The sequence below is a fragment of the Plectropomus leopardus genome, chromosome 14 (genome assembly GCF_008729295.1).
Source record: "Plectropomus leopardus isolate mb chromosome 14, YSFRI_Pleo_2.0, whole genome shotgun sequence".
NCBI classification, from domain to species: Eukaryota; Metazoa; Chordata; class Actinopteri; order Perciformes; family Serranidae; genus Plectropomus; species Plectropomus leopardus.
In genome coordinates this window covers 1-102,500 of record NC_056476.1, presented here as the reverse complement: position 1 = coordinate 102,500, position 102,500 = coordinate 1, and the positions used below count along the sequence as shown (strand labels likewise).

The following is a 102,500-nucleotide window of genomic DNA, read 5'->3' as shown; positions in this document are numbered from 1 at the left end:
ACACATGCGCACATGCACACACAAACACACACACACACACGCATGCTTACACACACACACACACACACACACACACACAAACACACAAACACACACAGTCTAGACATCACTTCCTGTCAGAGTTGTGATGATTTTTGTTTTTTTCGGTCTTCAGGTCCTCAGCTGGCGGCCGTCATGTTCCCGCTCCTCGTCTCCTTCCTCCTGGATGAAAACGCTCTGGGTTCGGCCCCCGCCGCGTCCCGCTCTCTGCACGAGGCGGCGCTCAAAGACCTGATGCGTCTCGGCCCGCAGCACTCGGACGTCTTCAGGTAAAAGTTCAGACCGCAGATCTACAGAGCGATGATGTCACGAGTCCGAAAACACACAAGTCCTTCAGCGGGTTTGCTCTTCTGGTTCCCTCGTCTCTGAGTCTCAGTGTCTCTGAGTGTCTGAGTCTCAGTGTCTCTGAGTCTCTGAGTCTCTGAGTCTCAGTGTCTCTGAGTCTCTGAGTCTCTGAGTCTCTGAGTCTCTGAGTCTCAGTGTCTCAGTGTCTCTGAGTCTCAGTGTCTCTGAGTCTCTGAGTGTCTGAGTCTCAGTGTCTCAGTGTCTCTGAGTCTCTGAGTCTCAGTGTCTCAGTGTCTCTGAGTCTCTGAGTCTCAGTGTCTCAGTGTCTCTGAGTCTCAGTGTCTCTGAGTCTGTGTCTCAGTGTCTCTGAGTCTCTGAGTCTCAGTGTCTCAGTGTCTCTGAGTCTCAGTGTCTCAGTGTCTCTGAGTCTCAGTGTCTCTGAGTCTCAGTGTCTCAGTGTCTCTGAGTCTCAGTGTCCCTGAGACTCAGGGAGATTCACGTCACGGAGATTATCTTTGGAGAAAATCCAAAATCCCAGAAAGTTTTTGACGAGGGAACCAATGAGACGCTAACTTCCTGTTTGGCCTACGAAAACATGTCATCGCTTCACCGCTCTGTTGACCCTTTTAAGGCCAGCGCCACGATGACATCACAGTGTGACGTCACACTGTGACGTCTCTGAGCGCCACAGCACTGAGTGATGTGATGTCTGCGTCTGTCCTCAGGTCTCTCCTCGCGGCGTCTCCTCACCTCAAGTCTCGTCTGGAAGCCGCCGTCAAAGGAAACCAGGAGAGCCTGAATGCTAAAGCCGGCGGCGCTAACCCGGCGGCCCGCAGCACCGCCAAGTCCTCCCCGAGCATCACCCTCAAAACCAACTTCCTGTGAGACGACTCGCCGCCGCCTCAGGACGGAGGTTTGATCCCCGTCAGCACCGTGCTGCGTTCACTGTCCCCCGGGACAAACTGACACTGACCGGTGACATGAAGGACGAAAGCCAACGCGCCACCATGTCGGGAGACGGACGATATGATGACATCACAGTGTTTTAACCCTTTGAACTCTCAGCACGATTTCTTTCAAAAATGGGGGAAAAAAGTCGATGAGCAACTCGACGAAAAACGATCCACAAATGACACGAAGTTAATAGATTTAGAAAATAATTTTTTTTTTCAAATGTCCAAGAAAAAAACTCTGTTTCTAATGATCATTATTACATTTTTCAGATAATTTCCTGCATTATTACGAGGCGAGGCGGCTTTACGTATACAGCACATTTCACACGACACGGCCGAGCTCTACAGAGCAAAAAACACGAAATCATCAAAACACAAAACACAGCTGCAGACTTACCATCAAAGAGTGAAGAGAGACGATAGAAAAGTCCATTTAAAATGATTTTAAAACATTTAATTGAAAAAAATCACCGTTAAAAACATTAGGAGTGCAGAGATAACGGAAAATGATTTCGAATCGAGTTTAAATAAGTGTGCCGAGTAAAAAACGCCTTAAGCTTTGAACTGAAACTGGTTTAAAGTCGACGTTTGTTTCAGATTTTTCGTGCTCTCCCAGGTCATTTACCGTTTTTACTCTCTTTTCGTGTGATTTTTTGCTCATTCTGTTTTTCTCCGTGTTTCTGAAACAAATCGCTGCAGTTTGATCAGAGTTCAAAGGGTTAAAATACTCGTGAAAGTCGACTGAAAGAAGCTCAAGAAAAGTGATGCGGCTCCTTCTTTTAAAGGGTTAATATCCCACAGCGACTCCTCCCGCACGGCGGCGTGTTCCTCTGACAGGAAACGTCTCTGTTCACGCTGCACAGCACCCAATCACACTTATTATCACGCGTATTGATCGCTCCGATCACTGATCGCTGTGATCGCTCTGATCGCTCTGATCGCTGTGATTGCTCTGATCGCTGTGATCGCTCTGATCGCTGTGATCGCTCTGATCGCTGTGATTGCTCTGATCGCTGTGATCGCTGTGATCGCTCTGATCGCTGTGATTGCTCTGATCGCTCTGATCGCTCTGATCGCTCTGATCGCTGTGATCGCTCTGATCGCTCTGATCGCTGTGATCGCTCTGATCGCTGTGATTGCTCTGATCGCTGTGATCGCTGTGATCGCTCTGATCGCTGTGATTGCTCTGATCGCTCTGATCGCTCTGATCGCTCTGATCGCTGTGATCGCTCTGATCGGTCGTCATTTTAAAGGCTTGAAGGTCTGTGCGTCAGTCGCTCGCCGCGTGACGCTGAATTCATGGAGAAAACGTTTTCTTTCACGTTGAACGCAGAATCCGAAAACAGAGAAAGTTCTGGATGAACAGAAGTCGAGGAGTCCGGGCGATGTGTTATTTCAAATAAATATAAAAAACGAGTTTTTCGCTGAGCCAAAATCAAAAACTCAAGTCCAAACTCAGACTTTTAACCTCCTCCTCATAAATAACTAACAGTCCCTAACTCTAACACCGAGGGAGGCGGGCGCAGCGACGAGGAGCCAATCAGAACGTCGAGTCCAGTTACAGTGCGACTGACGGAGGAAATCCACTTCCTGTCACGTGATCTGAGATCCAGTTTCAGTCCGACCAAAACACATTTTCTTTTAAAGTTTTTGGAAATTTCTTTTTTTTTTTTTTTTTTAAACTTTTGGGCAATATTTCTTTTTTAACAAAACTTTGGCCATTTTTATTTTCTGAAAAATGTTGGTGATTTTTAAATTATTGCGTTTTTTTTCTTCTCTAAAACGTTTTGGTCACGTTTTTCCCTTTAAAACTTTTGTTGATTTTTTTTTTCTTCAAAAATTTTTTGGCAATTTGGGCACCCTGACCAGGAGCACGCTCAGAACGCCGAGTCCGGCTGAAGTCCGCCTGAGGTGTTTACGTGACGGAGGAAATCCACTTCCTGTCACGTGATCTGGGCGTCAATCCAACTCCAAAAAACTGAAGTTTTTAAGACGTTTACAGGATTTTAAAAGTCCAGTTTTAGCCGCACTGACACAATAATTCACCTTTTTCTGACATCGTGAAAACAGACGAGTGAAACTTCAAAAAAACATCCGTTTACAAACTTTCCCAGCTCGTTGGCCTCAAATCATCACGAAGTTTCTTTGTTTTTGGATTCTTCTTTTGGAGACGAAAATCAAGTTTATCTTCGTGGATTCAGCGAGACGCGCTCAGTAACTCCTGACTTTGATGTAGAGTTAAACTTCACGTCGTAACTGATGAATATGGAAGATGTCGGAAATAACGCAGAACATTTCTGTCCTCCTCGGTCGCGTCTGAAGCTTCTCATCCCAAAATCTCCTCTGAGACCGACGTCCGCGGGAAACTCGGATTGTTTCCGAAGCTTCTGATTCTGATTCACAGAAAAAAAGCAAACGTGAGCGAATCTGCTGAAACGTTTCCTGTTTGTGGCGTTTTGGGATGAAAAGCTTCGTTTCCAGAGACAGACTTCAGATCGGTGAGCAGACGTGAGGCTCATCAAAGGTTCAACATTAGAAACATTCATGTTTTTAAAGAAACAGAAGCTCTGAGGGTTTTAACCCTTTGAAACCTGAGCGACTTGGCTTGATTTATGTCGAAAACATGAGAGGAAGGCAACGAGCAACAAGAGAAGAAATGACCCCAAAATGAGCAAGAAATTAGTAAAAGAAAAACGAGAAAATGACCTAAAAATTAGTAAAAATGAAACAAATAGAAAAATAAGCAAAAGAGAAGGTTAATGAAAGAAAATAAAAATATAATAATTTTGTAAGATCATTTTAAATATGTAATGATGGCAGTTTGTGTAACATCTCATTGCCTTTTTTTTAAGGAAAATGCAGCAGTTTTCTCAGAGTTGAAAGGTTTAACCCTTTGAAACCAGGAACAGCACACAAGTATTTAACCCTTTGAACCCTTTTAAAAACATGGGGAAAAAAGGCAATGAGCAACTTGGTAAGACTTTTTAAAAATTTACAAGAAATTAGTAGAAAATTATTTTTTTAAGTTAGAGGAAAATGTTGAGGGGAAAATATGGAAATCTATCGTTATACTTATAACATTTAAAAATTATTTTACTAAGAATATAATATTTTAAGCACTTTTCCTAGGTCATTTACTTGTTTTTAACTGTCTTTTTGTGTGTATGGGTTTGTAAGTAATTTTCTTGTACTTGTTTTACTCATTTCTTTTGGGCTCATTTTTTTCTTTGTTTCTCATTTCACATGTTTTTCAAACTAATCGCATCAGTTTGCTCAGAGTTCAAAGGGTTAAATGATTGTAAAGGCGTCTAAGTGCAACACAAAAAAATGATGTGGCTGCAGGTTTTAAAGGGTTAATCGGAGCAAACATTTGGAGTGACTTAAGGAGGAGCAGAAGCACGCCGTAACTTTTCACTGTTTGATCTCCAGTGGCTTTTATTTTGAAATAAGTGTCCATAAGCCTGCAGCAGAAAAAAATTCTGTTTCACGAACCATAAATGGAGGTCAGGGGTCAAAGGTCACGTCAATGCGTTGGCCTTTGACCCCACACGAATGATTAAATGAGTGAATGTGAGTAACAGAAGAGCTCAGAGAGATTAATTATTTTTTTAGTCAAATGTTGAGTTTAATGTTGTCTGACAAATCACACAAAAACAAGCTTAGAGATTGTTCTGGATCATACGGTTGCCTGTGAGGGACAATTTAATCATCAGCACTTTAGTCTAACAACACTACGTGGAGTTTAATGAGTCTGAAGGACATTCGTCTGTTTGGTGTCAAAAGACATTTATGAGAAACACTTCTAACACGACTTCCTCTAAAGTCTCTGTCACAATAAAACACGAAAGATTTACCTGCAATTAGGTTATTAACCAAGTCAGCTTCAGTCTTCCTCTCAGCTTCTCACACACACACACACACACACACACACACACACACACACTCACACTCACAGGTGTGAAAACTGACTGTACAGGTGTGAATGTTGTTTTTCTAACAGCAGCGAGTGAATAAAATCTGTTTTTCTTCTGATTCAGTTCACAGTTTTTCTTTTTTTATCTTCTGAAGAAACAAGTGATGATGATGAAGATGAAGGTAATGATGATGATGATGATGATGATGATGATGATGATGATGATGATGAAGTTTTTGTTCATGTAACCTTCAGATGCAGTCGGTGGATAAAGAAACAAAATAATTCAGAGGTTTTTTTTTTCCCTCAGCGCTTCCGATTGCTGAGACCGGAGAAATATGTTTGCATGTTTTTCGTCTGTATGTCTCGTTCTTGTGAACATGATATCTCAAAAACTCGTTGAAGGAATCTCTTCAAATTTGGCATTTTTTTAAAAAATTAGTTGTTTTTTAATACCTTAAGTACTCTTTCCTGAATACACATATGTACTTTCACTTAGGGCTGGGTGATAAAACGATAACGATATCAATCGCGATATAACTTCTCCTTGATTGAGATATGAGACGTAGTCGACAGAATGTCAATAGATCTCATTCCAGCCGTGTTTTGACAGACAACACGAACAGCCAATGATAATAAGAATAGAGCCGCAAAGAACCAAACGCAGTGAAGGACTTTGACTGTAGAACAGCTGAGTGTTTGACAGCCACAGCATTTCATTACGGCGGATCAAACAGCCGATGGTCCGACAGCAGCGCAGTGAGACAGACAAACAGAGCGCAGCTTCTCCTCTGAAACAGACACATCTGCAGAGGTGAAAGTGACTTCTTTAGACTCTACAGACGACTTTGTGTTAGTTTCAGCTTTAATCAGACTTTGGATGAATTATTTAGAAACAGCAGGACGCATTGCAGAAGTCAGAGTCCTGCAGTCAGGAGAGGTTGGCCTATTATCAGCACAGTAAATTTACCTGAAGTTTGTTTCAGATGGAGCTTTTCATTTTTATATAATGCTGGAAAGTTTGATAAATAATAATAAATCATATGTTTATTACACTCCAACACACCATGGTCACATGACACTGAGTCAGTGAACTATGAGGACAAAAAACAAACCACAAAAAAGAGCAAAATAATCGTTCTTTAATCGTAATCAACATTAACTGATTCAGTTAATGTTGATATTGATTTTAGGTATGAGGCTCGGACCTTTGCTGGGAGGACATTTTAGTACCTGGACCTCTGTGAGTTTTAGTAGAATAGGTCCTCCAGCTGGTGATGCTGTTCTACAGTATATTTGTCATGTTCAATGTCTGACAGAAAAAAAAAATATTTAAACCAAAATGAACCTGATGATATCTCCATATCTCTCACTGAGGAGTCAAAGGAACCTTTAAGCTCGACAGAAATATTGATTTGATGTATATCATGATATGTATCAATATCGACTGATATGAAAAAAATATCGTAATAAGACTTTTTTCCATGTCGCCCAGTCCTACTTTCACTTCAGTAAAATTCTCAATGCAGGACTTTTACTTGTAACTGAGTATTTTTACAGGTTGGTATTAGCACTTTTACTTCAGTAAATGGTCTGAACTCTTCCTCCACCAGCGGCAGCATCGTTAATAACAGTGAAGAGCAAAATTTAAAAAAAGAAAAGTAAAAAAAACAAAAACAAAAAACAAAAATACAATAATGAAAATATACTTGCATCGTCTGTAATATCTGACATAAGAAAACAGCTGTTGTTGTTGTTGTTGTTTGTTGTTGTTGTTGTTGTTGTCAGCTGTGTAACATTTTGGAAACTTTAATCTTTGAACGGAGCGAACACGTCACAGCGCCCCCTGACGTCAGCTGCGTCACCCTCCAGCTGCTGCCTTCAGGTGCCGTCGTAAACCTCGCAGCCATCACGATGAAGCGTGATTAAGTTGTTTAAATAAATAAATAAATAAATAAATAAATAAATAGATAAAGCTGTTTCTGAGGCTCTTTTATCAGAGCAAATCAAAAATGAACGATCATCAGAAAATGTGTTGAGACTCTGGACCATTCACTGAAAATCAAAACACTTTATGAAGGTGAAACATTAAATTCATTGTTTAATTCATCATACATGTTTTTATTGCTTTAATTGTAGGAATAATTTCACTGAAATAATAATTTATTTTTGTTTTTCTTCATTTTTGTTTACAACATAAAATAAAAATATATAATGCATATTAACTTCAGCTATGGTTTCAGTGATATCCTGGTTATCATATTTTCTCTAATTCTGATTAACTACAGCATTGAAACAACGCAGCTGGACGGAGAATCTCTCTTTATTTTCATTATTTTCTAAAGCGAGACTTTACACACACTTCCATAAGAAATGGTTTCAAGTTTTACATCGGGTAATAAAATTTTTGATTATATATATATATTATATATATATGGAGGGGGAAAGGTCATAAAAATAATTATGTATTATGTATTTAAGGAGGTTTTGGGTAAGTCTGTGAAAACAATGACCGCTGTGGTTTTGGGGGGAGTGTATGTTATTTCCGAGCCGCGGCTGGGTCCCTGAAGGCGGCAGCAGCGCTCGGCTCGGCTCTCCATTTCAGTCCGCTCTGAGAGTCCCTGCGCCCCGCTGCCGCTCTCACCTTTCACCCCCGACGCGGAGAAATGGGAACGTCTTAACTAAACCCCCGGCATCGGCGACACACACGACTCTTCAACCGTCAGCTGGACGTACCAGACCCGGAGTCCCCCCGCTGCCGAACGTCTCCGAGCCGAACAGAAAGACACGGTGAGTGGCTCCTCGTCCCGCGGGCTCAGCCTGTACGGGCCGGGCTCGTTCATGACCGCTGTCCGCTGATGCGCCGCGGCCTGTCGGCTCTCCCGGAACTCGAGCACCGCGGCTCGGGATGGGAGTCCGAGGCCGCGGGTACAGTTAGCCGGTTAAAGTGGACATTAGCGCCTCGTTTTGAGAACACACGCCGTGTCCGTGTTTCTCGGTGATACGGTTCAGCCGCGGAGGTTTCATGTCGGTGATAAATACGGTTTATTTTACAAAAATAACTGAAACGCTGCCGTTACTTTAGCCAACGTTAGATTAGCTAGCGTGGTGGTAGCTGGCTAATATTAGCCGGGTTTCGTTGGTCGTAATTTTTTTGTGTTTGATAATAAATAATAACGTGATTTTAACCCTGTGGGGATCACGTCTGCGTGTTTGGGCTGATTTCTGCGACTTTCAGAGTGTTTTTACCGCCTGACAACAGCGCAGTTGTTAATCAGCGTTAGCACGGTGAGCTAACAGCTAGCTTCTAAACTGGCAGTATCTGAGTTAGTTAACCCGAGTCTACCCGAGTCTACCCGGGTACACTCGGGTCTACCCGGCCGGACAGCTCGCCGGGAGGCTCAGTGCCGTGTCCCTGCCGGGTCCTGTCACGGTGGTCAGTGTCTGATGAAATAACGGGGCTCTGTGAGACACGGACAGATGACGAAACCCGGGTCAGGCGGTCTGAACCCGGCCGGGTTCCTGTTTACAGTCCCTGGTCCGGATCCGTCTGACATTGAGCGAGTTAAACCAACAAAAGGAGGTTTGTTCAGGAGGGCCGGGGGAGTCCTGGACCTCAGTCACGACCTCCTCAAGATCGCTTTAATATTTATTCACCGACCGCTGATCGGTTTACTCAGCTGCTGTCGACCAACTTTATCCGAGTCACCGAACTGTCTGACGTCAGCTGCGTCATCTTCTCGATTAATCGACTGTCTACAAAACAGTAAACTGCGAGAAAAGTCTGATGAAATATCAACATCTCCACCTGCTTTTCCTGAGGGCCACTTTGATAAAACGGCAGCAGGCCAGGGGCCAGTCGCAGGAGCCCCAGACACGTTTTTAGGATTTTAGGACGTTTCCAGAACTTTTCTAGAATTTCCGGGCATTTCGGAGATTTCAAGAAGTTTCTAGGATTTTAGGATGTTTTAAAGATTTTAGGACTGTAGGAGATTTCTCTGATTTTTGCAATTTTCAGAATTGGAGGACATTCTTGGGATTTTGGGACATATTTAGGACTTTAGGGCGTTCTCAAATTTAAGGATGTTTCTCAGATTTAAGGAGATTTCTCAGATTTTTGCACGTTTTTGGGATTTTAGGGCAATTGTTAATTTTTGGGACATTGTCAGGGTTTTAGGATATTTCTCGGATTTCTGGGCATTTCGAAGATTTCAAGAAGTTTATAGGATTTTAGGAGATTTCTCTGATTTTTGCAAGTTTCTAGGAATTTCGGGATTTTTTTGGACATTTTCAGGATTGTAGGACGTTTTTAGGATTTTAGGATGTTTTTGTGACTTGAGGACATTTCTAAGATTTAGGACATTTTCAGTGCAGGTACTGATTTTTAGCAGTTTATGAGACTGATAATCAGTATTTGGAACTGATATGCATTTACGATAAAAATGTAAATCTCTGTCTATATTTAGAATGTGCAAACTTTCAACTTCATATTTAGCAAGTTCCCTGCAACTTTTTAAAAAAAAAACTTTAAAAAAATCCCTGTTCTTAAAACTTGCCAAAATGCCAAATATAATGAGAAACCGGAAGCTTCAGAAAAGTTGCAGGTTATTTTCTTTTTAAATGAATGCAGCGCTGTCCTCTGTGAGGACCAGAGACATGTGTTTTCAGTCAGCCTGGACACAGGACACCCCGAAGGGTTAAAGGGGTGAGGCCGGTCACTGGCGGAGTCCGTTAGGCCGGATACGCTCGGCCCCGCCGTGGTCGGCCCCGGGGCCCGAGGGGAGGAGGTCAGGACGCTCTCTGGCAAGTTGTGATGATTAATCTGTTGATAAGAGGATCTGCTCTGCAGCCTGCTTCCATCCAGACAGACCGACAGGCCGGTTGGCTTCAAATTAGACCCTAATCAACTTAGCCTGGACCCATCAGACTCCCAGCATGCCGTGCTGCAGCGCGATGCCACCGAGCAGAGCGGCTGGGCTGCGGCTGTGCTCCAGATATCTTGCAGACGCCTCCGAGCTCAACCCAGAATCAGAGAAAGAGTTTGCTTTGTTTTTTGGTGCACACATTAACACTTTGAAACCTGAGCTTATTGGCTTGATTTCTCTGAAAAACATCGAAAGGCGGCGACAAACAGCTTGACAAGAGATGGGCCCAAAAATATGCCTCATTTAAATTATCTAAAAAAAGGACTGAAGAGTGACAGAAGCAAACAGAAAACAACGTGAAAAAGTGCTAAAGTAAAATGAAAATAACAAATATAACAGTCATATTTTTTCTGTAATCTAATTTTGAAAATATAATCATAATAAGTATAAATACATTTTCTTTAATTTTCCAGAGTCATTTGATCATTTTAGCAACGTGCTGAGGAAATCCAATTTTAAAGTTTCAAATACTCGCAAAATGCGTCTGAACGCTGTACAAGAAAACTGCTGTCCATCCAGGTGTGAAAGGGTTAATGTGATGTCACTGTTTCTGCTGTTTTGATGTTTCAGAGCAAATGATCAATCAGCTAATCAAGAAAATAGTCAGTAATGTTTGATAATGAAGCTAGTGAGTCGTGGCCCTCAGCAGGTGATTTTTATTTGGATTATATGATCAGATTACAGCCACCTGTGAGAGGATTTAACCCCTTAGCGCCCGCTTTAATATCGCACATATGTATCGCTCTCTGCACAAAATGCACTTTTCAAAATCAAGCTTTAAATATATTTTATGTTAATATGATTTTTTACTTTCATTAAGTTTATTTTTTTTATTAACATCAGTCCTAATCATAAATATCAAATCATCATTTGTTGTTTTTAACTTTTAAACTAAACTTTTAGATAACTTTTTTTAAAATAAAAAATAAATAAATAAAAATGGAGTTGTCCAATTTTAAATAAAATTAAAACCTGTATACCATAATCATGAAAGACTAATGGTTGGCCTATTTATATGCCATAACTATAAAACAAACTGCAGCGTGTTTTTCTTCAGTCGTGTGTTGATGGCTGTGGGATCAAAAATGTCACTTTGAATGGGTTTCAATGGAGCATTTTTGGACCTGAACAGTCTGAATGTAACTATTTAGTTTCCACAGTGTATTTTAGACTTATTGTAGGAGCTGAGCTGCAAATTCACTGATTACACTCAAATACACAATCTGGACTACATTTAGGACACATGCATCAACACACACACAGTTATCACAACAGGAAGAAGAAAAGAGACTAAAATGAGACAAACGGTCCCTAAAGGGTTAAATCTGTAGGGTGTGCAGAGGGAGCCGGTTGGGTTGCTTCAGGTCAAAAGAGACTGCGGATGCGTCGCTGTGACGCTGTGGGAGAGGGTCATGTGACGGATTCAGACAGCTGGAGGCGACTTTCAGGAGCGCTGCTCGACCGGTTTCAGATATTGAGTCGGATGTTTGACAGATGTGGAGTTTCTGTGACCTGCAGGTCTGATGTTACCTTCAGTAAAAGCTCTTTATACTTAAACCCTGAGCGGATTATTGCTGTTTAAAAGGACAAAAAAACCTTTGGAGTGGGCAATGAATAAATAAATTAATTCACAAATAAAAGACCTGAAAATTAGCACAGAAAAGTTAAGAAAAACAAGATTAAATTAAAAGGAATGACTTGAAAAAAAGTGCTCATATACAAACAGGTGTACATATTTCCATGCCGTGATTTTAAACGTAAATATTATTGTGTTTTCTGAAAATTTTCCCCTTTTCATCATTTTTTCTCTCCTTTTAAAAAACGAACAACAGACTTTCAGTCTGAAGGCAGCACAGGAAAACTGATGGTCCAGGTGTGAAAGGGTTAAGGTTTCCTCTGACGGTAGCCTTAGTCAACCTGTGACTGTCGGCCGAGCTTTTCACGTCAAACTGTTCACGTTTGCATGTTTGAGGCGGATGTCCTCTGAACGCTCCCCGCCTGTCAGGCTAAACACAGGGTTTAAAGCTGTGAGGAAACCACATCAGAGGTTGTCATGACAACATGGAGTTAAACTAACCCCACAGATCGCTCACGCGCTGCAGGTCAGGTTTTATTTACAGTCTGACTGTTGTTGTTTTATTTTGGGGGCGTGTTCATTGAGGACCGTTCGAACCGTCCGCTGCAGGTTCAGACTGTTGAATTACCCTGATCCGGTCTGATCAGGCGCACGCTTCAACACGTGTGCAACATAAATCCTGCCTGCCGCTCTGTGCTCCAGGAATTATCCACGTCCTTTCACAATGACAGCAGGTTCTTCTCAGGGAGTTTGTGTGGTGAGGAAATGAAGACGTCTTGTTTTGATGAGACTCTTCTTGAGATCACACCGCGCTGAAACTGCAGATTCACGTTCACCCGCTCCTCCAGTGCTCCCGTGTCCTCTCACTTCAGGGTGCTGATGAGCTTTTAAGATGTAATGTGGAAACAACACGGATGCTGCAGAGCGGATCAGTGGTATTTTATTGCCCAGGTGTTTAACCCGGCTTGATTTCTTTCAGAAACATGTAAAGAAGGTCACGAGCAAAAAAATGCCTCCAAAATAAGTGAGAGTTAGTAAAAAGTTACATAAAAATGACCTGAATAATATGTTAAAGAACAACAACAAAAAAGAAAAACAGAAGTAGTAACAACAAAAACGTTACGTGTGGAAAGAAGTACAGAAAAATATTAACTAATATAATATGTAATATAATTTTATATATGTAATTATTTTTGTTTCTTGACTTTTTTTGCAGCTTAAAAAAAAATCTAAATCTTGTAAGTTGTGGGACTTTTCTTGCCAGGTAACTAAAAACCTTTTTTCCAATGTTTTCAAAAGAAATTAAATTACATTTTCTTTGGGTGCAGAGTTTAAAATACTTGTGAAAGGTAAAGAAAAAAAAGAAAGCTGGGGAAAAAACAGCATTCTGTATTTAAAATGATGTCAGAATTATAATTCTTTTAAGTACTTTTTTTGGGTCATTTTCTTGACTGTTTTTGGCTTTCCTTTTTTTGTTCATTTTCAGACAATTTTAATGTATTTTTTTCTAATTGCTCATTTTTGTGTCATTTCTTTTCTTTGTGTCATTCTTATGTTGCTCATGGCTTTTTCCCGCGGTTTTGACAGAAATCAGGCCAATTTGCTGAAGTTTCAAAGGACTAACGAGTTACCTCCTGATCAGAATGAACCTGGAATTATCTTCCTGAAGAAACGATGATTAACCGATAATTTCATTTCAGTTTCTCTGTTGTGTGACGATGACGTGCTCTTCCTCTGGTGTCGGTTACTTCAACGTCTCCATTGTTTTATTTGCAGGTGAAGAGACTACATGTCCCAGAATCCCCTGTGAGAGCGAGCGAGCGTCTTCTTCTTCTTCTCTTGTCCGTGCTTCCTCTCTCCCTCCGTCCAGTTGGTTGGATGAGTCCCAAACAGCGACAGAACTGTGAGCAGTGATTGGGCGCTGAGCCAGACCGGGCAGCCAACGGGGAGCCAGGTGAGAGGTCATGTGATGACGATGGAGGAGCTCTGGTCCCAGTTCAGAGGAGCTCTGGTCCCAGTTCAGAGGAGCTCTGGTCCCAGTTCAGGGGAGCTCTGGTCCCAGTTTAGAGGAGCTCTGGTTTGTTTTAAAAATAAGCGAAACCATTTTTTTACGTTTGTCAGAGAAAACGGATGACGAGGTGTTAAAGGGTTAAAAAAAAGACAGTAACTCTCTGTAAACAGATGAATGTTGGTCCAGTCTGAACGCTGCATGTATTGATGTTTATTATTGTTTATTGTTGATTGGTAAAATAACGTGTGTTTTGCGTGGCGTTGCGGCTGCAGGCTCGCCATCATGGCGGACGTGGACCCAGACACCCTGCTGGAGTGGCTGCAGATGGGGCAGGGCGACGAGCGCGACATGCAGCTCATCGCCCTGGAGCAGCTCTGCATGCTGCTGCTCATGTCGGACAACGTGGACCGCTGCTTCGAGACGTGAGTGTGCCCCCCCCACAGCGATGGCGCTGTGCTGAGGTCAGAGGTCAGCTCACTGACCGTCTGTCCTCCTCCTGTCCTCTCGTTGCAGCTGTCCTCCTCGGACGTTCCTCCCGGCCCTCTGTAAGATCTTCCTGGACGAGAGCGCCCCGGATAACGTGCTGGAGGTCACGGCCAGAGCCATCACCTACTACCTGGACGTGTCTGCGGAGTGCACCCGGAGGATCGTGGGCGTGGACGGCGCCATCAAGGCGCTGTGCAACCGGCTGGTGGTGGTGGAGCTCAACAACAGGACCAGCAGAGACCTGGCCGAGCAGTGTGTGAAGGTGAGAGGATGACGGAGCGTTTACAGGCCGCTATATCAGCCGAGGTGTGACATCACGACGTGACATCACGATGTGACATCACGACGTGACGTCACTGACGGGCCTGAATTCTGTCTGTTAGCCTGCGCACATGAGGATGATTCGTCTGTAGCTGTTTAGTGTCACTCTTTCTTCTCCCTTTAAGTCAGATAGATAGATAGATAGATAGATAGATAGATAGATAGATAGGTACTTTATTGATCCCGGGGGAAATTTAAGTAACCAGCAGCATATTAAACATACAGAATAGAGTCAGATGGTAAACAGAGTTTGTATGGTCATGAAAAACCTGGAAAAGTCATGGAATTTAAAAATAAGTTTCCAGGCCTGGAAAATTGTTTGAAAAACTTAATGTACTCTGAAAGTTTTGGAAAATGTTTCATAAAACTGTTCAATAACGCACGATGTGTCCAAAGACTGTCGGAAATTTGAAAATCCAACAATAATTTCTTTAGTAACAGTTTCTGGCTGCGATCAGTGACGGGGCAGTCAACAAACAGTCCCTACGTTATATTTAAATGTTCAGATCTTATCTGTTCTGAATGCATTATTTTTTAAATAATATGTATTTTAAAACACTGTTATATAGTGATGAAAAAGAACCATAAGGAGTATCGATGGTGGTTTCAGAGAATGTTTGGTCTTTAAAAATTGCTTCAGAGTCCTGGAAAAGTCCTGGAAAGTTATTGGTAAAGGTGTGTGTGAACCCTGGTAAATAAGAGTCGGCGTGTTTCTGCGGCTTCATGTTGTTATCGAGGCGTTGAAGGCGGTGACGTCATCAGTTCGTCAGCAGCAGCAGTGAGATCACAGAGTCCGTTTGTCTCAGTTATCTGTGACTGGGCCTGTGAGTCAGAGAGGCCGATAACACGGGGTTAACTCAGGCCAGGACCACATAATGAACACTGATCAGATGTGTGTGTGTGTGCGTGTGCGTGTGTGTGTGTGTGTGCGTGTGCGTGTGTGTGTGTGCGTGCGTGCGTGTGTGGGCGCAAAGACAAACCACGAGCAGGAGACGGAGCACCATGTGCCACCAGATGTTTATTAATACTCGTCTTGGGACAGTTTTCGTGTCTCCCGGCCTCAGTGTGTCTGATGCGTGCTGCTGATAGAAGCTGAAAGATCCCGTTTGTCCGTTTTTATCCGGTCAGGTGCTGTTTGATCCTGTAAAAGTCGTTTTTTTTACACTAAAATCTTGATGATCTTATTTCCCTTCTTTATGTCTTTGGGGAGGACAGCATTGATAAACATGTCTGTCTTGGTCCTAGTTTTTAGTTTATATTTTCAAGATTAACCAGTTTTTCTTCTGCAGTCTAAAATGATGTCACAGGAATTCGGTGAAAACCCTCCCGCTGTGGTCGGTGATGACGGGGCAGGTTTATGGGTAAAAACATGCAGGGCTCCAGAATAACTTTTGACACTGGTTGCACTGGTGCACCTCACGTTTTGGAGGGGGCATCTCCGGTCGGACGGAGACGGACCTTTTTGATGGACAGAAGATAAACCAATCAGGAGCCACATCACTAAAACCAACAGAGTTTGAGATGAACACAGACGTCACAGTTTGTTCCAGGTGTTCAGAGTCTTTGCAAACATCTTTTCTGTGATTCAAAGTCCATCCGAAGGAACGGCACCGTTAAAGCTCCCCGCAAGTGTGTTTTGGCATTTTTAGGATTTATAGACATCATTGTAAGCTGGGTTATCAACTTTTTTTTCATATTTTACTAAAATGGTAGCATCATTGCCTTAAAGGCCGTTTACACGGCAACGGTGCATGAAATGTTCAACTTTTGTTGTGGTTTTGTGTTCCGTTTTCGTTTGTGTGCGTTTTTGGGGCCTGAAAACACAAACTTTTGAAACCAGAGAAAAGTTCCTCCCGTTGAGAGCGTTTGATTCCAAGTTTCGTGTTTTGTGTTTTTTGTGCGCAGGTGCTGGAGCTGATCTGTACCAGAGAGTCCGGCGCCGTGTTCGAGGCCGGCGGTCTGAACTGCGTGCTGAGTTTTATCAGAGACAGCGGTCATCTGGTTCATAAAGACACTCTGCACTCGGCCATGGCCGTGGTGTCCCGACTCTGCAGCAAGATGGAGCCTCAGGACTCGTCTCTGGAGACCTGCGTCGAGTCTCTGTCCAGCCTCCTCAAACACGAAGACCACCAGGTAACCCGCAGACTGCCGTTTGTGTCTCAGCAGCGGCTCTCTGAACAGATCTAACCGCTCTCTGTCCTCCAGGTGTCAGATGGAGCTCTGCGCTGCTTCGCCTCATTGGCCGACAGGTTCACTCGCCGCGGCGTAGACCCCGCCCCTTTAGCCAAACACGGGCTGACGGAGGAGCTGCTGTCCCGCATGGCGGCCGCCGGCGGCACTGTGTCAGGCCCCGCCTCTTCCTGTAAGCCCGGCAGAACCTCGACGGGCGCCGCCCCCTCGGCCCCGGACTCCAAACTGAGCAACCAGGTGTCGACCATCGTCAGCCTGCTGTCCACGCTGTGCAGGGGGTCGCCGCTCGTCACACACGTAGGTCGACTCGCCTCAAACACCAGAGCGGCAGACTGAAGCAATGAAACGTGTTTTTTCACGTGGTGAATTTCAAAGAAAATTGACAGTGTTTTAAAAAGAAATAAAAAAAAAAAAAAAACAGAAAAAAAAAAAATGAAATTGCCGAAAAATGTAAAAGAAAAAAAGGTCTGAATTTTTAAAAGAAAATATGCATCCCAAACCTGCAGAAATAATAAACAGTCCCTAAGTTAAATGTAAATATTCGGTTCACATCCTTCTCTGTATGCATTATTTTTTGAATAATACATATTTAAAAAACCTACCGTCTGATTGGCTGTCCTGCCTTCTCTCCGGGCCTCAGGACCTGTTGCGTTCGGCGCTGCCCGACTCAATGGAGTCCGCTCTCGGAGGAGACGAGCGCTGCGTGCTGGACACCATGCGGCTGGTGGACCTCCTGCTGGTGCTCCTGTTTGAGGGACGGAAGGCGCTGCCCAAATCCACGGCGGGCTCGACGGGTCGGATCCCCGGCCTGCGACGCCTGGACAGTTCAGGGGAGAGATCCCACCGACAGCTCATTGACTGTATCCGCAGCAAAGACACCGACGCTCTGATCGACGCCATCGACACCGGAGGTGAGAACACCGACACTGAACGCACCCGTGATGACTGGCAACGTTTTTGGGGAATATTTGTCATAATATGAGTCTTACAGTGCGTACCCACCAAACGCGATGAAAAATGATCGCGCCTCAAGATTACATTCAAAGTCGGGCGACGCGATGGACGCGATTGCGCGGCACGTTGGATGTGTTGGACGCGAAATTCGCGTTGCGTTGGACGCGAAATTCGCGTCGCGTCCAACGCCTCGCGTCCAACGCTCGAGTTGAAATAATTGAACTTTTGCGGCGTCGTCGCGTGAAGACGCGCCGCGACAGCCTATCAGCGTTGAGATCGTCATCGACGTGCTGACGTATGGACGTCCTGGCGTTCCCTCGCAAAATCTAATCAAACCGCCAGAAACAATGGAGGAGCAGCTTATCGTCGCCGTCACCGCTCACCCAGAGCTGTACGACAGTTCCTGTCCCTTGTTGCAGGAGACGGTGGAACTCGCCGAGCTCACGCCGCCTCCGTAGGGTAGCATGCACCCAGAACCGACGTCGGCGCCTAGCCCGCAGACGACGCTGGGAACTTCTCCAGAGCAGATGCGGTGCAGCGGCGATCGTGGTTATCTCAGGCATGGTCAACGAGAGAATGAAATGGCGGAAGAAATGTTGTTTGGGCGGGCTCGACGCGCGGCGCGATTTCAACGCGCGGCGCGATTTCGACGCGCGTCGAGTCCCATTTTGGGGTTTTTGTACGAGCGTCAAAACTGGAGCGTCCGGCGCGATGCGATTTCATTTGAGGCGCGATGAAATAATTTTCATCGTGTTTGGTGGGTACGCACTGTTACTCCTTGAGACGTCACGTTTTTCTGTCCTCTGTCTGTCTGACTGCTCCTACTTTAACATTTAAAGAGTCACTCTCAGAAATACCTTTGCAAAAGCTTAGACTAAATTATAGAACATAGAATACTTTAACAAAATGCATACATTTATTAAGAAAAAAAAGCATTTTCCTAGTTTAATGCATTGCTAAAAGTGCAAAAGTTAATCTAGAAATCTGAAAATAAATAACTTCATACAATAAACAAAAATAAATAGATGCAAATAAAAATGTATTTATCAAAAAAATGTATGAATTTTACGGTTGAAAAATGTCAGTGTTATGTAATAAAAATATTAAAAGTAACTTGATAAGATAAAAAACAAACAAAATAAATGCAATAAATATACAAATAAAAAAGTACAAATAATAATGAATCTAGTCATTAAATCAGTTTAAAAACATGGTAGAAAAAAGTCAATGTAATATAATAAAAATAGAATTGAACAGAATTACAGTATAATCAAAATACTTACTGACATCATATAAAAACATCTGTCATCAGGTCTTTGTACATTTACTTTAAAAAATCCTGAAATAAAGTTTGAAAAAAAACCCCCAGAAAACTACAAATTGTGAAATTATTCTGTGTTTTTTTGTACGTTTTCAGTGACAGAAAATAACAAATACCTCTGTTCGTGCACTTTTTCTCGCAGCCTTTGAGGTGAACTTCATGGACGATGTTGGACAGACGCTGCTCAACTGGGCCTCAGCTTTTGGCACACAGGAAATGGTACTGACCGAGCTCTTTCTTTAGATGACATATTTGTTTATTAGCCACACTAGCTGGTTACTCCGGAGTTAAATACCTCAACGACAGTTGGACACTGCTGTTAACCCTTTGAAATCTGGATCGACATCACTTTTCTTGTGCTGCATTCAGACCTTTCACAAGTATTTAAACCTTTAAAAAAAAAGCAAAAGAAAGGTCTTGGGGGGAAAAAATTCAGACAATTAATTTTCAAAAATCATAACTAAATATTTAAAATTACAGAATTTAAAATGTATATATTTTCCAAATGTATGTGCTTTTTTTTTTTTTTTTTTTTTTTTTTTTTTACTCCTGTTTGTTTTTTGTTTTGTTCTTTTTCCTTTTTTGTCAGTGTTCAAGTAATTTTCTTACTTTCTTACTTCTGCTCTTTGCCTTCTTCCCATGTTTTTGAATGAAATCAAGTAAATTTGCCCAGGTTTCAAAGGGTTAAAATTGGTCCAGACATTCATGTTCTCCAGAGGATGAATAATACTGACTTTATTATTCATTTATGTCAGCCTCAGCTGTTTGTGGAGATTTATACCAACATCTTTATTATCTTTATTATCTGGAATAAATACCATATGAATGCAGTATTCCAAATATTTCTACTATGTTTAGACTCACATTGACTCTTATTGTGAAGGTTTGTATTTCCTGTGTGTAACTTTGACCGACCACACGTTTGTTGTCGTTCCAGGTGGAGTTTTTATGTGAGAGGGGGGCGGACGTCAACAGAGGTCAGAGGTCATCTTCACTACACTACGCTGCCTGTTTCGGACGCCCACAAGTCGCCAAGGTGACACACACACACACACACACACACACACAGTAAATACAGCTGTCAGATTCAGTGAAATTTCAGGTTGTTTCAGTCCAGCGTTCTGCATCAGTCTGTTAAATTTCATCGTGCGTCTGCAGTGATGAAGTGTCCTCTTTATGGAACATAGTAAATTTTGGGACTGATTAAAGTTGGTCCAAACTGCAGAGGTGTTGGGTTCAGTGACCTTTCTTTGCAGTTTTTGTGATCTTACTCAGCTTGTGATGATTTTTATTATCATGGACAAATTTTTATGGCGCTACAAACTCCTCATAATCACCGGAGAAAACTGTGAAACACAAGCAGAGCATGCAGACCTAAAGTTTAACATTTATTTTTCTTTTTCTTTTATCTGACAAACATTTAAATGACATTCTTCCTCTGCAAAAAACAATCCGAATCTCAAAACTGAAAACCCAATCCCTGCCCGATTAACGAGTATTCAGATAGCTGAATATTCGTGTCCGGCCTTAGTGAAATGTTTCCTCTCAGGTAACTCTCTCTCACCTGGAGACACCTGATTGGCTGTGTGTGTCCTGTATTGTAATGTGTGTGTGTGTTTGTGTGTGTGTGTGTGTGTGTGTGTGTGTGTAAAACACAGTTTTCACATGGTTCAGGCCAGAAACACCCCCCCCATGATACTTAAACCACCTGTCAAGAAATCATGAAACTGAAAAAAGAAGAAAGCATCAATAAAACAAAAAAAAAACCAAACAAATCAAAATGTTAAATCATTTTTCAAAAAAAAACACCCACCCCCCAACAAAAAATTCAAACAACAAACCACAAAAAATGCACTTTTAATCCAAACACAAACTCAAAACAAAAAAAATTTTTTTTTCAAAAAAAAACCCAAAAACCAATTTTGTCAATCAGAAAAACAGCAACTTTTCAACTGCACACAAAACCTTTTTTAAAAAAAACATTGGGTTTTTCCTATTTCAAATTTGGGAACATTTTTTCACTTAAAAAATCAAAGCTTTCATGGTCTGACAAAAATTTGCCAAAACATTTAAAAAACAAATTTCCCAAAAAAACATTTTTAAAAAACACCTGGTGAGCAACAAACAACACAAAAACCACAACAATCCACCCCCTAAAAAATATTTGGTTCAAAAAAAGGGGGATTTCAGTGTTAAATGATTTTGCCATTTTTCGTCAAACAAAAAAAACAACAAAAAAACAATCCAAAAAATAAAAACAAAAAAAAATTAAGCCCCCCCAAAAAATAATACACATTTACCCCCCTCTCAAAAAAAACAACAAAACACAAATTTTTCGTCACATGAAAACAACACAAACAACACTTTTTTTTGGGGGGGGCAAAACCCTTATACAACATCTGATTAAAAAACCAAATTCAAATTCACCTTTTTCAAACCCCCCCCACTCTTTTTCCCAACACACCACGGCACGTTTTAAAAACACCACCCCCCATAAAACACCCAAAATTTATCCACAAAAAAAGAAACACCCACCACAACCAACCAAAAAAAAACCTAAAAACACACAAAAAAATTAAACAAAAAACCAACCAAAACAACAAAAAACACATGGATTTTCATCCAAACCCCAGGTTCAAAAAATCAATCAAACACAAAAAAAAAAATCTGCGGTGACTCAACAAGGACCAACAAACATCCAACACAATTCAAATGTTACACAAAAAACCAAAAAAATCAAAAACCCCGACAAAAATCTGTGAAAATTCAAACACCACTGAAAACCCACAAACTTCCATTCATTCTCAAACAACAGCCACCTAACACCAAGTCAGCAACCCAAACCCCCCTACAACAAACCGTAAAAAAACTGAAAATCCAAAAAAACCAAAGTAACCAAAAACCCCAACACACTTCTCACAAAAACAACAACAAAACCAACAATTCAAAAGGGGGGCCCTTCATAACATCTGACCTTGAAATAACATGTGATGTTTAACCACACCAAGTTCACACACCCCTCTTTGCCAAAATCAAAATTTTCAAAACCAAACCACTCCCACAACATTGAAAAAATTTTCAACATAAACCAAACCAAACAGCACATTTTCAACATGCCCAGTTTCAAAGACCAAAAAACCCACCACCAACAAAACAACAACCCAAAAACCAGTGGGGGTGTTTGAACACAAAAATAACACCCTCAAAAGCAGGACCCAAAAATCCGGGGGGGTCATAACCACCACCCAACAAGCTGGACCCCAATGTTTTCAATCCCCCACGGCTTTTAAAAACACCCCAAAAAACATTGACAAACCCCCCAACCCCCTTTGACCCAAAACAACCCACAAGCAAAAGGTCAACCAAACCACAACCAAAAAGGTCAACAAAAAAAAAACCAACCCCACAAACAAAAAAACACCGTTAAAACAACCAACACAACTCATGGGGGGGGGGGTGGGCAGGGGGGGGGGGGGGGGGGGGGGGGGGGGGGGGGGGATCTGCTGGTGAGGGGGGGGGGGGGGGGGGGAGGGGGGGGGGGGGGGGGGGGGGGGGGGGGGGGGGGGGTGAGTGTGTGAGAGTGGGGGGGGAGGGGGGGGGAGGTGGGGAGGGGGGGGGTGTGTGTGTGAGGGTGTGTGTGGGGGTGGGGGGTGTCCAGGGGTGTGAGGTGGGTGGGTGAGTGTGGGTGTGTAGGTGTGGGGGGTGTGGGAGGGGGGGTGTAGTGTGTGGGGTGGGTGGGGTGTGGGGGAGTGGGGGGGGGGTGGGTGTGAGGGGTGGGGGTGTGGGGGGGTGGGGAGTGGGGGGGGGGTGTGGGGGGGGGGTGGGGGGGGGGTGTGTGGGGGTGTGGAGGAGTGTGTGTGGAGGGTGTGGGGGGGGTGTGGGTGTGAGTGTGTAGGAAAGGGGTGTGTGAGTGGGGGAGTGTGAGAGTGTGTGAGTGTGTGGAGGAGTGTGTGGGGGGGTGTGGGGGTGTGGGGGGGTGTGTAGGGTGTAGTGGAGTGTGTAGGGTGTGAAGTGTGTGAGGAGTGTGGGTGGAGTGTGTAGGAGTGTGCAGGAGTGTGTAGGAGTGTAGAAAGTGTGTGCAGGGTGTGTGAGGGAGTGTGAGACCCCAACACAGGTGTGTGAGGTGTGTGAGTGTGTGTGTGGGAGTGTGTGAGTGTGGTGTGGAGTGTGTAGTGTGTGAGGTGTGAGTGTGTGGAGTGTGTGAGTGTGAGAGTACAAAGAGGTGTGTGTGGAGTGTGTGTAGGAGTGTGTGGAGTGTAGGACACACCCCAAAGTGTCCAGGAGTGTGAAGGAGTGTGTGTGGAGTGTGTAGGAGTGTGTGCAGGAGTGTGAGGAGTGTGAAGTGTGTAGGAGTGTGTAGAGTGTGTGACCAGTGTGTGTGTAGTGTGTGTGAGTGTGTAGGTGTGTGAGGGTGTGTCAGAGTGTGTCAGGAGTGTGCAGGAGTGTGTGAGTGTGTGCAGTGTGAGTGAGTGTGAGTCCAGAGAGTGTCAGTGTGTGTGTAGGTGTGTGTGTGTAGGAGTGTGCAAGGAGTGTGCAGGAGTGTGTAGGTGTGCAGGAGTGTGTAGTGTGTAGGAGTGTGTAGGTGTGTGCAAAAACCCACAGTGTGTAGGAGTGACAACAGGAGTGTGCAGGAGTGTGTAGTGTGTAGGAGTGTGCAGGAGTGTGTGTGTGTGTGTACACACCCCAGGAGTGTGTAACACCAACAACACAGTGTGTAGTGTCAGAGTGTGTGAGTGTCTGTAGGAGTGTGCACACACACACAACACTGGAGTGTGCAGACCACAAGTGTGTGTGAGTGTGAGTGTGTAGGAGTGTTAAACCTGTGAATGCAAGTTTGCACAGTGTGTAGTTGTGTGTACAACAGTGTGAGTGTGGAAACACAGTGTGCACACAAAGTGTGTAGTGTTTTGGCACCAGCAGATTGCATTCACTGACACAAACCAGCACACAAACACATAAACAAGTTACACTGCAACAGGACACAAACAAACCAAAGTTCAAGGAACATTTTTCCACACAGTGTGTACAACACACACACCACCACAGGAGTGACGTCAAAAATAAACAACCCCAACACACCACTACACCGGTGGTTGGTGAAACAGTTAGTTTATAGCAGAGTTGAAGATGTGTAGGTAGGAGCAGACACAGTAGTTTACACTGCAAAGAGTGTTCTGAGTGTCAGGAGTCTTTGTAAACACTTCTGAACAACAACAAACACACACACACACACAGAAGTGACCCGAAGACTTCGTTTGTCCGTGTTGTCCCACATGAGTGGGAGTGTTCAAAAAACCCACGAAGGACAACAGAGTGTGTGAACCAGTGTAGGTCCACAAAGGCTGATTGACAGATATGTGACCGAACAGAAAAGTGTCCAAACACCAGACAAAAAGGAGTGTGATTAAAAAAACACCAGGAAAACTCCATAAAACAACTGCAGGAAACAGAGGTTCAGGTGTGTCACACCTGTCAGGTGTGTGTGTTTCCTGTCACTGTGCAGGTGTATGCAGGAGTGTTGTTTGTCAGGTGTGTGTGTGTGTCAGAGTGTGTACGGGTGTGTGAGTGTGCAACCTGTGCCAAAGTGTGTTGTTTAAAAGTTCAGTGTGTGTGTGTTTCAGGTGTTTAATCACACACAAAGTGTGAAGTGACGTTAATTCTGTGACACAAAGACAAATCTTTTGTGGAACAGGGTGCTTACAAGGAATGTTATTAAACCTCACAAAGACAGAATTTTGAGGAGGTGCAGGAGTGACACCCAAGCAGGAATGACGTATGTTTCATGAAGCTAAACAAAAAAACCCAAAATTCACTCAAATTATTGTTTAACATCCAAAGTGTTATCTGACAAAAACCCACAGCTTAACACAAACACAATCCAATTTTTAAATCTGTGCGTTTGAGTGAACAAATTTTAGTGTATTTTGTGCCTGAAAATGACATAAATCGTGAGGAAAAACCTGTTTGTACTCACACACTTGCAAAGACCTGCGACAACCTAGGGTTAAATTTTCCTTCTAAGTGTTGAGTTGGTTGAAGGCACTTCAACCGTACACTTGATTTAGCTGTCTTTGACATTTCAAGAGGGTTTTCATCAGGATTCGTTATCACTGTCATCCGTTGTGTTGGCGGGGTATGTGTGCAGTGCACAGCCTTTTTGCAGTGTTAATATTTTGACTTTCTGAAAAATTCAGGAAGTCAAAGCTCAGGACCTGGGGCAGTTTGATTTTGGGAAAAACGCAGATTCCTTTGCCAGGAAACAAAATATTTTTGCCCTTTTAATGACAGGAGGACAAGTTAAAGTCAAAAGTTGTAAATAATAAAAAAAATGCAGAACAGATTCACAATCCTCAAAAGTGTGTTTTTGTGTCAGGTGTGTGTGTTTCTGTATGTGGATTTTCATGTTTTCCTGTGAAATGTTTTGTAGAAAACTGTTGATGTGTTTCTGTCAAGTTGTAAAAAAAACCTGTCAGGTGTGAGTGTTTCAAGGACCAGGTGTGCAGAAAAAAAAACTCACACAATTTCCTGTAGGAAAGTGAGCTTTGTTGTTTCTCCTGTCAACAGCCTTGTGTTGTGTTTCAGGGATGTTTAACAGTCCATCAGAACAACTGTTTACATCTGAAACTGTAAATTTATTAAACATCAAATGGAAACACGTCAATTAAAAAGACACCAAACCTTTTTGTTGGCATGATTTCACAACGGGCTGTTTACCCAAGCCATTTTCATGAGCTCCGATGGTAATTCATTGACACGATTGTGTTATTTGCTTTATGCAAAACTGTGAAAACGATGGCTCGTTGGCTGAATTTTTCTGTGAATTTTTGTGCCTTACTTTCATAGTACATGCGTTTGACGTAAAAAAACCTTTGTAAATATACAGGACACAGCGTATACCTGCGACAGCTGAACTTTTTTCAGGTTGAATTGACATTTGGTTGTTAAATAAAACGCGCTCTGATGCCACACCGACTTTGCCTTCGGGCAGATTTTTTCAGGATCTTTTACGTTATTCATCACGTGTTCGAAATGATTAAAACCGATTTTCAGCCTTTGTTTTGAAAATAAATCTGGTTCATCTTCACGATCTCTGCTCAGGGAGGCAGTTTAGAAAAAACGTCAAAATCACCCGATTCAGCAGTGCTTTCAATAAAACGTCTAAGACGTTTTCTTCGGTGTTTCAAACCGTTGATGAAACCAGCAAACTGTCAGGAATCGATCTGCAGATAAGCTCCCTAAGAACAACACAATCAGCGTCAAAAATAAATCTGAGATCAAAGATTCAGCGTCTGAATTCAGCGTCTGAGGTCACGTTCTATAAAGCGTCATTGTAAAGGTCCAAAACAATCTGAGGTCAGTCTGAGGTCAGCAGTCTTAACAAGGTCAGCGTCTGGAGGTCAGCGTCCAGGTCCACACCGTCGTTGACAGTCAGCGTCTGTTGTCAGCGTCTGAGGCAGCGATCTGATAACAAGCGTCTCAGGACAGCGTACTGAGGTCAAATAAAAACGCATAAGGAAAGCGTCTCAAAACTAAGGTCAAAAAACAACCTCCGTTTGAGGTCAGCGTAAAAAACATGTTCAACAATGTCTGGTCAGCGTCTGAGGTCAGGCGTTTTTCAGGTCAAAAGGTCATATTTGAGGTTTTTTTTTTCAGCAGTCTTCAGCTTTTGAGGTCAGCGTCTGAGGTACAACAGCGTCTCATTTTTCAGCGTTATCAGCTCATTAATGAGGTCAGCATGTGCATACCTGTGCTTTTCAGCGTTCTGCACCCTTCAGCAACCTGCAGAGGTTTTTGAGGACTTTCAGCGTGTGACGTTTTTCTGCATTTCTAAATTTTTTTTTTCTTTCTGTTTTGATCATGCTGTTTTTTCCCAGGTCAGTTTTTTAAGTCTGCGTAACAGAGTCAGCGTCATTGTAAAAATAAGGTCAGCGTTCAGGTCACCTTGGTCAGCGTCTTCAGTGTCCAGGTCAGCGTTTTCAGAGGTCAGCGTCAGGTCAGCGACAGGTTTAAAGGTCTTTTCAGGTCATCGTCTCAGGTCTCACTTGTCTCAGGTCACGTCTCATGTCAGCGTCTCAGGTTCTTTTATTCAGGTCAGCGTCTAGGTCAGCGTCTCAGGTCAGCGTCTGAGGTCACTCAGCGTCTCAGGTCAGCGTCTGAGGTCAGCGTCTGAGGTCAGGGTTCAGGTCCAGGTCAGGTCAGCGTCTCAGGTCAGCGCTCATGTGTCTCAGGTCAGCGTTGAGGTTGTTTTCAGGTCAGCGTCAGGTCAGCGTCAGGTCAGCGTCTCAGGTCAGCGTCTCAGGTCAGTGTCCAACACTCAATCGCAACCTTTTATTTTTCGTTTATCAGTTTACGAAGACGTTTCGTGTCTGTGATTTGTCGCCTTCACTGACCTTCTGTAACTCAAAGATCTTTCGGACTCGCTCGATGGCGTCGTCGACCTCGTTGGCTGGTGGAAGGACCTGCGTGCTCCGGGCGCCCAATGAGAAGCCTCCGTACCTGCAGAGAAAAAAAAACAACCAAAAAAAACATCGACATGTGACGAACAGGAAATAACAACAGACAGTTTTCAAAAAATAAAAGCAGATTTAAAAAAAAGACTCACCTGAATTCATTCACCCAAACTTTGTTCTTCAAACTGTGAACAAACATAAAAAAACCTCTCAGTCATTGGGTGTATCTACTGTGTACGTGCAGTATTTCAGAATATTTCTGTGTACATGCACTGCAGTATTTTGTCCAGGTGTGTCACCTCTTGCCGATGATCTGAGTTTATGTTTTGACCAGGTAGTCGGAGATGTTTTCTTCCCGTCAGGTTCTGCAGAGAGTCGGTGGCGCTCAGCTTCATCTGAGCAACAAAAACAACACATTCAGTGAATCAAAAACACGCCTTTATACATGTTTATTGTATATTAAAAACTTTACCGACCGCAGTGACGTCACTTCATGTGGAAAAACAAATCAGTTTTTTTTCCCACAGTTTTATATACAAAGTTTCACTTTAGAAAAATGTTTCCTTCTGACATGAATCAGACATTTTTCAAAGAAAGAAGAAAATGTTTTGTTTACTAAAATGATTTCAGATGACTCCTAATCTTCAGAGTGATTGAACGCTGAACATCTTAATGTTTCCTGAATCCTCCGAGACTCTTTGATGTTTTTTACACACTTATCATTTAAAATAAATTGTGTTCAATATTCAGCATGTTATCAAGCAAATCAAGCATTCTGTCATTATTTGAACCTCTCAACCCGTGAGACGCAGGTTCAAAACCCAACAGTGACATTTTGGCTCTTTGCTGTTTACTCAGTTTAAACCCTTTAGGGACTGTTTGTCTCATTTTAGTCTCTTTTCTTCTTCCTGTTGTGATAACTGTGTGTGTGTTGATGCATGTGTCCTAAATGTAGTCCAGATTGTGTATTTGAGTGTAATCAGTGAATTTGCAGCTCAGCTCCTACAATAAGTCTAAAATACACTGAAAAAATTTTTCAAATACTGACAAATTTTAATTTTTTAAAAAAAAATAAATATTAATTTATAATTTTTTTAAAGCAAATGATTTTGAAAAGCACATTTTGTTGACATAAACCCTTGAAGAGAATATTCGCGCGGATTAAAGGTGTGCAACTTAAAGGGTTAAAATTGAACAAACTCTCCCTTAAAAATGTGGATTAGCAGAAACATAGTAGGTATTTTGGTCTCTAACTGGCAATACCAACAGTAAAACTGAAATAAGGTGTTCTGAGTGAGAAGCAGACTTTAAACAATGGTAAATGCCATGTGAACCCATGGTCTCCGTTTAACGAGCCCAGGGTACCTCGCCGATTCCAAAAAATCTGAATGGGGAGTTTTACCAGGAACGTTGCGTGGGAAAAAAATTACAGTGCACGAATTGCAAACTACATGGGCTGTGCAACCGTCAGATCCTTGGACTGAACAATTCTGTGAAATTTTAACTTAAAACAACAAAGAAATAATCAAATTTTTAGTACTTCCATGGAGGATTCAATAATTTCAATATTGAAAATTAGAAAACATTTGTAACAAAAACTGGAAATAGGGTGGGTCCAACCCTTGTGAACCAAGTCTTTGAATGTTTGTCCAAATCAAATGGAGTTTCAAAAAACTGTGAAAATAGTAAAGATTTAGGGGAGGGGTGGGAAAACAAAAAAAAAAAAAAAATAAATTAAATAAATAAATTAAAAAAATATTTGGTTTGTTTTGAATTCTTTGGATCAATTTTAGGGTCCCGTTTGTGGTCATTTGGTCCTCATTGTGGTTTGGTTGGTGTGTTCTTTCAATAGTCTCATGCAGTGTCTCTTTGTGGTTAACTAATTCTGGGCCTAATGTAAAAAAACCTTTGGTTGAAAGGGTGTGGTGTTAACTTTGTTTATTAATGTTTGTGGATCAGCCTGTTTTGTTTTTTTGTTCTTTGTAGTGATTTATTGTCCTTGAGGGTAGGTTTTGTGTCAAATTCAATTCTTTTGTGTTTTCTTTTTTGGTTTATATTATGCTTCATCCGGTTTTTGCAATTTTTTTCCATTTTCTGTTAATAATGCCTAATTGGCCAATTACATTTCAGCCCCGGTGAAAAACAAGCTACTGCTCAACATAACTTTAAAGGGTTTCCTATTTTAACAATTAAATTTAAATGAAAAAGATATTTTTAATCCTGTCAATAGTTTTGCATTAAACGCCGACATCATTGGTTTTAGGGTCGTTCCACGACTGCCAGTTGCACCAAATGAGTCATTATGAAGTCGCACTGATGTCGTTAGATTGTTATTCAGAGTTTCGGCTTGCAAATTAACGCTTTCGCGAGTGGATGTTTGACATCACCGAACGTGACCTAAGCTAAAATCCGTGAGCCGAGTAATAATGGTGTGCTCGGTTACATAGACGCTCTGAGCTTGCATGTCCCTCTCCTGTTATTATTTGTGACTAAACTCAGGCCTGATACATATCATGATGCTGCATACATGTGCCGTGCGATCATCTGTTGATAGAGTCTACAGACGGCTAGTCCAACAGCTTCAGGTGAAACGAGTGGCATCATAGATTCGACCCTCCACTGTAACCGTCATAGATACGTTATTGCCTCACGGTTTCACAATGTAACTAGAGTAAAGAATTCAAATGATGGGGTTAATATATCTATTGGAGAACAATTGCGGGTAGGCATAATGCGTTATAAAAGCTTTGTTTAGGTCTTTTATTTACGGGAACCTTTCTATTAATGTACACCAAATTCTGAGTAATCAAGGTGGCAGGGGTAATGTTTATAATGAGTGCAAGCAAAAATACGACCCAAGCCGGTACTGCAAGGACTGCCCTATGTGAATGAATCAATCATTTTTATGTTATCTAGGACAGTGCGCCAAGAAATACTCAGTAATGTTTATAAGAAAAAGTCACTCGCTTCAAGACCAGTAATGGATCGGTCATAACTGCACCAAACTATCAGTCGGAGACTCATTACTGCCATTTAAACAAGTCTGACTTTTAAGTACATGCCGTCGTAGCAATAAAAGTTACACTTTCAGCACTTTAAGTTTTTTTTAATATGATCGTCTGCTGCAAAGAGTTCTTGACTTTCACTAATTATCTTTGGCAGCTGCAGACAATGTTGCGATACTCAAACAAACAAGTTTGGAAGTAAACTTTAGACCACACTGATAAAGTAATAGTGCAGTATTTGCCAGTATGTCCTCTAGCATGTTTGATATAGTCTTGGCCATAATCTGACAACCAAGAGCATAGTGTATGTAAAGATGCTGTCTGCGACAGATGCTGGTCATATCACTTCATCAGAGCTAAAACCTTGATTTAGAGATGTGCTTATAAAAGTATAATAGAAGTGTCACACTGAGCTTCAAGCAACAGAGCTGCATTTCCCTTTCTAAACTTTACACTGGAAAACAAACTTTTTCGTTGGAGCCCATTTAGGATTGGAGAAACTCAGCCCTACATCAGTTTGAGTTATTTTGCAACTTTTTTGTTTTTCTGAAAAAAACGCTCAAGGATCAATTTTTGTTTAGGATGTACCCCAATGATAGACAACAAACATGATGCCATCATTTCACCGTTAAGCAACAAAGATTACACTTGTTTTTTTGTAACTATTGCAAGCATATTCCATTTAACAATTGCACCTGTAAAAGCAGCTTGTTCTTCATAATTACAGATAAATAATAGTCACAATTATTCTTTGGAGTCTATTGTACCACCTGAACGACCTCTCACTGAAGTCAGGTCCTCCGTGAATCTGGCTTGATGCTCCTCCTCATATCAGACGTTTATTTTTCGTTGCCTCATCAATCCTCTTTAACCTCCTCACAACAAAAAAGCAGTGGAACCAGTGACATGTTTATTAATACTGGTACAGCACACTTGTTTTATGTACTGTCTCTGCAGCCGCTATAATAAACCAAGATCAATGTTCATTATTTTTATTATCCGCCCATAATTCCCCCGACCACAAATAGGCATTACCCAGACGGTTGTGATGGTAAATAAAATGGAATGCTCTCTAAAACAGAAAAAAAGAATTAAATTAAAAATCCCATTTTACTGGTTATAATGCTTGACAAGATGTGAATAGGAACATAGGTATAAACTCATAACCAGGAATCCGTGGTTACTTTATTACCAGCACTATATTTCCAACATCTGCCTACAATCACACATCTGCAAATTCTCAGTACACCTGCGTGAAAAAATTTAACTGGACTCAAGTGTAAAAAAATGCATTTTCTGAAGTCTTAGGCCCCCATCCAGCCCCCCCACTGCTTTACATTTTACCTCTGACCTTTGACCTCCATAAAAAGGACAAAACTCAACTGTTTGGTAAAACCATGAGTATAGACAGTAAAAAACATTATTTAAACCATTATGATAATAGATATACATAGATATAATGGATAGTTGTATTAAAGTTAGTCATTTACCACAATGCTTGATCAGATGGTTACTTTCAATATTTGAGCAATTAAGCCACTATGAATAGTTTTCATTAGTGAGTCTTCACTGCCACTTTCCACAGGGAAGGTCAAAATGACAGTTTGGTAGAGCATCGTTAAATTCTAATTTTTATGACGATTTGACCATTTATAAGATTTTTAATACTTAATTTATAGTACTTTAGAGTACTTTGAAAATGTTGATAATATGCCGATCTTTGAAATTCCCCCTGCAGAGCGCTCATGTCTGCTGTGATTTTATTGATCCTGATGGTTCTTTCACTGGCTCACTGATAGTCAGAGAATAGAACTTTAAATTCTTTGCTTAGCATATAAAGCACTGAATCGAGTAAAAGGTCCCAGCAATTTGACATCAAAGAATTCTGTCCAGTATGAACCCATCAAGACCAGCTCAGGAATATCTGGTGCAGGTCTTGAACTTATTTTTCTATAGGATTTCTCTGGAGTAAATCCAATCATATTGTCAAAAGAACTAACATGGAGAATCAGCATTCTGTTGAGATATGAAAATCACGTATATCTGGAAGTTTACTACCATTTTGAAATATCAGGGTCTGCTGATAGGTCTGACTTCTCAATAGTCAAGTGTTAGAGACTCACCGTCATTAAACCGGTAACTACTAAATGCCTATTGACGTAAAAAAAATTCATTACTTTTAAAACTTTGCTTTAACTTTGGTAATTCAGACAAACTTCCGCAGTAAAACCCTAAGCAGACCTCCTATGACTGCAAAACTTACTACATAAAGACACACGCAGTACCTACCCGTGTGATTCATAGTTACTCTGTGGTATTTACAATACCTGTGCAGTTTCTCCTAGTGTGTCTTGCTGTCCCTGTCCAGCGTAGAGGATCAAAGACTACCTGTCCCTCCAGTCTCCGCAGTTCTTCAGGATATGTCCATTTATAACAATCATGCTTCCTTTCGCAACGCTGTTGTTGTCCACAGCGGACAGAAAGTATCTGGTGAAGCACTTGAAATTGCCTTGTTGCGGAACGATCAACTAGAAAAACATAAAACTACTGCTTTATTGAATTTAAAATGCGGGAGGTCGGAGCTTTAATGAGTTTTAGAAAATCGCCGAGGAAAAGTAGTCTTGTTTGCATCAACAAAACTTCTGGGAAAATTTCGAACTTCATTCCGAATCAAGCAGGCTCATATTAGGTGATTAAATTCACATTACAAGTTTGATGTCAACATATAGCGACTAATGAATGATGTCCGGCTCTCATCGATTATTACAGCTGAAATGCGCAAAACGTTAACGGGATCATTCATCACTCATGTAATAATTCACAAATATTCCAAGGTCAAGACGTTTAACCCCCGCAGCCTCATCATTATTCTTTATATATTTTAACTACGGAAAAGTCTGTTAATAATGGGATCTTCTGAAAGCGAGTGGTTCCAACGGTGGCACAAAAACAGCCCAAATGTGGTCGTGGGTTCAATTCCTGAGTGAAACCACAAATGACTGGGTGACCTGTGCCATGATTGTGAAGAAACAGGCTGTCTTAATTTTCCACCAATATTTTTCATTGAGACCCACCTGAAGACTCGAGTAAAATGCATGTGTCAGTTTTTTTTTTTTCCACATGATTGGTTCAAGACCGTCAGAAATGTAAAAATATTCAAATGATAAATTGTGGGTGTTTTTACAGTTTCATTTTTCATGGCTGTTGATAGATTGGTGGTCACTGACTGTGCACATTGTTTATTTTGTAGGGGCCTGCAAGTTTTGGGAAGGCATGTTACTTTAAGTCGAACACCCAAAAGTCGTCCTTTGGTGGAAAAAAAGCCAAAAAAAAAATATAATTAAAACCAAACAATTTAAAGGAAATGCCCATCTTTAACTTAAAAGAAAAGAAAACCAATTTAAAAAACACAATTTTTGAAGGAAAAGAATCAATCAAAAAAATTTAACAGAAAAAAAGAAAACCAAAGGTCTGCACAGGTTGACATTTTATTTGTTGTCTTTATAAATGATATGTGATTTTTTTATAAATAGAAAAGAAAAGTTGCAATTTCTTCTTCTAAAGTATATTGGGTGATCTCTTCTATAAAAAGTTGTTGGCCAATCTGGATCTTTTATCTTGTTGTTTATATTTATTGCTACAGAGGTCCTCAGCTCCTGAGCCACAACATCCTGACATGGACTGACAGACTAATGACGACCCCTGCCATCCAAAGTGTGTGTGTGTGTGTGTGTGTGTGTGTGTGTGTGTGTGTGTGTGTGTGTGTGTGTGTGTGTGTGTGTGTGTGTGTGTGTGTGTGTGTGTGTGTGTGCGCGCGCGCGCGCGCTTGTCCAGCCCTCAGCCCAGATTTGTCTTTAGTGATTAGTTGAAGGTCCACACATCAGAGAAATGTCCACATATTCTGGTTTATTTGACAAATTGCAAATAACACAATGACGTAAAGTATGACAAGAATTAAGCGTAAAAACTTCAAAGCAGGGCGGTTTCCAGGGTTTGAGGACGCTCAGGAGCTGAGACCTCTGTAGGAAAAAAAACAAAAGAAAAACAAATGGCCAAAACTTTTTAAAGAAAACATCCCCCAAAAAACATTAAGAAGAAGAAATTGCAACTTTTCTTTTCTTTAAAAAAAATCACCTATCATTTATAAAGAAATAAAAAAATGTCAAACCTGCAGACATTTGGATTTTTTTTTTCTTTTAAATTTGTTTGTGATTTCTTTTCCTTCAAAATTGTGTTTTTTAAATTGTTTTTCTTTTCTTTAAAAGTTTTGGGCATTTTTTTAAATTGTTTTTTTAATTAAATTTTTTTGGCTTTTTTTCCCACCAAAAACTTTTTGGTGATTTCTTAAAGAAAACATGCCTTCCAAACTGCAGGCCCCCCAAAATAACAATTGCCAAATGACACCATCTATCACAGCCAGAAACTGTAAAAACTGAAATTATCATTTGATTTTTTTTACATTTCTGACGGTCCTTGAACACATCATGTGGAAAAAAAACACACATGCATTTTCCTCGAGACTCTCAGGGCGGCTCAATGAAAAATATTTGGTGAAAATTAAGACCAGCCTGTTTTTCACAAACATGGCACGGTCACCAGTCATTTGTGGTCCACTCAGAATGAACCCACGACCCACATTTGGGCTGTGACCCACCAGTTGGGAACCACCTCTCTTCAGAAGATCAGAATTAACAGACTTTTCCGAGTAAATATATAAAATAATGATGATGGCTGCGGGGGTTAAACGTCTTGATTGAATATTTGTGAATAATTAATCTGTGAGAAAGAGACGTGTTTTATGATTTCAGCTTTAATAATCGATGAGGAGCCGACATCATTCATTAGTCGCTGTGTGACATCACTTTTAATGTGTTTTATATGTAATTTCTGCTTTGATTCTGAATGAAGAGAAATATCCCAGAAGAAGTTTTGCTTCCGATTAAACAGCCTGACTTTTCCTGCGGCGATTTTGTAAAAACTCACAGCTGATGAATTTTAAATCAATAAAGTGTAGTTTTATGTCTTTCTGTGATCGTCCGGAGAATCATCTGATACTTTCTGTCCGTCTGTGGACACAAAGCGTCTGACGAGAACATGAATGATAAATGGACATTTCCTGATGAACCTGCGGAGACTGGAGGGACAGGAAGACTTTGTCTCTACGCTGGACAGACAGCAAGACACACAGAGACACTGCACACTGTAATGTAAATACCACAGTAACTATGAATCACCGGGTACAGGTACTGCAGTTTGTCTTTATGAAGAAAGTATAAACATATGTCCTCTGCTAAGGTTTTTACTGCTGAAGTTTGTCCTGTTTGTGGAAATTTTAAAGTTTTATCTTCTGATTTTTTTTTTCAAAATATTATTTTATAGTTACATTTTTATGACTTGTTCTTACAATTTTATAGAAATATTCTTTGACTTTATTTTCAAAATGTACTAACTTTAAATATTGTGATTTCAAACTCAAAGTATCATGACTTCATTTTGAAAATATGATTTGATTTTACTCAGATAATAATATTACTAAAATATTCTGACTTTGTGTTCAGAACATTATGACTTTGTTCTCAAAATTGCATGATTTTACTCTCAAAAATATTCTGATTTTATTTTCAAATATTCAGATTTCTTCAAAAAAATCCATCTTTTTTTCTCAAAATATAATAAATATAACTTTCAAAAATACTCTGACTTAATTTTTTAAAAAAAATTGTGATTTCACTCTCAAAAAATTAGACATTTATTCTCAAAATGTAATTTTACTCAAAACATTCTGACTTTATTATCAAAATATTCATATTTAATTCTCAAATAATGAAAGTTCTCTCAATATCCTCAAAAATACTTTAACCATTTTCTCTCTTTTCATAATGTTTTAAAATAATTAGTCCAGGTCTTTCTCATGTGTCAGTGGCTGGGTCCCTGAGTGTGGGAGGTCAGAGGTCAGAGGTCAGTTCAGAGCAGTCTTGGAGCTGGTTTGGAGCCCCTCAGCCTTCAGACTGATCTTAGTCCACATGAGTCCAGTTAAAGGACCGGAGGTGTCCCTCTGCAGATAAATGACGAGCAGGAAAACAGAAACGTGTGACGGATCCGGTTAGAAATGGAACCTTGCCAGCACACACGGCTGCACGGCTGGGAGCGTATTTGGGGAGGCTGAGAGCATTTTATTTTATTTAAATGCCTTTTCTTTTTGTGGGGGAGGAGGGGGCGGAGGATGATTTGAAACGGTCTAATTTAGGAAGCGGCTGCAGAGACAGACAGGACACAAGTGCTGCTGTACCGTATTAATAAACATGTGCAGTCCACAGTCTGCTGTGAGGAGCCGGTGAGGGCGACGCAGACCGCTGATATGAGGAGGAGATGGAGAATGACGGAGGCTGACGGAGGGAGAGGACGGTCAGGTGGTATAAAAACAAAGAATAATACAATATAGACAGTAAAAAAAAAAAAAAAAAAAACAAGGTGCAATAGTAAAAAAAAATGCTGCAATAGTACAAAAAACAAGGTGTTTTGTTAAAAAGCAACAAGTTGCTATCGTAAAATTAAAAAAAAACAAAAATAGGTGAAAAAAAACAAAAAAGTTGCAAAATTAAGAAAACAAGGTTTTTAATCTAAAAGCTCCTGGAAAAATTCTTTCAGGAGTAAAAATCCTGCGCTCAGACACATTATACTCAGGAAGTGATGCATGTCCACTGGGCCGGAGGACTTCTGAATCTTTGACATACATATGCATGTCGTCATTGGCATATATGAAAATGCTAAAACTGCACTCCTCTATAACTTTTTAAATCTGACTAAAGTTTACATCTACTTGTTTGTTTGGATGAACATGTGTGTATTTATTTTTACATAGTGATTTATTTTGCTGCTTGCTTATCAAAAAAGTCCAAAGTTATTAAGTTATTATTATTGCTATTACTATTATTAAATTGGCTATTCGGCATAATGAGTGCTTTTTGGCAATTTTTTGGTACTTGAATGCAGGACTTTTACTTAAAACAGAGTATTTCTAAACTGTGGTATCACTACTTTTGTTTCAGTAACAGATTTGAGTACCTCTTCCACCTTTGGTTACAAATTATAACATTACCCTGCAAAAATGAACACATTTTGAATAACAGAAATTGTGCCGTTTTTCGCTTTTTATTTTATTTTTATTTTTATTTTTATTTTTTTTAAACTGTATTTTTCTGCCATCTAGCGTCTGAACGTGCGCGATACGTCTCTGACGTACAACGTGGAGGGGGCGGATCGGTGACGTCACCACGTTCACCCTGACGCTGTTGGACTCTGCACGCTCTGGACTCCACCGGCGGGGAAGTTAGCAAACCAGTTCAGCCCAACTTTCAACCAAAAACTGCGATTCAGTAAGGTCTGTACCTGATAATTATACTTTTAGTTTGTACATTTACTTTGTATCAACTTGTAAAGCGTTATAATTTCAAGCAGAAACTCTGAAATAACAACTAATGCACGAGCTAACGTGCTAATCTCTGCATGCACTCCCACCGACTCTACACCAAAGTCTATTCAAAATATGATGATTTTTATTTTTCTTTGCTTTAAAATTAAATATTAAAATAGTTAACGTTATGTTGATAGATTGTCTTTCATTCTGAAAGATGTTTTGGACAATTCGGCATATTAATGATGGACTTTGCAAAACGATGTTTGTTTGAATGAACAGACGTTTTTTTTGTATTTGCTTGTCAGAGGTCGCTGCCAGCTGCTGATTTAAATAAACGGAAATATTGTCTGCAGGCTGTCACCTGCGGACTTTACTGGAGTCTATTTCGTTTTTGCATGGTGTTTTAAATATATGCAGAATTAGTTATTTTAATCACACTGGTGTTGTAAAGTCACAGCAAATGTTATTACCTAAATCAAACGTTTAAATTTGCCTTAATAACTCACATAAAATATATATATTTTTTAAATTTATTTATTTATTTATCCAACTATTGAAGCGATAAGATCACCAATTTTACACAGTAAACTGTGATACTATATTTATTTGCCTTTATTTGGTCTGGTTTAATAAGAGCAGTGTTTAATGTCAGTATTGTGTGTTGTTCCCACAGGACAGATGCACATCCATATGTGTGGTGCTTTTTGTTAAAATTTCTCTCTGCGTTGCTTCACCTTTGCTCCTGAGATAACACACATGTATGTCGCTGTCAGGTGACATTTATCTCAAAGTGGTTAAAACTGATGTTTGCTGAGAGAGAGTTGTAAACGGACATTTTCAAAGTATAAATACTGTCTCAGAGAATACCACAGTTTTACAGTGTAAGGTATTACACAGTTAGGGTTTTTATTATACGATGTAAAAAGTCTTAAAGGAATGAAGAGGGAGACTTTTTGGTTAAACACTTAACCCCTTATTGCCCGCTTTAATGATACTCACACTCATATCACTCTCACACAAAATGTGCTTTTCAAAATCAAGCTTTAAAAATTATATATTAATATGATAAATATTCATTAATTTTCAGAATTTGAACCCTTTTAATGCCATTTTTTCATGATGCCACTGTGGTTTTAGATGGGAAAAATAGATTATTTTCAATGTACTATATGCAAAGTCAGATTTTTTAATTATTATCGCAGCCCAGGATATGTCATTGTTTAGCAGCAACATTGATTTTTATTTATTATTAATTTTTTGCGCTGTGTCAAATGCTCAAAATCAGGCCATAAAAATATTATACATTAATATGATTTTCATTTTATTTAGTTTTTTGTTTTTAACCAACATCAGTCCTAAACAAAAATATCAAATATTCATTAGCTTTCAGAATTTTAACCCTTTAAATGTTAAAGGAACCTTGCCAGCACAAGCTTTAAATATTTGTATTTATTTTAGTTTAGTTTTTTTTTTATTATCACAGCCTGGGGTAATGCAGTGATTTGCAACAATTGTAACAATGTAACTATTTAATTTCCACAGTGTATTTTAGACTTATTGTAGGAGCTGAGCTGGAAATTCACTGATTACACTCAAATACACAATCCTGCTAAAATGTATGCCATATGCATGAACACACACACAATTACCACAAAAAAAATTAAGAATGAAAAGCGCGTAAAATGCACCAAACAGTCCTTAAGGGATAAAATTTTGAAGCTGCTTTGCAAGAAATGGGTTAAAATATTCTGGAAAGGTTTTTTAATTCATTGGTAAAAATGTGTGGGAACCCTGATGAGACAAAGAATCTATAAATCTCATTACATTTCTAAGTTATTGATGATTTTCCAGCTTACGACGGACGCTCTGTGTTAATCCCTCCGCTCCGTCTGCAGGTCGGAGATGGCTCTCACACAAGTGTCCTCCAACAAGTGCGCAGGCGGCTTCCAGAAGGTTTTCGAACACGAGAGGTGAGATCTGAGCTGAGCCTTCAAACAGACTGAATTATTGATCCATATCGATTCTGAACACACACAAAACATCAGTGAAGTTATGGATGTGATGTGTGTGTGTGTGTGTGTGTGTGTGTGTGTGTGTGTGTGTGTGTGTGTGTGTGCGCGCGTGTGTGTGTGTGTGTGTGTGCGTTTCCTCCGTGCAGCACCGAGCTCAAGTGTAAGATGAAGTTTGCCGTCTACCTGCCTCCCAAAGCCGACACCGACAAGTGTCCCGTCATGTACTGGCTGTCTGGTGAGTGACGGCACGACTGACTGCTGATCAATGAGGGAATTATTTTATTTTATTTTACTTTATTTTATTTTATTTAAAGAGATGAAGCTCTACTGGTGCGGTGACTCTCAGCACACAAGCTTAGATTTCACCCTCAAAGGCTGATTTTAGGCTTTTTCTGCTGTTGTTGTTAACAAATTCCACGGACAAAGAAGAAACGATCAGAACTCATTTATTCTGTATTTTATATTTTTAACAAATGCTACTCATGAAGAAGAAAAAATCATAATGTTTATCTCCCAATACTTTCATTACTTACTTTTTTTTATAAACATCTGTAATTTCCCCAAACAGCTGCTCTCTGTAGTTTTTATCAAAGAAACAGAAGGAAAATAGAGACTTTATTGGGACTATTTTCAGCATCAGATTTATTGGCATTTCCCAGATGAACGTTGTTTTCAGTTATTGTTATTTGTTCATTTTGTTAGTAAGTGTTTGGAGGATTTTGTGTAAGGTGCCACAAATTTCATTCAGGTGTGATTAATTATATCCACAAATGCAAACACCAGTACAGCCCAGCAGGGGGAGCCAAACACCAGCGGCAAAGAGACAGTAGAAAATAACAGTGACAATGATCATACTAGTAATAATGAGAATGATAATGATATAATAATAATAATGATAGATCATTAAATAAAATAAAGCAAAACTTAAAAAAAAAAAGATTTAAAAAATTAAATTAAATTTAAAAAAAAGATAATTTCTGCTCAATTTTGACTGTTTTCTGTGCTTTTTGAAATCATTTCTCTGCAGGTCTGACGTGCACGGAGCAAAACTTCATCACCAAAGCCGGCAGTCAGATCCCTGCTGCGGAGCACGGCATCATCATCGTCGCTCCGGACACCAGCCCACGTATGAAAACACACACACACACACACACACACACACACACACACACACACACCTTTAACATGAGCTCTGTTTATTTTGGCTCAAATGTCACATTTTGAACGCTGATTCTCCTCACTGACCTCTTTGTAGAATCAGTTGACACAGATCTCCTGTAACACGTGTTGTATGTTTAACAAAAGGTAAGGTTGAAATTGATGCTGCAGAATTAGCAGTGTGAGTTTTTTTTTATTCTACACATGCTTCCTGGTCATTACTTACAATGCAACTCATGCTGCAGACAACAAAGAAAGAAAAACAAAAATAAACAACAATTAACATTTTGCAAGACTAAAAATTACATTGATAAATGAATAAAAATACTAAAAATCAGTAAATTAAAATCAATTGAATGAAAAACTAAATAAATTTCAGGAATTTAAACATAAACACAACAATTATTTAAACAAAAAAAACAAAGGCTATGACATTTATCCAAATTTGAAGCCAAATTAAAAACATTTGTCATAAATTTCCTTTTAAAAATATAAATACTTCTTACTGACCAACATGGAGCGGGTTCTGTTTTAGCAGCGTGAACCTCATAGAGTCGGGATGAGTCGGTGCTGGACAAAGCCAAGACAGATTCCAAAAATACATAAAGTCTGCACACGAGAGGATGATCCCATGAACGGTTATTAAATTACCTCCACGTGTGACGTCTTCAATAAATGTCATTTAATAAAAGTTCATGGGAGCATTTTCTGGTGTTATTTATTTTTTGAATTCATGTCAAAACGAACAAATTTCTGAGGACATGTCAGTCACAGCGTGAGAGCGCGGTTTGAAACGCTCTCGGCTCCAGTGCCGGCGGAAAATAAAGAGCTCAAAGTACGAAGAGGTCAGAGGTCATAACAGCAGGAGTGGAAACAGCCGCGTTTCGAGCAAAGGTTAGGGGGGTGCAAACGCAGATATCAAATTTGGGTCTCTTTTAAGGGTAGATGTAAAAAAAAAAAAAAAATCAGCTGCTAATCAGCAGGCAACAAATCTGGATCAAGACTTGCGGTATAAATCCACGGTGACCGTGTCCCGTCCTGCATCAGGCGGCTGCAACATCGAGGGGGAGGATGAGAACTGGGATTTCGGCACCGGAGCTGGTTTCTACGTCGACGCCACGCAGGATCCCTGGAAGACCAACTACCGCATGTACTCGTACATCACCGAGGAGGTGCGTTGGATTTATATCACACAAAAAAACAATTGCAGTTTTTAGCTGAAATCATAGAACAGCTACAAAGATTTCCATCTGTGCAAAAACTTCCCTTTTTAATCAGACTCAGAGCTAATGATGCTCTGTGTGATCTCCGTCTCTCTCAGCTCCCCAAACTGGTCGACGCTAACTTCCCCACCGACCCGGACCGCGTGTCCATCAGCGGTCACTCCATGGGCGGACACGGGGCGCTCATCTGTGCCCTGAAGAACCCTGGGAAATACAAGGTACTGCACATCAGTGAAGTAGAGTGGGGCAGAGTGTAGTATACAGTGTGTACAGGGTTCCCGCGGTCATGGAAAACCTGGAAAACTTTCACAGTTTTATTTTCCAGGCCTGGAAAAGACATGAAACTTGTAAAAAATCATTGAAAGGTTTGAAAAATCATGGAAATGTGTTTTGTGTAATAAATTAAATTAGATTAATATGACGTAACGGAGAATTTATTTTCTGTAGCTGGTGACGTAACGTAGCTTTATTTCTGTTTTGATGTCTGACGTTTTGGTTGTTTTTTAATAATTACTTATCACGAATTTTCCTTTAGTTTCTTTCCACGTTTCGTCTCTCTCTTCATGTCTGACCACGAAGGCACGTCACATCATTTTTAAAGCACTTTTAGCAACTTTAAATGGTTAGAATTTGTATTTATTTTACAGCTGATTTGTAAAGAACACGTGCCCGCGGCTTTGAAGGCATTTTTTCTAAATAAAACCAAAAAAAGTTTGACTTGTCTTTTATTTATTTATTTGGCTGCTTTTATTATAGATTTTTTTGTTTTCTTCATTTTATTTTTGTGTGTTTCTAAGTAAACAAGTTTGGGAGGCATATTTTCTTTAAAGGGTTTTGTGTGATTTCTTTCTTTCGTTTTCTTTTTTTTTTTGGCAATTTTTATAGAACTTTTTTTTTTTAAATCGCCGAAATGACACCATTTATAATAGACAGAACCTGTATGACATAAGTTACTGTTGGATTTTTCAAATTGGTGCTCGTGTACATCAGGTGGAAAGTTGAAATTATATTTGAAAAGAGTTTGAATTGTATATGTTTAAAAAATCCCGGCTAAGAAAAAAAAATCGGGGTCCTTGAAAAGTCGTTTTGAGATTGTGTCCATGACAGTGAGTGGACACCCTGTATGTACGACCTCAGAGAGGACGAAGACATCGCCACTTTCTGTCTTTCTGTAAATTGTTCTGTGTGTCTGTACAAACCGGAGTCAGACTCTTTGTATGTGAACCGACGATTCTGGATCTGATTCTGGATCTGGTTTCTCCTCCTGCAGGCTGTTTCTGCGTTCGCTCCCATCTGTAACCCGATGCAGTGTCCCTGGGGACAGAAGGCCTTCTCAGGATACCTGGGCTCCGACAGGTCCACCTGGGAGGTCAGAGCTCTGCACACCCTGCACACCCTTCACACTCTGCACACCCTTCACACTCTGCACACCCTTCACACTCTGCACACCCTTCACACTCTGCACACCCTTCACACCCTCACACCCTTCACACCCTTCACACTTCACACCTGCACACCCTTCACACTCTGCACACCTTCACCACCCTTCACACCCTTCACACTCACACCCTTCACACTCTGCACACCCTTCACACTCTGCACACCTTCACACCCTTCACACTCTGCACAACCTTCACACCCTTCACACTCTGCACAGCCTTCACACCCTTCACACTCTAACACACACCTTCACACCCTTCACACTCTGCACAACCTTCACACCCTTCACACTCTGCACACCCTTCACACTCTGCACACCCTTCACACCCTGCACAGCCTTCACACCCTGCACACGCTTCACACTCTGCACACCCTGCACACCCTTCACACTCTGCACACCCTTCACACCCTTCACACCCTTCACACTCTGCACAACCTTCACACCCTTCACACTCTGCACACCCTTCACACCCTTCACACTCTGCACAGCCTTCACACACCTTCACACCCTTCACACCCTTCACACTCTGCACACCCTTCACACTCTGCACACCCTTCACACCCTTCACACTCTGCACACCCTTCACACCCTTCACACTCTGCACACTCTGCACAGCCTTCACACCCTTCACACCCTTCACACTCTGCACACCCTTCACACCCTTCACACCCTGCACACCCTTCACACTCTGCACAGCCTTCACACCCTTCACACCCTGCACACCCTTCACACTCTGCACAGCCTTCACACCCTTCACACTCTGCACAACCTTCACACCCTTCACACTCTGCACACCCTTCACACTCTGCACAGCCTTCACACCCTTCACACTCTGCACACCCTTCACACCCTGCACACTCTGCACACCCTGCACACCCTTCACACTCGGCACACCCTTTTTTCTCTCATTGCCTTCCTCCTGTGTTTTTGAGAGGATCAGCCAGTTAGCCCGGGTTTCAAAGGGTTAAAGGTCAGCAGCTTCCTGTCCTCAGCACTCCTCTGTGTCTCTCTCAGGCGTACGATGCCACCGTGCTGGCGGCGGCGTACTCCGGCCCTCAGCTGGACATCCTGATCGATCAGGGCCGTGACGATCAGTTCCTGTCAGCCAGCCAGCTGCTGCCCGACAACCTGATCGCCGTCTGCTCCAAGAAGAAGATCCCCGTCGTCTTCAGACTGCAGCCGGTCAGTTCCTCCGCTCTCGCTCTGACACTCACGCAGCGCCGCTCACTGTCCACATCTGATCCCAAACCGGGACCTCAGACCCTCGCTGTGGTACCACAGGAGCCAGAGCGTGTTAAGATGAGGGCTTTAGGACCCCACGACTGTAGGACGTTTGTCGGGTTTTAGGACGTTACTGGAATTTTAGTATACATCTCCAATTTTAGGACCTTTCTTGGATATTAAGATATTTGTCGGAATTAAGGACATTTCTAGGATTTTCTCTGATTTTAGGACATTTTTAAGATTTTAGGTCGTTTCTCAGACTTTAAGGGTTTTAGGACATTTCTTGATTATTAGGACGTTTGTAGGATTTAAGGACATTTCTCTGATTTTGAAATGTCTCTACCATTTTAGGATGTTTCTAGGACTTTAGGACATATTTGGGATTTTAGGACGTTTTTTAGGATTTGGGTGTTTCTCGGTTTTTAGGATGTTTCTACGACTGTCAATAATACAGTATGTTGTGCTTCACTAAACTAAAAAAAACAAAGAACCGGAGAACGTGTCGATTAATTTTCTAATAACTGACTTTATGTTTCAGATGTTGTAAAGATCCCATTAAAAAAATGTTTGATTCAGAGATCATTTAGGAACCAAAATTTTATTCATGTTTTTATTTTCCTCTGATGTTTTTACTTTATTTTACTCATGTTTTTATTTTCCTCTAATGTTTTTACTTTATTTTATTCATGTTTTTATTTTCCTCTGATGTTTTTACTTTATTTTATTTTACTCATGTTTTTATTTTCCTCCAATGTTTTTACTTTATTTTATTTTATTCATGTTTTTATTTTCCTCTGATGTTTTTACGTTATTTTATTTTACTCATGTTTTTATTTTCCTCTGTTTTTACTTTATTTTATTCATGTTTTTATTTTCCTCTTATGTTTTTACGTTATTTTATTTTACTCATGTTTTTATTTTCCTGTAATGTTTTTACTTTATTTTATTCATGTTTTTATTTTCCTCTGATGTTTTTACTTTATTTTATTCATGTTTTTATTTTCCTCTGATGTTTTTACTTTATTTTATTTTACTCATGTTTTTATTTTCCTCCAATGTTTTTACTTTATTTTATTTTATTCATGTTTTTATTTTCCTCTGATGTTTTTACGTTATTTTATTTTACTCATGTTTTTATTTTCCTCTGTTTTTACTTTATTTTATTTTATTCATGTTTTTATTTTCCTCTGATGTTTTTACGTTATTTTATTTTACTCATGTTTTTATTTTCCTGTAATGTTTTTACTTTATTTTATTCATGTTTTTATTTTCCTCTGATGTTTTTACGTTATTTTATTTTACTCATGTTTTTATTTTCCTGTAATGTTTTTACTTTATTTTATTCATGTTTTTATTTTCCTCTGATGTTTTTACTTTATTTTATTTTACTCATGTTTTTATTTTCCTCCAATGTTTTTACTTTATTTTATTTTATTCATGTTTTTATTTTCCTCTGATGGTTTTACTTTATTTTATTTTATTCATGTTTTTATTTTCCTCTGATGTTTTTACTTTATTTTATTTTATTATTTATTTATTTAGTTTTTATTTTGCCTCTGATTGACGTTGCGGTGTGTCTTCGGCTCCGCCCACGGCGCTGACGTCATTTCATAAACAAACCCGTCACGTTCTCAGGCGAAACCGGAAGTGGCGGACTCATCGTTGGCTCATCAAAACAAAAACATCTGCGGGACTTTCAGCGCGTTTCTGCTCTCAGCGTTTATGAAACGTGACGCAGATATTTGGGACATTTTAACAGTCAGCTGACCGACATGGAGACGTAGCGCGCGCTCAGCTCAGCGGCTAGCTCTGATAGCGTTAGCATTAGCTTAGCCGTTAGCTCCGTTAGCTCCATGGCGTCCTCCGCGGGGCTCCCCCCGCTCGGCCCGGACCGTGCCGCCTCATCCGCCGGCCCTCACCTCGGCGGGAGGCCGCCTCTCCGCCCCCACCACCCGCACCCCGCGCCTTCCGGCCCGGGCTGCGTGATGGTGGAGTCGGTGGACGACGCGGAGGGGCTGTACGTGGCGGTGGAGCGGTGCCCCCTGTGCAGCACCTCCCGCCGCAGGCTCACCTGCGCCCGGTGCGTCCAGGCCGGGGACTTCGTGTACTTCGACGGCAGGAACACCGAGAGGTAAAGTCCGGAGTCCGGGGCCGAAAGCATTAGGCTGACAGCCTGTTCTCCGCTGCTCTGCCGCTGCTAATGCCGAACCCCAGACACAAAGCTGAAGATTTTACAGAAACCTTAACTTTTCAGCGTATTAACGCAACTTTTCAGGATACAGCTGCTGATTGTTGAAGAAGTATGAGCCTCTTTACAGTTCGGCATCAGCAGCGAGGGCTTTAGTCCTCCGGATTTCAGGCTGTTCTGCACTCTCCTCTCACTGCTCGATGCCGATCTCCATAGACAAATTCAGTAATTTAACAAAAGCCGTAGTTTTCCGGAAAAATCCGTCAACATATCAGGTAAAATCTGATTTCTCTAAAACAGCTTTCACCCTCTTTACATTTCGGCATCAGCAGCGAGGTCTTTATTGCTCCTGATGTGGAGCTTTTCTCCACTCTCCTCCCTGTTAATGCCAGACTCCGTCACCAGATTTGGTGATTTTACGTTGGCTTTGATTTCTTTTCCGCAAAATTAGAGAATAAATCAGGTTACATGCGTTATCAGTGTATGTCTGAACCAGCTTTAGAGTTCGGCATTAACATCAATGCAACATTAATATCAACCGATCTGAAATGTTTTCTTGTCTTCATTTGTGAGAGCTGCACAGCATGTGGACCCAAAATAACTTCGTCCTCACAGCTCTAATGTCAGAGGTCATGTTCCCAAAGTGGACTCTGGGGAATACCATGGATCTGTACAGCTGCTAGCAGCACAACAACAACAACAACAAGGGACTGTTGGCTATTTATCAGAGGGGAGGGGGAGGCATATATAATCATTCTTTAAGGACAGGGAGGGGCTGAAGGTTTCTTCATTTTGACTTTAGGGGAGGGGCATGTAACTTTATAGGTTGTATTTTCTATTCATCAATCTTTTTTAAAGGCAAGTTGGGATTTTTTACTTAAAACTTTTGGCATCCTTTTCTTTAAAAAAGTTGTTTTGTTTGTGTTGTTTTTTGAGATTTGTTTTTCCTTTCATTTTTTTTCTTTGTTTTGCAATTTTATAATTGCAATATTTGGGCACTTATTCATTATTTAAAATGTTGAGTGATTTATGAAGAAAACGTGCCTTCCTAACCCTTGTGCAGTATGCACGTTTTTTCAAGGTTTATTTTTTCCTTAAATTTTTTGGCTTTTTCCCCTCAAATGTTTTAGGATTCTGCTTTTCTTTCTTTTATAGTTTTATTTACCTTTGATATGTTTGGCAATATTTAAAAAAACAATTTTTTTTTATTATTATTCTGATTTAAAATGCTGTCTAAATCTGTGGGTTTTGGAATAAACTACATTTATTTCATCCACGACTGTAGCTTCTCTGTAAAGTCTGAACGATTTTCTAATGATGTGACAGTTGTGTCTGTCTTTTTTCTGCAGATTTATTGAGAAGTTGGAGCGACTGAAGAAGCTCAGAGAGGAAAAGGAGCAGCTGCAGCACAAGTAAACACCGTTATAGACCGTTGACCTCAGTGTGATACCGTTATCAGAGATACAATCCTAATTAGGGCTGAAAAAGCATCAGGTCATGTGATTGACGTAAACAGTGTTGCGGCCTCGCAGGTCGGCGGCTGAATGTCCGTCTGTGTCCAAATCAATAAAAACAGCTGTTGTCTCCTCGCAGAGTCATCCGGGACATGGACAGGAAGCTGCAGGCGGACGAGATGGTGAGTTCACTTATTTTATTCACCCACATAAACCAGCCGCAGAGCAATGCCCCGCGGCACGTTGACTCACTCGTAAACGTCTTCGGCCTCTATGGAAGCATTAAAAGGCCAACATAAAGCGTTTTGTTTGAAACCATCAGTGAATTGCCTTGTCCAAGTTCAAACTGATCCATAACAAACTTTATCTTTTACATTTTTAAATGTGTTTGCAGGTCTGAAACTGAATTTAATTTGCTTGACCAAAGTTGCTTTTTAATATTGTAAATTTTTAATTTTTTTCTCTGAAAAGTTTTTTTTTTTACTGATTGAAATATTAAAAAAAAAAAAAAGTTTCACGCCATTATAATGAAGATGATTTTGAAAGTTAAGTATTTGTGTTGGATACATTTAGTGATTTTTAATTTCATTTCAGTTCCTAATAAGTTTTTAAATTTGTAATAGCATTTTTGACTGCCACTTACGTCAAAATAAATTTGGGTTTTTTTTAATTGTGAAGACTTTTGCTGCTTTATAAAGAAAACATTTTAATTCATGCACGGCTGAAGATGATGGGTTGTGTCAAATAAAAAGTATTATTTTAAAAAGTTGTTTCATATTCAGAGTGATTAATATTCTGTATTTTTATCGAAAGTTTGTAAAGAGGTGATGGTCGTGAAATTCAGTCAGGTCAGACTGATGAATCTAACGTGTCGTCCGTCCTCAGAAATGGAAGATCATGTCGTGTAAGATGAAAATCGAGCAGCTGAAGGAGGCGGTCGCCGGGGGCAACGAGGAGGTGAAGAGCGGTGAGTTATTTATTCTCAGTCACCTCAACTGAGGCTGAAGGTTTGACTTCGGATCGACGTACGAGACTTTATATGGTCTGAGATTTTGGAAATCCTTCTGTCGCGTTACGGAATAAATGTTTTTCTTTTTCTCTGATTTAAAAGTAGCATTAGAGTAAAGTGAAGTACTTTCTCACCAGTGTAGTAATCTACATCACTAATGATTATTGATCTTCGTGGAACGGTGTCGATACTTTTTCAAAGTACCGAATGTCGTTTGAATCAGAAGAGGGAATTTTAGTTAAAAAAAATAAGATACATTTTTTAGTTTTAGTTTTTTGGGATTTTCCGGAATCGAACCCACAGCCGTTGCGGCGAGGACGTGTCCTCTGTCCATGGGGCAAAAATAAAAGACAAAAGTAATGCTGGATCATGTCTCCGTGTTCTGGCATCAGCGAAATGCTTCTGAGGAGACTTCATTTTGGGGGAAACTTGGTGTATCGAGATTTAACCTAAAAGTATCGCAGTGGCGTTTTCAGCCCGTAACGCTTAGCCCCTCTGCATGCACGTTTCCTTTAGTTAAAAATGTGAAATCTGTATTTTTATTGTTTACAGAGGATTTTCTGAGGGATTCTCTGGTCTGATGTGATTTCACTGAACGTTTCATCACGTTTCTGCACGACGCTGGAAAAGCAACCTGTACGTTTTTGCCGAATAAAAGATTCCTGTCCTCCTCCTCCTGCAGATAAAGACCTGCTCCTGCGCTCCCAGGAGGAGAGCCAGCGGCTGCAGCGCCGGGCCGGGCGCCACCAGGAGAAACGGGACAAGATCGAGCGCCACAACCGCCGTCTGGGCGAGCTGCTGGAGAGACGCAGCCGCGAGCTGCAGAGCCGGCTGAGCCAGCTGGCGGCGCTGAGACGGGAACACATCCTGGAGCTCACCACGCACATCTTCCCCACGCAGGAGGAGAAGCAGGGCAGCAGGTGAGAGCACACACACATGCGGGGGCCATAAGGGTCATGAAGCACCTGGAAAAGTCATGGAATCTGTAAATAGCAGTGTCCAAGCCTGAAAAAGGTTTTGGAAAACTAAATATAACCTGAAAGTTCTGGAAAAGTCCTGGAATTTTGTTACGTAAACCTGAATAATAACACATGATGTGTTCAAGGACCATCAGAAATTACAACACAGTACAATTTTTTAGTTACAGTTTCTGGCTGAGATTAATGGTGTCTTTTTTTTGATGTTTGGAAGGCATGTTTTTTTTTAAAAAAAAAAAAAGAAGAAAAAGAAAAAGCTTTTTTTGGTAAATTGGCATCAAAATTTCAAAAAAAAGTAATGTCCCTTTACTTGCAAAATTACCAAAAATATTTTAAGGAAACAGTTCGCTAAAATCTTTTCTTAAATAACCAACATTTTTTAAAGAAAATAAATTGCCAAAATAAATTTGTCAAAAAAAAAAATTAAAGACAAAAATGTCGTCAAAAGTTTTTCTTTAAAAATCCCACAAAAAAGAAAGAAAAAAGTTGCCAACATTTTTCCAAAAAACAAGAATGAAATTACGCCCCCCCTCCCCTCATAAATAACAGACAGTCCCTAAATTAGATTTTAATATTCAGTTCTGATCCTGCGCTGAATTCTTTATTTTTGAAAATAATGCAGATTTTAAACGCTGTTGTAAAGTGATGAAAAAGAAGCGTTTAGGAGAATGAATGTTTGCTCCCTAAAATTTGTCTCAAAGTCCTGGAAAAGTCCTGGAAAGTTCTTGTTAAAAATGTGTATGAGCTCTGTTTGTGAAGTTTCTGACATCAGAGCTGAAACTAAAAACCGTTTCCGTGTTTTTTTGTTTGTGTGTGAATAAATAAACTGAATCTAAACTGACTAAAATCTTTAATGAGTTTTTAGAATAAAACGTCGTCTTTTGTCCCCGCGTCTGTCCCTCAGAGACCCTGCTGATGTGGTGGCGGAGTGCGACCCAGCGCTGACCTCCAGCACGGTGAGCGAGCTGGCCGAGGCACGGAGGACCACCTACCTGTCGGGACGCTGGATCTGGGACGACCAGAACGGAGAGACCAGCATCAGTATCACGGGGCCCCCCGTCACCCTGCCCAGCAACGGGGACTGCTCCGCCTACTACAGCTGGGTGGAGGAGAAGAGCACCAATCAGGGCCCAGGTGAGGCACCGGGGGGTGGGGCTTCAAGGCAAGACGCCACAATTTGTCCCGAGATACTCAACTGTGTTTGTTCAGGGGCCAAATGACAAGAGGCCAGGGGCCCCTCACAGCGGCCCCATACAGGCTTCTGTTTTCGAACGATGGAAGGATTTCTGGACATTTACAGATTTTTGCGTGGGTTTTTTTAAAAAAAATTTTTAGGATTTTAGGGCATTTGGGGGATTTCAGGACATTGCTTGAATTTTAATTCATTCCCAGGATTTTAGGACACTTTAGGACAGCCAGATTTGGCCTGCAGACCTTAAGTTGAGTATCACTAAATTGGTCCATCAGTCTACCCCAAAAAATAATGAAGTTGTTGTATTAAGTAACTGATTCAGAGCCTCCTTCTCTGTCCTTCTTTCTGTCCTCTGCTCTCCGACCTCTTTTCTGTCCTCCTATGTGTCTTCCTGTCTCTCCTCAGAGTTGGACCACATCAACCCGGCCCACACCATCAGCGCCGCTCTCTGCTACGCTACGCAGCTCGTCACCATCCTGTCCCACATCCTGGACATCAACCTGCCCAAGAAGCTCTGCAACAGGTGAGACAGGGGACACCCGCTGCTGCCTTCAGGGACTCACCAGAGCATCAGAGAACAGAGCGCCAGGGAACACAGAGCGTCAGAGAACACAGAGCGTCAGGGAACACAGAGTGCCAGAGGACAGAGCGTCAGGGAACACAGAGTGCCAGAGGACAGAGCGTCAGGGAACACAGAGCGTCAGGGAACACAGAGCATCAGAGGACAGAGCGTCAGGGAACAGAGTGTCAGAGGACAGACGGTCAGGGAACACGGTTTCAGTAAACAGTGTCAGAGAACAAAGCGTCAGGGAACAGAACATCTGGGAACAGAGGACAGAGCGTCAGGGAACACAGAGTGTCAGAGGACAGAGCGTCAGGGAACAGAGTGTCAGAGGACAGAGTGTCAGGGAACGCGGTTTCAGTAAACAGAGTGTCAGAGGACAGAGCGTCAGAGGACAGAGCATCAGGGAACACAGAGTGCCAGAGGACAGAGCGTCAGGGAACAGAGTGTCAGAGGACAGAGCGTCAGGGAACAGAGTGCCAGAGGACAGAGCGTCAGGGAACGCGGTTTCAGTAAACAGAGTGTCAGAGGACAGAGCGTCAGGGAACACAGAGCATCAGAGGACAGAGCGTCAGGGAACACAGAGTGTCAGAGGACAGAGCGTCAGGGAACAGAGTGTCAGAGGACAGAGCGTCAGGGAACACAGAGCGTCAGGGAACACAGAGCGTCAGGGAACAGAGGACAGAGTGCCAGAGGACAGAGTGTCAGGGAACGCGGTTTCAGTAAACAGAGTGTCAGAGAACAAAGCGTTCAGTAAACAGAGTGTCAGAGAACAAAGCGTCAGGGAACAGAACATCTGGGAACAGAGTGTCAGAGGACAGAGCGTCAGGGAACGCAGTTTCGTAGGGAACAGAACATCTGGGAACAGAGTGTGTCAGAGGACAGAGCGTCAGGGAACGCAGTTTCAGTAAACAGAGTGTCAGAGGACAGAGCGTCAGAGGACAGAGCATCAGGGAACACAGAGTGCCAGAGGACAGAGCGTCAGGGAACAGAGTGTCAGAGGACAGAGCGTCAGGGAACAGAGTGCCAGAGGACAGAGCGTCAGGGAACGCGGTTTCAGTAAACAGAGTGTCAGAGGACAGAGCATCAGGAAACACAGAGCGTCAGAGGACATAGTGTCAGGGAACGCGGTTTCAGTAAACAGAGTGTCAGAGAACAAAGCGTCAGGGAACAGAACATCTGGGAACAGAGCGTCAGTTCTCAGTGTGTCTGACTTGATGTTTGTTTGTTTCTCAGTGAGTTCTGTGGAGAAAATCTGAGCAGATATCGATTCACCAGAGCGCTGAGCAAACTCAACACCAACGTCCTGCACCTCTGCTTCTCCCAGGTCAGAGACAGCATGAGGCAACTGAGACCACATGAGACAGACAGCTGAGACCAACTGAGACAACATGAGACAGTCTGAGACCACATGAGACAGCCCGAGACTAACTGAGACCACATGAGACAGTCTGAGACCACATGAGACAGCCCGAGACTAACTGAGACCACATGAGACAGCCCGAGACTAACTGAGACCACATGAGACAGCCCGAGACTAACTGAGACCACATGAGACAGCCTGAGACTACCTGAGACCACATGAGACAGCCTGAGACTACCTGAGACCACATGAGACAGTCTGAGACTACCTGAGACCACATGAGACAGTCTGAGACCACATGGGACAGCATTAGACAATATAAGACAACAAGAGACAAACTTGAAATGTCAGTTGTGAATATTGATCGTCCCTGAGGAACAATATTTGAAAGTGTTTCAGGTATTTTACCTGTGTGTGTGTGTGTGTGTGTGTGTGTGTGTGTGTGTGTGTGTGTGTGTGTGCTCGCATGTGTGTGTGTGTGTGTGTGTGTGTGTGTGCGTGCTCGCATGTGTGTGTGTGTGTGTGTGTGTGTGTGTGTGTGTGCTCGTGTGTGCTCGTGTGTGTGCGTGTGTGTGCGCGTGTGTGTGTGCGTGTGTGTGTTTTTTGTGTGTGTGTGTGTGTGTGTGTTTGTGTGTGTGTGTGTTTGTGTGTGTGTGTGTTTTATGTGTGTGTGTGTGTGTTTTATGTGTGTGTGTGTTTTGTGTGTGTGTGTGTGTGTGTTTTATATGTGTGTGTGTGTGTGTGTTTTATATGTGTGTGTGTTTTATATGTGTGTGTGTGTGTGTGTTCAGCATGTGGACAGTGAGAAGCTCCACCCTCATCACACTCTGAGGAACATCATGTTTCTGGTTGCCCCCGACAACGACAACCTGGGCAGGTGAGACTCCACAGGTCGATTTCAGAAATCTGAAATTTTCGGTTTCTCGTTAAGTTTGGTTAAAAAACGGTGGCGTGTTGTGATCTGACGGGTCTCTGTCTGATCCTGGTTCCGGTCTGTCTCTGGTCCCGGTCCAGGACGGGACCGTTCGAGGTGAGCGCTGACCTGGAGGAGTCGATGGAGTTTGTGGAGCCGGAGGCGGCGGGGCCGGCGGAGGAGAGCGGGGACGAGGCGGTGACAGACGAGGAGACAGACCTGGGGACGGACTGGGAGACGGTGCCCAGTCCACGATTCTGTGACATCCCCTCACAGGTAGGACACACCTGAATCATCAGGACCTCAGAGACCACGTCACATTACTAGGGGCATCGAATAATTATTTATTTATGAATAATTATTATTAATAAGAATTATTATTATTTATTAATAATTTATTTTTTCTTATTATTATTTTATCTTTAGTATTTTAGGAAATTTCTTGGATTTTAGAACGTTTCCAGGATTTAAGGTCAGTTTAGGATTTTTGGACAGTTGTAGGATAACAGGACATTTCTAGGGTTTTTGGACGTTTCTAGGATTTTAGGACATTTTTAGGATTTTAGGACATCGTCAGCAAGTTGACAGCAGGGTTTTGAGCTGAAACTCCGGTTTGGTCCTCTGCTGGAGGAGGGATGCTTGATTTTCAAAATAAAAGCTGAAATAGCAGCACTGGTCGACTCGTCTTGTGAACAGAAGCCGTTTGATCTCAGTGATCTTGTTTTGAAAATCAAAGGAAGTGAAAATGACAACAGATTAATCTTCCAGCACTAATGCTGTATTCCTCCTCCTCCTCGTCTTCTTCTTCTTTAGTCCATGGATCTTTCCCAGAGTGCACTGCAGGTGTCTCAGCCGTCAGCGAACACAGGGGGGATGATCTCGTCGGCGGCGGCGTCCGTCACTTCCTGGTTCCGGGCGTACACCGGACAGCGCTGATCTGATCTGAGGTCTGCTCGCCACAAAGGGAAAATTTCTGCTCTTATCTCTTTTCACTTTTCTTCTTTGTTGGTTTTTATTTGTCTGTTTGACGACAGACATTTGTTACCACGGTGATGATGCCGCTTACATAACCGCAGACTGAACGAGACGCCGCGTTCACAGGGGACATCGGGTCTGACACCAGAACTGAATCTGGTTTTGGTCCGTTTGAAGGAAGCGACTCTGTTTTCTTTCTGTTTTTGAAGCCTCGCGAGGATCGAACGCCGACACCCGATGACAGCGGGCGAAGTGTCACGTCGACACCAGAACTCGTTGGCTCTTCTTCGTTGGTACTTCTGTTGAAGGAAGAACGTGTGATTTGAAGTTTTTCTCTGTGTTCACATGAAAAGATTTCAAATAAATCCTGTTTTATGGTTTTCTTCTAAACTTTTTTCAGACAGTTTCAATAACTGACGACTTTTTCTGGCAGCCAGAAGATTTACAAAAACACAACTCAGTAAAACAGTTTTCCTCCTGCAGCACCAAAGCAGAGGCGTGTGTGTGCAGTGTGAGCGTGTGTGATAATCCACACACACAGTAATATCTGTGAGCGTGCACGTGACGGTTTTAGTGCACAGATCCTTTGAGCTGCAGATTAGCGTGTTAGCAATGATCGGTATGCAGCGCTGTACAGAGAAGCCAAGAAACAAACCACAAACTACAAACCACAAGCCACAAACTACAAACCAGAAACTACAAACTACAAACCACAAACTACAAACCACAAACTACAAACTACAAACCACAAACTACAAACCACAAGCCACAAACCACAAACCACAAGCCACAAACCACAAGCCACAAACCACAAACTACAAACCAGAAAACTACAAACTACAAACCACAAACTACAAACCACAAACCACAAACTACAAACCACAAACTACAAACTACAAACCACAAACTACAAACCACAAGCCACAAACCACAAACCACAAGCCACAAACCACAAACTACTACAAACCAGAAACTACAAACTACAAACCCAAACAGAAACTACAAACTACAAACCACAAACTACAAACCACAAACCACAAACTACAAACCGCAAACCACAAACTACAAACTACAAACTACAAACCACAAACTACAAACCACAAACCAGAAACTATAAACTACAAACCACAAACTACAAACCACAAACTACAAAACCGCAAACCACAAACCACAAACTACAAACCACAAATCGCAAACCACAAAAAACTACAAACTACAAACCAGAAACTACAAACCACAAACTACAAACCACAATCTACAAACCATAAACCACAAACTACAAACTGCAAACCACAAACTGCCAACCACAAACTACAAACCACAAACCACAAACTGCCAACCACAAACTACAAACCACAAACCAGAAACTACAAACTACAAAACAGAAACTACAAACCAGAGACTACAAACTACAAACCAGAGACTATAAACTACAAACCGCAAACCACAAACTACAAACCACAAACCACAAACTACAAACTACAAACTGCAAACCACAAACTGCCAACCACAAACTACAAACCACAAACTACAAACCACAAACTACAAACGACAAAACAGAAACTACAAACCAGAGACTACAAACTACAAACCATAAACCACAAACCACAAACTACAAACTGCAAACCACAAACTGCCAACCACAAACTACAAACCACAAACTACAAACCAGAAACCAAAACTACAAACGACAAAACAGAAACTACAAACCAGAGACTACAAACTACAAACCAGAGACTACAAACTACAAACCATAAACCCACAAACTACAACCTGCAAACCACAAACTGCCAACCACAAACTACAAACCAGAAACTACAAACCAGAAACTACTACAAACTACTAAACAAGAAACTACAAACCAGAGACTACAAACAAGAGACTACAAACTACAAACCGCAAACCACAAACTACAAACTACAAACCACAAACTACAAATCACAAACTACAAACTGCAAACCACAAACTGCCAACCACAAACTACAAACCAGAAACTACAAACCACAAACTACAAAACAGAAACTACAAACGACAAAACAGAAACTACACAAACCAGAGACTACAAACTACAAACCAGAGACTACAAATTACAAACCAGAGACTACAAACTACAAACCAGAGACTACACAAATTACAAACCAGAGACTACAAACTACAAACTACAAACCACAAACTACAAACCGCAAACCACAAACTACAAACTACAAACCACAAACTACAAACTACAAAACAGAAACTACAAACACAAACTACAAACCACAAACTACAAACCACAAACTACAAACCGCAAACCACAAACCACAAACCACAAACTACAAACTACAAAACAGAAACTACAAACCAGAGACTACAAACTACAAACCAGAGACTACAAACTACAAACCATAAACCACAAACTACAAACTGCAAACCACAAACTGCCAACCACAAACTACAAAACAGAAACTACAAAACAGAAACTACAAACGACAAAACAGAAACTACAAACCAGAGACTACAAACTACAAACCAGAGACTACAAATTACAAACCAGAGACTACAAACTACAAACTACAAACCACAAACTACAAACCGCAAACCACAAACTACAAACCACAAACTACAAACTACAAAACAGAAACTACAAACCACAAACTACAAAACAGAAACTACAAAACAGAAACTACAAACGACAAAACAGAAACTACAAACCAGAGACTACAAACTACAAACCAGAGACTACAAATTATAAACCAGAGACTACAAACTACAAACTACAAACCACAAACTACAAAACAGAAACTACAAACCACAAACTACAAACCACCAACTACAAACCGCAAACCACAAACCACAAACTACAAACTGCAAACTGCAAACCACAAACTGCCAACCACAAACCACAAACTACAAACTACAAAACAGAAACTACAAACCAGAGACTACAAACTATAAACCACAAACTACAAACCGAAAACCACAAACCACAAACTACAAACCACAAACCACAAACCACAAACTACAAACCACAAACTACAAACCAAACAAAAACACAAACTACAAACCAGAAACTACAAACCACAAACCACAAACTACAAACCACAAACTACAAACTACTACAAACCACAAACTACAAACTACAAACTACAAACTACAAACCACAAACCAGAAACTACAAACCACAAACTACAAACTACGAACCCCAAACCACAAACTACAAACCAGAAACTACAAACCACAAACTACAAACCACAAACTACAAACCACAAACTACAAACCACAAACTACAAACCGCAAACTGCAAACTACAAACCACAAACCACAAACTACAAACCACAAACTACAAAACAGAAACTACAAACCAGAGACTACAAACTACAAACCACAGACTACAAACTACAAACCACAAACTCCAAACTACAAGAGAACTAGAAGAGAAATTTACGATCAGAGGAGGAGCAAATTCACTGAAGGATTTTGGGACTTTTGCTTTTAAAATAAGACACAAAAATAAAGTGAAATTCTTAAAGCTGCACGAGGGATGAAATGCAAACTGTATCGGTGCTCCTGTGATATTTACACACAATTAACCCTTCAGAGACCACTGTGGAAACGAAATAGTTACATTCAGACTGTTCAGGTCCAAAAATGCTCCATTGAAACCCATTCAAACTGACATTTTTGATCCCACAGCCATCAGAGCAGAAAAACAGGACTTGTATTATTTCTGGGTGTCATTCTGGGCTTTTGACTCTGAATTTGTCATTTTGACTATTTTCCACCTGATGAGGTCATTTTGACCATATTTGGCATCTGGAGGAAATACATGCTATTTCCACTAGGTGACCTGTCACAGTCAATGTAGCTGCTGATCACTGACATATCCCAGTGTGTGAGTGTAGCTGCTGACAGTCTGGGATATGTCAGTGTGTGAGTGTAGCTGCTGATCACTGACATATCCCAGACTGTCAGCAGCTACACTCACACACTGACATATCCCAGACTGTCAGCAGCTACACTCACACACTGACATATCCCAGACTGTCAGCAGCTACACTCACATACTGACATATCCCAGACTGTCAGCAGCAAAAAATGAGAAAAAAAATCTACTTACATACATGGAAAGAGCCAAAAATTGGACCAAGACTTAACATTCAGGTGCGAGATGGAAAACTGAGAAAGAAGAAAAATATTTAATTTTGAAATGATTGTTTAGTTTCTGTTATGTGCTGAAGGAAGGAAACCTGTTACTGAGTCAACTCATTCATCCACACTGGAAGATTAGTGTGTGTGTGTGTGTGTGTGTGTGTGTGTGTGTGTGTGTGTGTGTGTGTGTGTATATAAGCTGTTGGGTTTTAGTTCAGCGACAGGTTTTGGCTTCAGGATGAAGTCGACGGCTCTGTTTCTGTTTTTCCTGCTGTTCCTGTGTTTGTCTCCAGCTGTCAGTCAGGGACAGTCGGAGGTCTCTGTCCACCAGGAGGACCACCTCAGGATGGGACCGGATGTCCCTCCAGAGCTCCCCGTCCTCTGGGATGAGCTGCGGGGTTTGAAGGAGCTGGTCCTGAGCCTAAAAGGGGTGGAGGTGGAGCAGCGTCAGGCCCTGCGGAGCATGGAGAGCCGGCTGAGGGACAGGGAGGTGGAGGCCCAGCAGCAGAGACGCAGCCTGGAGGGACTACAGGAGACGGCGGTCCAGCAGAGGGAGGAGCTGAGGAGGGCGGAGGCGGACAGGAAGCTGCTGATGGAGCTGAACTCAGATCTGAGGAGGACGGTGGAGGAGCTGGAGGAGAAGAGCAAAGGTTAGTGTCAGACGGGGGATGGGTTTGTATGTTATAAAGAAATGTTGTTGTGAAGATATTGCAACATTTTGTATACTGTTGATGTGTTCCCTAACGTTTTGTATTTGTATTTCCTAAAACTTAACAATGTTTTTGAGTTCCCTGTTGCGTTCCTTAAAATGTTTTAACATTTCCTAAAATGTTGATGGGTTACCTCTAAATTTTCTGAAATACATTTTCTGAAAATGTTTTTGTATTTTCTTAAATATTTTTGGGTTCCCTTAAATGTTACTGCATTATCTAGAATTTTGTTGCATTTCCTAAAATACATTTTTGTAAAATTTTCTTGCATTCCCAAAAATGTTTTTGCGTTCCCTAAAATGTTGTTGCATTACCTATAATTTTTTTGCATTTCCTAAAATACATTTTCTTGAAATATTCATGCATTACTTAAAATGTTGTTATGTTCCCTGAAACATTGTTGCATTTCTAAAAAGTCTTGCATTCAGAAAAATGTTTTTGCCCTCCAGAAAATGCTGTTGTATTTCCTAAAATGTTTTTGCATTACCTATGATTTTCTTGTGATCCTTAAAACATTGTTGTGTTCCCAAAAATGTAAAAATGATTTTGTAAAATGATGTTGTGTTCCCTGAAATGTAAAAATGATTTTGTAAAATGATGTTGTGTTCCCTGAAATGCTCTTGCAGTCGCTAAAATGTGCTTGTGTTCTCTAAAATGTTGTGTGCCCTAAAATGTTGCGTTTCCTAAGATGTTTTTGTGTGTTCCCTAAAATGATTTTGCATTCCAAAATGCTGTTGTGTTCCCTAACATGTCACTGAATTCCCTTAAATGTTGTTGAATTTCCTAAGATGTTGTTGTGTTCCCTAAAATGTAACATTTCTTAAAAGTTTATGCATTTCCCAAAATGTGTTGTGTTCCCTAAAATCTTGTCTCTCAGTTGGAGCGGCGGAGTCTTCTTCTTTGGTGTCGGCGCTTCAGTTGAGGCTGAACAGCAGCGAGCGTTCGGTGGACGACCTGAAGAAGACAAACTCGGGTGAGACAGGAAGTCGTCTTCAGCTGACGATTAAATATTTTGTTTTTGAATCCAAACTGTCTCCACACTGCAGCTCACAACACTGCTTTTTGTCTCTGGTTTCCACGGTAACCATGCCGGTGTCTCCACAGCGCTGGCGGCAGAGCTGCCATTCCTGCAGACGAGACTGAGGGCGAGCGAGAGCACGGTGGAGCAGCTGAGGAGGAAGAGTGCAGGTCATCATCATCAGTTTCACCCTTTGGTTACTGAGTCTGACGTTATTGTAACTGCTGCTCAGTGGCGCCCCCTGTGGCCTGTAGGGTCAAAGAGACGGCCAGCTGTCTGTCAGCGAGGACATCTGATCCGAGGACGGACACAGAAGACAAACTGTCAAAACAGAATTATAGGTAACAACATTTTAGGGAACGCAACCACATTTCAGGAAATGCAACAAAATTGTAGGGAAACTAAGCAAGGCCATCTTAGGATCTGTAATATTTTAGGGAATGCAACATTTTAGGGAACATAACAACCTTTTCTAACATGTACAGAATTTTAGGGAATGCAACAATGTTGCAGGGATCACAACAAAATTATGGGGAATGCAACAACAGTCTAGGGAACCTAACCACATTTCAGGAAGTGCAAGAAATTTTAGGGAACAAAACATTTTCGGAAATGCAACAACATTTACGGGAACTAATAGACATTTTTGGAGTCCTGCTCTGAGAGCGATGGAGGGAACCGCAGCTGTGAACAGAACGAGCTGTATGATGGAAAATATTCTAAATTTAACTGACAGCTAAATTAACTTACATTTTTTAGGTGTGTAAAGTGTGTCTTGTGTCTGTCCCTGTCCACAGAAGGACACAGTTTGTCTTCAGTGTCTGTCCTCCTGTCTGCTGCAGTGGATCAGATAAACTCACTGACAAACAGCCGATCTGTCCCTTTGAAGCAGCGTCTGTCTGCGGCAGCAGCAGGTTCGGTTTGAACAGTCGGCCGACAGTTTAAGAGTCAAACAAACGGCGAGCGTCTGTGTTTCAGTGCTGGCGGTCAGACTGTGTCACGCTGAGAGTCTGATGGAGGAGCTGCTGAGGCAGAGCTCAGGTCAGATCCATTTTTCTTCTTATTGATCAGTTTCATATAATAACTGACTGTAATGTGGCCGTGAACAGATCTCCTGAAGTTAGGACGCGTCCCGTCGGTGATAAACGCTTCAACGTGTCCTCATATCTGCTCACAGACGCATCACAGCTCGCTGGAAACCCCGTGTGACCTCTTTATGCTCCTGAGTAACTGTGGGAAATGTAGTTCTGATGTCAGAGTTTATAACAGTGATACTCATCTTACAGCCCACAAACGAAATCTGGCCCCTGATAGGGCCCCTGGTGGCCCCCCAGATATTTTCTAATTCACAGTAAAAATAAAGTGATGGACTCTGTGAACAGTTTTTGTCCTTTTAGTCTCCGTAAGATGTCAGAGATGTAAAACAGCATCAACATAGAGCTTGTTAATCAAAAAAAGAGCCAGAGGAGGATCCCCCACACCCCGGTCCCCGGGCCCCCGGGCCCCCGGGCCCCCGGCCCCCGGCCTTCTGTCGTTTAGTAAAAGTTGAGTGTGTTTCTGCTATAATGTCTTTTCAGAGGAAAATGTTTAAATTAACTGCTGAACTGCAAGAATTGGACAACCGTCCCAAATACGAAAAACTCTCATGTATTTATTTTATTCATATGAGCTAAAAAATAAACTCTGATTAAGTCTAAATGTTTAACCCTTTTTTCCCCAGCATTCTCAGCCTCCAACGGCTCGTCTGAAGCGTCTGATCTGGAGGAGCTGAACAGGAGCGCACAAGGTGAACTGATGACAGTAATAATCGATCACTAATCAGTGGGATTACAGTATGAGGTCACTGTCAGCGAATGATGTCATCAGAGTCACAGATGAGGAAAAGATGAGTCATCATTTTTAGATTATTTAATGTTTGACTTTAGATTTCAGGTTTTAGTGATAAAAGATTATAAAAGTGTGTGTGTGTGTGTGTGTGTCTGTGTATGTGTCTGTGTGTGTGTGTGTATGTGTGTGTGTCTGTGTCTATGTATGTGTCTGTGTGTGTGTGTGTGTGTGTGTGTGTGTGTGTGTGTGTGTGTGTGTCAGTTCTGCAGAGTCGACTGAACTCTCTGGAGGAAAAACTGAACTCGTCTGTGGACAGAGACGAGCTGAGCTTCATACGAGGTCATTCATTCATTCATTCATTCATTCATTGTAATTTACTGTATATTTATATATAGTTATTATTGTGTTCTTGTATAACTAAACTGAAGACAAACTGAGTAAAAACTGGAATAAATACCAAATCTAGAACTTAGAAAAATCAACTAACTGAAAAAAATGTTGTGTTCTTAAAAAAGTAACTAAAATGTTTTATTTTTTATTTTTAATCTACATGGAATGTCTTAGTTTTGCTTTTTGTCTATTCGTTGACATTTTGGGGCCTGAGGAGGCGTCGGTGCATCTGTTGACAGAGACTCGGCCGTTTTCTGTCTTTGTATTGTAAAATACTGATTGTCTGTGTTGCCCCTGACGAATGCCCCCGATATTAGAATGAAGAGTAATAATAGAACAGATGCTAATGAAAACGAAACTAAAACGGAACATTTTAAAACAATAAAGACTGAAGTGAAACGAATAAACCCGCTCTGCAAATGAATGGAAACTAAACTGCAAACAAAAATTAAAAAATAAATACAAATGAAAACTAATTAAAAAGGCAAAAGTATAATAAGTGTGTTGTTGGTGTTTGTAGAAAATGTCAGAATCAGCTGATGTTCGGTTCAGTCTGTTTCTTTTTTTTTGTAAATTGTGTGTTAATTTGTATTTTTTGATGTGATAAATCTCAGATCAGGTGTCAGAGATCAGCAGCAGACTGAACAGCAGCCAACTTCACCTGGAACAGCTGAGCAGAGACTCTGCAGGTGGGTCACATGACACTGTGGTCACATGATCAGTCAGGAGAATAACAAATGATTTTGAGAATGATTCATTATTATTTGTAATTTCCTTTAATACAGAATTTGAGCATAGATATATTTTCTGTCTTGTAAAAAACTGAATTCTGGCTGTTCCATATTTAACAGGTGAAATCTTTTCTCGTGTGTCTCTGTGTGTCTCCATGCTTCTCCGTGTGTCTGCTGTGTCTCTGCTGTGTCTCCGTGTGTCTCCGTGTGTTTGCTGTGTCTCTGCTGTGTCTCCGTGTGTCTCCGTGTGTTTGCTGTGTCTCCGTGCGTCTCCGTGTGTCTGCTGTGTCTCCGTGTGTCTGCCTGTGTCTGCTGTGTCTCCGTGCGTCTCCGTGTGTCTCCGTGTGTCTGCTGTGTCTCCGTGTGTCTCCGTGCGTCTCCGTGTGTCTCCGTGCGTCTCCGTGTGTGTGTCTCTGTGTGTCTGTTGTGTCTCCGTGTGTCTCCCTGTGTCTGCTGTGTCTCCGTGCGTCTCCATGCGTCTCCGTGTGTCTGCTGTGTCTCCGTGTGTCTCCCTGTGTCTGCTGTGTCTCCGTGTGTCTGCTGTGTCTCCGTGTGTCTCCCTGTGTCTGCTGTGTCTCCGTGTGTCTGCTGTGTCTCCGTGCGTCTCCGTGTGTCTGCTGTGTCTCCGTGCGTCTCCATGCGTCTCTGTGTGTCTGCTGTGTCTCCGTGTGTCTGCTGTGTCTCCGTGTGTCTCCCTGTGTCTGCTGTGTCTCCGTGTGTCTGCTGTGTCTCCGTGCGTCTCCGTGCGTCTCCGTGTGTCTGCTGTGTCTCCGTGTGTCTGCTGTGTCTCCGTGTGTCTCCCTGTGTCTGCTGTGTCTCCGTGTGTTTGCTGTGTCTCCGTGCGTCTCCGTGCGTCTCCGTGTGTCTGCTGTGTCTCCGTGCGTCTCCGTGCATCTCCGTGTGTCTGCTGTGTCTCCGTGTGTCTCCGTGCGTCTCCGTGTGTCTCCGTGTGTCTGCTGTGTCTCCGTGTGTCTCCGTGCGTCTCCGTGTGTCTCCGTGCGTCTCCGTGTGTCTCTGTGTGTCTGCTGTGTCTCCGTGTGTCTCCCTGTGTCTGCTGTGTCTCCGTGCGTCTCCATGCGTCTCCGTGTGTCTGCTGTGTCTCCGTGTGTCTCCCTGTGTCTGCTGTGTCTCCGTGTGTCTGCTGTGTCTCCGTGTGTCTCCCTGTGTCTGCTGTGTCTCCGTGTGTCTGCTGTGTCTCCGTGCGTCTCCATGCGTCTCCGTGTGTCTGCTGTGTCTCCGTGTGTCTGCTGTGTCTCCGTGTGTCTCCCTGTGTCTCCCTGTGTCCTGCTGTGTCTCCGTGCGTCTCCATGCGTCTCCGTGTGTCTGCTGTGTCTCCGTGTGTCTCCCTGTGTCTGCTGTGTCTCCGTGTGTCTGCTGTGTCTCCGTGTGTCTCCCTGTGTCTGCTGTGTCTCCGTGTGTCTGCTGTGTCTCCGTGTGTCTCCCTGTGTCTCCCTGTGTCTGCTGTGTCTCCGTGTGTCTCCCTGTGTCTCCGTGTGTCTGCTGTGTCTCCGTGTGTCTCCGTGTGTTTGGTTGGTTTGTGTTGATGAACGTTTTTTTTCGTCATGTCTGGACGTGATTTCAGCTGAGGATGTTTGGGCTCTGACTGACAGACTGAGTGCGAGTGAACGTCGGCTGGACGAGCTGCAAACACAAACCGCAGGTGAACAAATCAAACACACCGCTGGCAGTTAACCGTTCGCTGTCCGTTACTACAGAATAGAGATAGAAATTCAAGGTTTTTCCTCCACACAGAGTTTTTTTATCATTAGAGGCTGTCTGATAACAAATGTCCCTCCGTGAGAGTGAGACAGGTGGGAGGACAAACACACATCCACAACGTTACAGACGAGCTGCTGAAACTTTAACAGGTCCCTTTAAAAATGAGCAGAAACTGAAAAGTCAGTAAAATAGTTTTCTCTGGATTTTCTTCTTCTTCTCTGCAGCTGAACTTTCTGCTGTGATGTCCGGCCTGACAGAAACAAAGACTCAAACTGCAGGTACCAACGGGATGGGAATCTATGACAGCGTATCAGGGCCATTATAGATAAAAATGTAAAAATCAGAGGCCAATAATCTGAGAAAAACTGTTGCAAATTTCTGAGAAAACAGTCGGATGTTCTCTGAGTTAATGAAGTTGCAAATCTGTGATTTTTTTCTCCACAAATTTGCAACTTTATAAGTTCAGACTTCTGACTTCTGATCTGACTTTTTTTATCTGAGTTTCTTTCTTAGAATATTGCCCTCCTTTTTTTCTTTTTAAAAAAACTAAAGCTGTGCAGTTTAACAAAGTACATTTACCCAAAAACTGCACATGGTTCCCCGAGGAACTCCTTTATGAACCCTGAACTGTTCCTCTTCAGAGCTGGAGGTCAGACTGAGTGTCAGCGAGAAACAGCTGGAAGATCTGAAGACAGAAAACACAGGTAACACTCTGGAGATTTCAGACTAACTGTGGATTAATAAATGTAATCTGTAAAAAGTCTGAACTCCTGCTGCTTTAAAGAAAGGCTGAAGAGTTCCTGTACTTTTATCTAAACTCTGTTTTAATTTTTAGTTTTGAGCGTCAGACTGAATGAAGCTGATGGTCGTCTGCAGCAGCTCCAAAACACAAACTCAGGTTTGAACTCAGTGTCTTTACAACTAAAAGAAAATGTTGGTTTGAACCACAATAATCAAATCAAATCAACATTTTAACACAATTGCTCACATTACAACATGCAGAAAAATGTTTCTGTGCACAGCTCCAGAGAGCAAGTAATAGGAAAAAAAAGAAAAATGAGTGATAATATTTAACAAAATGATATAACAACAATATTTTTGTGTAAAAGGAAAAAGAAAAACATTTAGGGATGTCTTATGAGTTTGTATTCTTGTATTCGTGATTTCAATTTGCAAAATTTCAGGGTTAATGGAAACTCGCATTGTGTGTATCTGAAAATGTACAAAATGAATGAATGTTTGGAAAAGAGTTGAAGCTTTTAGCTCAAGAATAAAACATTTGCAAACAGAAAACACGTAGGGATTTTTCAGACTGAAACTCTGAAACTGAAGGATCCCACATGGTTCCCTGAACTCCTTCAAAAACATGAATGAACCCTGAATGTTTCCTCTTCAGAGCTGGAGGTCAGACTGAGTGTCAGCGAGAAACAGCTGGAAGATCTGAAGACAGAAAACACAGGTAACACCCTGAAGGGTTCAAACTAACTGCAGAGCAATAAATATTGTCTGTTTAAAGTAATAAAAAGTAGAAAAGTCTTTTTTTCCTGCTTAAATAGTGCATGTAGAGATTTTTCGCACTGAAACTGTGGGAGGATCCGGTGAGGTTCCCTGAGGAGCTCCTCTATCATCCTGTTGATTCTTGTAGAAATCTTAATGTTTTATAGACAGGAATTATATACTTCCTCTATTCATATTAAAGATGACTAAACTCCCTTTAAAAAATATTTTACATAAATGTATAATACATGTATTTTTCATTTTCAAGTACACGTTTATTTCTGGTTTATTTTGCGTTTTAAGTTCAGTCTGTCCAACTTTCCTTGATGGAGTCACAACTGATAGAGACTCACAATAACACTACAGGTAGAGTTATGTTTACTTTATTATTGTCATTAACACAAGTACTTATTACTTATTAATGAATCAGATATTTACTGTTTTTTCTTCAGAGCTGGAGGTCAGACTGAGTGTCAGCGAGAAACAGCTGGAAGATCTGAGGACAGAAGACACAGGTAACACCCTGAAGGGTTAAAACTAAACTAACTGTAAATTATTATTAATGTTGTATAATAATATATAAATATATTAACTATGAAATTAATTTGAGGAACTCCTTTATCATGCTGATGGTTCTTGTAGGAACCTTTTTGGCTTTTTATAGACAGGAATTGTATACTTTGACTGTTTGTACTACAGATGATGAAACTCCCTTTCTCATATTTTAAAGTAGTTTGTCTTTGATTTATTTTGTGTTTCAGTTCAGTCTGTTCAGCTTTCCTTGATAGAGTCCAGACTGACAGACAGCTGCAACAACACCACAGGTAGAGTCAGATTTACTTTATCATTTTTATTGACACAAAGGGTTATAAGTCATTAATTAATCTGCGTTGTTCTGTTTTCTCTTCAGAGCTGGAGGTCAGGCTGAGTGTCAGTGAGAAACAGCTGGAAAATCTGAAGACAGAAAGCAAAGGTAACACTCTAAAGGGTTAAAACTAACTGTATATTAATACGAATGTATTATTATATATACAATCGTAATTAAGTTAAGAAGGATAATGTAATTAATTATTGTAATTAATCCACATTTAAACAAATGTAAATGCACCTGAGTTAGCTGGGGACCCAGTTTTCATTGGTAGTCCCTTGCCTCATGTTAAAAGGCATCCTAAAATAGTAAAATAAAAAACAATATGAACGATTAAAGAATGAAATATTCACTGTTTCCTCTTTAGAGCTTGAGGTCAGACTGAGTGTCAGTGAGAAACAGCTGGAAGATCTGAAGGCTGAAAACACAGGTAACACTTGAAACATACGTTATTGATTGACTGTCATTTGTTATTGAATGGATGTGTGATACTACTGTTGTCGTATACATGTGTTGGGCGTACATGAATCACCTTTTAGCTAAGTCACCGATGTCTAGATTCACTACAGGCAGCAGGAAAGGATCAGTTCATCAGGATTCTTTTCATACACTGTATGTGCTACTGTTACTGCACCTTTGTCCTCTGTATGAATTGTATTTTTTTCCTTTTTCTTTCTGTCTTCATGTTTCTATTGTCTGTTATTATGTCAAGGGGCTACAGATGTAAATTAATAGTCCCACTAACTCAGGCAGATTTACATTTGTATTTTGTTCATTAATATGCTGTGCCCCTCTTACATGAACATCCAATTCAATTCAATTAACATTTTCAAACTAAATGTAGTTTAATATTAATGTTGTTTTTTTTTTTTTTTTTTTTAAAAAAAAGAAAATATTAAACATGAAATTAAAAAAAAAAGTGGTAAAGAGTTTGCAGCTGGGTCAAGGTTTTTGCTCAAACAAAACAAACACACAAAAAAACCTTGCGGAGAATCTTCAAACTGAAACTGTGGAGGATCCAGTGAGGTTCCCTGAGGAACGCCTTTATCACCCTGATGGTTCTTGTAGGGACCTTTATGGCTTTTTAACTGACTGAGGAGTATACTGCAAAATTCTGTATTTATATCAGAAATGATTAAACTTATATTTAAATCTTACATTTTAAAGTAGGTGTTTGTCTCTGATTTATTTTGTGTTTTCAGTTCAGTCTGTTCAGCTTTCCTTGACGGAGTCCAGACTGACAGACAGCTGCAACACCACCACAGGTAGAGTTACATTTACTTCAATAATTTAGGTATAGATTATTTATAAATCCAATTAATCGGGACTTAACTGACGAGTTTAACCTAAAAAAATTTTATATGAATGATTGCAAAATTAGATATTTACTGTTTCCTCTTTAGAGCTTGAGGTCAGACTGAGTGTTGGTGAGAAACAGCTAGAAGATCTGAAGACAGAAAGCGAAGGTAACACTCTGAAGGGTTAAAACTGACTGTAGATTAATATGAATCTATTATTATATACAAATATATTAACTATGGAATTCATTGAAAGTGATAAGAAGTTTGTAGCAGGGTCAGAGTTTTCAGTAAAAAGAAAAAAACGTAGTGATTCTTCAAAGTGAAACTGTGGAGGATCCAGTGAGGTTCCCTGAGGAACGCCTCTGTCATCCTGATGTTTCTTGTAGAAACCTTTATGGCTTTTTATAGGCAAGAATCATATACTTATACTATTTATAATACAACTGATTAAACTCCCTTTGTTATATTTTAAAGTAGTTTGTCTCTGATTTATTTTGTGTTTCAGTTCAGTCTGTTCAGCTTTCCTTGATGGAGTCCAGACTGACAGACAGCCACAACAACACCACAGGTAGAGTCAGATTTACTTCAATAATTTAGGTATAGATTATTTATTAATCTGATTAATCAGGACTTTACTGAAAGGTTTAACCTTCAAATAAAATCTGTGTTGTTGATCAGCTCTGGAGGTCCAACTGAGGTCCACTGAGACACAGCTGGGACAGCTGGAGAATCACACTGCAGGTAACAGCATCAGCTCTTCAGTGTAATTTTTAATTATGAATTAATTTAACCATTTAAATAAACATGAATGTTTTCTTGTTCAGCTCTGGAGGTCAGACTGAGTGTCAGCGAGAAACAGCTGGAACATCTGATGGCTGAAAACACAGGTAACACCCTGAAGGGTGAAGCTAACTGCAGATTCATTTTAATGTTGTCAGAATAAAGAGACACAAAGTGGAAAATATTTTGCCCGACTCAAATAGTGCATGCAGTGATTCTTCAAATGAAACTGGAGATTTCTTTGAGGTTCCCTGAGGAACTCCTTATCATCCCGATGGTTCTTGTAGGAACCTTTATGACTTTTCAACTGAAAAGAGTTACACAGTATATTATTTGTATTACAAATGCTTAAAGTCCCTTTTGATATATATCTTTTATGTAAATGTATAACATGTATTTGTCATTGTAAGGAAGACGTTTGTTCTTTTGATTTGTTTTGTGTTTTCAGTCCAGTCTGTCCAACTTTCCTTGATGGAGTCACAACTGACAGAGACTCACAGCAGCACTGCAGGTAGAGTTATTTTTACTTTATTATTTTCATTAACATGAGCGGCCATTAGCGGCTTTTTTTTTTCAGGGTCTGAGGAGTTCCTCTATTTTCTTTATTTTTTAGTTCTGAGCGTCAGACTGAATGAAGCTCAAGATCGTCTGCAGCAGCTCCGAAACATAAACTCAGGTTCGAAGTCAATTTCTTTACAACTAAAAAAAAAAATTATTTGTTCATTTTAGCCACAATAATCAAATCAAACATTTTAACAAAATCAGTCACATTGCAATGTGCAGAAAAAAAAGCTTCTGTGCACAGCTCCAGAAAGCAACTAATACAAAGAAAATGAATCAAAGTAACAGTAAGTCTAAAGAAATGAGCAGTGAAAGTATCATGAGTTTCAGAAATGAACCACTACATACATTATAAGCACATATGACAGGTGGATGAATAATGATGGTTAATTAAAAGTTATGGATGGTGGAAAACGTCATTCAGGTCATAATGTCAGTAACAGTCATTTATACTCAGCAATGGCGTTTTCAAATGTTTGTTAAAAATTCTGCACAGAATTGCAAGAGAGAAAAACAAGAGGATTCATGCTCCAAAAATGATTGAAAATATTTTTTCCTGTATTTTTTGAACTTTGAAATGGGTCAGTTTGACCCACAAACAGGAGGGTTAAATAAAAAAGAGGAATCTTTTATACATTCAAATATTAAAGTGTCAAAATTAAAAACATTGTTGTTTGTTGCCAAATTTCTTGATTATAAAATCTTTCAATGATTAATAGATATTTTTGGTGCATTAAAGTGAAGAAAATCGCAGTGTTTTCATTATAAACAGAACCAAAATTAACATAAATATTAAATATTTAAAGATCTTTTTTAAAAGGGTTTAAAAGGTTTTACCCTCAATATAATAAAAGAGATTATTTTCAATGTAAATGCTGCCAAACATGTTTTTATTGCATTAAAACTTGATGTGAAACTTTTTGTCTTGCAGGTGGTCTGAAGGTGGCATTCTCAGCTGGACTGACTGATTCAGGGTCAGTCGGACCGTTCAACGAACAGACGACTCTGATCTTCTCTAAAACCATCACCAACATCGGCCAAGCTTACAACCAGACCGCAGGTAAACCCCGTCACCTGAGCAGCCTGATCCCTGACCTCCAAAAGAAAAACCGTCCTGTGAAAATATTCCTGTTTTCCTGATGCACAAATGAAAGAGCATCAGAGTCATTCACGACTCTAAAGGGTTTTATGCCTCGGTGCAGCGGACGCAGGACACTTCATGTTTTCAGGCTTTTCTTCTGTCCGTCGGCCCGTTCTTGTGAACACGATGTCTCAAGAACGCCTTGAGGGAATTATTGTTGTATTAATTGTGTGTAGTTTTCATTATGGCAGAATTCTGTTTTATTTATTACATGTGATGTTATGCAGGTGTCATGTGATGTGTTATGTCAGCATCTGTGTTTGGAAGTTGCTATTTTTTTAGTTTCTTTTTTTTTAGCGTTAACATAATAAAGGTGACCGTGGGTTAATTTCACCCTGCTCTGTGTCTGCCAGGTGTGTTCACAGCTCCTGTCCGAGGACTTTACTTCTTCAGCTTCACGGCTGCAGATTACCTGAAGGGTTACATGGGACTCTACCTGTACAGGAACAACCAGCCAATCATCTTCAGCCTGGACCTCAACGACCATGGCGGCTACGCCTCCACGTCCAATGGCGTGGCTCTGCAGCTGGAGGAGGGCGACGGCATCCGCCTCAGCCTGCCCGCCAGCTACCGTCTCTACGACGACTCCCGAAACTTCAGCGTGTTCTCGGGTTTCCTGCTGTTCCCCCTCTGAGGAGAAGGACCGCCGGATCAGGGGACAAGTGAGACGTCCTCTCAGCAACAAAGTGTCCTCTCAGGTATAGGACTGGCTTCAGAGACTGGACTTCTATTTTGGTAAAGTGAAAGACTTCCTGATGTACTGATGATGTCACAATAAAATAATGATGTTTACATCGATGAAGCTGATAAAAACAGGCTTTGTACGCTCATGAAAGACACAGAAAAGTCAAGGAGTTTGCACTTTTCCCAGTCCTGGAAAAGTTTCAGGAAACTAAATAAACATAAGTCCTGGATTTTTTTCCCGTAAGCATGTAATGTCACATGATGTGTTTAAGGACCACTGGAAATTTGAAAATCAAACTATACTTCAAATGAACGTTTCTTGAAAATATTTAAAGAAAGAAAAAAAAAAAAATCACCCAAAAATTTTAAAGAAAAATAAAATTGCCAAAGGCAAAGAATTCACCAGAACTTTTGAAAGAAAAATACATTGCTTAATTTGTTGAAAAAAGGCCAAAAATGTATCTGTAAAAATTTCCAAAAATGTTAAAAAGAATAAAAAATCACCAAAATATTTTCTTCTCAAAAAAAATAAGATTTGAAAGAGAAACCTACATTTTTCATTTGAAAATTGCTAATTTAAAAGAAAATATTACCAAAACTATTTAAAGAAAAAAAATGGCAGTAAAATAAAAAACACAATCCAGTCACTCAAAGTTGCATGCCTCTTCCCTTAAGCCATAAAACCATCGGACCCTCCCCAGTGTTAAAAAAAACTGACATGGCTCACCTTTTTGCCCCTCCCCTCCCCTCTCATAAATAACAAACGGTCCCTTAGTTATATTTGAATTCTCAATTATAATTATGCTCTGAATTTGTTTTTGTTTTTTAAAATAATATACATTTTTAAAAACGTGATGAAGAAGAACCAATAAGGCGTATCGATGGTCATTTCAGAGAATGTTTGGTCTTTAAATTTTATCTCAAAGTCCTGAAAATGTATTGGCAAAAATATGTATGAACCCTGTAAATATTAATAACATTAATTTAAAAAAAACCCTCAAAATTCAGAAAAAGTCTCAAACTTTTATTAAATTTAGACAAAAACATGAAAAGATTTCCAACTGAACTTTGACCTGTTGGTTAGTGAGAAAGTTGTTGTTACAACAAACTGTTAAAAACAATCAAACCCCAAATTTAAACCCGACGAGCCCCAAAAGTGTTTCCGTAATAACAGCTATAAAAATGTACATCCTCCTGTTAACGTCCAATAATAAAACGCGTCTGCTCCGTGTTCAAACATCGGCAGAATAAATACAAACTAAACGTCTCGCTCAGTTCAAACAGGAAGTCCGTTTTAGATTCAAGTGAAGTCAGGAAACAACATTTACATCAAACAGAGGAACAACAAAGTTTGTTCAGAGTCTTGTATTGCTGTTTGCTCCTTTAAAAAGTCTCTACGGTCTAACATCAACGTCTCTACGGGACTAATCAAGAATGATCCAAACCAGCTGATCAGGTTCCCTCCAAACAAACGGCGGGAACGAAAGAAAACAAAAAAACAGGAAAAATGTCTTTAAAAAACAACTTGTTAAAAAGTTGAACTTCTAATAAAAAGCTCTTGTAAGACTTTAAGAGGACAAAGAGAGCTGTGTAAAAAAGGAGGAAAAAAGTCCACAAAATCAAAATGGCTTCAGGTCCTTCATCTGTGAGGAGGAGTAGGAGGAGGAGGAGGAGGAGGAGGTGTAAAGTAGATGAGGATGAGAGCGAGAGGAGAAGAAAAGCCAGACGAGACGATGAACTTGGACACAGAGGAGCAGACTGAAGAGGAGGAGGCGAGGGGCGAAAAGGAGGAGACGATGACAGAGGAGGAGATGTTCTGGAGGAGGGAGTGCTGAAAAGAAAAAGGCTGATGAGGAGGAGGAGGAGGTGGAGAGGAGGCGTGTTCAGTCTGTGGCGTTGTTGATCCTGCGGTGGACGGCCTGCAGCAGCAGCAGTGAGTACTCCTCCAGCAGCGCCGCCGTCTTCGCCTCCCCCACTCCTCCCAGCCCCCCCCCTCCTCCCGGAGTGCCGGCGGTGCCGAGCGGCAGACAGTCGAGCTCCGCCCTCATCGTCTGGAAGGCCTCTGAAAGGACGCCAGCCATCTGACGCTGGTCGGAGGCGGAGTCATCGTGGGAGGAGCCACTCACCTGGAGGAGAAGAGACAGGTGAGCATCGGACTGCACGTTAACTTATTTATTTATTTTTTTATTTAAAATTTTTCATTTTTAAAAATTTTTGGAGATCTTTTTCCATTTAAAATATTGGTTAATTTCTAAAAAAAAAAATATTTTCTTTTAAAAAATGTTTAGGATTTATAAAATTTGGGGGAAATTTTTCTTTTTTCTTTTTTACATTTTGGCAATTTTCTTCTTTTGAATTTCTAGTGATTTTAAAACAAAATAATTTTTTCTTTTGAAATTTCTGTTAATTCATAAAGACTTTAGACTTTATAAAGACTTTTCAAAGCCTCGTTAGGCGACTTCTTTCCCCTGACAGGTGGGGACACAGACAGCATCCCTCAGGTGAGTTCACACTCCAACACGTCATTGACTTTATGAGCGTCTGACACAGAGTCACATGACCAACTCACCTGTCTGTACAGGTGTGTGGCTTTCCTGAAGCAGCTCGTCAGCTCATTAGTCAGAGCTCTGCACGTCTCCATGCTGATTGGCTGATCTGCACAGAGAGAGAGAGAGAGAGAGAGAGAGGTAAGGTCACTCTACCAACAACAACACACACATACTGGTATTTCTATGTTTGTGAGGACCCTCGCTGACACAGGGCATCACCTGGCCCCTTACCTCAACCTTCATGACTACATGCAAACCCCGACCTGATGCTATCCACATAAAGAGGATTTGCTTTTTTTAATGATTGCTGACGTGTGAGGGACCTGTCGGCACAGATTATTCCTTTTACTTTATTAAAGAAATAATAACTTAGTTAAAAAGAATTAAAAAAGGAACAGGAAAATTGCTTTAAAACAAGAAAAAAATAAATTAAAAAACTAAAACAACAATTTAAAGGCATACATTTTTTTTCTAAAATAAAATACTAAATATATGGTCATAAGGATTATACATAATTTTCTGGAAAGTTTTTCCTTAATATCTTTAAATGTTCCTCTCTTTTTTAAACAAATTTTCAGGTCATTTTCTTTTCACCTTTTACTAAATTCTTTTTTTTGCAGGACACTTCTTGCCTGGTTGCTTGTTGCCAGATTGCTTCATGTTGTAAAAGAAATCTGACCGGATTGCTTCGGTTTAAGGGTTAAATAGCTTGTGAAAGGCATCTTAACACAGCACAAGGAAACTGATGTCACTCCAGGTTTCAAGGGGTTAAACAGGCCTTCAATGTCCTCATGTTCCAATTATGTCCCCACTCGGTGCTAAAACACATGGGTCCTCACTATGTGCAAGTACACTTTTTGAACTTTTCCTTCAAAACAAACGTGACCGAACTGAGAGAGTGAAGAAGAAACGAAAAGACGTGACGTGTAGAGAGGAAGAAGTGACAGATACAAAACCTAAGAGGAGTGAAACGTCTCACCCGTCGGTACGGAGCGAGAGGAGGAGGAGTAATGAAGAGGAGGAGGAGGAGTGATGAAGAGGACGCTACAGGTGAGGGGCGGAGCCAGAGCCCTGAGCCCAGATGTGACAGGATGGAGGGATGAGGAGGAGGAGGAGGAGGAGGAGAGTCCAAACCTGCGTCGTCTCTCTGCTCCACGCCCCCGCTGCCTGCAGGAGTCTGAGGCTCCTCCTCCTGTTGGGGGGGAGTCAGGGGGGAGACGGAGACCGGAGGCGGCCGCGATGAGGAAGACAAGGAGGCCAGGGAGGGCTTGTCTGGAAGCTGCCTGCTGCTGCCGGGGACTCGAGCCTGGAGGCCACGGGGAGGAGCGCCCGCCTGGTTACCATGGTTACCCAGAGACGAAGAGGAGGTGACGACGACTGGGACGACGACGGCGTTGGGGGGCATGGCCAAAGCTGTGATGGAGGGCACCACGGCAACAAGAGGAGTGTCTTTGACCTGAGAGGACGAGGTCACTGCCGCTGACGATGTCACTGCAGGATCCTCGCCAGACTCCGGGATGTTGAGGCCATCGCCCACGGAGACGGAGCGTGACATCTTGGCCATGGAGCTGGCGGTGGGGCTCATGTAGGACCGAGACGCCACCGAAGTAGAGGAGGACAAAGACTTCCTCGGGGTGGCGACAACAGACGGAGCGGCGGCTGTTTCCTGTTGGGGGGACCGTGGGGATGCCGCGGGGCTGGGTCTCTGAGGGGGAGGGGCTACAGATGGCGGGCGTCTGGGAGAGGAGGGGAGGGTGGTGGGACGTTGTGGGAGGAGGAGCAGCTCACTGGGGACGTCTCTGGATGGACATGAGGCTGAGACAGAGCAGTCACCTACGGAGAGAGACACGGTGTTATATTCAGGTCTAAAAACAGACCCACCGTCCCTGAGGTCAAGTCCAGGGTCCTTTAGGACCTAAAATTCTAGAAAAGTCCTAAAATCCTGTCCTAAAATCTGAGAAATGTCCTGGACTCTGACAAATGTCCTAAAATCTGATCTTGAAATCCGAGTAATGTCCAAACATCTGAGAAATGTCCAAAAATCCTACAAATGTCCTCAAATCCTTGAAATTTAGTTGACTCTCACCTGTGTGTTTTTGGCGTGTTGAGTCTCACCTGTGTGTTTTTGGCGTGTTGAGTCTCACCTGTGTGTTTTGGCGTTTCTCACCTGTGTCGCTAAGCAGACTCTGGACTGACTGGGTCTTCCGGAGTCCAGCAGAGGAGTTCAGATGGGATGCGGCGGCCCGGGCCGTCGAGCCCAGGTTCCTCTTGGATTCAGTTTGGACCTTCTTCTTCAGTGGTGAGGGCCGGTGGGCCTGCTGGACCGGCGCCTCCTCCTCTGCCTCTGCCCGACTCTGAGGTGGATCTGACCCCTTCTGGATCTGCTCCCCGCCCTGAGGAGACAAGGTTTGGTCCTGCGAGTGTACGGGCTCCTCTAAGGAGAACTTTTGGTCCTGCTTGTGCTTCTGGTTTTGGTCCTGGTTCAATGACACCCTCCTGTCCTGGGTCCGGTTCTGATTCTCCTCCATGAGAGGTCGGACCTCTGAGACTAGAGGACGGGCTTTCACCTCCCCTCCTCCTGCTCCTCCTCTGGTGGTCCGAGATGGGAGAGGAACCACGGCCCGACTGAGGAACAGAGGAGACTTTACATTAGAAACACAACAAACCAGAACCAGAACCAGAAGGATTTGGACTTTCAGCTCCTCTGATCAGACGACACATGGTGAGGAAACAGGAAGTGGATCTTTACCTTCCAGCTGAATTCTGGGAGAGGAACCTGGAGGAGATGCTGAGACTTTCGCTGGAGCTGTGAGACCCTCGACTCGGACTTCCTGCCAACACAGACACAGATACAGAAATCAGAGCAGCCTCGTCCCCCTCAGGTCTGTGCAAACATCTTTTAATCTGTTTATGGTGTTGATGCTGTTAATGATGTCGACACTGTTTATGGTGTTGAAGCTTATGAAGCTGTTTATGGTGTTGCAGCTTTTTATAGTTAACGCTGTTTATGGTGTTGATGCTGTTTATGGTGTTGATGCTGTTTATGGTGTTGGAGCTAATTATGATATTGACACTGTATATGGTGTTGATGCTGTTTACGGTTAACGCTGTTTATGGTGTTTAAGCTGATTATGGTGGAATGTTCATGGTGAGACGGTGTTGACTCTGTTAATGGTGTTGATGCTGTTTATGATAACACTGTTTATGGTGTTAATGGTTTTTTCCCACCTGTTACAGGTTTTTTTTGGGGGGGAGTTTTTCCTGAGACGATGTGAGGGTCTAATATCAGAGGGATGTCGTATGCAGTCAAGGCCTCTGAGGCAAACTGTGTTCTGTGATAATTGACTTTATTAATAAGTGAGCTAAATTGAATTGAATTGACGCTGTTTTTGGTGTTGAAGCTGTGAAGGTGTGACAGTGAAACGGTGTTAACACTATCTGTGGTGTGAACACTGTTTTGGGTGTATGTGCTGTTCACGATGTATATGGTCACTCAAGATGGCGCCGCGGATGGCTGCCTCGGTGTGTTGGTGCGCACTGTTTTGTCTTGTTTTGTTTGTTAATTCTGCTCCTACACCAGAGAAGAGCTCATGAACATCAGGGCCTCAACCCCTGATGATTTATTCCCGGAGTTTATTGCGCCTTCTGTGGATTTATTGGACATTCTGGTCAAAGGTGCACTCACTTTGGCTCATGCAGTGAAGCGCCGGAGGAGAGGGAGACGCGCCGGTGCGCTTGTGCGTCTCCGTAAGCGCGGACGTCGCACACCTTTACCTGGGATGTTTCTCTCCAACGTGCGCTCACTGGGAAATAAACTGGACGAACTTCAGCTACTGTTGGGGAAGAACAGAGACTTCTCTTCATCTTCTGTTCTGTGCCTCACGGAGACGTGGCTGTGTGGAACGACACCGGACTCTGCGCTGCAGCTGGCAGGACTCCAACTCCTCAGAGCGGATCGCCACACGGAGCTGTCCGGCAAGATGAAAGGTGGCGGTATCTGTTTTTACACGAACAGTGGCTGGTGTAACGACGTGACAGTGATCCTTCAGCACTGCTCTCCTCATCTGGAATCTTTTATTATCAACTGCAAACCTTTTTATTCCCCCCGTGAGTTCGCTTCATTCATTTTCTTTTTTTCTATATTTATGTTGCACCAAACCACCAGAACAAATTCCTCGTATTGTGTTAACTATACCTGGCAATAAATCTTTTTCTGCTTCTGATTCTGATTCTGATATGATGTTGTCATGTAGATGGTGTTGGTGTTGACAGCGGTGACGGTGTTGAAGGTATTTATGGTTTTCATGCTGTTGAGGTTTTTGTAGGTGTGGATGGTGCTGATGTTCCAGAGGTGATGTAATGTAATTTTATTTCAGGGACAGAAACAAAGAAACGTGAATCTTATATAAAACAAGGACAGATGCGTTGTTCAAGGTTCAAGGCCGCCCCCCCCAAACATAAAAAATCTAATTTGTGCAAAATTGCAGCTATAAATTATTTATTAATTATGTGTTTTGATGTGTGTCTCTATAACTGTAGCTGTACCTGAGCCTGAGAGGTCGCTCAGTGTCACAAAGTGTTCCTTCAGGAAAGCTTCTTGGTCTGGAGTCTGAGGGACGACCTGAGAGGACCTGACCCCTCCTCCTCCTCCTCTTCCTTCTCCTCTTCCTCCTCCTCCCTCCTCTTCATCCTCCTCCGGCTCAGAGGAGTTTCCGTCCACACTGAGAGGCTCTGTGGGCTCCGAGTCTAACAGATGAGACAGAGGGGTTAAAAAAGAGTACGACTGGGTACTAGTTAGCGACAGACACACAGAATCTCTGTGTCTGTATGTGTCTCTGTCTCTGTCTCTGTCTCACCGTCTCCTGCAGGTCTGACTGGACTGGACAGTGAGGAGCTGAATCCCAGTGAGCAGCCACTGTCGGGACTGGGTTTGTCCTGACGTCCGCCTGTAGCAACGGGACACGCCTCCTTCACCTGGAACTCACTGACAGGAAGGGGCGGGGTTTAAAACATCGGACACAGACAGAATCTGCTGATGATGTCATCAACAAACAGTCCTACCTTCCTGCCAGGCTCACTCTGTCCTCCCATTGGTCAGGATACAGCACCAGCACCTCCCTTTCAGGGCTCTGATTGGACAGCCGGATAAAGTCTGGCCTCTGATTGGTCCTCGCCTCGTCATCGTCCGCCTGGACAGAGTCACACACCGTCAACTCGACCAGGTCCAAAAAATCTCAAATGTTTATCAAAATACTTTGAAATCAATTTCATGTTAATAGACTGACTGATTAACCAACTAATGATTGTGGCTGGACTGCACAAACTCTTAATTTCATTGAATTTAATTTATGACAAAATATCCTATTCTATAAGTGAGTTGGATCAGGTGGTGGGGGAGGTTCCTGAGCAGACCCGTAGACCCAAATGTGTAGTGAGGGTGAATTGGGAACAGCTGGCGGGGGCCCCTGTTCACGATGTCTTCAACCCACATCTCCGGAGGAACTTCTTGCGCATCCTGGGGGAGGTTGGGGTTGGGGACATGGAATCCAAGTGGGCTGTGTTCAAAACCTCCATTGTGGAGGCGGCTACTAGAAGCTGTGGTCAGAAGGTCGTTGGTGCTGTTGGAGGCAACCAGAGGACCTGCTGGTGGACACCAACGGTGAGGGAGGCAATCAGGCTGAGGAAGAAGGCCTTTCCGGCTTCCTTGGCCCGGGGGTCTCCTGAAGCAGCGGACGGGTATCGGTTGGCCTGTGCCTCTTTGTGGATGATGTGGTTCTGTTGACATCATCACACCGTGACCTCCGGCATGTAGTGGGGCTGTTTGCAGCAGACTGTGAAACGGTTCGGATGAGGGTCAGCACTTCCAAATCTGAGGCCATCGTTCTCTGGCGGAAAATGGCAGACTGTCCCCTCTGGGTGGTGGGAGAGTTGCTTCCCCAAGAGAAGGAGTTCAAGTATCTCTGGGTCTTATTCACGAGTGAGGGTAGAAAGAAGCGTGAGATGGACCGGCGGTTTGGTGCGGCGTCTGCAGTAACGTGGGAATTGCATCTGACTGTCGGGGTAAAGAAGGAGCTGAGCCAGAAGGCGAAGCTCTCGATTTACCAGTCCATCTATTTCCCAACCCTGACCTACGGTCATGAGCTCTGGTTAGGACCGAAAGGTTGCGATCACAGATACAAGCGGCCAAAATGAGTTTCCTCTGCAGGGTGGATGGGCTCAGCCTCAGAGCAAGAGTTAGGAGCTGGGACATCCGGGAGGAGCTCGCAGTAGAGCTGCTGCTCCTCGGCGTCGAAAAGGGCCAGTCGAGGTGGTTCGGGCATCTGATCAGGATGGCTCCTGGGCACCTCCCACTGGAGGTGTTTCAGAAAACGTCTGACTGTTAGGAGGCTCTGTGGCAGACCCAGAATGCGCTGGAGGGATTACACATCTCGTCTGGATGATGACAATGGATGGATGGATGGGCAAATACCTCGAATTTATACTTAAGTGCTTTACTTGAGTAAATGTACTCAGTTACATTCTGTCCCTAGGGACGCCTCTGTTTGCTGAAGACTGTGAAATTCGATCAAAAGCTCCAGGAAGTTTGATCGTGTTTGTGTTCTCACCCATGCAGAGGGGACCTGCAGACTGACAGTGCTCCCCAGCTCTTGATTGGTCCTGTGAAGCCCCACCTCCACACCTGGGCCCCTCCTCTTCAGGCTGTAGGGGGAGGTGTTAACAGCGAGGGGGCGTGTCTTCACCTAAGTGTGCCACACAAAAAGGTGAGGTTAACTTCATCCTAAAATGAGGGGTTTTCTGAATGGAATTTGGTTTGTGGTTGTTTTTATTGTTATTCTGACCTCCTGCTGCTCCTCCTGCTGCTCCTCCTGCTGCTCCTCCTGTCTGTCCGGACAGTACGAGTCCAGCAGTCTCAGGTCTAACATGGACTTCACCATCAGGACGCCGTCACTGCCCGTCCTCCTGGACCATCGACGGCGAGGAAGTCGACCGCCGGGCGCCTCCTGAGGGCCACAGAGAAACACTGAGGTACACGTCTGTTTTCTGAATGATACCTGCAGAGCTCACACTTCACACACATTTAGAATGATTGTTTCAGATTTCCAGTCGGGTTTTTTTGTAAACACAAAAATGTAATGCAGATCATCACATCTACCAACCTTCCTGCAGCACTGAGAGTCCAACTTCTCATCAGACATTTCTGCAAAAAAAATAAAATGGGACAAAATTTATTTTACTCATTTATTGAAGAGCAACAATTCAGCATTTAACACAAACCAGCAGTGTAACGAAACAAAGTACTTTTACTAGAGTACTGTACGTCAATATGGTTTGACACTTTAACTGAGTATTTCCTTCCCAGCTGGAATGAAACATAAATGATGTCAGAGAGTCAATAAACATTAACACATTTATTTGGAAAAGTCAGAGTATACTATGTTGTAAGTATTTGGTTCCAAACATCACAGTGTAATAATGTCAAAGATATTCATTCAAAAAATGAAAGTATATTCTGTAAATAAAACAATCACTAATTGTCATCATCGTATTATAGTGTGTCTTAAAAAGTCACAGAATTGTATGTCATAAAAACTGTGTCGAAAAAGTCATTGTATAGTATGTCGAAAACAAAGTTCAGAGTATAGTTTGTCAAAAATCATTCAAAAGGTATGTTATAAATATAGTATAGTACATAAAAAATCATTTCAACAGTCACAGTATAGTATGTCATAACCCTTTGCTGCATGTCATCCCCTCTCTGTCCCCCTTTCACATGAACACTCTTTTCTGTCAAAGAAAGGCGAAAAAAGCCCCCTCCCAAAAAAAGAGTCATAGTAGAGTATGACAAAAACTTCAAACATCTAAAAGAGTAAAAAGTAAATAAAAAATAGTATGACAATTTTTTTTTACTAAAAGTTGTAGTATATGACAAAAACATTTTACTACACGAGTCCTAATATAGTATGACATTTTTTTTTCTAGGAGTCGTACTATAGAATGAAAAGAAATCCACTAAAAGAGTAGTATAGTATGACATAAAATATTTCCATACTATACTATGACTTTTACAGTCCATTTTCTGACATGCTACTTCATGATGTTTTTGGCTTTTTTTGACATAGTATACCATGACATGTCTCGAAACTATTTTATGTGGTTTTAGCTGTTTTTTGAACGTCATATTTTGATATTTTCCAACAAAAAAAATTACTAAAAGAGCCATAGCACAGTGTGACAAAAATATTCACTAAAGAGTCGTAGTATTGTATGACAAAAAAAAATACTAAAAGAGTCATAGTAAAAAATACTTTACTAAAAAGTCATAGTGTGACAAGAAAATTCACTAAAAGAATCACAGTGTAGTATGACAAAATTCTTAACTAAGAGTTGTAGTATAGTATGACAAAAATTATTTTAGTAAGCGTACTATAGTATAAAAAGAAATTCACTAAAAGAGTTGTAGTATTGTACAACAATTGTTTTTTACCAAGTCATAGTATAATATGAAAAAAAATGAGCTAAAAGAGTTGTACTACAGTATGATTAATTTTCATACTATACTTTTTCGGTCCATTTTCCGACACGTTACATTATGATGTTTTTGGCTGGTTTTTACATTACTATGACGCGTCTCGACATGCTAAACTAAGTGGCTTTCAGTTGTTTTTTGGACATGTCACATTTTGACATTTTTCGACATACTTTATTATGTCATACTCATGAGTCAGAGTGAAGAGAGAGACGAGAAAAACTTCAGTGAAACAGTGGTAGTTTAGCATGACAAAAAAATTTACAAAATTACAAAAGTCATAGCATGTCAAAAATATTTCAGCACTATTTACATTAGCATTTGTGTCACCATGGTAACAGACCTGTCTCCTCCTCCTCCAAGCATCCTGCTGTGACCACATAAGGACAGCTGCTCTCCTCCTCCTCGTCTTCCTCCTCCTTGTCACTGTCAGACGACATTGTAACGACTCGAGGAGACGAAACCTCCCTGGTGCAAGAAACACACACACATACCAGTTGTGAGATAATTTCTCACATATTGTGAGGTTATCAGCAGCCGTGAAACGTGTCCAACATTCACCTGAGGTTCAAAGCTCTTTGCTGAGGTGGATTCTGGGAGGTCTGAGTGCTGCTGGGAGGTCGGAGGTCAGCGAGCCGCTGTCTCATCCGAATGGTCAACTCAGGACTGAGACGCCACACAAAGATACAGCTGCACGCATGCGCACACACACACACAGATAGACGTTTCATTCTTTTTAGTTGATTTGATTTACAAAATGTCCTAAACATATGCTGAACTTTGGACTCAGTCAGCAGACACGTACCTGTCTCCAGACACTGTGATCAGGTGTCTGCAGTCGCTGCTAAACTTCAAACCAGTTACGATCTCTGAGAGACAGAAGGACAGACAGAGACATGGCTGGTGTTAAATATCCATTATTCACAAGTGTGAAACATGCAATCCTTGGCGTGTTTCTCCTCCTAGAAGGCTGATGCCTTTCAAACCTAACTTGGTTAAGTTTAGTTTGATAGTGTTAAGTTTAGCATTGTCTTCATGTGCATCAAAAGTACTTCAACACTTAAAATTGTACATAAAAGCTGACTGCTGACTTCAATGACAGGTTTAATTCAGCTCAGTAATCTTTAATAAGATAATAGTTTTGTTGTTGTGGTGTAGAACTCCTTGCTACTAGACAAGATGGGCATAACAATATCATGAAAACATCATAGTGTAGTACATCTAGGTAATTTCACCAGAACATCATAGTAAAAGATGTCATCAAAATGACCCAAAATGGCACCAAAATGTCATAATACAGTATGTTGTCAAAAATGTCTGACATGTAAAAAAAAAAAACCAGACTGAATACGACATTTTATATCTTGTAGAGACACGTCATAGTGTACAATGTTGAAAAAAAGACCAAAAACGTAATAATTAAGCATGTTGAAAAAATGATCGAAAAGGTAAGGCTATAGTATGGCACAAATGTCAAAAAATGGCACGTTCCAAAACTGGCTGAAAACACAACTAAAAAGCTTAAAATAGCGTGCTGAGTCACGCCATAGCAAAGACTTTTGCAAAAACGGCCAAAAACACCTTAATAATGCATGTCCAAAAAATGACCGAAAAAAAGGCAAGGCTATAGTATGGCAAAAATGTCAAAAAAAAAAATTAACTGTTACCGGGGCTGGGCTGTCATTACCGTTTAGCCAACTAGCTGTTAGTCCGCCCCGGTGTCAGTCCGGTGTTAGTCCGCCCCGGTGTCAGCCCTCTGACGCCGGGGCGGCTCCTTTTCTCTGAACTCAAATTGTTTCAGAACATCACAGAAAACGCGTAGAACGTTCCACAGCAGCGTTCCATCAGTGCTCCCCGGAGCGCATGCGCCATGTCCCGCGCCCTCGTAACAAACCCATGCACGCGCATCTTCGATTCAAATAAAGCGTAGAGTTTGACGTTAAATTCGGACTTTATCGTCAGTTATGATGTCATGATTACACACTTATTGAATGCAAATATTAATTCTGTCTTTAACGATGAATAACGTTACATTCCAGCGTTTAATCTCACGACGTAATAACGGCGGTATTGGCTGGTTATAAACCGTCTTTATGAATTCATACAAAGGCTGCTGACTCGTGTAGAACAGCCGTGTCCGGTCGGTGGTTCGGTTCACTCTTAAAAAAAAGAAAAGAAACGAAAACAAAAAACCGTTTGAACGTTTGACGTTTGAACAGACTGATATTCGGTCAGAGCAGCAGCGCCATCATGGCTGACGCTCTTCGTCCCGGACACGATTCCTCCGCCTGTTTCTGCTCTTTATTCACGAACAGTCCGTCGATTTATTACAACAAGTGAAATACGGCCCACATCTGCCCGCCGTGTTGCGGACTCTGCGGGCGTCCAGCTCGGTGATAACGCGACGGAGTCCGCTGCTGCCGTGACCGAACACGAGCACCGAACCGCGGCGTCGGCTGCCTCGCGGATCGCTGAAAACAAGAACCGGGTCGAACTCACTGGCGCGTTCGGAACGTTGGAACGTCGGAACGTTCCATCAGCGACAAACAGAAGCGGAACGGTCCCACAGCTACAATCACACTTAACCGTTTCCTCGCCACACTGCTTTAATCCCAAAACCGCATTCTATTTAAATTCACCCTGATCTTTAAATAAATGAGGTCGATCATTATGAAACTCTCATGTCTGTCTGTAGTTTGTAAATGGTTCCTGTAACGTGAGAATAAAGCCCCAAACTGTTGCACCGGAAACCGATCCACCAGAACCACAGGTTCGAGTCCGTTTCACTCGGTTAAAATGCAGTAAAATCCCAGATGTAAGAGAAGAAACTGGAGACCATCCGTCCGTTTGTCTGTCCGTGAAGCCTGATGTGTCATGGCGTCTGTCCTCGGCTTCTCGGCGGTTCAAACACTCCGACGAACAGTCCATCAGGTGCAGGTGAATCTGCACAGCAGCACACATCACCCCGCTGGTCCGCGGCTGCCCCCCGCACATAACGGACCGTAGATTTCCCGGTGTCGGTGCCGAGAGCCACCGGGACCAGTTTTGAACCAGGTGGCGGCAGCAAGATGGCGTCGGAGGCTGCGCAGTACCGAGGAAGACGGAGACGGGGCGATGACGTCTCACAGCAAAGACACCGCATGTTTCCCCCGCAGTTAGAAAACATCCACGATGTCGACCGACGGAAAACAGACGGTACCGCTCGGATTCACGTTACACCGTCGAAATATTTGACGAGTTCGACCACGCAGAAGGTAATCCGTGTGCCGGAGCCGGAACACGTGGCGGCAGAGGGTCGTACCGACCGACCGGGAGGGTTAGCCCGGTGTTAGGAGGGCAGCCATTACTGGGCTGTGCAGCAGGCCTGCTGCTGCTAGCTAGCGCCATTCTCCTTAAACACCACATTTAACCCTCTGCAGACCAAGTTATTGACGGGAAACTGATCAGAAATTGTTTTTAGTTGTTACTTGATCAATTTACCTGAACTGAGCTAAACTTAGTAGAAGTTTTATGTGGTTGCATGTTTTCAGGTCTACATGCCGCTGGTGAATGTGACATTTTTTGTTATTTAGTGATAATAGTAGTAGGACAACATGTGGAGCTGCTTGGTATGTGATTTTGGTCATGTGACTAATAGACTGGCAGTGGGCCTGGAGTTTGGTTGGGTTGTTGTGATATTCAGGTGGTCACTTTTGGGAATTTACCTGCTGTTTCATAGTTAGTCTTTAAAACACCACAGTTTAACAGAGTAACTCATGTGATGAACAGTGCACATTTAGACTCAAAACCACCCAGGTTGGGAATCATCAGAGACCCCACAATCTGATATTATCAAAACACTCGTGTCACCAACATTCTTGTGATGTTAGACGTGTTGCAATATGCTGTGCATTGCAATAACATATGTTATATGTATATGTTGTGATTTATTACCTCAACTGTCCCCAAAGGAAAACTCTGACAGCATCTTTTTTTATCTCATAAGATAAAGTGTTTTAACATCAGTCATTTTTAATGCCACAACATTTTGGGGACTGAATAAAAGTAATAGATTTTATTATTTCAGTAGGCTATCAAAACTTTGATTTGTGTTGTCAATGTTCATAAGTTATACATATATTATAGTTGATACTTGTGCATCAATGTGATATTGCCATGCAAAACTATTGCGATACTTTGCTGTATCAAATTTCTGCCCCACCTCACAGAACACTGTGACTGTTGACCTGCAGGATCGTAGCAGTGGGCAGGTAGCAACTGTATGTTCACTTGTTGAAGCTTTTGTTTCCTCCACTGATAATAATGGGATTTGCAATTTCTTTTAAAAGGCTTAAGTGATAAACTAGCCTGTGTTCATGGTGATGAAGGAACAACAGCATGGCTCACTGATGCATTTTAACAACAACAGAGGAAGAAGACATATCAGGCTGTAGATACACACTATACTTGACTGTAGACACGTTCACTTTTGATTTGACGAGTGACTATTCCCAAAGTCATGCGCAATCAATAGCAAAATATCTGTACAAAATGCTATAAAGACAAGAGTGATGACATGAGCGGTGTTGAGTAGCACAAAGCATTGTTAGATTTTAGGACACAGAAGTTACAGTAGACGATGCAGTGAAGTTTATATCTTAAACAGCTTGAAATCATGTTAGAATAGTGAATATTTGCTGCTTTCTCACAGCCAACGTGGTGAAACAGATTGCTAATGGAGTGTAGTTTTTCAGCTTTCCAGCTTGGAAGCAAAACAGTGGAACTCAGGTTGTCCAAAATCTAAGACAACAACAACATTGCCACAAGTATAACATTAATGATTAAAAAACAAGAAAAGACAATAATCAAAATGGCTCCACGTTTACATTACCACAGCAGAAACTAGTCCAAAACAATAAAAGAATAGCAGCAGCAAAAACAACAATTCTAAGTCGCTTTGGCTGGAAAACACACTTCGTAACAAACTTAACATCAACCAAAATGTGGCCATAGTGAAACACAAATAGTAAATATGATGCAGTGTTGGCCTGGGAAAAAGATCTTGTTTTCTTGAGTTTAAAGTGGTGACACTATGAGATGCATGTGGTGACAGGTATTGATTTGTTTACCGACTTTTGTGTGATTTTCTAGTCACTAAATCTTAAAATCTGCAGGTCTGGCTCCCATGCAGTTGTGAATTGAAGGTGGGCCTTGAGAGGTTTATAATTTTGGAGCTGCTCTATTCAAGTTTTTGTTCGCCACAAAACGCGTCTCAGAAAAACACCTTCGTAAATGTTACATTGAGTAGATTAATGAGATCACCTGACTGCTCCTTTTGTTCGTATGGATCAGGGTGTTTATTTGCTTAAATTTTGTAAAGTAGCGTTTATTTGCTTATTAGTTAAGCTTCTCTCGATAGGAAGTGTTGCATATGCTCTCCGACCAGTCCATTCTTATTTTTTTTTACCTTTAAAGATGCTTGTAGCCATACATCAGGTATGGCTGCTACTACCCACAATGCAATGTGCCGTGACATTGTTGTTTATTCTTTATATAGAGCGGTGAAGGGATGATGTATTTTTGTAGGCCAACCAGGAAGTAAGCATCGCACTAGTTCCCTCATCATAAACCTTATGGGATATTTTGAATGGGATTTTCGATTATCGCCAAAAATAAGCTCTGTGGCGAACACAAGGTTATGAGACTTACAGGTTTTGTTCAGCATGATAATCTTCACAGATGAACACCACTTTTGTGTGTTTTGAAGTGTAAATGAAATCACCAGAAGCAAAAGCTATTGTTAGGCTATACATGAACTACATCGTGGTCGCACAACTTAAACGTCACAACCAGAAACACTATAAAAACACTTTAAAACACGATCGAAAAATATTATAAGCAGATAAATCTACAAGTTGGAGTGCGACTCTGTAAAGCTGTAAAGGCAGACAAGTGGGTTTATTACGTTTCTGTGTCCGCTGTGATGACGTCTAACGTCCCCGACAAACACTATAGTCCCATTTAGCCTCTTGTTAGCAGCTGACTTTTTTTAGATGAGTAAAACGTAAAAGTTCCAAAATTGGGTTTAAGCGGACGTATTTTATGTTGCAGAACAAAATGTCTGTCATTAGCCTGTGTTAATCACAGACCTTATTTAAGGCATTTTATCGAAAACCTCTTCAAAACATCCATAGACTTTAAGACGACGGAACCAGACGTGCTAAAAGGCTAACGCATTTACGCATTTTAGGACTCATTACGTCACCACTCTATTAGGCTGTAGATACACACACACTAGTAGAGACATTCAGTGTTGGTTTGACTGGTGAATATTCCCAGAGTTTTGTGTTTTATACAACCTGTATCAAACTATCAGGTACAAAACATTATACTTGCAACATTTAAAGCTTTTGAATAAATGTGGCCACTAGGGGGCTCTGTATCAAACACCCAGCAACAGAGTTCTGCTAAACCACCACTTTACATTTTAATCTTATTTTGAAAACAACCTTTTTATGTGTAAAGTTTACAGTAACTTAAGTGTTTGAATTCCAGAAACTACATTAATAGAAACATGAAGCCAGCAATTCCAGAACATTGAATCCATTCTGAAGAGGTTTTCATGTCCACCTTGCATCGACCAGTAAAACCAGTATCATCAGAAAATTATCAAATGCAAATTTCCCATAAGCACATACCGTAAGACTGAGCACTGTGACTAAAAAAAATAATTTATGCCATAGTTTTTTCTTAAGTGACGTTCACAATGTCAAATTCATGAAGTTTCTTTATTTGTTTTTTGTTTTTCAGGATGCTGTCTTGAACCTTCGTACAGATGTATAAAAAGCAGGACCCTCCTGCCCTTTAGATGTCTGGGGCCTGTTCATGGCTTCTAAGAAGAAGCAGAAAGCAATGGTGTTCCATCAGGAAGGGGCAGCCGCCCCTGAAGCGGCGCCTGCCGCAGACCATCCACCCGTCCGCTTTGTTGTTCCCAAACCAGGGAAGGCAAGCGAAGGTGGAATGGAACAAAGTACCTGTGTAACCAATGAAGAGGCAGGTGTGAAGGGTAAACCCAAGATGCACCCGTCAAGAGAACCCATCAGGACTTCTGGTGGACTTCCTGCTGTGAAACATTCCACCAGTTTAGACACTCAGCCAGACACCGTGTCCCCTGATAGCATCTGCAAAGGTATCAAAGTGACGCTGGACAACAACAGCATGTGGAACGAGTTTTTCAGGTGCAAAACAGAGATGATTCTGACTCAACAAGGCAGCAGGATGTTTCCGTACTGCCGATTTCGCATCTCTGGCTTGCACCCCTCTAAGAAGTACTCTTTGATCATGGACATTCAACCTTTAGACAACAGTCTTTACAAGTGGACGGGCAAGAGCTGGCAAGTTGCTGGAAAGGCAGAGTGTCATGTTAAGAGTCAACCATTTGCTCATCCAGAGTCCCCTTCAGTGGGTCAACACTGGATGCAGAATCCAGTGTCCTTTTACAAACTAAAGCTCACTAACAACACCTCAGATAAAGAGGGGAACACTACTCTTCATCCGATGCACCGCTACTTACCACGACTGCACGTGGTCCAAACTGACAAAGCTGCTAAAGATATAAAGCTAAATGGCCCCAGTGTTGTTACATTCACTTTCCCCCAGACGGAGTTTATGGCAGTCACTGCTTACCAGAACTCACGATTTTCTCAGCTAAAAGTCGACTACAACCCATTTGCTAAAGGACTGAAGGAGGAGGGCTCCAGTTCGTTGGGCCCAAAGTTGAAACTGAACTCTGTTAAAGACTCACACAAAGATGGAAGCACAGCAACCACTGAGCAGCATCCAGTGAAGAAGAGCTTGAAGTCTTTGCTTGCAAACCATAAACCTAGAAGCACGAAAGCAGCGGACTCAGAGCCTTCGGGGTCAGGTGAACTCCAGAAAAAATCCACTACAAACAATGATCAGTCAGATGACAGTGTCTCTGGAGAACGTTCATGGTAAGAGTTCTACTTTGACAATGAAAATGGCATGCTCTTCAAATTATTTACACCAAATGTTAAGTTTGCAGTAGAGAACAAGAATGACGACCAACTTCTAAATGTCCATGGCGATATTTCAGAATACACTGATGTATTGTGTCATGGCTGTGCACCCCGTGTAACCAGATGGTGATTTTTTTAGCTACTGCATTTCTTGTGTTTCAGTTACTCTTCACCAAAGAGTGTGTCACCCCTTATTTATAAGATACAATTTTGCACCATGATGGGCGTATTTTCATGTCCTTACTAATGTCCTTATTCACATTCCAACCTGCAGCTTGCAGGTGTGTTTAGTGTTGAGCACACTGTTCAAATACCCAGTTCTGATTACAGTTACATTCTTCCGTTGCCACTACACCAATCAGCCAAACCATTGAAACCACTGGCTGGTGTAGTGAATAACAATGATCATCTCCTAACAGTGCTGTGTTCTGCTGGGAAACCTAACTAAGAGCTCCAGGCATCAACCTGGCCCCCAGATTCAAATCTGATTGTGTATCTGGAGGACGTGCTGGCACTACACAGCATACCCCACACAGGACCCAAAGGATCCACCGCCAAAACCCGGGCGCCAGATGCCACAGGACACCCCTAGAGGTCCTGTGTCCATGTCTCAACAGGTTAGAGCCAAGTCTGATCTATGGAGGACCGATCGTGGATTGGGGATATCGCTGGTGTATTGGCACTTCCCTGATATGCTCAATCGGGTTGGGATCTGTGGAATTTGGAGGCCAGATGGATGTCTTGAGCTTTTTGTCACATTCCTCAGGTCATTCTACATAGTGAAGTCAGGAGCTCACAGCTCAACTGCTAACACCTGTGCTTCTGCTTTCTCAGTCAATAAAACAAGTGCGATTGGTTGTTTTGGTTGTCTCTGGGCTAGCTTTCAACGAAAGGCAGTCCTTATAGCCTCATTGTCACCACGCAGTTTGGTTCAGTTCAGTTGGTTACACATTTGAACTGGCATTTTTGTGTTTCTATTGTCAGTAGATGATGATGATGCTCTGATGACACTAATGTTATGTTTGCATTGTTTGATTTCCTTCAGCAGCAATTCACATCCAGCCCAGAAATTATTTTCTGAACTGATGCGGGAGGCTCACGTGTCACTGCATAGATGCGACCAGGAGGAGCTGGCAATCAATAACAGCACCTCTCACAGGACTGAGCGAACCAACACGAAAACCACAGCTTCAAAAAGCAACAAACAGGATTTTCCCAAAGGGGACAGTATATCAGTCAAAACACAGAGCAAAACTTCACCTCCACAGAAAGGTGAAGCTGTAGCAAGGAGGAAAGTAAAGGAAGTAACGGACAATTCATTGAACTGCAAAGACAATGGTGGGACTATTAGTTCCAACGACAATAATGTTGTTGCTGCTCCAGCAGTGTCCCAGAACTCCTCGGTGCACTCAGACCAACAACATAAACCTGAAGCTCAATCAGAGGTGAAAGTAAAGCGGAGTAAACGGCCAGCACCTCTGCCTCTGCCAGCGCTTGCTCTTTTTTTGAAGCAGCATTCAACAAAATCTAAAGTAACCAAGAGCAAGCTGGACTCTCCTCCTCCAGTACTCCCGTCTGAATCTCAGTCTTATTCACAGAGTTCTGCTGCAGCTCCTGCATATCCGCCTTCTGATCACGCCGGCAAAGCAACTGGTCCCTCGAAGGACCTAACTGGTGATATCACAACAGCTGACAAACAGGCCTCTGGGCATACTGCTGCACTTTCTCATCCAGATGAAATGGTTTTGAATGTTACTGAACAAGCAGTTGAAACTGCCCACAAGCCTTCCAGTCCATCATGTCCAGACTTTGTTGCCTCTACAGACCCAAAGGGAGTAAGAGCTGACGATTCTTTGGCCTCTGTTTCAGTTGCTGAAGGCTCAGGACCTGAGCCGGCGGTACCAGATGGTACACAAGTGTTGCCCAACTCAGATCAGCCATTTTGTACCCTTGGGACAACAGTGTCCACCATTTACACAACTATAGCTACCTCTTCTGCAGCTTCCACTTTGTCACCACCCCTTGACACAGTGTTAACTGCCTCAAACTCTCCCCAGACACAGACCATCTCTGAGTCTTCCACACTACCCTCAGACTTGCCAACTACAAAGTCTGATTCTTTGCTACCTGACCCAGAGTGTTCTTCGTTTGGCTTTGAGCCTTTGTCACCTGCAAGCTCTCCAGAACCTTTACCTTCCCTGCCCATCTTGTTAGCGTTAGACCTCAACTCCACCACTTCTGAACCAACTCCAAAAGCAGTATCTCCTGAAGAGTTACAGCACGGTGAAGACTCCGCTGCCTCTGTGTTTAAATGGCATACAGTGTTACCTCCACCCAGGCCATACATAGACACTACGTACACAACATTTCAGTCCACACCACAGACCCATCCTTCAGGGCCTGATCCATCACCTTTGTTGCCTTCGCAGACTCCTTCCCACCCTGATCCGCAGACTCTCGATACCTCCACATCCACACCTCCCCCTGATCCGGCTCCATCATTTCAAGAAAATGAATCGCTGCTCTTCCCTGCAGAACTGTCACCCCTTGCGCTTCACTTGCCCCTGTCCCCAACCTTTTCTTCATTAGACGGAGACGCATTGTCACCCACGCCTTCAATCGCAGACCTTGTGCAGTTTTTCTCCACTGATGATGACCTTGGGATGGAGGTGGCGTTTTCAAACACAGAGGCAGTGGCTGCTCCCTGCCTGCCCCCACCTACAACAGAAGCAAATGCACATGAGCCTTCTCAGGAGGTGCAGCCAACCCCAGCCAACAAACCCTGCAGGGGCAGGAAGAAGTCCCGGCGGCCAAAGCTTGCCAAGACGGACATGGTTGAGAAAATGGATGTTTCCACCTACACCAGCATGAAGCCTAACCTGGAGGAAGTGGAGGAGCAGTTATTCATTTCATTCACATCAAAGGTAAAGCTCAGTAAAATGTACCCTGTTTTCATGTGATACAGTGACACATTAATAGTAAACGTTGCAGGATTTTCCCTTAAAAACAATATATGAACTCATACAGAAGTGATCCTTCTCAATTGTCATTTTTTAAAAATCCTTTTTACACAGAGATTCTACGATAGGGCCAAGTCCCTTCATTATGATGCCTTTGCTTTTTCATATAGAACCAAATAAGGGCGACATCATGCCGCCCCAGTGTGTGATTTTTAAACAGCATGCTGGCATCCTGGAATCCAAAGAGGCGGGATGTTAACACAACAGCGTCCTCAACTTGATGTGTCCTTTCACATATTTTGCCATTGTGGCTGATGTTCAGGCCTTTGTTTTTATCGATACAGAGGGCACATTTTGTCTTAAAGCGTATGATTTTTCTCTGTTGGAATCAGTACAGAATTGTTCATAAAGCTCATCATGAACTGACTTTAGCAGTACTGTTAGCTGAATTTTTGAATTGACACCTCCAACTGCAAACAAGGTCATTTATGACTTTGTATTTTTGATCCATAGAAGTTTGATATTTGTAAAACCTTCCCAGAGCTGAGAAAAGAGATTTTGAAAAGTCTATGAGCTGAATGGGAACTCGTGGGTGGGGCACATAGTCAGGCCACATACCACGAAAGGAAACCAGGAAGCTAAAAATGTAAGCTGATTGATGTATAAAGAGCCTTGGTTACACCATTGAACAGGAGGCCCCATTCATTCCTATGAGAGTTGCTCAGTGGAGCATGAGGTCAAAATGGTTGCATTGCCGCTTATAAAATTACCCCAATGAATGATGATTTGTGTATGATCAGCAGCACTAATTCTGTACAGTGCGGCCTGTACAGAAGGATCACTAGACACTTACAGCCACGAGTGCATCCTGCACAGCACCAAAAGTGTCTGCATGAACAAACAGCCAAATATTGAGCAGTGCAGAGTGACTTCTTTAGACTTCTACGGATTACTTTGTTTTAGTTTCAGGTTCAGTCAGGCTTTGAATTATTTAGAAACACCAGGACGCATCGCTCCATATCTCATCCGGCCGCTCGCGCTGAGCTCTCATTATTATTACCAGGGGCAGATGTAATGTTTTGGGGGCTCGGGGCCACAAGCACATGATCTTATTTTCAGCCTTTCTCTAACTGTGAATGTTGGCAGGTTGTTGGCAGCTATAGAAGCAGGCCAATTAAAAAAAAAAATCTCGATTAAAATGATTAATAGCACACAGTAGAGGTTCAGGTCAGAGTCCTGCAGTCAGGAGAGGTTGGCCTATTATCAGCACAATGTGCTTAAATTTACCTGAAGTTTGTTTCAGATGGAGCTTTTCATTCTTAATTAATACTGAATAGTTTAATAAATAATGATAAATCATATGTTTATTACACTCCAACACACCATGGTCACATGACACTGTGTCAGTGAACTATGAGGGCAAAAAACAAACCACGAAAAAAGCAAAATAATCGTTCTTTAATCGTAATCAAAGTAAAATGTTTAATTAATTGTGATACTGATTTTAGGCATTGCCCAGCCATAGTTTATATACAGTCTCTGGATGATGCACGCTGATGACGTTTTGTTCATGATGTTGATGGGTGCAGGTCGTAGTGTGTGATATAGTCGTCGATGTCATCGTTCAGTCTGCATATATCAAAGTTAACGTCGTACCCGAGTTTGTTAGATCAGTGTGGCAGAGTGAAGCTGATCTAAACTTATAACACTGTTAAAATCTCAGTCTGCAGTCTTAGGCCTTAGTTTAACACACACATGCACAACACACACACACACACACACACACACACAGATAGACATTCAGCTGTTTAGATGTTAGACAAACGTTTGCTGTGAATCCTAATTCATTCTGAAACTAAAACGAGTGATTCAGACAAAGTGAAAAGCAAAAAGAGACAAAACGCTGATGCTTGATTCATTCTGTCGAGTCATTTCCTGTTGTGAGCTGTAGTGAACATCGGAGCCTCGGGGTGATTTTAGATTCATAGACATGTTTGTAATAAAAGCAACTGAAAACATTTAATTAATAAACGTCATATTTTAGGAGGCTCTCAAACTTCACGTTGCGGACTCTTCTGTCGTGACGGCCTCGCAGCCTGAGATGACGCCTGAATGTCACCTGCAACCAACCGCTGACGCACCTTCCTCTGATGAGAAAGGTAACGCTCACGCAGCTGCAGCTCACAGGACGCAGAGGCTAATGTTTGGTCAACAGGACTTTGTTCTTGTCATAATTTACTTGATTAACTTCAAACAAATACAAATGCAAACTGTTTGCTGGTTAAATAACCACCGTGACTTGGACTGTAGACGCTCCTGGAGAGGATGTAATGAGGCTGTGTGTGTCCAGCAGAGACGGAGGAGAGTTTGGGGGAGAAACTTGCCGCCTTCGAGAAGATTCTTCTGAGAGACTTGAAGCTGGTGAGACACAGACAGGTGATCCATCCCGTGCTGCAGGAAGGTACGTCCCACTCTGAAGACATCGTCCTCACCTTCATCTTCACCTGCATGTTTTGCATGTTTTTTTTTTGTTTTTTTGTAAGATATTTTTTTGGGCGTTTTTGCATTTAATTGATAGGATAGCACAAGTGTGAAGGGGGGAGAGAGGGAGGGGGTGACGTGCAGCAAAGGGTCGAGGCTGGAATCGAACCTGCGGCTGCTGCGGCGAGGACACAGCCTCTATACATGGGGCGCCCTCTCTATCCACTGAGCCACCAGGCGTCCCGTGCAGGTTCTGTTTTAAAGGCATTAACTGCAGAAAACAAGATTTAAAGGCTCATGTTGATATGTTATTAGTCACACTAAGGGACTATTCCTTAATTATTAAGGGGGGGGTGGGCATGTCAAAAACTCTTTGTGTAAGCACTGAGGGAGGGACTTACGATTTTAAAATTGACGTACTAAACTTTTAACTTTAAAAATATTTGGCAATTTTTAAAGTGTAAAAGAAATTAGTGTTGGATTTTCACATTTCTAATGGTCCTTGAACATGTCATGTGATCGATTGAGGAAGTCTTGGCTCAGATATCTGTTACCCAGAACCCCTCAGCTGTCGGTCGCTGCCCTCAGAGGATGAACCGTCATCAGACTCACAGCTGAACATTCATAATCTGCTTTCTTTCTCTGGTTTTCTCAGTCGGTCTGAAGTTGAATCTGCTGGATCCGACTCTGGCCATCGACCTGCAGTACCTGGGGGTCCGCCTGCCCATCCCCCCTCCTGGAGTCTCTCTGGAGCCACTGACCCAGGAGCTGCCGCCACCACCGCCGCCAGGTCACTACCTACGTCCTGACCCCATCAGGATCACAGACACGGAGGGCCCGCCTCCCAGATTTATAGAATATCTTTAGAATCAGCTGGAGCTTCAGCTGAAAACGTGAAGTTAGAGCGACAAACGGATCTGACGTCTTGCCTCACGTCGAGTCTTTGTCACACAGACTCTCAGTAACTTCCTGTCGTTGTTTGTCTCCAGGTGTCTCTGCAGCGTTTGTGTCCAGGACGGGAAAAACAACCGACGTGACTCAGATTAAAGGCTGGAGAGAGAAATTCACCCCGTCAGAGGCTCCGCCCACACCGGCGCCAATCAAACCTGAAGGTGAAAAAAACAAAAAAACAGCCCGAAAAAAGTAAACAAATATTTCTAATAAATAAACACTTCTGGCAACAATAAACATTTATGATAAATAAACACCAACAACAAAAAACAAACATTAATAATCTATAAACAGCTCCCAGAATAAACATTGCAGTTTTGTCAAATATTTCTTTCTCCAGTCGTCTGAAATTCCTCCTCATTCCAGCGTTTTTTTTGGATAAATGGGATTTTTTTAAAATTGCTGTGTTTCCGTCGTACTTTCGTGATTTAAACGTGCTCAGTTTGAGGGTTGATGGAAACCCGCCTGCTGTGGGACTCGAGTGTAAATGTTTGTCTTGTGTTGCGTTGGTGTTTTGCAGCCGGTCCGAGCTCCGAGCCTCCGAAGAAGAACCTGTCGGCGTTCTGCAGCGACATGCTGGACGAGTATCTGGAGAACGAGGGGAAGCTGATCGACGAGCGCGCCGCCAGCTTCTCGCAGCCCGCCGTGGAGCCGCCCGTCTACCAGCTGCCCACCAGGAGCACCAGCTACGTCCGGACCCTCGACAGCGTCCTGAAAAAACAGACCTCCCCGACCTCTGACCTCATATCCGGATTCATCCCGCCCTCCAAGAGACCCAAACCGCCCCTCAGAGAGACCAAGACCTCCAGGAAGAGGGGCCCCAAACCCCGCAAGCACCAAGCAGAACCAGGTCCGGCCCCCGCACTCAGTCCGGCTGAGTCCGGCCTGATCCAGAAACCAGCTGCAGTCCAGATCCCAGCAGCTCCCTCAGCAGAGGCCCCCCTCACAGACCCCCACACCCCAAAGAAATACCGACACAGAGTCCGCCTGGACCCCGCAGACCCCCGCTCCATCTCTCCTCCGCCTAAGAGAAGGAGGAGACTCAAACCCAAGACCTCCTGCCAGACCCTCAGCCCCCACAAGTCCACTGCCCCCCCACCCTCCGCCACAGAGGACATGGCGCCGCTGGAGTCGGACTCTGAGCTGGGGGCCGATCAGAGCGGCGGGCCCCCGACGACCCGAGCTCTGCTGCGGCAGAAGGACCTGGAGGACGAGGTGGTGTGGGGGGGGCGACCCCGGACCTGCATCACCGAGGAGAGGGCCACCGTCGCTCTGACATCGCTCTTTACTCTGATGGTAAGACGCCGTCAGCGCCGACGCCAAACTGAGTCTCCAAAATAAAGGAAATCAAAACAGAGTTCACAGTGGGAAAAAAGTTTACAGGTAAAGAAAGAAATAAAAATAAAGTTTACAGTGAAAATTAAGAAAAACTTTACAGTAATATATATATAGTTTACAGTAAAAAATATAATGAAAATAAAGTGAACAAAAAAACTGAAAATAAAGATAGAATTTACAATGAAAAAATAGACTAAAAATAAAGTTTACTGTGGGAAAAAAATATAATTAAAGTTTACAATTAAAAAATAAGAAATAATACAAATGATAAAAATATAGAGATAGAAAAAAAATGTACAACAGTGAACAAAAAAACGTTTACACTAAAAATGAAATTCCAGAATAAAAGTAAAATTTACATTGAAAAAAAATAGAATAGAAATAATAACAGTTAAAATGAAATAAAAGTTTACAGTAAAAATAGATAAATAAATAAAGGATCAGTGAAAAAATGAACAATTTCTTTTCTTAACATTATGATTGACGAAATGTTCCAGAAGAAAGATTCGACCTGTGTACGGAAAATGATCCACATGACGCTGCAGCATCGCATCAACACAGCGGTAGAAAGTAACTGAGTACATTTACTCGAGTACTGAAGTCCAGTTCGGGGCGTTCGTTCCTCGGGTCAGCGCGGCTCCTCGAGGTGCGCTGGTTAACTCCGTCCCCTCCTGTGGTTCCTCCCCTGCAGGGTTTCGTCCGGGAGAACCCGACGGCGCCAATCCAGCTGACTCGGCGGCGAGCTCCCCGCTGCCTGAACGAGTTCTGCCGGCTGGGCTGCGTCTGCTCCAGTCTGTCTCACTGCGCCAGGATCAGCCACTGTGGCCGGCCCCAGTGCATGCTGGGATGCAGCTGCCTCAAACAGAAGGTGGTTCTCCTGAAGAACCTGGACGCCTCTGACTGCAGCCCCTCGCAGCCCGCCAACACCAAGAGGAGGCGGAGGAAGAGGAGGATGAAGATGGCCTACAGTGAGTTCACCGCCTCGTTCGTCAGTCAGCACGTCTGCTTCCTGTCCGGACAGGAAGCAGACGTGCTTGTGACTCGTCTCAAAATGTCTCACTGTTCAGATAGTGAAGGACGCATAAAGTTTTTATTTGAATGACAGAAAAACTCATGAATTTCTTGTTTAATAATCTTCCTGTTTTAGTCCTGAAGGAGGCGGACAGCGTCTCCCAGCCTGCCGAGCGGGTCCGGACTCTGTGGAAGAGGGGCGTCGAAGACTCAGATCCAGATCCGATCAACGCCCCCAAAGCTGCAGCCCTGCCCCGCCCCCCTGTGAGGACTGTAAGGACTCAGTCGTCGAGTCGTGTTGATGCTGACATTTCTGTGACTCGTCTCGTCCTCTTTAAATACTCTCTGAAACATTTTCATAGTTCAGCATTTTTTATCTTTGCAGTGTCCTTTACGTCCACAGGACAGACGGGAGGACAGACGGGAGGACAGATGGGAGGACAGACGGGAGGACGTCCTCAGCGGCGGCAGCAGCTGTGCCAGAGCGCGAGCTTTCAGAGGGAAGAAGAAGAGCGGCAGGAAGGCGAAGAGGAAGGATCAGCTGCGGAGTCTCAGAGCTCCTCAGCAGGTAAATCCTTCAGTCTGTTACATTCAGCTGCCGAGGACGAGACCGTCGAGTTCACCTGCTCGAAATATTCTATTTTTAAGCTTTATTCTGAAAAATAACACATTCCTGCTCAGCTCTTTACGTGTCCAATGAGAATGAATATTCCACTAAAATTCCTGTTTGCATGCAGCCGTGCACGCTCTGAGCCGGCACCTAAACGCAGTGGCGTCATTAGGCCTCATTTATTTTGGTGATTTTTATTTTGGCAGGCCTGCAGCCTTGGATGCAGTGTTTTCTATAAAAATTATAAAAACTTGTAAAAGAAACAAAAACCTTCAAACATTTTTAAGAAAAAAACCAAACCTATTTTTTTAAAAAAAATCCCCAAATTGTTTAAAGGAAAACAAAAACTCAAATTTAAAAAAAAAATAAGACATTCCTTCCAAACCCATGGGACTGCAGCTCTGGAGGGCATGTTTTTCATAAAAATCACAAAAAATGTCAACATTTTTTTAAAGAAAAAAAAAAAAACACACCAGTTTTCTTTTTAAAACCACCCAAAGTTTACAGACTAAGAAAAACATGCCTTCCAAGCCCTTGGGCCTGCAGGTTAGGAAAGTATTTTTTGTTCAAAAATCACCAAAATCCTAAAGCAAAACATTGCAAACATTAAAACAAATGAAATGAATGCGAAGTCCGGCTATTTAAAGTTGTATGCCTCTCTCCTAAAGCCAAAATATAAAATGCAAGTCCTTCCTCAGTGCTAAAAAAAGTCCCTAATGATTAAAAAGCTCTGAATCTAAACATCTGTCCGTACTCAAACTTGTTTGAATGTTTTCTGTCAGATTGTGTTCTGAACTTATGTCAGCTTATGTTTTATTTCTTATATTTTGCTCATTATAAACTTGGTCTCAGTTTTAATTCTGAGTTGTTTTGAAAACATCTTGAAAAGTCTTAAATGAAGCCTGCCTTAAAGCTGCGGGACTGCTGTGTGTGCAGCTCATGAAAACTGATGCTGATCCAGGCTTTAAAGGGTTAAACAGTTTGGTTCTGCTGCTGTCTGACAGTCTGGTGTTTGTCCTGCAGGAGGCGTCTCAGGACGTCAAGTCCAAAAAGCTTCGTCTGCAGTCTTTGAAACAGAGAGATCTGACGCTGAAGGACGCAAAGACCAAACCCTCCGCTCCTCCTCCTGCAGGTGAGCCGTTAGCTCCTCCTCCTGCAGGTGA

The 102,500-nt window shown here is 42.1% G+C and overlaps 7 protein-coding genes and 1 long non-coding RNA gene across 8 annotated transcripts in view; 6 read left to right on the top strand and 2 right to left on the bottom strand.

Annotated features, from left to right (window-relative positions):
- heatr5a (HEAT repeat containing 5a) overlaps positions 1 to 2,216 on the top strand; it is a 32,538-nt gene extending 30,322 nt beyond the window's left edge. The window contains 2 exon segments of the mRNA XM_042500436.1: positions 155 to 308; positions 1,050 to 2,216. Of these exon segments, the coding sequence (XP_042356370.1) occupies positions 155 to 308; positions 1,050 to 1,209 (314 nt within the window). The 3' untranslated portion in view covers positions 1,210 to 2,216.
- A 5,548-nt stretch (positions 2,217 to 7,764) lies between these two features.
- On the top strand, positions 7,765 to 20,473 carry hectd1 (HECT domain containing 1). The gene is made up of 9 exons (XM_042501505.1): positions 7,765 to 7,980; positions 13,468 to 13,645; positions 13,975 to 14,124; positions 14,216 to 14,450; positions 16,415 to 16,642; positions 16,715 to 16,996; positions 17,340 to 17,610; positions 19,117 to 19,193; positions 19,912 to 20,473. Exons 3-9 carry the CDS (start codon positions 13,985 to 13,987, stop codon positions 20,044 to 20,046), a joined length of 1,368 nt encoding a protein of 455 aa, XP_042357439.1. The 5' UTR covers positions 7,765 to 7,980; positions 13,468 to 13,645; positions 13,975 to 13,984; the 3' UTR covers positions 20,047 to 20,473.
- A 6,896-nt stretch (positions 20,474 to 27,369) lies between these two features.
- Positions 27,370 to 27,748, bottom strand: LOC121953308. Its single transcript, XR_006106502.1, has 3 exons — positions 27,724 to 27,748; positions 27,577 to 27,609; positions 27,370 to 27,470 (listed from the first exon to the last, which is right to left on the bottom strand). It is a non-coding gene; the product is annotated as an uncharacterized LOC121953308 (long non-coding RNA).
- Positions 27,749 to 37,726: 9,978 nt separating this feature from the next.
- Positions 37,727 to 45,027, top strand: LOC121953535 (S-formylglutathione hydrolase-like). Its single transcript, XM_042500700.1, has 8 exons — positions 37,727 to 37,810; positions 39,742 to 39,816; positions 40,005 to 40,093; positions 40,886 to 40,984; positions 42,064 to 42,188; positions 42,338 to 42,457; positions 43,510 to 43,608; positions 44,695 to 45,027. The coding sequence occupies exons 2-8, from the start codon at positions 39,749 to 39,751 to the stop codon at positions 45,025 to 45,027; spliced, it is 933 nt and encodes a 310-aa protein (XP_042356634.1). The 5' UTR covers positions 37,727 to 37,810; positions 39,742 to 39,748.
- A 1,509-nt stretch (positions 45,028 to 46,536) lies between these two features.
- Positions 46,537 to 55,852, top strand: atg14 (autophagy related 14). Its single transcript, XM_042501449.1, has 11 exons — positions 46,537 to 47,035; positions 48,442 to 48,504; positions 48,686 to 48,728; positions 49,432 to 49,513; positions 50,238 to 50,475; positions 51,437 to 51,666; positions 52,130 to 52,247; positions 53,523 to 53,613; positions 54,441 to 54,526; positions 54,664 to 54,838; positions 55,376 to 55,852. Exons 1-11 carry the CDS (start codon positions 46,758 to 46,760, stop codon positions 55,496 to 55,498), a joined length of 1,527 nt encoding a protein of 508 aa, XP_042357383.1. The 5' UTR covers positions 46,537 to 46,757; the 3' UTR covers positions 55,499 to 55,852.
- Positions 55,853 to 66,713: 10,861 nt separating this feature from the next.
- LOC121953996 (sodium channel and clathrin linker 1-like) lies at positions 66,714 to 73,246 on the top strand. Its single transcript, XM_042501297.1, has 17 exons — positions 66,714 to 66,764; positions 66,896 to 66,958; positions 67,457 to 67,519; positions 67,861 to 67,923; positions 68,010 to 68,072; positions 68,319 to 68,381; positions 68,468 to 68,530; positions 68,793 to 68,855; positions 69,628 to 69,690; positions 69,829 to 69,891; positions 70,232 to 70,294; positions 70,405 to 70,467; positions 70,551 to 70,613; positions 70,955 to 71,017; positions 71,120 to 71,182; positions 71,999 to 72,127; positions 72,562 to 73,246. The coding sequence occupies exons 4-17, from the start codon at positions 67,884 to 67,886 to the stop codon at positions 72,840 to 72,842; spliced, it is 1,143 nt and encodes a 380-aa protein (XP_042357231.1). The 5' UTR covers positions 66,714 to 66,764; positions 66,896 to 66,958; positions 67,457 to 67,519; positions 67,861 to 67,883; the 3' UTR covers positions 72,843 to 73,246.
- Positions 73,247 to 73,901: 655 nt separating this feature from the next.
- On the bottom strand, positions 73,902 to 86,962 carry LOC121953533 (mitogen-activated protein kinase-binding protein 1-like). The gene is made up of 17 exons (XM_042500699.1): positions 86,805 to 86,962; positions 86,314 to 86,439; positions 86,001 to 86,127; positions 84,774 to 84,868; positions 84,530 to 84,658; positions 84,312 to 84,436; positions 82,599 to 82,639; positions 82,281 to 82,442; positions 82,047 to 82,181; positions 80,503 to 80,630; positions 80,298 to 80,425; positions 79,987 to 80,187; positions 78,191 to 78,272; positions 77,609 to 78,066; positions 76,576 to 77,274; positions 75,462 to 75,547; positions 73,902 to 75,018 (listed from the first exon to the last, which is right to left on the bottom strand). The coding sequence occupies exons 1-17, from the start codon at positions 86,960 to 86,962 to the stop codon at positions 74,776 to 74,778; spliced, it is 3,123 nt and encodes a 1,040-aa protein (XP_042356633.1). The 3' UTR covers positions 73,902 to 74,775.
- Positions 85,678 to 102,476, top strand: LOC121953252 (MAX gene-associated protein-like; the record flags this gene model as incomplete). Its single annotated transcript, XM_042500235.1, has 12 exons — positions 85,678 to 87,222; positions 90,758 to 91,941; positions 93,032 to 94,910; positions 96,991 to 97,105; positions 97,297 to 97,407; positions 98,083 to 98,217; positions 98,417 to 98,539; positions 98,899 to 99,674; positions 100,408 to 100,684; positions 100,864 to 101,000; positions 101,131 to 101,295; positions 102,361 to 102,476. Coding segments are annotated over exons 2-12 (4,943 nt in total), but the record flags the coding sequence as incomplete, so codon positions are not given.
- Positions 102,477 to 102,500: the final 24 nt, after the last annotated feature.

Coding starts and splice junctions, on each gene's coding strand:
- hectd1 (XM_042501505.1), top strand. CDS start 13,985: ATGGCGGACGTGGACCCAGACACCCTGCTGGAGTGGCTGCAGATGGGG. Junction 16,643..16,714: donor TCAAACACGAAGACCACCAG/GTAACCCGCAGA, acceptor TCTGTCCTCCAG/GTGTCAGATGGAGCTCTGCG. Junction 19,194..19,911: donor CTTTTGGCACACAGGAAATG/GTACTGACCGAG, acceptor TTGTCGTTCCAG/GTGGAGTTTTTATGTGAGAG.
- LOC121953535 (XM_042500700.1), top strand. CDS start 39,749: ATGGCTCTCACACAAGTGTCCTCCAACAAGTGCGCAGGCGGCTTCCAG. Junction 40,985..42,063: donor CGCTCCGGACACCAGCCCAC/GTATGAAAACAC, acceptor GTCCTGCATCAG/GCGGCTGCAACATCGAGGGG. Junction 42,458..43,509: donor AGAACCCTGGGAAATACAAG/GTACTGCACATC, acceptor CTCCTCCTGCAG/GCTGTTTCTGCGTTCGCTCC.
- atg14 (XM_042501449.1), top strand. CDS start 46,758: ATGGCGTCCTCCGCGGGGCTCCCCCCGCTCGGCCCGGACCGTGCCGCC. Junction 47,036..48,441: donor GACGGCAGGAACACCGAGAG/GTAAAGTCCGGA, acceptor TTTTTTCTGCAG/ATTTATTGAGAAGTTGGAGC. Junction 48,729..49,431: donor AGCTGCAGGCGGACGAGATG/GTGAGTTCACTT, acceptor GTCCGTCCTCAG/AAATGGAAGATCATGTCGTG.
- LOC121953996 (XM_042501297.1), top strand. CDS start 67,884: ATGGAGTCACAACTGATAGAGACTCACAATAACACTACAG. Junction 68,382..68,467: donor CAGCTGCAACAACACCACAG/GTAGAGTCAGAT, acceptor TTTTCTCTTCAG/AGCTGGAGGTCAGGCTGAGT. Junction 71,018..71,119: donor GACTCACAGCAGCACTGCAG/GTAGAGTTATTT, acceptor TTTATTTTTTAG/TTCTGAGCGTCAGACTGAAT.
- LOC121953533 (XM_042500699.1), bottom strand. CDS start 86,962: ATGTGCGGGGGGCAGCCGCGGACCAGCGGGGTGATGTGTGCTGCTGTG. Junction 82,640..84,311: donor CTTGGAGGAGGAGGAGACAG/GTCTGTTACCAT, acceptor TTTTTTTTGCAG/AAATGTCTGATGAGAAGTTG. Junction 75,019..75,461: donor CCACACACCTGTACAGACAG/GTGAGTTGGTCA, acceptor CTTCTCCTCCAG/GTGAGTGGCTCCTCCCACGA.